The 144,179-nt window shown below is 37.5% G+C and overlaps 3 protein-coding genes, 4 long non-coding RNA genes and 2 pseudogenes across 8 annotated transcripts; 3 read left to right on the top strand and 6 right to left on the bottom strand.

Moving 5' to 3' along the window:
* Positions 1-30,944: 30,944 nt before the first annotated feature.
* On the bottom strand, positions 30,945-34,203 carry LOC147502275 (uncharacterized). Of its 2 annotated transcripts, XR_015221648.1 has the most exons (4): positions 32,625-34,203; positions 32,008-32,217; positions 31,615-31,849; positions 30,945-31,520 (listed from the first exon to the last, which is right to left on the bottom strand). It is a non-coding gene; the product is annotated as an uncharacterized LOC147502275 (long non-coding RNA). The 2 variants fall into 2 exon arrangements; XR_015221647.1 differs by having other exon boundaries at positions 32,008-34,201.
* A 14,383-nt stretch (positions 34,204-48,586) lies between these two features.
* On the bottom strand, positions 48,587-49,638 carry LOC147502274 (tubulin beta-1 chain pseudogene; annotated as a pseudogene).
* A 4-nt stretch (positions 49,639-49,642) lies between these two features.
* LOC147502273 (sucrose synthase 7-like) lies at positions 49,643-51,498 on the bottom strand (annotated as a pseudogene).
* Positions 51,499-53,020: 1,522 nt separating this feature from the next.
* LOC147502272 (uncharacterized) lies at positions 53,021-54,203 on the bottom strand. Its single transcript, XR_015219956.1, has 4 exons — positions 53,992-54,203; positions 53,790-53,889; positions 53,184-53,212; positions 53,021-53,078 (listed from the first exon to the last, which is right to left on the bottom strand). It is a non-coding gene; the product is annotated as an uncharacterized LOC147502272 (long non-coding RNA).
* A 14,350-nt stretch (positions 54,204-68,553) lies between these two features.
* On the bottom strand, positions 68,554-72,612 carry LOC147502271 (uncharacterized). Its single transcript, XM_086604495.1, has 3 exons — positions 71,411-72,612; positions 69,622-71,140; positions 68,554-69,534 (listed from the first exon to the last, which is right to left on the bottom strand). The coding sequence occupies exons 1-3, from the start codon at positions 72,610-72,612 to the stop codon at positions 68,554-68,556; spliced, it is 3,702 nt and encodes a 1,233-aa protein (XP_086460621.1).
* Positions 72,613-77,279: 4,667 nt separating this feature from the next.
* On the top strand, positions 77,280-136,723 carry LOC147502268 (3-oxoacyl-[acyl-carrier-protein] synthase II, chloroplastic-like). The gene is made up of 14 exons (XM_086604494.1): positions 77,280-77,283; positions 77,376-77,465; positions 77,814-77,929; positions 78,028-78,222; positions 111,020-111,130; positions 111,215-111,295; positions 111,450-111,495; positions 111,590-111,669; positions 112,237-112,305; positions 112,388-112,472; positions 112,643-112,797; positions 112,883-112,963; positions 136,415-136,474; positions 136,601-136,723. The coding sequence occupies exons 1-14, from the start codon at positions 77,280-77,282 to the stop codon at positions 136,721-136,723; spliced, it is 1,296 nt and encodes a 431-aa protein (XP_086460620.1).
* Positions 90,628-92,665, top strand: LOC147502270 (uncharacterized). Its single transcript, XR_015221646.1, has 4 exons — positions 90,628-91,144; positions 91,229-91,345; positions 91,712-91,852; positions 92,342-92,665. It is a non-coding gene; the product is annotated as an uncharacterized LOC147502270 (long non-coding RNA).
* On the top strand, positions 106,097-108,462 carry LOC147502269 (uncharacterized). Its single transcript, XR_015221645.1, has 3 exons — positions 106,097-106,171; positions 107,603-107,681; positions 108,415-108,462. It is a non-coding gene; the product is annotated as an uncharacterized LOC147502269 (long non-coding RNA).
* Positions 136,724-141,022: 4,299 nt separating the features above from the next.
* On the bottom strand, positions 141,023-141,484 carry LOC147502267 (chaperone protein dnaJ 20, chloroplastic-like). Its single transcript, XM_086604493.1, has one exon. It carries the CDS (start codon positions 141,482-141,484, stop codon positions 141,023-141,025), a length of 462 nt encoding a protein of 153 aa, XP_086460619.1.
* Positions 141,485-144,179: the final 2,695 nt, after the last annotated feature.

Genomic DNA, 144,179 nt, shown 5'->3' with positions numbered 1-144,179 from the left:
GTAATATTTATGATTAGTTTTGTATGTATATGTTTATCAATTGTGTGGCTGAAATTAATCAATTTAATTTAGGATTTAATTGATTTTTATAGTTTTCAGTTCTGTTTCGGTTTGTAATATATCGGTTCGGTTCGGTTCGATTTCGATTTGCAATATATTTTATAGGTTCAATTTCAAGTTCCCAATTTTTTTATCGGTTAAGGTTCGGATTTTTTAGAGTCCAACCCAAACCGATCCATTGACAGCCCTAGTCACAATCAACTTTACTTTTGAGTCTATAAAAGGGTTTGGCTAGCTTGGGATTTTGAGTCGCTACGGAGGGGGCAAGCCTCATTAATATTTAATAGAAATTATTCACGTGTTTTGCACGTGACTTACATTTATTTGACTGTCTAATCTTACTTTACTTTTATGATGGTTTAGTGGTAGACCCAAGCAAAAAATAAATATTAAGACAGTCAGACACTTAGAACCGAAAAATAGAACAGAACAATTTTTTGTCCCACAAAAAATCAAAATTCTGACTAATATGGCTAACATTAGACACGTGTCAATAATTACCGCTCAATCGGCTCACTCTCCCACGCCCCCTTGTAAGTAGTAGAGGTTATTATATTTATTAGAAAAAATGGGTGTGGTAATCATATGTGTGTATGATTTTGGCCGAATGCCCACCATATTTTTTATCTCCAAAAACAAAAACGGCCAGTACTTTACATTCGTATACAATATTTTAGTGGTACGTAGGGTCTCTTCCTCTTACTTTATTAGTGGTACGGTCTATCTCTCTCTAAAACAAAACGGAACAGGGTAGCATATGGAGTTTTGTTGTTAATTTGTTATTGTCTTATGTACTTTTGTTCAAAGTTTTTTGTGGCTCAAACAGCTCTATTTGGGTAACATGAGATGCGTCAAACAATTAGCTCTTGTTACCGCCAGACAGCTTCTTCGGCTAGCTTGCCAATGCTCTTTATAAGTAACTAGCAAAAGGCACGTGCTACACGCACGATTGCAAATTTGCAGACTAATAAGTCTTAGAATAGAGTAATGTTACATTAAGTAAATAACCAGAAGGTATATGAGCAAAAACGTCATAAAAAATAGAAAAGTGATTGAGAAATACATAAAAAAAATATTAAAACACTATTGCAGGACTGTAAGATTTTAAAATATTTTAGATAAGTATAAACATAATACAAAATATCAGGATATGGATATTTATCGATATTCAATTTTTGGATATGTATCGTGGATATATCCCCCTCTTTGAGGATATTTGATATTGTTTTACATGCAAATATCGTTGATATATCTAAAATATCGACAAATATCGTAAATATTATAGATATTTATTGATATATCATGATACATTATTTATATTTATTTAAAATATAATGATAAATATTAAATAAAATTATTACATAATACAAAATATCGCCAAATATCCCTAAATATCATAAAATATTCATAAATATAGTAAATATCATCAAAATATTATCAATATTTACAGTCCTATATATCTCTGAACATATCGTGATATTTATATATCTTTTTTTGAAATCTGAATAGATACCGACAAATATCGCGATATTTTGTACTAAGACTATAATTACTCTTTATATATCTTACGTGTTCTTGATTTTCTGAGTTAAAGTAAATATGTGTAAGAAAACCAAAACACTCTTTTTCTAACTAATTCTTCAATGATATCAGCTATTCTACTAGAGAAAGTCTATGCAATTATACATGTAAAATTTAAAAGGTGCACTGTATCATGACCTTCTCTTCCTGCCCTTTCGATTACAAGACCTTATTTCTAAACCTCTAAGTTGATTTTCCCACACTTCCTTATAGAAATTTGTTCTCCATTCTTCACTTCTCATCCCTTTGACTCTACTCCCAGGTAAGTACCTCATTCCCAGTTCATAATCATACCTTTGTCGCAAAATTGGGTCAGATAGTGTTTCATAAGCTTGTTGAAGCTCTACAAACATTTTGTTGATTCTTCTTTTCTTGAAACAGGTACAACATCAGGATGGTATCGACGAGCCATGTTCCTATACGCCGCCTTTATTTCATCAAAACTAACTTTATCTGATTCAAGAGACAAAACTTTGTACAAGTTTCTGCTCACTCTTTCCCTTTGCAAAGTGTTAGCTCTACAAGAGATCATATTGTTGGTCTTAGAAGTTCTTTGCATAGATTTTCTAGTAGGAAATATTAGAACTTGTTTTGGATTCAAATGGCAAGAAATCTCCATTTGGAAGAGAAGAGTAAGAAGAGGAATGAGGGGAAAATTGGATTGTATGACTTGTGATTTGTGAAGACTGAAATACTGAATGGCCTCAAGTCTCAATATATCTGTATATATAGATAGTTGAAGAACAATTGACCTTATCCATCCATATAAAATGTACAGATGGCTAAGGGTGTAGGCGTCCCCCGAGTTCAAAACTTCGTCCAACTAAAATGCCAGTCCTTGAGATCTCGGCATTTCGAAAAATATCATCAAGATATTGACAGCTTTGTTCCTGGATTTCACTTTGCCCTGAACATATTTTATGTTTTTTTTTTTTTTTATGTTTGGTTCAAAAAGAAAACGATTTCTCTGTCTCCTACGCCAGAGCCTTCAACGAAACCTCGCAAAGCGCTATAGCAAAACTCTCAAAAAGTGGATCAGTGCAAACCCCAGGATCAAACCTCATATAACACTACATCACTCTTCAAAACCCCAAAATTTTTGTTCTTTCTCTTTCTGGGTTAAGTTTGTCGCCGATTGGTGGAATTGGCGGAAAATCGTAGTAACACATGTAAGGATCTAACAATTAGCAACGAAAATTACTGCTTTGTAGAGATGGGTGGAGGTTTAAATCTGAAGATATTATGCCGTAACATTTCTCAATCAAGAGAGAAGATAAGAAAAGAAAACAACTTCCATTTTATTTTTAAGTAAGTTGGTTTCTTCTATTTCTACATGCCTCGAAAATTTATTTTCCACTTTTCAATTTTACTCAGGTTGCCAAACACATTTGAGTATTCAAATTCCTATAAACCACTTTCTTTACCCCACTTTTTCGTGAACCAAACGAGCAATAAATACATACTAGATTTGTGCACATGCGTTGCACGTGAATTTATTTATTATTGAATTTGGGTGACTTGGTCAATGTGAATGCATTGTTAAAAAAAAAAAAAATAAAATAATTTGAACGGGCAGTTTCATGTAGGGATGTGTATGGGTATCCAATTATCCGAACCGAAATCGGAACCATTTATACCCATTTAAAGTGGGTTTTCAAGAATCGACCTGATAAAGAACCGAATCCATTATAACCGAATAGTAAAAAACCGATGGGTATCCGAACTGAAACCGGAACCAATTAGTTTGATTTTGATATATAGAATTTAGTATTATATTACACTAAATAAAAACAAACCCAAACATTATTATTATATATAGTATTATATATAGTCTATATTTGTTAGGTGTAAAATTATATTAAATATATATAACATTTAGCATAATAGTGAATGTGTGTTATTAAATGCATATTTTATAATATTACATTAAATATGTGTATTATAAATATTAATAATAATATTTACGTGTCTACCTCTATACGTATAGTCGTGTACTATGAATTAACTTATGCACTGTCTATATTAACTAATACATGAACGTGTACGTGCTTGATATATTACATATATGTATATTAGATAACGAATACGTGCAATGCTAACTAACAATTGTGGTACATGTGGTATTTATTTTATATATGACGCATTACGTATAGTATAATATACATATGTTCGATTTAAAATATATACATACATATAATGTATGAGAATGTATTTAAAATTTTTAGATAACTTTCAAATATTATTATTGAATTTATGACCATTACTTCTTTGAGAGGACAAAAATATCGATGACAAGTGTTATAGTCCCTGTAAACCAACTTTTATATCGGTTATATAACTAAAAAAATAATTTTAGCAATAAAAATGTATAACCCGATAAGGAACCGAAACCGACTTATTTAATGGGTATGGGTCCGGGTTTTCAAAATATATGAAAAAACCCGAAAGAACCGAACCCGAGGAAACTGCTAAAAATAGATCAGAACCGAAACCGATAAGAACCGACCCATGAACACCCGTAGTTTCATGTGCAATATACATGTCTAGGGACTTTTTCAAAATAAGTTAGATGACCATTACAAATAGATCATAATAAAAGAAATCGGCATGAATGCCTTTGTACGGTGAATGCCATAATCTACCTGCAACATTAATGTTCTAATATAATATAAATTCAATTATGGTAGTAGTACAAAATAAAAATACAAAATTGGAGGTAAGGTCCTAGAATGTTAGTAGTACTTCAATTTCTAATTATAGTGGGACAGTGTCGCAAAGATAATCTTTTATCATTCTTGGCACCTGCATAACATTGTGACCATTAATCCTAAAAAAAAACATAAGAATTTCCTTGAGCTGAGATTAAAAATTTTCAAACCATTTTCCTAGTCAGACTCCTTTGCCAGAAAATGACCATGAATTAGTCAACTATATTCAATATTTCATGCGCTAGCTTTGGGCACGTATACAATCGATTATTACACATAGATTTCTAGACTCTAAACAAAGTACAAAGATTCAATGGTATGAAGCCAAATTCAAAGTGCCTTTCGTTCCAACGTTATGCTATCCCCTGCTACAACTTGCTTCGTCAAAACCACTTTTTCTCTGTAACAAAGCATCAAAGAAATCATTAGAATAACACTAAAAATTACAAAGGGAAAATTAAGCATGTAGAAGAAACTACTTAAGTTCCACTTGTGTAGTTAATTGAGTCATTAACACATATATCCAATTTGTATAGCATGGCACCAGTAAAAATTGAAGAGCTTGAAGCAAAATGCATTAAATCTAGTTGTACTTTTCACTTCTATTCTTGATCATTTGCAAGAGACAACTTTTCCTTTATCCTGACTAAACTATTTTTCATAAACTCCTCATCCCTATCTTGACTAAAATACATAATCAATCGGATTCAATGAAGCATATGCATATAATAAGAACACATACCTAAAAAATTGTTTTCTATTGCCGGCAAGCCGAGACTCTTACATTCACAAACTTACACTACAACAAAAGGGGTCTGTTGCAACGCACTCTTTCGCCACGCCTAAAATTTGTTGCAACAAGTCATCTTTTACAACACCGTGTGGCGTTGCTAAAGGTCATCCGTCTTAATAGAATTTTGATTTTGGGAAATACCTAGAGCGGCGTCTTGAGCGTTTGCAAAACTGTTCACTTAAATTCACTTAAAAATAAGAAAAATAATTAAATTGAAAATGTTTATTGTTGGCAACGAGTGTGGTCTTTGCTATAGATTAAATATCTATTGCAACCCCCCTTGCCGTCAGCATTAATTCATGGGATAGACTGTATGCCCTTGTTGCGACGTTTTTCGGTGTTGCAAATGGGCTTTGGTTTGGGCGAAAATAATCCTTTTTGCTTTGCAAATATTTTTCGCTCAGTAGCTCGGTTTTCGTGTTCATTTGGAAGTCATAACCAAATTAGGAATCTAAAAAAAAAAAAAAAAAAACATGTTAAAACCCTAGATTGCCGTCTCTCTCCAACTAAATCTAAACTTCTTTCCTCTATCGATCTCTAAAACTCATCCTCTCCACATCTTCAAAGCTTATCTCTCCTCCACCCTCAACCTCAAGGTGAGAAGAATTGAAAATTCATTGAAACTACAACAAAATCAAAAGATTTGTTTTTTTTGTTCCTGCCCTAGTTGAAATCGTTTTTTTTTCTTTTCTTGATTGATTGTTTTAACTTTAAAGTGGGGGTTTTGGTGTTCTTTTGCAGTGATTTGTGGAGCCGGTAGAACTGCTTCGAATTGGGGTTTTCTCGGTCGGTAAGATATATTGCTTTGCTTTTTGATTTTGGGTATTTTGTTTTTGTTTTTGATTTGTGATATAAAGAACAAATCTTTATATTTCAATTTGAAGGAATTTTGCGTGTATTCTATTTCAATATCAATCTTTTCAATAGTTTGGCTCTCATTATAGTATGAGAATTTTTACCCATGGCTCTCATTGACCCATGGCTCTCATTATAGTATGAGAATTTTTAACTTCGGATGGTAGTGAGCTGAGGTAATTATTATTACAGAATGCAAATATGTTTTTTATATGTGTGTTGGTGTGTTTATGTGTGTGAATAAGGATAAACAAGCTGTATATATGTATTAATAACGGAATTGTGGAGTGTAGGCTTTGAGTTGAAAAAACTATTGTATTAGTTGAGAGATTATGATTTTCATGATAGTTGGTGTGTGAAGTTGGTATAAAAGGCGAGTTTAGTTGTTTGTGTTGTATTCCTAGTTGGTGATATCCTCTTGTGTTGCTTTACAATTAAATGGTGATTAACGAATAAAAAGTAGGACAAATGAATATATATAAAGTTTAACTTTATAGAGGTTTCCTTAAATTGCTCGGTGCATTGATATGTTCGTTGTTGTAAGACACCATTTCACAGTTTGAAGACTTATAGACTGAAATTCCTAACTGAATATGGTGGTCCATATATAGGCTAAAGAATATGCCATTAAGTTGCATGTTTATCTCATTGAGATGAAACTTGATTATAGACTGAAAAGCAATTCTAGTTGTGCTTATGGAGGGGCACAATGTTGTGTCTGTTGCATGTTTATCACCTTGCACTTGCGGTCGTTAAATTACCAAATACTCCAAATTTCTTAATGTTCTTAAGAGTTCTCCAGCTCAAGAGTGCGCTTAGATCGATGAATTAAACAAATGATACGTAATAACTAATGGACTACGACGGTGATACATATTGTGAAGTACATAACACAATTATTTATTGCTAAAAATCTAGTAAGGATACTTTACACTTGTTAATACATCATGTATTCTCGGCGGAAAATTTTTAGGATACTTTATTGAATCAATATGATATTATAAATTTTGAATTGAATGAAAGATCGAACCCCGTGCTGGTCTGAATTCTGTAGCATGCCGTCACATGAGTCATAAGAAATATCTTAACCATTATATCCTCAAACTTGCGGGGTTTAGTTGTTTACCCTATTTAATATGCGTATTAACTTGTGTCTTGAACTGGTAGAAGTTTTTGTCACTTTGTTGCTTCTTTGTTGTCGCGGATCACTTTAAGCTCTAAAAGTGAATGTATCAATACAAGTAACAATATTTTTTCCCATAAATCTCCTGTTCCATCAATACAAGTAGCTAGTTTTTTTATCGTATTCTCTACCCTTTTTTTTTTCCGATTATGTATGCTTAGAGGTTAATTGATAAGTTGTGCCACCATATAGTGTTGCTTTTGAAGATTCGGGGGTTTATGCTCACATCTATATACTAGACCTTTTGATCCTCCTCAAAGTGGATGGCCTGAGCTCCATCACGGGTAGAGCGGGCTATAGACCTCTGAAGAATTCATTTCCCCACTTCAACCTATCGGCAGTTAAGTCGCCACACCACAAAATGCCTTCAATCATGGAGCCGAGCCAAAGAACAATCCCACGCCACGCGAATCTGCTATAATCCCTCGACATTAGGGGCCAATGTAGTCCGATGAAGCAGTGGGCGTATCCTTTAACATCTCCTTCTTCTCCGGTGACTTGCTCGGTTCAAGCTGGAGATATCATTGTCCATTAACCCAATCATCCAACACTTTGGCCTCCCCGGATTTTGGTAGCGTGAGTTTACGTAGAGAAAAACTAGTGTACTTATCAAGAGGACATCAAATTCCTCTAGCAATTTGTCTTGGCCCTTGGGCCGCAATAGTGAGACCATAATTGGCATATTTGTAGTAGCAGGTTGGGTAATATCATCATCATCGTCGAATCATCGAATTAGTAGTGAGTGTAGTAGGAGGAAGATGGAGGGAATAGAAGTAGTGGGAAGGATCCAACTTACAACGAAGCCTCGTCTTTGCCAATGGCCATTGAACAACATCCCGGCAACTTCGGACAAGGGCGGCGACAACGTTTCATGCATGCGAAGCCGGACGGACGAGAGATAAATAAAGAGCGGCCCTAAGTTTAACACTATTTTGTTTTCACAAAAAAAATGTAACCGCGAATGAAACATTGAAATCTTACGTTTTGCCACCAGAAAATAGAGAGAGAGAGAACGAATATACTGATTACGGAAAATTGAGAGAGAGAATGAATATACTTAAATCTCTTACCTACTGAAAATAGAGAGAGAGCAGCTTGAATCGAGGCGAGAATAAATCTCTTACCTACTGAAAAAAGAGAGAGAGAGCCGTGAATCGAGGCGAGAATAGAGGAAAAATTGGAGGATTGAATACCTGCAATTTTTAGGCTTAATCGAGGCGAGAATAGAGAGCGATTGGGAGGCGAAGATAGGAGAAAATAAGAAAAAGGGGGGTGCGGTCGGACAAAAAGAAGTGTTATTTGGGGTACGGTCGAGACCACGGGATAGATTGACACGTAGCAAGTGGTTTTAGGTGACTTGAGAAAAGCAACCTCAAGAATTAAGCTCACGCTCACGGATTAATGGTTTAGGATACTAACGTCATTGATTATGTACTATGAGTTTTGATAGTTCTCTGTTGTCGAAATGATTATAATAAAACACTAGATTATTAAGAAATAAATAAAAGAATAGTTTTGAAACCTTAAAAGGGATTTCATGATTTCAACTTCAATCCAATATCGTCGCTGCTTTGCTAATTATTTGGAGAAAATTTGTAATAATGAGAGTTCTATGGATGAGTGATCAGTTACATTTTTTGATTCATATTTGAAGTTAGAACACAAAATCTGTCAACTAATTAACATTATGGATTTTTGCAACATGAATACATAATTAAAATCATATATCTTGATGATGTGTGCTATTATGGACTTGGATAATACAAAATTGAACTGTGTTGTAGGACACGCTCATCGGCCATCACTCTTTCATGTTCTTTGAAATTGAGGTTTTGTTATCAAACAAAATAAAGTATGTGAAGGTACATATTATAAGGGGTCATTAGAGTTTTAGACAAAGAAAATTAATGAAACTGTGTAGATCAGAAAATAGTTCAAAAATATAGTAAGAGCAAAAAGTTAGAATTTTTTTTTTATATTAGTTTGAAGAAGTCAAATTATATACAAATTAGTTCTCATTTATATTTAGATAAACAACTATATACTTCTCTTGAAATCCTCTTATTTGCGGCTCTGTCCCCAAAACATGGCAGCTCAAAGCGTTGACTTGGTAACTAATTAACTTCATCGAAAGGGATCAAATTTTTTGTAGAGTTCCTTTTTTTTTTTATGAATACGCATACCGGTCGCGACTTCCATTCTCTTTCCCTATCTGATCAAAGTAGCTTTCTTTGTGGCTCAATTTTACCATGTACATTTTTTTATACATCTTTCGCTTACCTAGCAAAAAAAGAGAATAAACAAACTATGACAATTTGTATACGGCTGGTGTGAGTATTTTACATAATGAGTTATTGACCAGGTCTCTTATTGAATGAAGTCACAATAAGAAATATCTGAACCCGTGCCTGGTCTGAATTCTGTAGCATGCCGTCACATGAGTCATAAGAAATATCTTAACCATTATATCCTCAAACTTGCAGGGAGTTTAGTTGTTTACCCTATTTAATATTCTGTATTAACTTGTGTCTTTGGTAGAAGTTTTGTCACTTTGTTGCTTCTTTGTTGCAGCGGATCACTTAAGCTCTGTCGGTTTGAGCTATGGGTAGCTTATCTTTGCAAGTATTTAGCTTGTCTACTCGAACATCTTCACACTTTAGTGACTCTAGAATCATAACGTCCATGGTTGTAGCTGACTTTTTGGTGGTACTATTTTGGGTGATATTTTTTGCCCCGACATAAAACATTCTTAAAGTCCATCCAACTATCTAAGCTAAAAGATCAACTCTACAGGATCTCCGTGTTCATTCACTAGTTGAAGTTCTTGTGCCACTTTCTATTTTTGAAGTGATTATCTTTGGTAAACAAGTGGAATAGACAAGGTAATTACCTCGGACCTATGGATTACTTGGGGATCAATTATCACTACTCTTGAACTGATATGAGCGATTGCCAAACATATCATGCCCTTTGAACCTGAGATATATATTTCATATATTCAATATCGAGGAACGTGTCAAATATACGAGTAAAAGCCTTCAGATTAAATTGCCTGTAGAACCAATAAAAAAGCGACAAAAATCCAATACATGCACACAAACACAGGAAACACATGTTAGATACAAAAAGATGGAAAGTATATTGAACACTAGTGAATTAAAGCATACCTTTACACATCTTTAGATTCAACTAAAGGTATATCCTCGTCACCTCGATTTCGATCTATCTTGTTATTCTAAATCATCTTGCTAGCATTTTTTAGTATTTGTAATTCTGTTATTATGTATCATATTAACTTGATGGATTTTTTTTATTTTTTCTTTTGAGCTGATGGGAACATCAGCTACAAGCATTTGCTGCTTGTAGGATCATCATCCTCTCAGTTTTTGTTCTTATAAGAACCTAAGGAGTGAAATTTGAACATAACGTCACTAAATCCCCATTTGCACTTGCACTTGCATCTCCACCATAATGGCTCTTATTAGGCACTTGGTTTAGTTATATACAATGAGATTTCCTCATGTAGTGTATTTAATTTAACTATTTCTATTTTGATTGAAAAAATTGTAAATCTAATAAACTGCCATAACTATTGGAAAAAACTGATTTCCGTAAAACTGCCATAGTTATATACAATGAGCTTATGGGTGAATTATGTGCTTGCCGGTTTCAAATGCGTGTGTGCATGTTTGCTAAGATGACTTATGTATTAGAACCGAATTTACGGTGATGATTTCCGGCCCTTTTTCTCTGATTTTGGTTACTTTTCAATCTTTCTATCATGTGTATGCATTTTAAGGACCGGTAGAAGTCCGGTTGAATGCAATCTTGAATACAAGACCACTTTGTGAAGTTAAATTACATTGTTTCCGTAATTGTTCAGTATATTCTTATATGCATGCCTAAGTTAATTTCTATCAATAGTGGTGTAGGAAGTTGGATTGTTAATGGACTGTCCTTAATTGGTTAGTTTAAATGTTTGGGTTTTCTTATTTTTTGTGATGTACAATTATTATCTCGTAGTAGGGAACACGGAAATGGATAAGAGTTGGATGCAATTGCCAAATAGGTTTTGCCGGTGTATCAAAAAGGAATTAGGGATTAGCTTGAGAAGTAGTCATGAAGAGCTACTATATAAATAAGATATATACATTTTTATCTTTTATGATTAAATTTGGATCCTTAAGTCAAATATAAGTTATATTGTGGATCGACAAGTCAAATTGTCATATCTCGATAGTTTCAATTATTCATATCGGCTTAAGTATGATAATAGATCGGTGACTGCGATATTTTTTCCTCATTTTAATCTAGTAGTGTTGTTTTGTTCTACCATGTGACGTGTACAAGTATTTTTTTTCCTTTGGTAAGATATGTTTCCTTTGCCATATTTATTAAAGGTGCAACATACTTGATTCATGTTTTCTTCTTTGATTACTAGAAATGGATAAGAGTTGGATGCAATCGCCGAATAGGTTTAGGCCTGACTATAAAAAAGGAATTATAGATTTTGTTGAGATTGCTCGTGGTCATACGCATGAGAATGGGAAGGACTAGATGTCCATGCAAACAATGCAAAAATAGGAATTACAAGCACATCGACGAGGTAAAGAGCGATCTAGACCTTTTACGGCATGGGATAAAAATTACACCGTTGGGTTTTCATGGAGAAGACTATGAGGAACAAAGTGGCGATGATGGCGATGATGTTGGTGAAGGGAGTGCAGTTTGATGGACTGGATGACATGTTTGAAGATTTGCAGGCTCCAATACACATTGATAATCCCGGTGCCTAATGTGGAACATAGGGAATCGGGGAGGTAATATAGATCCATTTGATGAACTTTTGAGTGAAGCACGCGTCAACCTTTGTATCGGGGCTGTAAATCTTCAAAAGTTAGATTGTGTCGAAGTTGCTTCATTTGAAGATAGTCAATTTGGAGTAACAAATCATTCACTATGATTCTCTAGTTGATTAAAGCAATATTGCACGAAGGTGAGACACTCCCAAAGTCCCATTCAGGAAGAAGGCATTAATGCGTAACTTGGGACTTGGTTATATCTCAATCCATGCATGCAAGTATGATTGTGTGTTGTTTTGGAAAAGAAAATGAAAATCTTCAAAATTGTCCAGAATGTAATGAGCGAGGTATCAAGTCTTGAAGGCAAGACTAAAAATATTACGAGAAGGTGTTGCGTTACTTTTCCACTTAAACCAAGGCTCAAGAGGCTATTCATGTCGGGGTTAATGCTGCAGATATGAGATGGCATAAAGAAAAACTTGAGCATGAGGAGAAGCGTACTTAGACACCCGTGATTCTAAAGCTTGGGGTGATTTTGACAAGGAACATGAGTGGTTTGCCAATGATCCTATGATAATGTTAAGCCTTTGGTCTGCATAGCGATGGATTTAACCCGTTTGGTAATATGAGCGTACCAATATAGTATGTGGCGATGCTGGTTATGCCATATAATTTACCAGTGGAAGTGTATGAAAGAACCATTCACCTTCATTGCCTGCCCGATCGGGGGCCTACATCGCTGGGAATGATATCGATGTCTATTCTGACCTTTGATTGATGAACTAAAAGAGTTATGGAATGATGGGGTGGAGGCGTATGATCATTAGCAAAGAAACATTGGGTTGCATCGCGGTGTTATGGACTATAAATGATTTTCCAGCACTAGGTAATTTATCCGGTTTGGAGCCGCGAAGGGAAACCGGCTTGCCTAATTGTAACAAGGATACAGTTTCCATGTATTTAAGAATGGCGAAAGTTGTGTTATATGGCCAATCGTGGTTTTTCTACCGACCAGGCATCCTTGGAGAACTTCGTGGCAAACACTTATTTGATGGAAATAGGAGAGCAGGTTGCCACCTACGGAGTTGTCTAGGGATGAATTGTTATCACAGTGAACTATGTAGAACCTCTTCGAGAATTCGGAAAGCCGCCAACTAACAAGAGAAGAAAGTCTTGAGATGGAGTTGAATTGGACAAAGAAAAGCATATTTTTGAGTTACGTGTATTGGGACACTCTTAAGCTACTTGACACAACTTGGATGTTATGCATGTTGAGAAGAACATCGCTGGTGACAATGTAGTGGGGACATTGTTAGATATAGATAGCAAAACAAAGATTGATAAAAGCTCGATTAGATTTGGCGTGGGTATAAGAAAAGAGTTGCATCTAATCAAAAGAGGTGATAAGTTTGTAATGCCGCCAGCATGCTACACATTGTCATCTTGAGGAGAAAAAATCTTTTCGAAAGTGGTTGAAGTCGGTGAAGTTTCCAATGCCAAGATTCAAGGATAAAAAGCCTTTTTAAAGCCCGGTCAAAGCTGAAAAGTCAAAGTCAACGCGGGCAGAAACAACGCATAAAAGTCAGCAGAACTTCTGAAGGCTGTATCTTTGAACTCAGAACTCGGAATGTCAAAATGACTTGCTTGGAAAGATCTTTCCAATGGTCCAAGCTTTGACCTAATCAGAGAAGCAGAAGTGGGAGAAAATTCCCTAGAAGTCAAATCTAGCTGAAAAAGCCTCTGTGGACTGAAGAAATTGGGTTTTGGACTCAATTTTCCGGCCTAAAACATGGCTCCTCAACCCATACACAAAAAAATGGATCTGGTCTCCTCCATTTGTATGGAGAAGACTTAACTCTTAAGACAACCTAGATCTAGATTAGAAAATTAGGTTAGACTCCATTAATTAGTTAAATAACTTGTTTTAGATCTAGTTTTTACATTCAATTAATTAGTTTTATTTTAATTTGATAAGTAGTTATTCATAATCTTAGTTCTAAATTAGTTTTAATTTTAGCTTTAATTCATTTTGAATCATTATTGTTATTGTTCAAATAGATTAATAGAGTTTAATACTTATTCAATAATGATTTGTTCTATTTGTTTAATCAAGTTTAGTTTAATTAACATTATGTTTTTCTTTCATTATTTTAGTTTAATTAATCCAATGATATTAGGCTAATCCCCCCATTAGAGGGAGCGATTATGAAACCTAATGAGAAATAGATTGCTTAGTATAATTATTTCATTGTGTATGTGTTTCAATGAGTTTAGTTTATTGTATGACTTCCAAAATAAGCATATGATAAATTAAACTAGGGATTGTTGTAATTAAGTCGAGAGACTTGGTTGTAATAATCCTACATGCTAGTAATAATGACTATAGAGATGTAGGTTGTTGCTAGGGACGATAAAGGTTGAGGCTTTAGGTTGAATCGTTGCGTGAAAACTTAAATATGGTCTATTTTCAATGAATAATTCGATTTTTGCATGAAACTATAGGGACGATAAAGGTGAATGAAAACTAGTTATTAGGTGGATTGATTACTTTTCTCTATACTTTCTCTTCTATCAAAACCCTATTTCTATTAGTTTAGTTAATTTAGATTTATTTGAATCTATAGTATAATCGTAGAATATAAATTTCACATCACACATTACTCTCACTATTGTTCTTTGGGTTTGATTAGTTAAATTCGTTTAAGTCTAGAGAGTTAAGAGTGGAACGATTCGTACTCTATATATTGCATGAATATATATGTGAGAGTAGAAAATAAATAATTAATACCGTAAGAATAAAGTTAGAGTAATCTAATTGAGTTTTTATGGTTTATCACTATCGCTACGACAAAATCTGACGAAATTACCACGTTTAATTTTGTTAGTCTAAGTTTGAACGCTTTTACGCTCGCTTAATTCGTTACTATTGCTACGACAAAATCTAACGAAATTACCAAGTTTAATTTCGTCAGTCTAAGTTTGAACGCTTTTATGCTCGCTTAGTTCGTTACTATCGCTACGACAAAATCTGATGAAATTACCACGTTTAGCTTCGTCAGTCTAAGTTTGAACGCTTTTACGCTAGCTTAGTCCGTTGCTATCGTTACAACAAAATCTGACGAAGTTACCACGTTTAATTTCGTCAGTCTAAGTTCAAACTTTTTTACGCTCTCTTAGTCCGTTACTCTCGCAATGACAACATCTGACGAAGTTACCCCGTTTCGTTTCGTCAATTTTGAGTTTGAACGTTTTTACGTTCGCTTAGTTTCATTTTGCCAAGTTAAAGTTAGCATTGGGGGCGTTTCATTTTATTTCGTTTCATCTACATAACTCAACAACATTATCAGTTTTCCACATGGATGTTATCTGACATCACAACGATATTGAATTGCCAACACATACTTTATTTTTATTTTCATCAACAGAATTTTTAGCTCTTTGGTATTACATTCACACAATCATATAATAATTGGTTTGGGAAAATCCAATGGTTCCTTACCAGTTCTTCGCTTATACAACTTGTACAAATCTTTGTAATTCATCTTTTCATGTTCTAGTTCATCTCTCGTTTCTGTTAGGTTCTTTATCAATTATCTTACGGTCGATTCACAATGTGCCATTTGAACGTGATCTTGGCCGAGCCGCTCGTTTACATCTATCATCCGCTTGTTAATTTTCTCTACTTTTTTTTGCGCATGTTTAAGTCCCTGATCTTTGATCGCCACGAGTGACTTCATTTCTATCACATATGCTTTTAAGCGTTTGTGTTCTTCCATTATCTCATAGGCCTTCCCGAATTCTTCATACGATCTCTGCTCTGCTTCTTCCATCTGCTCGATTAAGTCTTTATTTTCGTCTTCTAACTCTCAATTGGTTAAGTTCCGCTTAACGCTTTGTTTGCTTCTTCCAATTTTCGGTTGAGTATCTTCACTTTCTTTATTTCTTCTAGGGCATTGACTTCATTCGGAGCGAGACTTTTCTTCGCGGCCTTTTCGTGAATACTTTTTGCCCGTGCTACCACCGTTTTAACCTGCGGCAGGAAGATATCTAGTTTTTCATCCATCTTTCAGACTTAATCACAAGTTTACAATAACTGATAAAAAATATTGACATACCTGGTTCATACTGTCAAAAATCATTGACATTGCTCTGTCATATTCTCCGATATTCTTCTTGTTTTGGTCACATTTTCGATATTTTTCGATCCCCTCCATTGGGCACGGCACATTGTCTTTATCCCATATTCTTTGGTTTGTCTTCCCCACATTCTCCCACAATATCTCGCTCGTTTCATCGTTCTTTCTTTTTTACCACGATTCTTGATTTTCTTTTGGCTTGGACAGATTCTTTTCATTGTTTTTTCTTTTTCTGAGTTTCTGCTAATATCCTTGGTACTTGGCGTGGTCCCTGGCGATACCTTCGCTTCGTCTTCCAGACTTGAGCATCTCTGCTTCATCTACCAATTTCATCGGATTAGTGTTGGACACAAATTTCTTTACTGTCCAAACACAATAATAAAATTCAATGGTCAACTTCGCGTTAATGAGATTCGTGGTTTTCCACCGTGAGTAGTATATACCCGGCGGTGATGCTTGCCGCTGGTCGTGGGATTCTTTGCTCCTGCATTTTGCTATGCCGTTTGTTTTCTCTCACCATCTTTGTGTTCTTCGCTGCACTATCTTTTGCAAGTATCACTGTTTTGTTCTCTTCCCAGCTATTCTTTTCCTGCATATACCAAAGCAGAACAATATATTACATCTCCCCGGCCGTTTTACATATCTATGTTTTCTACGATATATACTTTTTCTTCTTTGTGTTGAGAATGTCTTATATTTCGTATGGGTTGTTTTATGCATTGTAGTCTCGTCCCTCGGGGCATCATACATTGTCGCGTCATTTGTCTATCTTGGTCTTCATTCGCCCTGTTTCTTGTGAAACATTTTCTTTTGTACAATTCGCTATTTGTGCTTGGCAACCTCAGTACTAATTCTCACTTTTTTAATTCCGTTCCATCTTCTTTTTCACTATCGCTATCGCTGCCAAAATTGCATTTTTGAGTCTCTTACTCCTGTTCTTCATTTCACTATGTGTCTCCCTTGACCTATCAGGCCGTCGTTCGATACCCCCATAGTTTCTGAAATCAACAATATCATCAAAGTAGCTCAGATCTACCAATCTTTCGTCGGCACATTCATTAAAGAAGAAACAAAGGTTGTTCTCCACTTCCTTGACCAATTCAATGTTTAGTAGTATACTCGCATTTTCTGTTAGACACAAAATAACTCATATTAGTCAACAATTTACTCGTAGTACAATTTTCAATACTAATGTTTTGGCTTACCTCAAAATTTGTTCTACACTTTAAATTCTGTCGGATTCCAGTTCCCTCACAAGCGATACAGAAATCTATCTCATCCGGTATATATTTTCGGGAACCCTTTAAATCTTATGTTTGGATTCTTGAATTCAACTTCAGATTTTATATACCCTTTCGTAAGTATGGTTTTCGGTTGCATCAACGCAAAGAATTCTTGAGCCCCGAACCTTCTGTTAAATTCATTTTGTAAACGGTGCGCTCTCGTAAAGATTAACCATAACGAAATTGGCAGTTGTCCCGGTGCAACTTGCCACCACTCCAATAATTGCGCAATTTCCTTACTCAATAGAATTGCACTCCTGTAACTTAATTGTGAGTAAGTCATTACTACTTCATCTTCTTCGACTTTCGTTTCAAATTCATACACTTCGTCCATCTAAAATCTCTCGAGTACTAATATTTTTTGTATTTCCTTAAGTGACCATCGCCGCAGCTTCGTGTATTCGTTGTATCTGTCACCTTCTTTTCACCTCACCAAGTCTACGATCGTCATCGAGTCTTCTTCTTCTCAATTATCTTTCGCCCGTATATTACAGTCGTTTCTACCAAAAAAAAAAAAAAAAAAACAAAACAAAACGGGACAGATAGCTCAAAAACCGGTTTCACCTGATCCAAATGGGGTGCACTGGGCCAAATCCATGCGACGCAGGTACGGTGCCCTTCCTTTGCTGGCGCTGCACCATATCGTGTTTGTTCAAACCAATTTTGAATACTGGCGCCATCATCTTTCGCAACCACAGAGTTTCGTGTTTTTGCAGATAAAGAGCTTCCTCTTCAAGAAACTTTCTGTTCCGATAAGATGATGGTGGAGAACAATTAAGGGAAAGGGAAAACACGATAACAACGTTCATAACTCACCCAAAACTTACTCGGTTTTCTTGGTTTTTGGCAAATGCTTCCTTGTGAAAATAATCAGCCTCTGCCGTCACCAAGCTCGCAAGCATCTGACTACAAATTTCGTCAGTTTTATTGGATAGGCATAGATCAGTTCCTAGTTTGAAAGTGTAATATATTAGAAAGGACAGAGAGTGATAGCTACTTGTGTAGTTTATTGTGTTCCAACACGGCAGAATGTACAACACAACTAAGTTATACTCGTTAACTGTATGTATGATTGAGATTTCTTTTGCAATTCATGCAAGAGTTATGGCACTTACTCTAACAAAATAATTGTGAGAGGCATGCGACGAAGGGCTGCTTTAAAAGATCGATCGCCGTTAAATCTTCTTTTCACCACTGCTGAACTTGAAGCCCTTTCAAGACTTCATCACCCAAACCTTGTTTCTCTACTAGGTTGCTGATCTGAAAACAGCAAACTTTATCTCATCTACGAGTACTGTTATATTCTTAGATCTAGTCTGGTCTACGAGTACGGTTATATAATATTTCGTAGATAAAGTTTTACATTGCTGGGTGGATTCTTATCTAACCCGGATTCTTATCTAATTCAGGGTGGCATACAGTTTTAGTCGCTCAAGTCTTCACCTTCGAATCCAATTCGTATTTCACTTCTTTTTCTTCCTATTCTTACTAAATGCCCCTACATTTAATTTTCACTGTCTAATCCTAATATCGTTATTCCGCTGGCATGCGTCGTCGAAATCAATTTTCGTATTATTACATAATGCGTTCGATATAATTTCGGCCATCAATTTCTTTTGTAATTTTTTCTGTGCATCTTTTCTTTTTTCTGTGCATTTTCAGCCATCTTTTATTTTAACTATATTGCGACCCATATACGTTAGTTTGACATTATTTCGTTCCCAATAATTTCCAACTGTCCATTTTCTTATCGTTTACATTCACACGACACTTTGTTATACATTCCGCTCACTCTTTTCTTATTCCATTTTTTCCTTGATTTTTCTTCTCTTCTTTGCCATATGAACTTTGTTCGCATGCCAAAGGGGGCAGTGTTTCGACCCCACCTACGTGGCAAATGTCCATTAGTAGGGGTCTCTATTTTATTCGTTTAATCGACAGAGCTGAAGCCCAATTTGCAATATCATGGATCAATATACATGCCCATTAACTCATGTGTCTAAGGCTGAACCTTAGCCACATGGCTTACCACTAATGTACATTAATTTATGTCCAGATACGTGATTCATTATGTGGGATCATCAAATATTTTTATATGCATTTTTAAATGCTAAAAATATAATTAAGAATTAACGGCATTAGATATATATATATTTTTTATTTAATGGTTAAAAATACTATTTCTTACAATATACATAGTTGCATATTTTTCTCAATGTAGATAATAAATCAATCAAATAACAATGGTGAATTTTGTAAGTTCCAGGTAAAATCTCGATGTGAAATAGTGGATTCCTCCTAAAGCATGGGAAGTTTTAAGAGTGCGTACTGTTTTATAACATATTAAAATGCACTCAACGGTGTGAATGTTCGTACTGTGTCCACATGCGTAGCAATTATGAATACTTACATAGTTACCTACACCGATAGAAAAAATAGTACCAGACGCTTTTCATGACATGATATAGTTTTCATTGCTAAGCTAAAAGTGTGTTAATATGCCCCATATATGATGTTTTGGCAAACGTCCATTGGTACGAGTCTCCACTTTATTCATTTAATCGATAGGGCTAAGGCCCAATTTGCAGTATCATGGATCAATATACAGACCCACTTACTCATGTGTCTAGGGCTGAACCCTAGCCACATGGCTTGCCACTTACGTACATTAATTTATGTCCAGATTCGTTTCTTATCAAAGAGATAATCATCAATTAAGAGTCATATTCAATTACAATTACTTGAGCTAATAGAAATCTCTACTCTACGAATATAAATACCAAACTATTTTTCATACAAAACTTCGTTCTTGAGACTTGATCCCATCGATAATTTGGGTACATAGGCAACCGCAAGGTACAGTCTCATCATTCTCCCGATCACCATCACTTTTCTAACTACTTTTCTATGTTCTTCGTCTCTTTCGTCACCCCTTAATGTTTTGGATCATATTTGGTCGAAACAAGGTTCATGTTCAATATTATCAAGGCTATGATATTTCCATCTCCCCTTTCTATGTTCTAACCGATGTCGGCATTTGTTTGAACTCATTCCTCTACTCTTTGTGATCAATGCAGACTCTGAAGTGGAGGCACTATCCGACTGCTTTCGAATCTCCTTGGTTAATATCATACTAACCAATCCATCATATTTCAACTTAGATTTACCAGAAGAACCACTAATTGCAAAAACCGTGGCTTTCCAACTCGGTGACATCTGCCCAAGAATTGCGCAAGCCATCACCTTATCACTAAAAGTGATCTCAACTTACTCAAGTTGGTCTTTGGTCTCATTGAACAAATTAAGATGTTCTCTGAAAGAATCTCCCTCAGACATTCTCAATGTAAAGAGTTTCGTTATAAGATGTATCTTATTCGCCGCAGAGGGTTGTTCATACATACTTGAGAGAGCTTTCATGAGAGACGTTGTCATCTTCTCATTCTTGATGTTGAAGGCTACGAACTTAGACAACCTCAATCAGATTGTCGCCAATGTTTTTTTGTCAAGCAAATCCCATGCTCCTTATTCTATTGTTGCAGGCTTCTTTCCTACCAACGGTTCATAGAGATCTTTCTGATAAAGATAATCCTCTATTTGTATCTTCCAAAAGCCAAAATTTGTACCATCAAACCTCTCAATCATGGTTGTTGTTTTCTCGGTTGTCATTGCTCCCACTTGAACCAAATTACGGTGGAGTAATCTTCACTCAAGAAATTTCTTCAAACACTTTGTCTCAAACAATGGCAAAGTTCACCACTCAAGAATTTCTTCAAACATCTTCAATAATTCGATTAATAAACCACGCTCTGATACCAGTTGTTAGGAATTAGAGATCACACTAATCCTGACTAACAATAATTATCCTCAAGATCTTGGAATCAATGACAAAACAAGAACACCAATATAACCACTAAAACAATAATGAAATAACAAAGAATAAACGAACACAAGGAACTTACGTGTTTTGGCAATTGCCTACGTCCACAAATGCACCAAAATTCACTATAATCAAAGAGTTGATTACACTGTCACGAGCCTCACACAAACACCAATCTCTCTCTCACACACACACACTTTTGGCATTCACAAATTTATGCTACTGCAATATCACAATGCACTCACAAATTTAGCTATTGCCTTATACTAATTATTGCTCCAATAATGTACTCGCTACGCGCCCCGTACATTATGAGCTCTCTTAGTTGTGTCTACATAATTCACTAGTCTCATGGGGTATTTATACACTCCCAATTGCCGAAAGCATATAAAGAACCAATTTGGTATTGGTTTCCAAAACACAATTCCAAAACTATGCAGGCATGTGCTGGCGGTGTTTGGTTTCCAATTCTAATTTGGAAATGTGGTGATCAGGCTCCACAAACGTAACAATACCCTAGCCAAATATTCAACAGTTGTTTTAATTCTAAGGTGTAAAGGAACACCAACAAAACGTAAAAGTACCTCTTTGGATTGCATTCAATCTCTCGATGGGAAAAAAATCCCACTTATGGATTCCATTTTTTGAAACTGATTTAATTTCACCTTCCCAAGATGTTAGTGGAGGTATTTTCATTAGCTTATTGGCTTCTTCTTCTCTATTGAATAAGACAATAGCTCCCCCATCCTCCATTGTTCTGAACTCTGCCCAGTAAAAACCGATAAAATCTTCTATTTTACCCAGCTCCAGTCTGGGACTCCTCTAAAAAATGTGCAGAACACACTGCATGGGTGACTACCACGATGAGTTCGTCACGGTGCAATTAGAGCTGATTCAAACCAAAGACCAAAATATCACCGATATTTCTGAAATATTGTCGATATATCTTGGTTTTTTAGGTACCCGATATGGATATATTGTGATATATTGGATAGATATATTGACACATTTTGTATCTGATATATCGATATATATCGATCGATATATACGATATATCCGATATAGATCATTGACTTTGACCAATCTTTGACTGATTTTTATTAATATATCGACGATATTTCCATATATCGACATACAAAACAAAATTTTGACCGGTCAACAAAAGGATATATATATCCACCTATATATATATATATATATATATATATATATATATATATATATATATATATATATATATATATATATATATATATGACATCGAAATATTTGGCGAATAGAGGGTGTTGAGGTTTCCCATGCTCTATTGTGACCATCAGTGTTGACTGTAGAAGGTTGGGATTGACGTTGATCAGATGTTTAATTTGATAAGTTGCCTCCCTTCCCCCTATGTTCCTCGAGGGAGAAGAATCAAGGAAAAGCAATTTTTTTTAACCCACATCAGCCCAACCATCCTTGTCTCTACCTGTCGGAAAGCACATAGTTTTGGGTCTCCTGTCATTCTTCTTGCATAAGTTCCCCTATCATTAATTATTGCGGGTTGAACCGATAATCTTCACATGGTCATCCCAGAAAGAGAGAGGAGTACGTGCTAACATTCTCTTCCGCCAAAGATGATTGACACAAGTAATTAACCAATGTAACCACCTTGCTCCACTTACATCAGTCGTACATTTGAAAACCCCTCTACTTCCTCTTTGCCAAATTCACCCCATCCCCACCAGAGGAGTTGTTCCACCGTTCAATCTCAAACGATTTTGCTTCCACCACCGCAAAACTTCATTTTCTACCTAAACGGGGTCTCATCATTAGACCTATAGTATGCTTTTGTCGCAACATGGTGTGAAGCCATTCAATGTAGTACACTCTCAAGTACTACTGCATGTTGAGGAGCTTTGAATAGTGAGAAAATTGGAAAAAGAAAGTAGGAAATCATTTGTAAAATAATTTAGGAACTTTTTGTTAAGTTGTTATGGATTGAGAGACATATATAAAGATGGATTAAATGAATTAAGTTTTATGCATTTTCGAAATTTGAATTATGTGTTTTGTTCATGAAGAATTATCATTGGTCCAGTTCAATTTGTTTTTTTTTTAGTTTATTAAAGTTGAGCGCGATTAATTTGAGAGAACAATTTTCATTTTGTGATTTAATTACTTGCGTTTTTTCTTTTAAATGAGTACTGTAACGCCCGTATTTAAAATACGTATTTATTTATTAATTAATTAATTTAATTATTTATTTAAAATTCAGCTGGATTGGATTTGGGATATGTGGGCCTGATTTCTGGGCCCGAGTCTGTGTTGGGCTTAGGTTTTCAAACACAAGTATATATTCATATTTTTCCAGAGAATAGGGTTTTTTGGATTAAAATAAAATAAAAATGGAGGCGGAGATAAGGAAACTCGATCTGCTAGAGAGTGGAGCGCAACGGTTCGAACTATGATGAATTCGTGGAGTTTTAAGGCAGGTGAGTAGTTTAGTTTTCATTTTCACGTCGGTACATCGAGATAGCTTTAACTTGACTGTAGTACAATGTTTCCGTTCAGTTTATGCTCATTCCTCTTTAGTCATTATTTGTCTTGTTATTGTTTAAAACTGGTTAGATTATAGGACTGCCGAAACTACGAAAGGGATGTTAAGGGCAGTGCCCAAGCCCAAACTAACCTTTGTATTGTATACTGTTGAAATTGTTATACTGTTGTGTGTGGGTTGTTTTTGTTTTGGTTGATGTCGGGAGCTTAGAGATGGATGTCGGGTTTAGAATCGGTGGTTGGGTGCTATTGGGTTGAAATTGGGTGGACTGTTGAAGCTCTGAAGAAGTCGTTAATGGAGGCGCCAGCCCCATTAGAAATCTGAACTGTTATGTTGTTGTGTTGATGTATGCTTTTGGATTATTAAACTGTGATTGGGATGGGTTGTTGGATGGGGCGGTCGAAGCTTGGAATCCGGCATCAATGGCATCGCCTGTCCGTTTTTATTTTGAACTATTGTTGTTGTGGTGATTTTTATGTGTTGGTTTGAGGTTGGTTAGTGAGGTTTGATCGAATGTTGGATTGGGTAAGGGTTGTCGAAGTTGTAAAGGCCATTAATGGAGGTTGTGAATTTCAGATCTAGTTTGAGGAAGAGTTTTGATTTAATGATTTTAGGTTTTTGCTTTTGTTAAAATTTAAGGGGTTTTCATGAGGATTAAAATCGGTGGGTTAAGAAGGGAGGACGAGTGGTGGCCGATTTGGTGGCTGGTGGAGGGAGCTAGTGGTAGCTGATGGAGAAGATGACATTGTTGGTCGGTTTGGGCTTGGGCTTTGGGCCAAAGCCTTTTGGTTTTGTTAGTTGGCCCTTAGATGGTTTAGTTAAGGGGCCGAAATCTAATTTTAGTTGTTGGGCCGGATTCATTTCTATTAGTTTTGTTTGGGCCAGTTCTAATTTTGTATACATGGGCCGGTTTTCTTTTATTTTGTGGGCTGGGTCATTATTGTTATGTGGATCCGGCTAACATTATTTGAATATTTGGTTGAGTCATAGGCTTGGCTGGTTGGGTCCGAACCATGACCTTAACCATTACCTTAGTCATGTGCCCATGAACCATGCACCTTGACCTTAGCCATGAACCATGGCTATGACGCTGAACCTGTTGAACATGGAAACGACAGTTTGACTTCGGAAGTTGTGAGTGTATCACACCTCAAATATCGAAGAGTCGGGAACAAATATTATTTTTTTCGAATTCTATCGAAATTCGGGGTGTAACAGTTTGGTATCATAGCATTTGGTTAGCTTAAACTTAGGTGAGTCTAAGTGATTCTCGGATCATGGTTTATGGGTAGTGTTTAGGAAGTATTATTTTCAAAACTATTTTCGCTAGTCATTTTATTTTTACAAAGAAAAAAAAAAGGAGATACATAAATAAAGCCAATCAATATTTTTCTTGATTTGATTGTATGTGTAATGTGTATATTTATATTAGTTACTTGTTGAGTGGATATGAAATGATTTTTATTTTTCCTTATCATACGAGGAGTAGTTACCTTTGTAAGATGTTACTTATTAACGGATTTGATCAAAATGATGTGTGCTGCTATAATGTTGTTTTATTGTTAGTGTTCATTCTCACATGGAGTATGGATTAAGTACGACAACATGTCTGTGAACTTTGTATTTGGGTGTTATGTTAATATTCAAGAAACGAGGAGATATTTTAATCTAGGGTTAGATAGACTTACTCCCCCCATTACTAGTTACTAATTAGTGTTTTTCCCCATTTGTAAGATCCAACGGTCGATTTCTTCATCTAAAAAAAAAAAAAATTATCTCAGAGTCGTTGGATCTTGCAATTAGGGGGTATCACTAATATTTTTGAAAATAGGGGGGTAACACTAATTGCAACTATTTAGTGGTTTGGGGTAAGTCTAACTAACCCTTTAATCTATATTGAATGAGTTGGATTAACTGATGACTTTGTGACGTACTAAGTAAGGAACTAATTGCCTCTGTGTTGGAGGAACTATCTCGCCTCACTTGTACACTTTAATGGATGAATAATATTTTAAAGTATAAGAGATTAATTTGTTAGATGTGATTAGTTAGAAATAGAAAGAAAAATAAATAAAATATATGTGTATTCCTTTTGAGATGTGTATACTTGCGTATACACGCTTTCTTATATTATGGTACATAGATGAACTATTACCGTGCGTATATGATGATAATATTGTTTCACCAATAAAACATGCATGTGAAGGTTGTTTTCTTAATACTGTGTTATTAATGATTAATTAAAATAGTTGTGGTAATCGGTGGTCATAAACCATATTGGAAGTTCTGTGGCGGATGTCTTAATACAATGTGGATCTTATTTCAACAACAAACGGATTTTTATTTTGTCTTATAAGTGTGTTTCGTGCCTATAAATTATGACATGATTGATTAATATGGTTTCACATTGATTTTGCATATTCGAGTATTTATTCTTAATTGTTTTGTTTCAGTCTATATAATTTTAAGGGATGGATATGAAAAAAATTATTTTTTAGAATAAGTGTTATATTTGATCCAGTTGCATTCCTGAATTAGGATTTTGATAGTCGTTCTAAATCTAATATTTCTGATTTATATAGTTTTACATGATTCATTTTTGCTTGCTGAAATAAGAGTAGTATATGCTTGATTGTTTATCTTCCTCTCATGTTGATGGATTATAGTTGCATGAAGTTGAGTTAGAGTTCCCTAATATTTTGTTTGATAATGCAAAGAAATAATATTTATAGATACAATAAAATAATATAATAAAAGGGTTTCTGATAGCATGACTAAAGTAAATATAAAGTTTTATTGTAGTATCAATGACATGAGTGATTTTTATTTTAAGTGTATTAGGGCACTAATTTCTCTTTGGTGCATAATAATGAAAGACTCCATAATGTTTTATGCAGGGATGAACTTATTCCATATTATTGATTAGTTTAAGTATAATATTATTTTTCGTAGAGGTTGCTACGTGTCAAGAAACTGCATGCTAATGAGAAATGATATATTTATCTGGTGTTTAAGTGACAGTAATAATTTGTTTTAATATAGATAGTTAAATTATAATAGATTTTGTAATGGCATGAGGACATATATTCTAGAATTATTTAAAATAATTAATATCAATGTTATCTTGTTTAAGTTTAATCTTTGTACATTCTTGTGTAGGTTCTAAGTTAATAACCAACGTTATTTGTTCGTATAGATTTACTTCCGAATCTCGGGACGAGATTCTTTTGAGATGTGTATAGCTGTAACGTCGGTATTTAAAATACGTATTTATTTATTAATTAATTAATTTAATTATTTATTTAAAATTTGCTAGATTGGATTTGGGATATGTGGGCCTGATTTCTGGGCCCGAGTCTGTGTTGGGCATAGGTTTCAAACCCAAGTATATATTCATATTTTTCCAGAGAATAGGGTTTTTTAGATTAAAATAAAATAAAAATGGAGGCGGAGATAAGGAAACTCGATTTGCTAGAGAATGGAGCGCAACGGTTCGGACTATGATGAATTCATGGAGTTTTAAGACAGGTGAGTAGTTTAGTTTTCATTTTCACGTCAATACACCGAGATAGCTTTAACTTGACTATAGTACAATGTTTCGTTCAGTTTATGCTCTCATTCCTCTCCGGTCATTATTTGTCTTGTTATTGTTTAAAACTGGTTAGATTGTAGGACTGTCGAAACTACGAAGGGGCTGTTAAGGGCAGCGCCCAAGCCCAAACTAACCTTTGTATTGTATACTATTGAAATTGTTATACTGTTGTGTGTAGGTTGTTTTTGTTTTGGTTGTTGTCGGGTTTAGAATCGGTGGTTGGGTGCTGTTGGGTTGAAATTGGGTGGACTGTTGAAGCTCTGAAGAAGTCGTTAATGGAGGCGCCAGCCCCATTAGAAATCTGAATGGTTATGTTGTTGTGTTGGTGTATGCTTTTGGATTATTAAACTGTGATTGGAATGGGTTGTTGGATGGGGCGGTCGAAGCTTGGAATCCGACATCAATGGCATCGCCTGTCCGTTTTTATTTTGAACTATTGTTGTTGTGGTGATTTTTATGTGTTGGTTAGTGAGGTTTGATCGAATGTTGGATTGGGTAAGGGTTGTCGAAGTTGTTGAGGCCATTAATGGAGGTCGCGAATTTCAAATCTAGTTTGAGGAAGAGTTTTGATTTAATGATTTTGGGTTTATGCTTTTGTTAAAGTTTAAGGGGTTTTCATGAGGATTAAAATCGGTGGGTTAAGAGGGGAGGACGAGTGGTGGCCGATTTGGTGGCTGGTGGAGGGAGCTGGTGGTAGTTGATGGAGAAGATGACATTGTTAGTCGGTTTGGGCTTGGGCTTTGGGCCAAAGCCTTTTGGTTTTGTTAGTTGGGCCTTAGATGGTTTAGTTGATGGGCCGAAATCTAATTTTAGTTGTTGGGCCGGATTCATTTCTATTAGTTTTGTTTGGGCCAGTTCTAATTCTGTATACATGGGCCGGTTTTCTTTTGTTTTGTGGGCTGGGTCATTATTGTTATGTGGATCCGGCTAACATTATTTGAATATTTGGTTGAGTCATGGGCTTGACTGGTTGGGTCCGAACCATGACCTTAACCATTACCTTAGTCATGAGCCCATGAGCCATGCACCTTGACCTTAGCCATGAACCATGGCTATGACCCTGAACCTGTTGAACATGGAAACGACAGTTTGACTTTGACATTGACCGTTGACTGTGGAATGTTGACTTTTTCCAGATTTTCACATATTTAAGAATATGGACAAATGTAGTAATAAAATATTATCGAAATTGTATAACCTTGTTTGTCATTATCTAATTAAGATTTGGCGTGAGTAATGTGTAAAACATATAAATATTGGCACGTAATTAGAAGGGAATTCTTATAAGACTTAGATATATACATTTTTATGAAAATTAAACTACACATGGACTCAGATTCATGGACTTTAGTTTTGGGCTTTTTGATGGTTGATCAGTTTGACCTGACTTGTGATTTGACTAGAATAATTATGCATGCTTTTGATGGGAATTGAGTTGACATAAATATATTGAACGAATATGTTATAGGATTGATTACTATTATGAGTTGCTACTTAAATGAATTGTAGTAGTTATGAAGGCTTGAGATATTCCATATGGTATAGTGCAATATATAATTGGCACGTGAAATAATAAGTTTCGAGATTTGATATAGAGATATTTTGATATCGTGCAATGAATAGTATTGGCACGTGATAATGTGGATTGTATTATAACGAGAAACGTTGAGCTTCAGTACAATTAAGTATACTGGCATAAGATAGAATAAGAATTATTCTAAAATATAAATGTATCACACTTGAATAAATTACGTAACAAAAATCCTAGAACCTAGCTACCACAACTCATGTGATTTGGCCCTTGTGATGGGCGTATGTGATATGATTGGCCCTTCGGGCATTTCAGTGAATCTGAATGGCCCTTCTGGCGTAAGTAATGTGATTGGCCCTTCTGGCGTAGCCGAATGGTGGCTTGATTATTCCGTTCGCAAAATTAGAACGGGATGCGAGATATTTTATGCCGAATAATGGCAGTACTTACATAATGATTTTTGTGTGAGAGTTACCTGGTGTGCGGCATCCCGCTCAGGGTAGTTACGCACGGAGTGGTTCATTATGTCATGAGAGGCATGTGGATGTACATGTTCGGCGTTGGGAAGCGATTGTGGTAGCCAGGGAAACTAGGTAAGACATAAATACGACGTGATTTTAGGGATACACAAAGAAAGCCTTAATTAATATAATTATGGTAATATGTTGGTTAATGATATATCTTTAGATAGATGATTGTATATGGTTTTGCAGAAGGGTGGGTCAAACTAATTACTTGTGTAGGGACGACCCACTCTTTAATTGAGCATGAAATGAGGTAAGTATAGAATATGTTTGGCTGGTTAGTAGTTTAGTTAGAACCTAAGGCGCCTCGGTGGAGGAACTAAATGCATTTACATTATTGTTGGGAAGCTAAGGCGCCTCAGTGGAGGAACTACCTGCCTTAATTATTGTATTTAAGGATGTTGTATTATTCATTGGATGTTAAGGCGCCTCGGTGGAGGAACTAACTGCCTTATTTAGTGTGTAAATATATGTATAAGTATATATTGTATTTTAGGGCTACTCACACCAAGCATTGTTTATAATCTCAATGACCGATTTGCATGTTTGATTATCGGGTGTGTTCATTAAATGAACATAGTTGATAAGTCTTGACAGGTTTAGTGTTGAAGAAGGTTGGTTGCTGCTTGTAGTCTGCGTTAGCGTCGCATTTCAAGATAGGTTTTGTTTTCCCTTGAGGTGATATAGATTTTCAGTTGAGACAATGTTATTTGTATTTTCATTTGTAATTTTAAATAAAGAGTTATTGAAAAGGGATTTGTAACCTAATCTTATTTGTGAATTTTTGAAATGAAGAAGACTTTTGTTTAAGTTAAAAATTTTATTGGTTTTTAATTATCCGCATATTTAAAATGTTTATGGGTTTTTGGAAATTAAGAGTGCATCACACCTCGAAAATCAAAGAGTCGGAAACAAATATTGTTTTTTCCGAATTCTGTCGAAATTCGGGGTGTGACAAGTATTATCTAAACTAAACAATTTGTGATTTTTATGGTGTTGTTTACTATCATATATAATTGGGGTTAACTAGTATTCCCCAACTAGATGAGCCAATTAGGAAAAAAGGGTCGGTCTAAATACACACAAAAAAAATTCGGTCAACCCACTTTGACTTTTTTTTTTTGTGTATTTAGGGGGGAGACCCTAATTTCCCATCTAGTGGGGGGAAATCCTAATTGGCTCATCTAGTGGGGGGGTAATACTAGTTAACCCTATAATTAATTTCATTGTTGGCTATGCAAATCAATAATAATTTCATAGTTGGCTATGCAAATCAATAAAAATTAACTGGCAAACATGCACGCTCGCGTGGTATGCAGAGTGGTGTTGCAACCTGTTCTTTGCTGTAAAATCTAAATTGAACTGCTGCTTAGTGCCTACAACATCCACTTGCTGACCCACACTAGGTACCAGCCAATATGAGCGGCCAAGATGATCTGTTTCAAAATACTTTTCAAATGACATTGCATTATGAAAACCAAGCCAATCTTTGTTAAACTCGACCAAAATAGTTCCAAAACAAACACTGTAGCAAAATTGTACCAACGACACCTCATAAAGTATCCAATTAAGTTAATATCAACAGCAAGCTTACTCCTACGTTTTCGCACAACACATTTCCCCAAGGACATGCAAGTACACAATCTAAGGTATACTATCGGGCATATGGTCTAATCCATACTATATCAACATCATTGCACTTGTATGCAACTCAAGAACAAAAATTTTATGATTCGGGTGTATTTCATGCAACACTCTCAAAAGCGAATTGAATATGAGAACTATATCTTGGCTTCTCACAAGAACCAGATGCAAGTCCTTGAAGCATCCTCACAACTTCAGTGGTATCAATTAAATAGTATCTGGCCTTGCTCGGCCCCTGCCCAACTGTACATGCAAAGATTTCTAGAACTGTTGGATTAAAAGTTGCACTTGATATAGCTTCAAATATGTCCTCGTCAGATCTGTCATCTCCAATACACATAACAAAATCAGGTGCCTTCCCACTGCTAATTAATGTAAAGAGAATTTTCTTTGCAACTAAAAGCTATACTGATTCCTGCAAACCAACAATCAATTTTTACAACAAACACTTAGCAACTAAATGAAGAGAAATAATAACATTTTTATGTAAGAAGACCTGTTTGTCAGACCTGTGGCTTAACTTTGACAATATGTTGCCCCTTTCTTAACATCAACAGGTTCATTAGCAAGTACACTTTCCAAATAGTCCAATAGCTCCATGGCCTGACAAGACCCAGATTCTGGATCTACATCCTGATGGTGCCAGACTAATGCACTCTCCTTAGATTCTATGAAGGATCCATCAGTTGTCTTTGTATACAATCTCATCACAGGCTCAGGCTCCGCAATTCTTTTCTATTGAATCTAAGGAGAGAGTAGGAGACACATTTTAGTGCTTAATTGAAATTGACTTGGGGATGTGCAATAGTGGAAAACAACTTTTTTTCTTCGTTCAAAATGTTCTTACTCGGATCGACATTCTCTACAACAACAACAAAAAATAAAAATAAAAATTATCAAACCTAAATGAGTTATTAGTAACCAAACAAATGTGAGAAGCTCCCTCATTCCTTTAAGTTGTTGGGTATGAATATTGGTCCTGCAGTTTCTCGCAATGTAACATAAGATTTCCACCCACTGTCCAATCCAAGTAGTTGTACAGTAAAGTATATAATTCCATCAAAAAAATGCTGACTTGCTTCTCTTTCCTTTAACTGTCTCAGATCTTATATCTGTAGATAATTTAAATTGCATGTCAATTGATTGTCCTAGTAGGCTCGGAAACATTACGACAAGGATTCCTTTTAAAATCTCTATCACAATGGATGATAGCCTGTGTAACTCTTTTTTTAGTTTCTGTAAACTATTGAATGTGTTAGAGATGAAATTATCTATTGATTAATTTAGGGATCAAACAGCACCACAAGAACTAATCCAAATTTGGCAACTACAGCATAATATTAATTGCTAGTATATGTGCATTGTTTTGCACATTTGAACATATATTGGGCATTTTCAATATATAATCATATTAGAACCTTTCAACATAGATTATCGGATCTATAGGAGCTAACTGTACTTTCCAAAGTCAAAAAACATCATATATAATGTGAAAATGTATAGTTTAGAGAATACCGACCTGCCTAGAAAAGTGGAATCCCAGAAAGTAGGATGTACAGAATTAGTCCAGCACTCCATACATCAACCTCAGGACCATAATTCTGTTTCAAGACTTCTGTAGCAATATAGTAAGGACTTCCAACTATATAATTCTGTGTTAGGACCTCTGCAACCGTATAGTAAGGACTTCCAACTCCAAAGAGAGCTAAAATGCCTAGGCATGCATTGGGCCAAGGCTTATGTCTTTGTTCTAATATCTAAATGCAATTACCGCATCGCAAAAAATTAAGACTAACATGAGTATATCACTTGCTTGAATATTTTTCCATAGGTTAGGAATGAAACAGAGACTAATCAATGTAATTAATGAAACTTGGAACTACCTTCGTCAAACATAAAACTTTGGTTTCTCTGTCTCTCGCTGCCGCTTTCGACGATCATGAATTGCATCGTCATTAAGTACTAATGAGCGCTCTTGGGTAGATTTCTCCATTTTGAGTGCAACCGAATTATATGGTGGCCAAAAGAACACACAAATTGTCTCATTAAATACAAACACCACTAAAATTATAACCAAACTAACTATCAAAAAAATAAGTAAATATAAATAAAACTAAACTCGTAAATCATACCGTTTCCTCAAATATATAACAAAAGGCTGGGAGTTGGTCTATATATAGAAAATGGTCTATAGAAAATGAAAGATTCTTAAGATATGCTGGAAACTCGTGTATAATGGAATAGCATTAGGATAACAATCACATAGAAGACACACACACACACAGAATGCAGTGAGAAATCGTGAAAAATCGTGAACCGTAGAGATTGCAAATCTTTTATTTGCTCTAAAAGACAAATGCAATTGCTAATGCTCTCTTGCCTCTCTTGGTGAGTTTTTAATTGAGATTAGTATATGAGGATGTATAGTCTGTCTGAGGGTGGCTGCTATTAATTGATTCATTTTAGTTATATACTCCTTATCACATGAGAGGTAGAGTGGACCGGACCGTACAGAGGAAGCTAGATTAAAAGTTTGAGTTTTAGATAATTAGTTAGGGTGTTAATCCATAAGATAGCTGGTGCGTTCTAACCGAGGAATAATATTAGCCTTCACAATCTCTTGAAGACAGTAGACTGTTTTTACTGTTTTACATATTATTGGAAAGGATTAAATACTATATCAGAGATTATACACTACCTCATGCTTTAAAAAAGAGATAAAAGAGATGCCTCACCTTACCTGAAATGGATTCCACCTAATAAGCTTAAGGATAGCTACTAACATGAAACCAAGAACTCCCGCTTGCATCCAAAAAGGGTTATTGGCTCTCCTGCTTTTAATTCTTATTTTCTTGAATGGAAAAACAGAGAGAAGAGGGGGCCGGGACTTGTGGATTTCCTTTGCATACTAAGTTAGGGTGTGGATATATCAAACGGTCCTATCTCACCTAGTTCAATGATAGTTGTATTTGGATTCCACTCAACAAACAAATCCCACAGAATCAGTTTCTTTTTAGCCCATCTTCTAACACTTCAAAATTTCTTCAAGTCCAGCTCTCACCGAATTGCATACACCGAGAGAGAGACAAAAGAAGAAGAACTTGCGCACACCGAAGAAGAAATAATCGAGATCTTTATCTTTAGACGGAAAGCTTGAGAGAGAATTGGGGGGGGGGGGGGACAAAGTGAGAGGCCGAGAGCAAAGAGAGAGAATATTCAAGTGTTAGAGCATTTGCAATGCAGGGGGTTTCAAGGGGTTTGTGACTATAGTCACCAGCTTTGGCCAAAAACTGCTCTGCAATGCAGAGGTGATTATCTAGTGAATATTTTTCCCACTTGATTTCAAGGTGAAGCTCATTACCGAGATAGTGGCTGACTTGTTAACTTCGGACGGGATGTTGAATTCCGTCTGGTATATATAGCGAGACGGAATCCAACATCCTGTCTCGCTATATTTCTTTTTTTACAGACGGAATCAAACATCCCGTCCGGAGCCCTAACGGCTAGTTCACCAACGGTCAGAAAGTCAGAACGGTAAAAAACGGTCAAAATAAAAAACTTTGGTATATATACAATATTTGTTTCATTTCAACTCACACTTCCAACAATCATATATCATATTTCTTCTTCCTTAAAATCAGTTCTTCAAAAAAACAAAATATCAAATGGCATCAACTCAAGCATCTCAAGCAAGTGGTAGCACTCAAGCAAAAACAAAAACTTACTTTAGCATGTCCGAAGATCAAACTCTATGTCTTGATTTGATAAAAATTAGTGAAGACTCCATTGTTGGTGCTTTCCAAAATGCAAAATGATTTTGGAATCGTGTAACAAACGAGTTCAATCAAGCATGTGGGTCGGATAGGTCTTCCGATTCAATTAGTGGTAGATGGAAATATATTTCAAAAATGATGAACAAGTTCGTGGCAATTGTGAATGCGGTGGAGGCTCGACATGCAAGTGGTACAACAATACAAAGACGGGTAATTACAACGTTGTCAATTGGGAATTTATTGATTATCTTAGTCTTAGTCTAATTATTTCCGTCTTAGTCTAATTATCTTAGTGTATTTATTATTTCCATTTTAGTTTTAGTCTAATTATTATCTTAGTCTAATTATTATTTTTGTCACACCCCGAATTTCAACAGAATTCGGAAAAACAATATTTGTTCCCGACTCTTCGATTTTCGAGGTTTGATGCACTCTCAACTTCTAAAAACCCATAAACAGTTTAAATATGCGGATAATTAAAAACCAATAAAAAATTTCAATTAAACCAAAGTCCTCTTCATTACAAAAATTCACAAATAAGATTAGGTTACAAATCTCTTTTCAATAACTCTTTATTTAAAATTACAAATGAAAATACAAATAACATTGTCTAGATTGAAAATCTATATCACCTCAAGAGAAAACAAAACCTATCTTGAAATGCGACGCTGACGCAAACCACAAGCAGTAACCAACCTTCTTCAACACTAAACCTGTCAAGACTTATCAACTATATTCATTTAATGAACACACCCGATAAGCAAACATGTAAATCGGGTCAGCATTATAAAAATGCTGGTGTGAGTAGCCCTAAAATACAAATTATACTTATACATATATATATATACAATCCATAAGGCAGTTAATTCCTCCACCGAGGCGCTTTAACTCCTAACAACTAATACGACATCCTTAAGTACAATAAGTAAGGCAGGTAGTTCCTCCACTGAGGCGCCTTAACTTCCCACTAACCACACAACAAACCATACGCATAATAAAAAGGCATTTAGTTCCTCCACGAAGCGCCTTAGGTTCTAACTAAACTAATAACTAGCCAAGCATATTCTATACTTACCTCATTTCATGCTCAATTACAGAGTGGGTCATCCCTGCACAAGTAATTAATTTGACCCACCCTTCTGCAAAACCATATACAATCATCTATCTAAAGATATATCATTAACCAACATATTACCATAATTATATTAATTAAGGCTTTCTTTGTGTGTCCCTAAAATCACGTCGTATCTATGTCTTACCTAGTTTCCCTGGCTACCACAATCGCTTCTGGCGCTTGAACATGTACATCCACATGCCTCCCCTTACATAATGAACCACTCCGTGCGTAACTACCCTGAGCGGGATGCCGCACACCAGGTAACTCTCACACGAAAGTCATTATGTAAGTACTGCCATTATTCGGCATAAAATATCTCACATCTCGTTCTAATTTTCTGAACGGAATAATCAAGCCACCATTTGGGTACGCCAGAGGGGCCATTCAGATTTACTGAAACGCCAGAAGGGCCAATCAAATTACTTTTGCCCAAAGGGCCATTCAGATTCACTGAAACGCCAGAAAGGCCAATCATATCACATGAGTTGTGGTAGCTAGGTTTTAGGATTTTCGTTACGTAATTTATTCAAGTGTCATACATTTATATCTCATAATAATTCCACTATATCACGTGCAGGTCAAATACCTTATTGCACTAAGCCACAATATTTAGAAATATCTCAATTATATCTCATAACCACTTTCATTCTTTCACGTGCCAATATATTATTACACTACGCCACACTCCTGTGGGAAATATCCACAAATACTCTACTACCTCCTAGTACCATCTCACAGATAAAATAATAGAGCGTTTATACATTTATTTCTCCAAAACTATTGCATTTAATATATATATATCCCAACATATTATATAATGTCACAATTGCTTCAAACGTATCGCATACATTTTTATAGCGTTTTAGGAATATTATATCTCCTAAAGTTTCTATCTTGTCATGTGTCAAAATATACACAATATCAATGTCAAATCTTTCCTAGATAATGACAACCAAATTTATACAAGTTTCGACAATATTTTATTATTATATTTGTCCATAAAAAATCAAATAGGTAAAAATCTGGAAAAAGTCAACATTCCACAGTCAACGGTCAACAGTCAAAATCAACACATCATGGTCCATGTCCAACATGTTCAGGGTCATAGCCATGGTTCATAACTAAGGTCAATGTGCATGGCTCATGGGCTCATGACTAAGGTAATGGTTCGGACCCAACTGGCCAAGCCCAAACCTTAGAACCCGGCCCCAAAAGCTTAAATGTTGAAATACCCATTTGGATCTCTATTTTAAGTCCTAAGGACTGGCCCCAAACAATCAAGCTAAACTGGCCCAACAACTTAAAACACAATCGGGCCCAACCAAAAATAGAAATTTCGGCCCAGCAACTAATCAAGCTTAGGCCCAAGCTTCAAGCCCAACCAAATAGATCTAGTGAACTAGAATACGTCCGGGAGCACCGGATCGCACTCACCTTCTTCTTCCTCCAACAGATCCCTCCACCACCAGCCACCAAATCGGGTTCTCCTCCTCCTCCCACTTCATCATATCAATTTTTACCCTTGCCAAAACCAAAAACAACTTTAAAAGCCCCCCCAATCAATTCGCTACCAAATCGCACTCCCTCTAAACCTGGATCGTCAGAATCTTCATCCTCCATTAATGGCTTCTACAAGCTCCACTCGACACTACTGTCAAGCACCCAATCCTCTCCACTACCACCAAACATAAACTAAACCACAACCACCACATCATAACATCATAAAAATTCAAAATCGTTAACAATACCGATTTCTATGGGCTGGCGCCTCTATTAATGCCGGTTCAAAGCTTCCACAACACTCAAACAACCAACCCGACATCAAATACTTAATCCCCAACATCAACCAACAAAAATAACACAAACTAACAGTTCAAAATAAAATCATAATGCTCCCACAGTATCACAGTAACGCATACAGAGGAGGATTCATTACTTTGGGCTTTAGCCTCCATTTACGGGCCCAAACAAGGTGCCAAACAAGGTTCGACCGTTCAAACCTCCATTTTTCTGAATTTCAATGGAGTTTTAACAACATGACAGACACGACACCCAATAAAACAGGATAATGAGTAGTATCAAAAGGCAGAAATATTAGACAGTATACACCGATACACGAAAAACTATAAATTCGGTGAAATAGCAAAAATAGCTACTCACCTTAATTAACCGCTAGACGAATTCCTCCTAGTTCGAATTGTCACGCTCCAACACTCTAGCAATCCAGCCGCCTCCATTTTTATTATATTTTATTCTCTAAAAACCTTATTATCTAGAACAAGGTGATTATATACTTGGGTTTGAAACCCAAGCCCAATACAGACTCGGGCCCAGAAATCAGGCCCACGTATCCCAAATCCAATCCAGCGAATTTTTAAATAAATAAATAAATAAATACGTATTTTAAATACGGGCGTTACAATTTTAGTTTAATTATCTTAGTCTTATTTTAGTGATTATTTTAGTCTAATTATTTCTATTTTATTTTTTAGTTGTCCGAGGCAAAATGACGTACCAACTACAAGAAAAAACGGTTTTTTCACTTGATCATTGTTACGTTATACTCAAGGATAATCCAAAGTGGAGTAACCTTTTTGAGGCAAGGTCAAACCTCCCCATAAATGGAAAAGGTCGCAAAAATGATGGTGAAAATTCAACTTCTAATTCACCAAGTGTTGGTGGAGTTGAATTGGAGGATTCTCAAGAAATAGAGCGTTGCAAGAAATGGAGCATCCTCTTGGATCAAAGAAAGCCAAGTCCAAGAGGAACCAAGAAAAATCAGTTGGTATGTTGGAGGGTTACTTTACACGTTTAGAGGATATATTTTCACAAGATGCAAATGAAATACAAAAATGCTTAGAACTTAAAGAAATGGAACTTGCATATGGTCAAAGAACTGTGATGGCAAGAGAAGAAAAAAATCGGATTCAAATGGAAAAAAATCAAGTTCAATTGGAAAAAAAATCGGCTTCTAAATATGCAATATGAAGCTAAGATTTTAGCGACCGATACAAGTGTCCTCCATCCCGATACCGCTTTTTTAATCGAGCAACAACAAGCTAAAATACGTGCTGAATGGGCAAGGGCTAGAGGTGGTTCTAGCTCTAACTAAGCGTATGTAATATTTAGTATTTTATTTTAATTAAAGCACTATGTATTTTAATTAATGCACTATATATTTTAATTTCACTGTCTTTTTAATTAATGCACTATATATTTTAATTTTATTGTATTTTTAATTAATGAACTATGTATTTTTATCTCACTATTTTTTTAATTAATGCACCATGTATGTTCTTTCCAATATAATTATTTTCATAGAAATACAATTAAAAATAGTGAGATAAAAATACAACTCATTAAACACATAAGAACTTATTGGAATTACATAGGAAATACATTAGGAAATACGTTGGAACTTAATAGTTCATGTTAGGAAATACATAGGAAATACTTTGGAACTTCATAGTTCACGTTAGGAAATACATAGGGAATACATAGAAAATACATAGGAAATACACTTTCATTTCCATTTTAATTTCCCCCTCCTTCTCTCTCCTCTGGATCCGACCAATTTGGATCATAAATTGGTACCGGATCTGTTGTTTCTTCAATGCCAGTCCAATTAAAAACATGCTCAACTAAGTCCTTTTGAAGATTAGTAGGTGTAACTTTATTTCTGATCTTATTTCTTGCTTCAATCATCTGATAGACAAAATGAAAACCATCCTCTTCCTTAAAGAGATCAGGTATTGTTTCTTTCCTCTAACCTTTCCAATTCCAAACTCCACTTTTACGTTCATTCTCAACAATCATATTATGCATTATAATGTATGCCTTCATTATGTCTCCAAGAACAACAACACTATGACAACACGTAGAAGCCTTAACAATATGCCATCGTGCCTGCAAAACTCCAAACGTCCTTTCAACATCCTTTCTTGCAGCTTCTTGATGTTGAGTAAAGATCTTTTCATGCTTATTTCTTGGATAACGAATGGCTTGAACAAATGTGCCCCATTTTGGGTAAATACCATCAGCAAGATAATATCCCATATCGTAGTCATTACCATTCACATAAATGCAACAGCAGGAGCCTCACCTTGCTCTAATGATTGAAAAACATGAGAACGATGAAGCACATTAATGTCATTATATGAACCTGGTAAGCCGAAGAAGCAATGCTAGATCCAATAGTGTTTGTCTGCAACGGCTTCAAGTACCAAAGTTGGTTCCTTCTTATACCCTACATGTGTTCCAGCCCATCCACTTGGACAATTCTTCCACACCCAGTGCATATAGTCGATTGATCCAAGCATTCCTGGAAAACCCCTTGCCGCATTTTCAGCTAATATCCTAGCAGTGTCTGCCTCAGTTGATCGTCTCAAGTACTCTTCCTCAAACATCGTGATTATTGCCTTGCACCAACGCTTCATAGATACATTTGTTGTGGAATCTCCAATTTGTAAATACTCATCCGTTGAATCAAAGAACAACCAGTTGCTAATTGTGCAACTGCAACTAGTCCCTTCTGTAACCTAGAAATTGCTTGCCGACCCAATCCATCCACCTTGTCTTTAAAGTAATTGTCGAATGAAGCAACAGTTTTCAACATATACATAAAAAGCTCTCTTGTCATCCTGTACCTTCGTCTAAACTTATGAGAAGGCCACCTACAAGGTGTTGTGAAGTAATCCCTCATTATTTTTTGTTTACTGAAATCACCACCATCTCTAAACGTGTACTCTCACGCCGCTTTCACGGATCCACCGCGTTTTGCGTAGATCCACATCTTCAAGTTCAACGGCTACTTGAGTCGATCATTAATGCCCCAGCAGTGGATAATAACTGCAACATCCTCCTCCTCCTTCGCCTCATCATATCATTATGCTCATCTCTTACTCTTTCCATGTAGTCATCTTCAGCGGAAGTACTAGAAGACGACGGTAAAACCAGAAGATGAACTATTACTACTAGATCCTCCCCATAACCTTTGGTTAAATGCAATTCTTTCTTCTCTTGACATTTTTTCTATTTTTAGCTTGGTTGTGGGGAAGAAGATGGTTGTTTGTTTGTTTGATCTAAAAGAAAGAAGAGTAAAACGAAATATGAAAGGTAAGGTCACATGTGATAGCTCGATTTTGGTCCACTCTCCAATTGACAACACATTTTATTAGATTTTTGTTTACTCTCCAAGTGACAACACATTGTATCCAAATGTCTATCCAAATGTATCCTCAATAATTCCAATCTATGGCCCACCATTCACAAATCCAATGTATGGAATAGTAAAAGGCACAGTGGGAATGAAGCATGAACTAGACGGGATGTTACATTCCGTCTCGGTCTACACTATACACTATTCCTGTCAGAACCTGACAGGACCAAACCACCTGCAAAAATAAGTGATATTCCATCAAAATTTTATGTTTCAACCAAGACATAGGAAATGAGTTAAATGCAAAGTCTAGCCTAACCTACGAACTTTTGGAACGAGTGAAATGAGTTAAACGAATGTGAAATTTTTGGAAACATACGAACTTATAATTTTCTGAAATTTTTTTGCCATAACCTGATTTGTTTTATTGACATATTCATATCCAAAACCTGCTAATATACTTTGAAAATAATAAATAAGACAAACAACAATCATAAACAACACCCAAGTCTAACACAAAAACTCGGTAAAAAAACTAACTTATAATTTCTGAAAAATTTTGGACATAACCTCCTTCGTTTAATGACATATTCATATCCAAAACTCATCAAAAAAACAACCTACTAAATCAAAAGTCATTACAAACAACAATCTCAAACGCCATAAGACAAGTAATGGCGCACAGTTATTACAAACTATAAAAAAATTATCTACTGAGACCTCCTCCCCCTACAAGAAGGCTTGGTCGAAGAGCTCTCCCCCCTACGTCAGTTGTCGCCTCTCTGGTTGAAGTTGAGCTTAAGGTGTGGCACTTGCAGCATTCTCCAACTCTTGCACACGTCTCTGAAACTGCAAAGTTCGATTCCACTCTTCTTGTAAGCACTCAAAACTAGGACGAGAGGACTCTATGAAAGACGCATGCATGGCATGACTGAGAGAGCTGTAGTTAAGGAGCTCTGACCTTACTTCATCCTATTTAACAAAACAAATGCATGTTAGGGGTTATAGTGAATGATAATAATAATAAATCATGAATAAATTCAAATCATACTAACCTCGGCTAACTGCTCAAACTGTACTGACAAATCTGCTACCACTGTGGCATCTACTGGTGGAATAGGCATGCTCATATCTTGCCCCTGAGAAGTAATCATGCTCCAGTGCCAAAGGTCATCCTCATCAAATATATGTGGAGTTCTTTGTGACATGTGAATATCATGAAACACCCTGGGCTGTGACTGTGGCAACTCCACTCCTTCTGGGAAATGAATGTCGAGCCTCAATGCTTCAGAAGTAACCCCTTCAAAATTGGTGCCCCGGTATAACACACCTAGCAAGAGACCTCGACCAACCCTCTTCCAATACAAGTCATAGTCTCCCGTAAAAATGAAAGCTGATGCATCTGGCCAATCATTTGGGTTTGCTCTATAGTGTGAAAGAGCAGCAGGAAGAATATCAGAGGTTGTCATATCTATGGGTGGTGGGTAAGGTATAACAATCTCTCAGATACTTGCCGCCAACATCTGTCCCCAAGGTACCATGCAGTTACTGACCTTATAAGTATCATTCGCAACTGAGAAAGAAACATTGCTCTATGACACATATAGGATAGTCTACGGTACTCAGTGTTCTCTGGAACATCTAGAATATCCGCATACGGGGTCTGAAATATGAAGGACTTAGCCTAGGGTTGCCACTCAATGCGGGTAGCTCCTAAAAGCTCAATCTACTAACGAGTGTTGTGAATATTATGCGATAGATCACCATACACCCTCTGCCTACGATGAAGCCTCCATGCTTGAATACGTGGAATTAGGTCATGAGTCTCATCCTCTTCCAACCTCTTCAACACAGGATGCATCACACGAAAATGTTCGTACCACCAATACTAAATCAATAAAATAAATACAATATCAATATATATATATATAAACATGATATATATATAAACATGTCAACATTAACAATTAGATAAATAAATGAAATGAAACAATAACTTAATAAATAAGACCAAACAAAGCCGCACAAATTGCCTTTAGCGGCTTTCGTCTCAACTGCGAGGTCTAGCCAGCGGTAAAGGTATACCAATATGGATTGACCCCAGTCATAATCCCACATCCTCTCGCTCACGCGTGCGAGGGCGGTGGCCATCCACGATCGTAAATAACTATCAAAGATATCCAAATAATACCGCACCAACAAAGTAGAAAAGGAAGGCACGTACATACTCGTGGATCGACTCCTCACCAATATGATAGTCTTTCGGCTTCTCCTTGAGTCTATTCAAATATCTCAAAGTAAACCAACTCATATTTATATCTCCTGCTTTAAATTGCTCAGCCGATAATCTCAAAACCCCGTCTTCCTCATCATCTTCAACCAAATCAAAACCTTCAAAGAAACTCATCGCCGTAGTAAAAACCTCTAAATTTTCATCAAAAGGAATGGCATCTCCATAACCAATTGGGATACCCGTGAGCATTGTGAAATCAAGAGGGGTAATCCCAAGCTCACCCCATGGGAAATGGAATGTGTGGGTAGTTTGCCACCACCGCTCAACTATCCCAAACAACAACGCTTGATCATTTTGTCCCAAATTAAAATTCAAAAAATTCCCAAATGGTGTGGCGGCTATAATATTGGTAACCGTGACAAAATTAGGATCCGTTTTTTACTTCATACAACGTCACCATGACACAACATTTGAAAGTGCATAACGCACTTTCCATAGGTGTACTTCCTACATTCAACCAACACGCAATACGATATAATTACAACTAATTTTTTTTTAAAACAATGCGACAAATTTAAACTAATTACACAACAACAAACTTGATATAAACTAACATAAATTATAATAATTAACATAAAAAAAAAATATAAAACTTACTTGTGACTCCGTTACTCGATTGGCTACGTGTCGGACCGATGTTGACGCTAATGGTGGGTGTTCCTCGATTTCACAACGCGGTGGAAAATTGAACCCAAGTTCAATTTCGTCCTCCTCGCCCACATTTTGCGTTCGCGACGACGAACCTTTTTGCCCCTTTTGTTTGAAAATTTTAAAACTTCCAAACCATCTACTACGCTCTTCGTGTGGTGAGGTTGGTGGGGGATGCATTGGGGGGTGGAGAAGTCATTAGGAATGGAAGTTTGTGATAAAATGTTGTTAATGGAGGCTAGAAAATTGTAATGGAGGCTGGAAAGAAAGTGAAAATGGAGCATGTTCGCGTGTGTTCATATTGAGTAACCAAACGAGATGTTACATTCCGTCTGGTTATAAAATACCAGACGGGATGTTACATTCCGTCTCAATCCAAAACCTCCAGACGGAATCTAACATCCCGTCCAAGATATTTTATTCACCTCTGCATTGCACAGCTTCACTTTGGTTTTCACCGATTTGGTGAAAATGGTGAATAAGTGCTGAGGTGGCGGTGATAAGGTGGGGGAAATAGTCACCTGCATTGCAAATGCTCTTATAGGGATAATACCATTAGACAGTCAAATGACCAAAATGCCTCCCAATAGAGAGCGAAAAGATAAAAATACCCCTGTGACGTACGTGAAAACTATTCATTGACCCCCAAATTTTTCTAATACTAGAATTATACTTTTTGTTTTGAGTGGAGAGAGAGTGGTATAGTCAATCGAGACCACTCATCACAGCAAAAGGTGCATGTGTATTGCATCACAAAGTACTGAGCCAGATCCAAGATTTATACGTACTGGTGTAGCAGGTGTACTCTAGAACTACTAGTTTGTTTTTTTTTTTGCACTTCACTTTCATTAAAGCCGCCACACCCCGCCGTGTGCTTTAATTCCTTGACTACTTTGGTCAAAACCCTTTCACGTGGTGAGCATGTCTTATGGGAAGGACTGCCTACATGCCCCGAATCTCTCAAGCTAGACCCCATCTCAAGGCAGACCCCATTTTTTCTCAAAGCAGACCCCAAACTTAAAATTGTCTATGGGAACCCCACCCCCCCCCCCCCCCCTATGGGCCTTAAATTTTGACAAAACATTTTGGTCCAGCTTACTGAAGGTCATAATTGTAGCTCTGTTATGCTGACACGGACGTCAAATATTAGCCCATAAATATCGTTTTTTGTGTTCAATTTCAAAATTCAAATTCAATTTTTTGGTAGGAAATTTTAGTTTGAACTTTATCTCTCCCTCCAAAGTCAAAAGCTCTACAACGCTAAAAATTAAACAAAATATGAACTCACAAAACATTAGACCAAAACAAAAACAAGCTAGGGGTCTGGGACTCGAACCCCGCCAGCATCAAAGAGTTACTGATCTCATTTAAAACAGGCTTGCCAACTAACAAAGTCGGTAAAACCTTTGGGTGATGATACCAGAGATCTGGGACTCGAACCCCGTCAGCATCAAAGAGTTACTGATCTCATTTAAAACAGGCTTGCCAATCAAAAAAAACAAAAAAACAAGCTAGGGGTTAGAGATTTCACCGAAATTTAAAATCCAATTTGAAATTTGAAATTTTGGGCAATAAATTTCAATTCAAATTTTGTGTTTTGAATATCAATTTGGTTTTGTGTTATCACTAACTCCAAACACAAACCAGATTCATGTTTTCATATTGTATTGAACATGAAATGAAAAATACAAACCAAAGCACCAAAATATTGTGTTCGAAATTTCACTGAAATTTAAAATTTTGAGCGAGAAATTTCACTTTAAATTTCATACCTCTAACTATAAAATACTTCATATGAAAAAAAAAAGAAGCCTACAAATCAATTGACCAAAAATTTTGAATCAAAGTTTTCCTTCGTTATATGCTCTGAACCCAAAACTCAAAACTCAAAACTGAGTCGTGTATTTAAATTCTAAATATAATTTTGGTAGCCAAAATTCAATAATAAATTTTGAAAAAAAAAAAAAAAAAAATGTTGTTCAAAATCAATTTCATTCACATGATCACATCTCTATAAAATACAAAACCTTACCCATAAAATTTTACCCTAAATTCATATGTACCTATATTGTAGTAGGAAAGACTATAAAATAAATATGTAACATTTGGGTTTACAAATAATGGTTAGTAATGATTTTCTAATTATCATCATAAAATCAAGATTAATTTTGTCACCCATTATGGACCAAATTTTAGTGAAGTACTAAAAATTGACTAATTTTGACTAACAAAACGGTTTATAAACCCTAAATCCTAAACTGAGTCGTGTATTTAAATTTCAAAAATAATTTTATTAACCAAAATTTAATAATAAACTTTAAAATAAAGAAAAAAATGTTATTCAAATTCAATTTCATTCACATCTCTGTCTCTATAAAAGTACAAAATTTTACCCATAAACCTTACGGCAGGCGGTGACATATATATTTGACACATAAAGTAACTCACGTGGAGAACCACACAATTGCTTGAAATCTATTGGGTAATAGGTTATCAACGTGGCAAGTTAAATATAGATATTTTGGTGCTCACTTGGTTTTCTCACTCGGCTGAAGCCAAGCCAACAAATGCACCTGTCACTCCACGTCTTCTTCTTCCTTACCTCTTGCCCTTGCCCTTTTTTGACCTAAATAGTCACTGTGTAATTCTCAATTATCCGTAAACACTAAGCAGCAGCCCAAACAACTACGGCCAACCAATATGTTCACAATGATGATTTACTAGTTTGCATAATCGAACTCAAATAAATCAAAATTTAGCAGTAGTTTTTATTTTCAAATTACCCTTTTAGTTTCATTTTTTTGTTTGTTATTGAGTAACCATACTTCTATCGAGCCAATAGTAAAACCATTCATTAAAATCTCTTTGACACACAATATGATGGGTAGACCTTAACTCTTGAAAAAAAAGACCCCATCAATTGAATAAGCTCAAAAAAGAAACATAGACCTGTCTCTGGTTCTTGAAGCTTCAGTTATGGGGTTTGAGGGATTTTGTATTGATAAATAAAAAAAATTCTTATGTTGGGAAGAAAAAACAAAGAACTTGATTTTGTCCAAGATTAAAGTTTTTGTTGCTGTGATGATAAAATTAAAATTTGTTGTTTACTTGGAGAGGAGGAAGATTTGATATTAGTTTTCAAATAATGAACTCTGAGAAATCAGTAGACATGGATAAATGATTAAAAAGAGCAAGAAAAAGAACAGAGGCAGGAAGATTGGAAGAAGAAGACGTGCATTTGCTGGCTTGGCTTCAGCCGAGGTCAGACCAGGTGAACTATATTTGATTTGCCACGTTGATAACATATTCACCCGTTAGATTTCAAGCAAATGTGTGGTTCTCCACGTGAGTGACTTTATGTGTCAAAAATATATGCTCCCGAACGCCTCCCAAACCTTAAACCCTGAACTCACGTGTATCTCTATTGTAGTACAGAAATAGATTTTGAATCTATTAAATATTTTGTGTGTTGAAAAGGCTTTACAAAATATCTCACAAATTGTCAAATAAGAATATATTTTTATTGAAAATAAACCGAAATACGTTAATGACCAGCGATTATGGTGCATAAGTACTTGAAAACTAAGAGATCAAATTGAGATAGTCTATTCACTTTCCAAGTATTTACCATAATCGTAATCCTTCATTAACGTATTTTTTATTTTCAATAAAAATATATTATGATTCAAAAATTTTTGCCAGTAATTTTCAAATAAAATTATCTTCAACTCGATCTAGCTTGTACAATAGTTTTATTAGATTTATGGTGATTTAGCGACAGAAATTTTCGAATCGAATATATTTTATTGAAAATAAACCAAAATCGTAAATGGCGGCGATTATGGTGCATAAGTACTTGGAAACTAAGGGATCAAATTGAAATAGTCTCTTCACTTTGTGGTTTAGAATATTAATCCGTAATTTTCAAATGAAATTATCTTAAACTCAATCTAGCTTGTATAATAGTTTTATAAGATTTATGGTGATTTTTGCGTAAAAATCATCAGCTGTTAAACTTACATACTAATGTGTACAAATCACTAAAACATATTGATTGTTTCCATATTCTCAAAGAATATACTATTCCCACTTGAAAAGATTTATCACATGAACGTGTCCTACGAATGGGTGTTGTTATATTAAATTATTCTAAAAAATATTAGCAACTATGCATAGCTATGAGATATGAAAATTATATTAATTACTCATTTAAATTTCTTGCACCACTCTCTATAAAAATGAAGCATCAAACCTTGATAAAACTCATCGACTTCTTTTTATTGTTAGGTTTAATAATTGAAGTTTGATTGAAGTTTTGTGAGAATGCCCAATGTGGCGAAGATAATATTGAAGCTACTTGAATAGCAAGGCATTCCCAATCACAATAAAAAAATTATAATAAACACTACTTGAAATGCAAAACTATATTTTTGAAACATTTATTCTCCCTATATATAATACAAATATGTTTTAGGGTTATTAGTTCAATCACTACAAGAAAGCAGACTTTTAGCCACGGCCCAAATCCGTGGGCAAAGAGCTTTAGCCACGGCTATTAACTGACGCAAGTCCGTGGGGTTTTGACCTGTTGGTAAAAGTTTAGCTACAGCCCAAGACCGTGGGTAGATGCGACGGTCCATGCAACAGCTCAAGCCGTAGCAACTTCCCACTGAGAATGACCGTGGGGAAAGCCGTAGCAATTGCCATAGCTTGTGACCGTGGCGTAAGCCGTTGCAAGTTCCACTGAGGATGGCCGTTGGATAAGCCGTAGCATTTAGATATTGTGAAGGAGGAAGGCCGTGGCAAAAGTAAATTTGCTACGCATATTTTTGTACTGTAGCTACAGATAGTGGCCGTGGCCAAAATGTTTCAGATTAAAAAAAAAGAAAAATATATATAATTATTGTTTTATCCTTAACATTCAAACAGTAGACTTCACATTATTCGGAATCCACTCCACAAAGTAAAACAAGTTCTTGATTTCTTGTTCTGTACATTAATCATTTGTTCACCGACTTAACTTCCTTAGTACTCATTTTCCCATGGAACATCGCAGATACAGTCAAGTACCTCCCATATCGTGGATCAACAACGCACATCATGTTCTTCGCATCCCACATTTGTTGAGTAAGCTCCGGCACAGTCAAAGCCCTATATTGTTGAGAACCACGTGAAGTAAGTGGTACAAAGCCCACCATAAAAAAGTGAAGACGCGGAAACGGGATCAGATTAACAACAAACTTCCTTAAATAAGAGTTCAACTGTCCCGGGAACCTCAAACAACACGTCACACCAGACATAGTAGCGGATATCAAATGATTCAAATCTTTAAGCGTAAAATAAACAAATCGAACCAAGAATAAATTTCTAACCTTTAAAACTACTAAATAAACAAAACACAACGGGTTTTAAAAATGCTTACAACTAGGAGTAGTGAGTTAAAGAGCCTCATTATCAAGAACCATACACTCATCAACATTCTCAACCAACTGATGAGCGGACAACGTCGCAATATAAGGTTCAAATGACAATATCGGACACTTTTGGCTTAAATGGGGACGGGGAGGATATGGGAATGCTTAGTATAGAGAATAGGCTCCAACTCGATTGCATTTAGTCCCCCGAAAGCATCCGGTATCGGTCTTGTAACTGTTGAAAACATACCATATTCATTTGATCAACTGAATCCTTATACAAGTCGGATGGCCTTTTCGTAAGTATTCAACTTACTACAAGAATTTGAGGCTTCACACTCAACCCCCCGCTTCTTAATCCCGAATAGTAATTCCTCCTCCATTGCCCCTCACTTGATCCAAAATATAGACAACCTATTTTCATGGCACATTTCCACTTACCCAATGGAAGATTATTAACTACTACTACTAAACTATTAGACTTAAACATACTTGACCACCAGTATCAGGCAAGCCAAGGACATCTGCTTGCCCGAAGTAGCCATGTATGGAGAAGATGACAATGTTGAATGTAGTCGGAAGCCTGCTAAAGAATTTCAATGGATCCGGTGCTTGGAGTACCTCTGAGAGTAATCCCATTGTTTCCTTAACAGTTTCTGCATTATCCCCATCCTTTATCCAAACCCCACTCCGTGAACCTACATACATGTGACAACAGGGCATCAAAAGTAAGGGTGTAAGGATATCTGCTTGACAATAATATATACAGTGAAACATAGTGAAAATACTCACCTTTGCTCGAAGTTCTGATACGGTGTATCTTTTGGGAGTGAACTGAGGTATACATCTGCCACAATCAATGCGGCCTGAAGCTTGTCAACGGTACTGAGAGTCTCATTGATCATAAGACTCTGCGAATTCAAATACCAAGAAATGGATAATTATTAAAATTGAAATGAAGACACAATCATTTTTACTTCATAGGAGAATCATCATCTAGTTCATAGTTGGATTTCAGAAGCAAATACCTCTCCAACATGATTAAGGGCAAGTTAGTAGTCTAGCAAAGGTTTAGCACTCTCCGAGTCCCCGTTCAGCTTCGAGGACATGAACTTAGAGATATAGTGACTCCATTTCCAATTGACGAAAAAAAAAAGCCAAATGAGGCAATGAAACATCAAATGCTCCAAAGTCTACTTCGGTGCATTTTCATCTCTCATACGAGAGTCTTTAATGTTAACATGCACTCTTACATCTGCCTTAAGCTAAACCACATCTAAACTTACAAAATATAAATTAATGATGACAAAGAATAATAGAAAACAAATTTTATTTTAAAAGCGAAACCATAAGAAGTTCCATCAACCATCATATTAGCCACAACTCAAGTACTCAAATTGATAAATATAAGAATGAAAAAAAAAATACCATTTCTCATCATATATTGTGTCTTTGAATTTCAAGTACTCTGTAGTGGTTATGCTCTCTACTTTCAAATCATCGGGCGACATCTTAACATATTCCCGAGAATCCGGGGATTGGGTTGTCTCGAAAACGTAATATAAGGAGGAACAACGGCTGCCTCTGTGAGTTTTAAATAAATGATTTCTTCACATTAGCGACATTTTTCAAGTATATAAAGAATATTATGAGTAAAAAAAATATGATTATAAGCACTGAGTCGAAGCGAGGATGTAACCAAGCACACTCTCCACTACTTTAGTTAATTTCGGCTTTGTCCTCAATCGACCTCTCAAGTTCCTCCATTATATCTTTCCTTTTCATTAACCATTTCTCCTTCTCGACAAATCTGTTTTTCAAATGTCTCTTCAATGAGAAACCAAGACTAGTTCAAACAAGATAAAGTGATATTTAACCTTCAAGCATACCTTGCAAAGCATCGCTTCATATGGTACCGGCTCTGCCTCAACCCTTCGGGCATGCTATCAGCAATAGAATCTGATCGTTTAAACAACAATGTAGAAGTCATTAATAAAGATACTGAAAAACCCAGGTAAAAGAATCAATGATAAAAACTTTGTTATGTTTGTGTCAAATGAGGATACTATTTATAGAGTTAAAAAGGTGTTGCTTACCCTTTGATAGAACAGCTTGGAAAAGATATCATGGGACGAAAATGGATCCGAACTTTGTGGTTGTGAAGGCAATAAGAAGAGGAGAAAGCACATTTAAGAAATCAAGAAATGAATTCATCAAAGAGAAAAATACTTTCAGTTTAAAAGTAATATTGGTTCCCAACTTCTGAAATTTCTAAAATGGGAAAACGTATGTGTGGAACAACAGCTATTATTCACTGCTTCTTTGTTATACTTTTTTTTCTGTAGTATTACCCGCCAAAAAGTTCAGGTAGTCCTGGTTCTGTAGTCATATAATAGTGTAGTTTGATAGCTTCCACCGTTTTTCCTTCCTACCATGGATTTGCCACCACTGTGTCCAATTTTTAAGACAACACTAAAATCAATCATATATCTTGGAATTTTCTTGTTTTTGTAAACGGTGGTATCAACTGAAAATGCACTTTCCTTTTACCGCATTTTAGATAGCTACTTGATCTTAAACTAGATAGTGTAGTTCATAATTTTGTTTATTTGTGATCTATGAGCATGCGAAGTGAAATGGTAAATATCAGATACCATACATCACGCTGCAATTGTAGTAACTATAATCCCCACCATCTAGACATAGTGTGGGGTCGGGAGAAAGTATGGGGAACATACTGGAAGAAAATTTTATGGATTGGAGGAATGTTATACATATTACCGTAAAAAAAAAACTTCTAAAAACAGCTTCAAATAGAGCTTAAATTTCTCTGTATGTTCTTTCCTAGATAAAGGAGATCGGGGGTGCCGTTTGGGCGAGATGTTAAGGAGGTTCTATAGCATTACCATGATGTTAACCGAATAAAAAAAAAAAATTTAAGTGTAAAGCTACCATAATTTTTTTCTATTTTCTTATTGGTAGATCCACAATACTATCAGTTAAAGCTATAGTTCACAAATCACAACCATTCTTCAAATCCCTATGAAGTGTCATGGTGGCATTTATTTTAATCTACTTAAGCCTTGAACAAGAACATTGATGGGTGATTATAGTATATAAGGAATAGATTCGGTTTATATTGTTACATATGTAGACCTCTACTAGTTCATTAAGTGCAAGTAAAATAAGAATTGATACCTGTAGTCCTAGTTAAGGCTTTTGTATGACCATTATGTGAAATTAAGTAGAAAAAAGAAAAGACGTAATGACATAAATTTCAGTTCATAATAGCAAACTATAATGGGAAGTCAAAAGTGAACATCCTCTCTAGATAAGATAGCAATCAAACCTTACATTCTCCATTCATCAAAATAGTTGAGCTGACTCCGAAGTGCTTATGCAAACTCTATGAGTCTTTCCTTCTCCATCAACTACATTCCAGATAAGGAAATTGAAATACAGGTGAAAGAGAAAGTGAGAATGAATTAACAGAGCATGAATTGGACATACCAATTGATCACAGGCATCGTGCAAAGTCTTAGTCTTACTTGCAACAGCCTGATGCTGAAGCTGCAGTTGATTGAAAAAATGAAGGGTTTCATCAACCGGCACAAAAAAAAACAATAGGGTGAGTGAGCATATAGATAAACATAGATGTTTGGATATATTAATTACCTGATGAAGTTGACGCAAATTTGCCCGACCTGCTAAAAGCAGTAGCAAAATCAATGTAAATATATTTAAACTTTACAGAGAAACTAACGTTCATATACAGTGAGCCATGTTGAACAAAAAAGAGAAAAGGAAGTGAAACAAAAAGGACTTTGCTTCAGTAGTTACGTGTAACTTGGTGACAAAGACACAAATTTTTAATATCCGCAAAGGACAATTTTGAAACCCATGGAAGGAAAAGGAGTAGATGACCACATGGCCAAAAGAAATCATTTTTGTTATTCAGAAAATAGAGCACGCCTGCTCCTGCTTGGGGCTTCCTCTAGATGCACTGACAAGTGGTAAGGACCGGTTAACAGCAGCCATAATGTGGATATCCAATGAGGACTATAGAATAGATTTCATGATCCTTCTACCCTGAAGCCTAAGGTCAACTATCTTGATTTCTGATGAAAGCCAAGTTAGTAATTGCGACACAAGTCACACAAATCATGAAATAGATTTTCAAACACTGACCAAAATTTAGTGGGAGCTCATGTTGATCTTAGTAAATGGCAACTAAAACACTAAGACAAAATGTAACAACTCAAACAAGTTAACAAAGTGCACCTGCAGACTGGGTCAAGAATAATCCCTGTTGATGCAACAATTTCTTTTACAAATTCGAGCTCCTTAGTGGTGTTCATGGCATATAGCCCAGACCCTTTGCCTGTGGAGTAAAAGGAAAGTTAGATAAAAGTCATGAAACAAAAACCTTCCTTCAGTCTTCACACATTTAGTAAAATAGAACACGCAAGTCAATGATACTTACATCTTAAATGTCAACAATATCGTGTGAGCTAACACCTACGTTCAGTCCATAAAGTAGACCTTGAACATATTTATAGAAGTAATCGGGGTCAGCACAAACAGAGAACGCATGAACCGGTATGACCAAGATCTCAATATCAAAGTGATTTCTCAATTACAAACTTGGTAGACATAACTATATAATAGCACATACTTTCGCCTTCAACTTACTCAACTATGATCCCAGGGAAAGACCAGCAATGGCTCCTTTTCTAGAAATAACATAGGAAAGACACACATGGTTTAGATTATCACCACAAACATATACAAAAATGGATTGCGGAGAAACAACCTTACATGTTCTAATGCGGTCTGCAGCAAGTGTGGTAGCTTGAAGAAACTCCTTTGGGCATAAAGTTGTGCAAGCGATCTTGACCTCCCTAAACTCCCATCCTCATTGCAAACAGATTCAGAATCAATGTCAGTGGATTTAACCAAAGACCCATTTTCAGATGCTTCTTCAAGTGCCTCGATCTCTTAGCTTGTTGATTTGCAATTTACGGAGAATCGACGATGACTTTCTCTAACCTTCCTCTGTCAAGCCACCAGTCCTTTGAGTTGCCAAGAATCAGAACAACAAAAAAAAAAAAAACACCCTTTATCAATTTCCATCAAAAAAAAAAAAAAAAAAACTTTTAATAAAATGAACACTTGGAAGCATTACCTTTGATGTTTGATGGCCGTAGTGACGAACTATTAGAGAGGTGGTGGTGGTGGACGAACTGGTAGGAAAGAAGATAAGGAGATGGTGACAGAGGCGGTGGAAGCTAGAAGTGAGATTAGTTTCTAACTATTTATGAATATTTTGAGTTTTTGTGGGCTGGAAATTTTGGAGCAATTTTGGATCTATGCCGGCGTAGTATAACCGTTGAAAAGAATCGATAGTGTCAAGATCTGATCCAACGGTCCAAACCGTGGGAACACCTACGCGTTCGGCCTGTGGAGAAAGGTTGCAAAATACAAGCTACAACAACTATTACAATACCAACAGAGAGCAACCGTGGCTAATTATTCGACAGTTTTGGTCCGTGGCAAACGTTCCGGGTCGTCCGTGGCAAAAGCCCCATTTTCTTGTAGTGAATGCATTTGCATCAAGTTTCTAATTTTTCATTAATTATTCTTTAAGGTTAGTTTAATGTATTACGTTGCATCCAGTTTCCAATTTCTCATTAATTATTCTTTGAGGTTAGTTCAATGCAGTTTCATCAAATTTTTGATTTTCTGTTAATTATCATTTGAGGTTAGTTCAGTGCAATTGCATCCATTTTATGATTTCCCGTTAGTTATTCATTAAAAGGTTAATTCAGTATAGTTGCATCTAGTTTTTGATGTTTCGTTAATTAGTGTTTGAGATTAGTTCATTGCATTTGCATCCAGGTTCCAATCTCTCGTTAATTACTCTTTGAGGTTAGTTTAATACATCGCAGATCCGGTTTTGATTTCCGTTAATTGTTTTTCTAGGTTAGTTCGATAGTTTACAATTTCTATACAGTTTGCATATATGTAAGAGTCTGTTTTTATAAACTCATTCTTGTTTTGGGTTCATAATTACTCGTAATTACTCATGTGAGGTGGCTAAAAAAGTGAACATTTACGTTTTGAGGTCAGTGCAATGCAATTACATCCGACTTTCGATTTCTAGTTAACTATTTTTTGAAGTTATTTCAATGCATTTGCATCCAATTTTGGATTTCCATTAGTTAATCTCTTATTTTAGTTTAATGCAGTTGCATCCAATTTTTAGTTTTCCGTTAATTATTCTTTGAGGTTAGTTCAATGCAATTGCATCCAATTTTCGATTTTATGTTAATTGTTCTTTGAGGTTAGTTCAATGCATTTGCATCAAGTTTCCGATTTTCCGTTAATTATTTTTTGAGGTTAGTTCAATGTAGTTACATCAAATTTATAATTTCCAGTTAATTATTCATTTAGGTTAGTTCAGTACAGTTTCATCCATTTTTTAATGTTTCGTTAATTAGTCTATGAGATTAGTTTATTGTATTTGGATCCAATTTCCGATTTTCCATTAATAACTCTTTAAGGTTAGTTCAATACATCTGCATCTAGTTTTTTTTTTATTATTTATGCTTTTAGGTTAGTTCGATACAATTATATCCGGTTTCTGATTTCCCATTAACTATTCTTTGTGGTTATTTCAATACATTTGTATTTAGTTTTCGATTTCCCACCAATTATTCTATGAGGTTAGTTCAATGCAGTTGCATTCGATTTTTGATTTTCTGTTAATTATTTTTTGAGTTAAGTTCAATGCATTTGCATCCAGTTTCCGATTTTTCATTAATTATTATTTGAGGTTTCTTTGATGTATTTGCATATCGTTTCCGATTTTCCATTAGATATTTTTCAAGGATTTGCATCTAATTTCTAATTTCCCGTTAGTTACTCTCTGTCGTTAGTTTAATGCAATTTGCATAAAGTTTCTAATTTCCCATTAATTACTCTTTGAGCTCAGTTATGTATTTGAATCCAGTTTCCGATTTCCTTATAATTATCTAATGTGGTGTATAATACCAACTTCTACTGATCCATATGTAGTGTCCTTGTAAACATGACATAAAAAGTAAATTATGCTTAATTTACTATGTGCATGAGATCATCGAAGATTATCCAATTCCCAATTTCTCGTTAATTATTATTTAAATTATGCATGACTCACTACGTGGAATCTTCAAAGATTATCTACGAACGGGTGTTGTTATATTAATTATTCTGAAAAATATTTGCAAATATGCATAACTATTATATATTAATATTATATTAATTACTCAACCAAATTTCTTATAACGTGAAAACCTCACTCTCCATTAAAAAAAAACTCACCTTTGATAAAATCCTTCAACTTCAATTCATTTTGTTGTTTAATAATAGAAGTTTGATTGAAGTTTTGTGAGATTGCCTAATAAGGCGAAGTTCATATATATTGAAGCTACTTGAATAGCAAGGAGTTCACAATCATACGGAAAGAGATAAGATAAATACAATTTTAAATGCAAAACTATATTTATCGAGACATTCCCACAACATATAACCCAACTATATTTTGAAGTTAGTTCAATGCATTTGCATTCAGTTTCTGATTTTCTGTTATTTATATTTTGAGGTTAGTTCAATGTAGTTGCATCCAATTTCTAATTCCCGTTATTTATTTTTTGAGATCAGTTCAATGCAGTTGCATCTAGTTTCTTATTTCTTGTTAATTATTCTTTTCGGTTAGTTCAATACATTTGCATCCAATTTCTAATTTGTTGTTGTTAATTGTTATATTATTTGAGGTCAATTCAATGCATTTGCATCTAGTTTCTGATTTTCTGTTAATTATTTTGTAAGATTAGTTTAATGCATTTGCATCCATTTTTCGATTTCTCATTTATTATTTAATAAAGTTGCATTTTCATCTAATTTCCGATTTCCGTTAATTATTGTTTGAGGTTAGTTCAATGAGTTTGCATTCAGTTTCCGATTTTCCGTTAATTATTTCTGGAGGTTTTGCATCCAATTTATTTTTTTAGATTAGTTCAGTGCAGTTGCATCCGGTTTTCGATTTCCCGTTAATTATTTTTTAAGATTAGTTCCACGCATTTGCATTATGTTTCCAATTTATAATTAATTTTTTTTTTAAGTTAGTTCAATGCAGCTGCATCTAGCTTGTTTCTGATTCTCTGTTAATTTAATCTTTGAGGGTTAGCTCAATGCATTTGCATCCAATTTCCGATTTTCCGACAATTATATTTTGATGTTAGTTTGATATATTTGCATCCAAGTTTTAATTTTTCGTTAATTATTCTTTGAGGTTAGTTTAATGCGGTTCTATCCATATTCCGATTTTCTATTATTTACTTTTTAAGATTAGTTTAATGCTTGCATTTGCATCCAGTTTTCAATTTCCCGTTAAATATTAATTACGTTGAGGTTAGTTCGATGCATTTGCATCCAGTTTTCAATTCCCCATTAATTATTTTTTTTTACATTAGTTTCAATCAATATTATATATATTTTAAAATACTTGTCATTATTGTTTTGCCGTTTTTTTTTTTTTTATTTTCTATTATATATTTTGTGATGTTATTTTTTGTATAATTGTTTTTAACTATGTTTTGAGCCATGTTAAAGATATATTTCAAATAAGTCGGTGTTTTATCATAGACACTAAAATTGTATGATTTGTAATAGGGAATTAGTTTTTATAAATCACCTATTTTTTTGCAATTTTTTTTATTTGATCAAATATATAATAATTGGAACACTAAAAGTGTTTGATTCGTAATAGGAAATTACTTTCTACACATCACCTATTTTTTTAGCAATTTTTTTTTATTTGATCAAATATATAAGAATTGGAAATACACTCAAACTTTCTAAATACAAGAATTAGAAATACACTCAAACTGTTTAAAGAGGTTCAATGTACGTGGGATTATAGGCTATTAGAAAATATTATCTTTCATACTAAAGTGCCACATAGGATAGAGAAAAAGTTATTATAGTGCCACATAGGAGAGAGAAAATCCTCCTTTAAAGGTTTCTGCTTTAGTATATAGATAGTAGATACCATAAAATAAATATATAACATTTGGGTGTATAAACAATGGTTAGTAATTATTTTCTAATTAATAATTTAGAATCAAAATTTTGTCACCCAATGTCGACCAAATTTTAGTAAATTACTAAAAGTTGATAAATTTTGACTAACTAAACGGTTTATATCAGCTATCCAAAACGAACGAGGTTAGTTTGGTCGAACCGTCTGTATCTAAAATGGTTGGTGAGATTGAATTTTGGTCCACCTATCCAATGTAGAACAGGTTAGCATAATCTGAACATCTTTTCTTTTAAAGTCGGTTCCAATAAACCATTCTTAATGCATGACCAGCACAATCTCATCTTTTTTCTAAAACGGTCTAATCCAACCAACCAATGCCATAAAGGTTAGTCTGATCTAAACATATTTTCTTTTTAGGTAATTAGTTCATCTGAACCGTTCTTAATGCAGGACCAACAAAATCTCATCTTTTTCTAAGATGGTCCAGTCCAACCAACCAATGCCAAAATGGTTAGTCTAATCTCATCTTTTTCTAAGATGGTCCAATCCAACCAACCAATACCAAAATGGTTAGTCTCATATGAATGTCTTTGCTTTTTAGGTTAGTTCGATCATCGGAACCGTTCTTACTGTAGGACCAACACAATCTTATCTTTTTCTAAGACGGTCAAGTCCAACCAACCAATGCCAAAAAGGTTAGTCTAATTTGAACGTCTTTACTTTTTAGGTTAGTTCATCTAACCTATTCTTAACGCAAGACCAACACAATCTCATATTTTTCAAAGACGGTCCAGCCCAACCAACCAATGCCAAAAAGGTTAGTCTAATCTCATTTTTTCTAAGACGGTCTAGTCCAACCAACCAATACCAAAAATGTTAGTCTAATATGAACGTCTTTTCTTTTTAAGTTAGTTAGGTTCCTCTAAACCATTCTTAATGCATGACCAAATGTTGATATTTTCATTGAAATTAAGACTCTAACTAATTTGAAAATTTGGCAAAACATTTTAGACCAATACACGTAAACAATGAAAGTCAAAACATCAATTTAAACATGTAAAATGTTTTGTTCCAAAATATATAAGAAATTCGATTCCATTCTATCAAAGTCTTTATAAAAATTCTTCCTTGCAAAAAATGTTTCTTCATGTATCCTCTATAAAAGTATAAAGTATTTCGAACATCTATTTGCCCAACTACACTAGTCGACAAGAATTAGATCTCCTTCAAAAGCTTCCGCTTGAGCAATCCCCTAAACATTCAACCCTTGGAATACCTCCACACGGTTTTTCACTAAAATTTCCTAACCTTTTGCTATTTCTGGACTACTCTAAAGCAACGTTATTTTTGGAATTGGGCAACCATCTTCCAAATCTAGCTTAATGTAATGGTTACTATTAACATAACCTCATTGCTACCTTTCCTAACGTTTACTGTACTCCACATATTCATTTTCCCTTAACAATCTACCTAACTCTTGCAACTGTACTGTGTTCTATTTTCCATTTCATCAAGTCTAATTTTGTGTCTTGCGTTATACATTTGTCTCATGGAGGACAAGTTTAACAGATCTCTTGCTTTGACAGCGTTCATGACCTCTTTTGGTTTGACTCCAACTCTACTCATCTTAGATACAAGAATCATTTCCATCTTATTAAACCTTCCTATATAAAAGTGACCCTCCATAGTTTTTGCCAACCCATGATTATGACGACCACAATCAACTCTTAGTGTCCATCTATCCAAGCTACCATGTTTCAAACACACTTTTAATTTAAAAGGACAATCCATCTTTTTTTGTCCCGGTCTTTCTCGTTGTCTTCTCATTTGCCTCTACCTTTTTATGAAATCAAAATTCACCACCACGGTCACATATCAAAATAAATCTAGGAGCCTTCCCACCACCAATTGCATATTGAGATTTCCCAGTGACGATAATAGCTCCCACTTCATTTCCTTTATGTTGTGTCCAATCAATCAAATCTTGACGACTATCAAATACCTATAAATCAATTTAAGTACTCATTAATCCATGGGTAAGAAGATATTAAATCAAAGAAGTTTCAAAGCTTATATTCGTCCATACATACCATGTTGGTGTTAAAATGTTCGGTTTGATCTATGTAGTGCCCCTCCGAAAATGCATATGAGTTTTGTGAAGTCCGAAGTTGATCAATTGGTACCTCATTATGACTGTATAGAGAATCCTATAACATTTACAATGAATTATGATGTTAGCTAAAAATTTGTCACAAAAAAATGCCTATATCAAAGTAACTAAGCGACGGCCAAATTAGACCGTCTAATATTTCATAGGTCACTCCAGTGGGGGCGCCAAACTTAGGAAGTTAGTTGGCCTGGGACGCGCATTTGGGACGTAAGGCTATTCCCATTTCCCAACACTCACTGTTAAAATCAACCATAAATGGAAGAGGTCGTCCTCATAGATTGAGTTTGCAGAAAGACTTTTTAATCACATTTTATACAAGCCATCCTCATAATAATTGATATTAGAATCATTATAAACAATAGTTGGGTATGGAGTTACCTTGTCTTGGTTGCTGTCTTGAAACTTCTCTTCATTAAATAGTTTATTTTCCATATTAAAAATATCATATGCCCATTCCATTTCACTCAATGTCATTATAATGCCAAAAAAAAAAATGTTGTAAATAGAAATAGATCAAAAGAATTTGAAAAGGAAGATGAATATGTGTAGAGCAAGAAGAGATGTGTGAGTTAAGTTTTTTGGATTGGAAAATAAGATGAGTGAAAAAAAAATGTGGGTTTAAGGAAGGTTTCTTGAGAGTAAAAAGACAAAAGTTGAAATTTTAGTGTTTTCACTTTTTTAACTTTCTAAGATATAAACTTGCCCTGTCTTCAACCTCATAGTGAGTAACCTGCTAATGGGGACCAAATTTGGGAAACTTGCTAGCGAGATAACATAATCTTCTTTGGTGATCCTGTGCTCCCCTTCTTTACCGTTTTTAGTAAAAAATAGTTGGTGAATAGCACATATCCATTCAACAGGCTGTTTTCCCTCCAATTCAGGAAACAAAAAAGTGATATCGAGCTCTTCACCTCTTCGTTAGTAGCTTGGTCTTTCTCGGTGAAATCCCACACTCCCTCAGAGTGCGCGTTCGGGAAGACTTTCTGTAAAGCTCTCTCTGGCTGGTAAAACCCTCTCTTTTCACAGTGTCAGCTCGGCCAAGACAGCTATCACTCTCTTTGATTTCCTTCACGGTAAAATCCTCCACTTTTGAAAGTGTGAGTTCGCAAGGTAAATCCAGTGTAGCTTGGAATATCTAACCTGCCTTCCTAGGTTAAGAACTTATGGCTTCCTCAAGCAATTCGGTACCCTCTGATAGTCGTACTAGTAATGGGGGGACGACAAACAACTCCTGGAGTTCATTGTTTGGTCGGTTGGTTCGTCGAAAACCACAAGTGGCATTCAAATCTTTTTCACCTATCTACATAGATGGTGTAGCTCAGTTCCCCGATCTCATTGAGCAAGGTATCAAACATTGGGATGAGTATCTTGTTGGATATTTCCTAGACAAAAGGCTATCCTTTCTTACGAAGAAAGGAAGTTCCGAGAAGAAGTGGAAATTAAAAGGCTCCTTTGACATCACCACCGATAAGGAGCTCTTTTATATGAATTTTATGAGTCTTGAGGACCGGCCGGATGGTGCTAGATGAAGGACCTATCTTTATTCTTGAACCGAAAGTGTTTGTGGTTAAACCATGGACAGTTGAGGTAGGGAACTACAAAAACAAGGTTGCTTCAATCCCTCTCTGGGTGAAGCTAATGGATGTGCCGAAAGAAATGTGGACATTTGATGGGCTTTCCTACCTTGCAAGCTTGGTTGGAGGGACGCCAATGTTTATGGACGACGCAATCAATAGCGAAGAGGAAAATATTATCCTTCGCAAGGTTCTGTATCGAATTCCCAGTGAACTTTGAGTATAAAGACTCTTTAAAGGTTAAGGCAGGAAATCGAGAGGTAGAAATCCCACTTGAGTATCCATGGAAGCCTTTGTCCTGTTCAAAGTGCAAAAAGTTTGGACATGACAACGATAAGTGCTCTGGCAGAACAACGAGGATATGGCAACAGAGGAGGAGAGAGCCAGATAGTGGTGCTGAGGCACCTCCACATCAAGGAAATGAAGGTAGAGGGTCAGGGCATGCACAAGGGGACATTTCAGAACAGGAAGCAATATGTGAAGGAGCAAAGCGCTCTAGAGATAGCAACAGCAAGTGATGAGCAAGCAATGATTATCGAACTGGAAATCGAATGAGCTCGAAGCTTATAATAGTGCAGAGGCTGAACTACATAATCAACTTCCAAGTGAGCGAGCTCTGTCATCAAGTATATCTACGGTCTCCCCGGGCTTAATTGAGTGTACTTTTGAAAATCTTAATACTGAAGGAGCTCAAGCAGTTGTGCAAACACCGATTCAACAAATAAGACCAGTGCACCCCGATGAAGGTAATTTCTGCACTGAAAGGAACCTTTTTGAGGAGCTTGCTGATTTGGAAGATAATGATCTCTCGGATGCCGAGCCTGAACTGTTCGGGGACAAGGACTCCACCCCACGACCACTACTAGAATGCGGTGTGGACCATTTCAAGACAAACAAGAGCTCGAAGAGAAATGAGGTGAACGGTAAGAAACATCGAGAAAAAGAAAGGTAGGGGCCGACCAAAAGGGAGTGGAAAGAAGGGGAGACGGTAACCAATTCCAATGATTAAAATAAGCAGTTGGAATGTTAAGGGGTTAAATGACTTCACAAAGGCAAAACAATTGAATAAATTTCTTGTTGAGAATAAGATTAGTTGTATGGGTATTTTGGAAACTAAAGTATGCATGGGGAAGTTTAGAACCATTGCAGGTTTGGTATGTCCTTTTTGGGCTACAGAGCATAATTACTCTTCTGATGAATATGGTAGAATCTGGATCATATGGGATAGAAATGTTTTGGAAGTTCAAAAGGAGGTGGAAGGGGATCAATTCATACATTGTAAGGTTACTAGTAGGCAGTATGGGTTGTCCTTCCTGTTAACGGCAGTTTATGCGAAGAATAGCAGCCATGAAAGACTGATTCTATGGGACGAGTTAAAAGCCTTAAGTGCAAGGATCCGTGGACCATGGTGTGTAATGGGAGACTTTAATAACGTCTTGTTCTCACATGAAAGAATTGGCGACACGGCAGTTCACCCTAGAGAGGCGCAGCCTTTTGCAAGTTGCTTGAATGTAGCAGGGTTGTTTGACCATTCGGCATCAGGGTGTTTTTTCACGTGGAACAGTGGAGGGGGAAATTCTAGGAAATGGTCGAAAATTGACAGATGCCTTGTCAATGTAGCTTGGTCAGCTATTGTGTTGGCTACAAAAGTGGAAGTCTTAACACAAAGATTTTCTGTTCATTGTCCGCTGTTGATGACGTTCCAAAGCTCCTTCAGAAACCACCCCCCGTTTCGATTTTGCAACTTATGGTTGAAGCATCAAGATTTTGAAGAAACTCTTAAAGTGTGCTGGGACATAACAAACCATGGCAGCCCCCCGTATATGTTAACTAGAAAGCTGAAAAATTTGAAGCTAGTTTTGAAAGGTTGGGCAAGGAGTTATTGCTATGATACTCAGAAAATAGTGACTGAAATGAGAGTCCAATTGAAGCAAGTCCAAGAAACACTTCACCAGAACCCTCTGGATTGCTCCCTCAGTACAAAGGAGTTTGAGTTGAGAGAAAAGCTTTGTTATTTGATAAAACTGGAGGAAGCAGATCTTTTCCATAGAACTGATATTGACTGGTTGTCGTTTGGGGATAAATGTAGTGCCTATTTCTTTAATGCACTAAAGGAAAAGAAGTCTCGAAACCATGTATGGGATATCATCGATGCGCATGGTATTCGAAGAGAGGGAAGAGAGCCAATAGCTAATGCTTTTCTGCAGTACTACTCAAATTTACTGGGAGTCCCCTCTGCTGCCTCCTGTGACTCTGGGTTGTTCTGTAATTTGCAAGTGAAGGAGATTAATCAGAGTACAAGCAGATTTCTAGAGTCTCCGATCACTGATATGGAGATAAAGGAAGCTCTCTTTGCCATGGAGGATAATAAGTCGCCTGGTCCAGATGGCTTCAATGCATGTTTCTTCAAACACAGCTGGGCTACTATTGGGGCTGATTTCACCGCAATCAAATACACATTTCTTGAGGAAAGAAAATGGCGGGGAGGGATAAATTCCACTCTCCTCTGCCTTGTGCCAAAAGAGAAGAATGCTACGACCGTGGGCTCTTTCAGGCCCATAGCATGCTGTAATATTGTCTACAAGTGTGTATCAAAGGTTCTAACCAACAGAATGAAGACTTGTATATCCTCCTTAATCTCAAGTACACAATCAGCTTTTATACCGGGGAGGTCGATTCAAGATAACCTGCTATTAGCTCATGAGCTTCTTAGGGGGTATTCTAGGAAACATGGTCAGAAGAGATGTGCTATCAAGCTCGATATAAAGAAAGCATATGATTCGGTGTCTTGGCAAGCAGTAGAAGCTATTTTGCATACTTTTAAGTTCCCCCTCTTGTTCATTGAATGGCTCCAAATGTGTTATGCTTCTCCTTCGTACTCAGTACTGGTAAATGGGACTCCGGAAGGGTATTTTGAAGGGAAAAGAGGGCTCCGACAAGGTGATCCAGTCTCCCCTTATTTGTTTGTACTGGTCATGGAGATCTTGAGTGCTCTTCTCTCCAAAGGGCTTAAAAAAAAAAAAATCGATCGCCCTCCAAATGTAGGAAACCTGGACATATCACATCTATGCTTTGCCGATGATGTCCTAATATTCTACAAAGGTAATAAGGAATCTATGCAGGCTATAAAAGACATTTTGCGGGACTTCTCTCATTTCTGAGGGCTTGGTTTAGCAATGAAAAGACTACTCTCCTAACGGGTAGCATGTCGTCGGAAAAGAAGAAGGGCGAGAATTAGCGGAGTTAGTTATGGATATTTCTCTTGAAGCCCCCCATTACTTATCTAGGGCTGCCTCTTACGGCCACTAGACTGGGTATAAGAGAATGTTTGCCTCTTATCGAAAAGATCACGGAGCGTATCTCAAATTGGAAGAATAAGGACCTAAACAGAGCTAGAAGAGTACAATTGGTGAAGTCGGTCCTAGCATCGTTCCAAACCTATTGGGCGAAGACATTTGTGTTGCCAAGAACAGTGATTGAGAAAGTGGGGAAGTTGTGCAATAGGTTCATATGGGCAGGGCCAAATATGGAGAGCAAAATGCATCATGATAGCCATGCTACGCTCAGATTTGACAAGGATCAGGGAGTGCTTGGTCTTGTGGATCCAAAAGTTTGGAATCAAGCTGCGTACTGTGGTTTGGTGGTTAAACTTGCGCAGAAATCAGATTGTTTGTGGGTTAGATGGGCATGGCAGCAACACATAAAACACAAGCAGTTTTGGACGATGAAGGTGCCGAGGGATTGCTCCTGGGTGTGGAGAGGGATTTTGAAACATCGAGAAATCGCATGGAAGTTTGTCAAACATTGTATAGCAAATGGCAAAGGTACTAGTTTCGGCATGATCCATGGTGCTCGGGGCCTCTATACTGAATAACCAAGCTAGAAGCTTGTTAGGCAACATCGTCCCGAGGATGCGAAGGTTTCGCAGTTTTAAGAGAGGGGAGATGGTCTAGTCAGACGTATTGATATGCTTGGGAGGGTGAGGTAAAGGAGTGGATTCGAACCGAGATAAACTCCTACATTGATGAGGATCGGTGACATGGACCCCAAGCAAGATGAGGGAAATTCTCTACATCCTCACCTACTCAGACTTGAAAAAGTGAGAAGTAAGGTAAAATGGTTTAAGATTGTGTGGGGAAATATCCAAGATGCGAAGCACTCCTTTACCACTTGGCAGCTGTTTTGGTACTCTCCCAACTCGAGAATAGGTTGATGGCCAAGAGGGTGATAAGCGCAATCAAAGTGCTTTGCTTGTGTGGGTGTCACGAAGAAAGTTCAAAGACACCTCTTCTTTGATTGTCCGTTCTCGGCCGGTCCGCTGAATTTCAAGATAGCCATGGGATGCCAGAGAGATGGTGCGAGCATCGCGATATTGAATGGTATTACTTGATGAGGCTTTTGCAGAGCAAATACCTTAGCTTCGAAGTGATAAGAGCCTTTACGTCGCGGCAGTCCAAACCATTTGGAATGAGCAAACCGGAGGTCAAGAAAACAGATTTCGGTCGGTGATGTTGTGAGCCGAAAGTCTTGAGCAACAACATGAAGATCTATATGGGTAAAACACCGAAAGTCTAAAAGAGGAGAATGCAAAAGATCTAAACTAGGAATAGGAGTTACTCTAAAGCAAAGAGATGAGGTATGGGTAAAATGGAGTAAAACCACCTAATGGGTTAGTAGTCTTTGAATTCGGATGGATGGGGTACAAAAGGAAAAGGGCCAGCCTATGGTGGAGCGGTAAGGGATTGGAATGGAGATGCTCTAATGGCGTATAATGGCAGCTCAACGAGAATGTCAGTTCTGTACCAGGAGTTATTGGGAGTTCAGAAAGGGTTAGAAGGTGCGGCAAATATGAGGATTAGCAGAATTCAAGTGCAGTTGGATTCTCCGAGAGCGATCGCGGATTTTGGCGAAGGAGGAAGAGGTGCCATGGCATCTGCGGAACATAGCCGCTCATATACAGTTTGAGATTTTGAAGTTCGAGATGGTCACTTTTAAGCATGTTTTTAGCGAGGGTAACGAAGTCGCGCAGATTATCTATCTAAGCTAAGTAGGAACTTTTGTAATGAGTGTGTGTATTTTTATACCACCATTTGGATCTCAAACTTAATGATTTGATCTTGGCGGATAAGGTAGGGAAAATGTATCTGCGAGTTTCATAGTCTCATATATAAAGATTGGGGAGTCCAAAAAACCCCTAGTTATTTCAAAAAAAAAAAAAAAAAAACTTTCTAAGATATTATTTGGGGACATGTCCAGTATTTTATTTTTTTTAAATGGGGTCTAACTTGAGATATTCGGGGTTTGTATATAGCAATTCCCATAATAAAACTTGAAATAAATAAAAAAAATGTTGTTGGCATAACCTTACGTACCCATAAACTTTAAACCCTGAACTCATATGTACACCTAAATATAATGGAGTAAGGAAGAACATAAAACAAATATGTAACATTTGAGTATACAAATAATGGTTAGTTATTGATTTTCTAATTATTATCTTAAAATCAAGATTTTGTCACCCAATGTGTTAACTAATTTTTTCAGTGAATTATTAAAAGTTGACTAATTTTGACCAACTAAATGGTTCATATTAGCTAAACCCTAAACTGAATCTTGTATTGAAAATCCGAAGTAATTTTTGTTAGCCAAAATTCAATAATAAAATTTGAAATAGAGAAACAATGTTATTCCTATTCAATTTTATTTGCATCTATACAGAGTACAAAACCTAAAACTTTGAACTCTAAACCTTTGACCAAATTTTAGTGAATTACTTAAACAATATATGGTTGGTAAAGATTTTCGAATTATTATCTTAAAATCAAGATTTTGTCATCCACTGTTGACCATCCAATGTTGACCAAAATTTAGTGAATTACTAAAAATTAAGCAATTTTGACCAACTATACCAACTATCCAAAACTAAAAAGGTGGTCTGGTAGAATCGTCTGTATCTGAAATGGGGTCTGCCATACAAGGATATTTGAGGACATGTCGGATATTTTTAATTTTTTAAAGTGGAGTCTGCTTTGAGAGAATTGGTAGGTGTATATAGTAATCCCAGATCTGGTAAACAACAACGCGCGTCATTTGTTGAAAAACACACGCGTCTAAAGACACGTGGCCATCCAGCGTCGGTATACGTGTCTTTTATCTTTTTTTTATCGAAAGCTAAGATCTTATTTATTTATAATTCTATATTTACAAAAGCCCCAAGCATCAAAAGCAAGGACTGAAGCAGCAAGAACAGGTGAGCGATGTAACCAAACTGAAGAGAAAGGAGGTAAAAAACTTTAAGTCATCTAAAGACCAAGAAGTGTTTTCTGCAACTGGGTGTGCTCTCCACGTATCTGACGATGCCAAACTAGCAGCATGAGAAGCAAAATAGTCTGCACTTGAATTTCCCTCCCTATAGCACCAAAGAATTCTGAATTCCTCAAAATTTTGTAACAAAGACATGATTTCCCTGTTTATTTTCGCCAACAGCCAATTTGTATCGACCGTTGTAGCAGTCATGTATTGGTACAATAATTGAGAATCAGTTTCCAGTTCAATCTTGCGGATGCGGAGTCTCACAGCCAAATGGATACCATATAACATAGCCAAAAACTCAGCCAAATTGTTGGAGGTGTGAAGTATTGGGATCGCAGCACCCATGATAAACTGACCATTAGCCATTCGTAAAACACAACCAGCACCTCCGAATCCCGGATTCGCAAGGGCAGCTCCGTTTGTGTTGAGTTTTGCCCATCCTTCAATAGGTGGATGCCACTTAATATATATAGTGATAAGCTCCTTGTGTTCTTTTTCATCAAGGATGTCTTTAAGAATTTGCAGCTGTCCATAAATCTTTCTGATGTAAAAAATAGGATCTGGACTGTTGCGGTTGAAACGTGAGTCATTCCTTGCAAGCCAAATGAACCACAAACCCAGTCCTAGCAGGCAAACTTGAATATCCCCTTCAGGCCGCTTCCTTACTGTATTAAACATCTGGAAAATTCTTTGTTTAAAATCCTGAACATAAGAGTAAAGGACGTCGTCGATCATTGTCAAGCAATTTGTGCCACACCATACAGCCTTTGCAAAGCTGCATTCGAAAAAAACATGAAATGGAGTCTCTGAAGTAGTCTCACATAGAGTACACTGCGCATAAACTTGAAAATGAAGAGATGCCAAATGATCCACTGTGGGGATGACACCCTGCAAACATTGCCACAAGAAAAATCTAATTCGAAAAGGTAACTTGAGTCTCCATACAAATTTGAACAAAAACCTTTGTTCGCACACCAAACTACTTCCGGAATTCACCAAATGTAGACATCCATTATATGCTGACTTGACAGAAAAACATCCCGAACTGGTCCACTTCCATTCAAGTTTATCACTATCAGTCGTGTGAAACAAAGGAATGGAAGTGATTTTATGAACAAAATCAGTCGGCCAAAATTGACGAAGCAATTCCAAATTCCATGTGTTATTAGAATGGTTTATAAAATCAGCAACTAACTCCAAATCACATGCCTGTGGTTTTGGAGGCATCGACAGAGGTTCGTTAGCATTTAAAATCCAAGCATCCTCCCATGCTTTAATTGATGAACCGGCCGCGAATGTTCCAAAACAACCAGCTCTAATCACCTTTCGCACCGCACAGAGTTGCTTCCACATGATGGAGTCATTGCTTCGGATTTTTGCATTGAGAAAACTTGTTGAATGGAAGTACTTGCCCTTCATCTGTATCGCCCACATGGAATTTTGCTGTAGCAAATCCCAAGCTTTTTTGGCAAACAGTGCATAATTTTGAAGCTGTAGGTCTTTGATGCCAAGTCCTCCATTACCCTTGGCAGTACAAGCAAGCCTCCAAGAAAAATAATGCATCTTGCGTTCAGAAGGAGAGTGCCCCCAGAGAAAAGACCTTCTTATGACATCCATAGTGTCAACAATCTTTGCCGGTAGTAAAGTGCAAGACATAGTGTGAGTCGGTATTGAAGATAAAACAGAATTTACCAAGGTCAAACGGCCTGCTTTAGATAGAATCTTCGACTTCCAGCCAGCAAGCTTATTTTGAAAACGCTGGAGTAACGAAGCAAATTTATGAATGCGGCCTCTACCAGTAAGATTTGGTATTCCCAAATAGGTCGGCATACAGCTGGTGGAAGGCATTCTGAAGGATTTGCGGAGAAAATAAACAAGCCTCCCCGTGGAGCTTTGGATGATGAAGAATCGAGACTTGTCTTTGTTAATTGTCCGCCGGATACTCGCAAGATTCGATAACAAGTTGTTCAAGTGATATTGCTCCGGCAGACCACATTTCCCAAATACAAAGAGATCATCGGCATACATAAGGTGGGAAACAGCAGCACAATGTCTTGCAAGACGGCAGCCATGAATTAGACCTTGTCTTTGTAACTTCAGAAAATTCAAAGATAGAATCTCAGTGCATATAATGAATAGATACGGAGATAAAGGGTCTCCTTGCCTGAGACCCCTTGTTGGTTTGAAGAAACCATGAGCAGCTCCACTTAAGAGAATAGAGTAAGAAACTTTCTCCACACAAAACATAATGCGGTTAATCAAGTCAATAGGAAATCCAAATTTGGAAAGAACAATTCTAAGGAAAGACCATTCAAGTTTATCAAAAGCTTTTTGCATGTCAATCTTTAAAGCAAAGAACTTGGATTTCCTATTTCCACGACCTCTAATTTTATGATAAAACTCATTGGCTAGAAGAGCATTGTCATGGATACTTCTATGTGGAAGAAAAGCGGTTTGATAAGGGCTGATTATTTTCCTCAGAATAGGGCGTAACCTATTTACAATAATTTTTTAGATTAATTTGTACACTACATTAGTTAAGCTGATTGGGCGATAATGTTCAGGGGATGTAGGATGTGAAATTTTTGGGATTAAAGCAATGAAAGAATGATTGAGTTGTAGTGAAAAAGATCCTTGGGTAAAAAATCTGTTTACCGCATCACACACCTGTGGTCCGACGAGGTGCCAGAAATGATGGAAGAAAATTGCTTGAAAACCGTCAGGCCCTGGAGCTTTGAAAGGGTGCATTTGTTTTAAAGCAAACAAAATCTCCTTATTGTCAATTGGCTTCGCGAGACAAAGAAGATCCTCAGTGGACAAAACTGGTGTCTCTACATTTAGAATCTCCGAATCAAAAGAAGGTTCAGAAGTTGTCATTAAAGTTGCAAAGAATTCCGTCAATCTATCTCCAATCTGGCGCCTTTCAGTGAGTATTGCCCCTGTAGGGTCACTAATCCGGTGAATGAAAGATCTTTGTCGACGACATTTGACTAGAGCATGAAAATACTTGGTATTCAGGTCACCGAACTTGTACCAGTCAGAGCAAGATTTCTGACCCCAGTGAGTAGCCTGTTGGACAAGAAGATCATTGTATCTTTGAATTTGAGTGTGCTCAGCCGCAAACAAATCATCCCCAGGGTCGGTTTGAGAAAGGATTTCATATTGAATCTGCTCAAGTCTATGCTGTGCGTCTTGCATTTTGGTGTCTAAGAGACCGAAAATATTCTTATTCCACCATTTGAGGTTCTTCTGGCATTGCTTTAGCTTATTACACAAGGTAAAAGAGGGAGAGCCCGCAGTGTCAATTTCAAAGGCCAGCTGAACTTGTTCAGTACAGCTCCTATCTTGTAACCACATGGCTTCAAAACGGAAAGGTCTTGGAAGGTGATTTGATTCATTACAAACTTTGATGACCAAGAGCTTATGATCAGAAGTCATAGACATATGATGGTAAACCTTTGTGTTAACAAAATGAAGAATCCAAGCAGCATTAACCAGAGTTCTATCAAGTCGTTCCCATATTCGTCGTCGTCCAACTTGTTTATTTGTCCATGTGAAAATGTTCCCAATGAAGCCCAAGTCGATCAATTCACAGGCAGCAATCATATCCAGAAATGGTATGGCTTGTACAAAGTGGAAAGGTCGACCACCCCTCTTTTCAGTCTGGGTTGTTACTTCATTAAAATCCCCCATCACAATCCATTTTTCATCATTTTGTGGCTTTAGCAGAGGTAAAACAGCCCATTGCATCTTTCGAATTGCCAGTTTTAGATTTCCATATACACAAGACAAAACAAAACTCTCTTCCTTTCCATTCATAAATAAGTCGACATTACAATGGATAAACCAACTGTCAGCTCCCAACACTTCCACCTTCACAAAACTTTCCCACAACAACCACATACCACCTGACAAACCCATACTTGGCACCATATAAGAACGATAGTCACCCAATCTACGTATCATACTAGTAGCTTTATTTAGATTACTACATTTAGTTTCCATTACAAAAATCAACAAAGGCCTAAAAACAGAAATCTTCTTTTTAAGCTCCTCCAAAGTCGAGGAACGGCCACATCCTCGACAGTTCCAGCTGATGCAATTCATTGCTTGGGGTGGAGCTGCTTACGGGCAGCTGCCTTCACCGTCTGGCTTCTCTTACGCCTGCTAGACAGGCACAAAGTATTACTATTTGAAGACATGGAGTTTTCACGATCCTCCATAATTACATGAAGAGGAGTCTTGCATCGCTGCTCTCTGTCCATGTTAAAGCTATCCACCACTTCAGTCTTGACATGGGTAAAGTTTTCATCAGTATCAGCAGCTTTGCCTTGACTAATTTCTTGCCTTTTGAATTGATTCATCTGTTTCGCATTCTCGCCATCCAACTGCGTAGTAAGATCAACCAAAGGAACCACATTAGGATTAGATGGTTCTGTCTGTGATGCGCCTGCATAGAAAGTCTGTTGTGGAAGTGGATTAAACTGAATGGCAGGGAGTTGATGGTTAAAAACAAGTTGATCAGGAAAAATGACTTCAGAGTTGACAGGGTTGTCATTGATCATCCAGTCTTCATTAAAATGCTGACCTGTGCCCAGATTAGAGTCAGGGGTGTTTAATTCCATAATCATCGGTCCTTTACCTTTACCTGATGGTCCTGGGTTGTAATCATCGCCATTTGGTCCTTTCATTGATGTATACAGCCCTTCTACATTAAAAGAGTTCCTGGTGAGAAAAGGGTAATGTCCTCGAGGTGGTTCAGTTGGTGATATCACTTGAGATTCTTGGAGGGGGCGCTCAGCAATTGGTTTTGGGAAAATGCGGTTCTTGGCGTTGTAGAGTTCAAACTTCAAGCCAGTTGAGGTGAATTGAGGTTCAGCACAGAAATCAGCATTATTGTAATTGCAAGAGGCCTGAATATGTCCAATGAAACCACACCGAAAGCAGAAAATTGGTAGATACTCATAGGCAAATTGGATCCATTCCGCCCATTAATCGATTCCGGAAGCTTGAAACCGGTGGAATGGGGTCGTTGACATCAAGCAACACCTTGACTCTTGTTAGTTCAAACCATTTCTTTATGCTTTGGGTATAGTTCTAAGTGCATCGGTTGGGTTGGTCCAAAAAACAACCCGATTCAAGTAGATTATTCTCAACTATTTCCTTGTCCCGAAAAATCTCGGGAAAGTTTAGTAATTGAACCCATATAAAGAACTTATTGAAATCAAGTTCCTTGTTTTCCTTCACATCTATCCAAGGTTCAATCTCGCAAGATATCTTTGCGACACAATCCAAGGTTGCCTTTTGAGGATCGGTTCAGTTTGGTGTTGGTTCTCAAGCCGGACACGAAAAGACTTCATTTCTATAAAGCTCCATCTTAACAATCTTGAAAGGCCCAAAGTTTTTCGGACCAAAGACGCTAGATTTCCGCCTACTATTTTTCCATCCAAGACACGGTAATAAAAATGCTTAGTTTATTATGATCCAACAATTTTGATTTCATACGGTCGAGTAAACAATAGTAGGGGTTGATTTATAAGGCAAACGAACTTTTTGAGCAAAATCAGAAGAAAGGTTTTCCATGTTGTTTGAGTGGTCTTGGGTAAAAGTGTTTTGATCTTTGGAACTGGGCATGGTTATTTTGATAGATAGTGTAAAAATGGGGTTGAGATGATGAAGAAACAGTGAAAGATTGTTTATATAGAAACTCCATTGTCTCATCAGCTTCCGACTCCAGCTCGCGTGGTAAAAACTCATCATACAAAAAAACCCAGAAAACCCAGTCTGCAAGGAAAAAACACCAGAAAACTTAGAGTTCCAACACAAAACTGCATCAAGAAAACGCATCTTCCGCCGTTCTGCTATGCTCTTGCTTTACTAGGCTAATCATGATTAGCGTCAGTCCTATTAGTTTAAACTCAAAACCAATGAAAAAACAAACACTTGTATCAAGCAAATCTAAACTAGCGCATCTTTAAAAACAAGTCCCCAGACAAAGAAAAACAGTAACTGGCTCTCTGGGCTGGATCTGGGCTTAGATGTTTGGGTATGGGCTTAGGGAGAGGGTTGGTGGGAGGTGGAGAGGTGGAGAGGTGGGAGCAGAGTTAAGAAAAGTAGAGAGAGAGAAGAAGAGAAAAAGGCACTCTTTTTTCTCTCAAGGGTCCCTCCTTTTCTGAAAACGAAAGATTTTTACTTTACTTGTTATACTGTTGTTTTATGTTTTTATCTTCTGATGTTATTTGTATATGTTTGTGATGATGTTTTTTCGTGTCTTTTATCTGATGTAGTGTAAATCATCTTTCTCGAGAGGTTGATTGCATGAAGGAACAAGGTAAGTAAAGAAGCAATTTCAAATTCTCTCGCTTATAGAAGTTGGTCGACAGTCTCTATTTTCATTTCACTGCAAGTAATCTAAAACAATTGATCAAGTATTTTTAAAAATAATTAAGAAGAGCTCTCCTCTTACCTCTCGATCTCTATGTCTAGCTTACTACACTACTAAAATATTCTATACTTCTCCAGTTATTTCAATGGCAACATATAGTGCTCCTTCTCCTTGCATGTCGTTTTACGTTGGAAAACATGTTTCTATCAAGGCTTCTTTGTCGAATTTTCCTACGAGATGTAAAAAAAATTCAACAACGAAGACAGTTTTTATTAAATTGAATGGCAGTCCAAGTGAAATAAGTAGTGGAGATTTCAGTAGCAGTCCAAGCTTGACACTTGAGCAAAAGGACTATTATAGTTTGAAAAGACGGTCTACATTATGGGGTTCATATGGTTCTAGTGGTTTTTCTTTGTTCTGCTCAAAGACGGGGACAAAAAATCGCAGCCTGTGAATTTTGATTTTTCTGCTACATTTGTGACTTGGGCGGCTGTCGATTTTATATAGTAGGTTCGGTTCAGTTGTAAAATCATCCCAAGTTGTCAACACACTTTAGACTTTAGTGCCTCGTTCTTGGATCTTCATTTTGCATTAGGCTCGTTAGCTAGCTAACGTTATTTTTCAGCAAATTAACAGAGAAAATCATTTCAATATCTAGTTATAAAACACTTTCTATTGAACTTTTAGAAAAACAAAATGAACACAATATGGAACATTGACATTTTGTGATTTTGTCCACTCTAGTCATTTGGGTTTATTATGGCGATTCGTAGGCGTGGAGAATCAAGAATTAGTTGGCGATTCGAGCTAGTCACTTTCACAAGTCATTTTCATTTTGACGAGGGCGGAAGACGTAGTTATGCACACGTACATAAAAACGCGACGTCACGATGTCTTTTTACGTCCCAAAGAGTATATCTAAAATACTTTAAAGATTACGCCTCTTATCTACAGTGGGGCAATAGTATTTTATTATTTTTTTAATGTATCTCTTGGTTACTTGGTCATTTGTTATTTGCCCATCTATTTTTTGATATTTACCTAATTTATCCTATTTAAAAGAGAGAGAGAACAGTTGTTAGGCATAAAAGAGAGAAAGATATGGTTGGATGAAGAGAGGGAAAAAAAACGTGCATAGCACGTACACCATTCTAGTATATTCATTAATATTCTCACTTAAGTTGTGGTTTTGAGTAACTTGTACTCTTAATCCTTCTGAAACAATTGTTTAGGCCAGCTGGTTTGGACTTGGACTCTACCAAGTACCAACACCCACAAAAAGTCTCAATGTCCAAGTATTTTGGGGGTCCCTTCCTATGGGATTGTTGGTGTGACGGTGTGGGTGTGAGCGTTGTTAGCAATTCGGGATACGATAAAAATACGGTACGAGAATAATTCAAGAATTATTCGGTAACCTAAAAAAACAGTACAGTCAAAAATTCGATCAAAAATTCACAATACGGTAATTATGCAGTGTTTAATTAGTGCACGTTTTAAACATTTGGTTGTAAAAATTCATGATATTATGTTAGTAAATATTAATAATAGTTTTCATTCTCTACAACATAACAAACATATCTAAGCAGTTTAGCTACGAAAACATTGTTGAACAATCCATATAGGTGTCTTCATTTATTTGTTCTTTGATTGAAATTACAGTACAAACTTCAAGATACACATACCGTGGCTTGATAATTTAAATATTGTCTAAAAAGTATAAAAACAAAATTTTTGGATTAATTTATTACTAAAGATGTAAGAGTGAGAGACTTAAAGTAAGAGTGAGGACATAAAATACATAAAAAATAACAAAAACGCAACCAAATTTTTATTCACTTTTTATTTTTTATTTTTTTTAATGCCAACAACCAATAAATTTTTTAACCGAATTTTTTAAAAATTTGTTAAAAATTGTATTATACTTTTAAAGGCAAAAAATCGCGAATTAGTTTGAATCTTTTAAACATTCGGAAGTATTAAATATATGACGTTTCAAAGATTCTATTTGCGAATAATTCGGCAAATTACTAACAAGGGACATGAGTGCCACCAGTTTCCAAAGGTCAGATTTTAGCAACAAGAGTGTAATATCGAACATATATAATATTGTAAGTTAAAAATCATGTTTTCTATCAAATACTCAAAATTGTTCCAAAAAATAAAGATACAAAAGTAAAATATATGTAGCTGATATATTGCGAAATTTTGGACCAGTGGCCTACTTATTTTAAAATGAAAAGAGGATGGGATGGGTAAAATATTATATTTGGTGCTGAGGTTTCAGTGGCTTAAACTTTAGTCCCGTGGTTCCTAATTAATTAATCGTGTTCTATTGTAAATGCAGGGAAAGCCATTGTTGTGTATACGCAACCATTTCAGGAAACCAAAATAGAGAAAACATCTGTTAACAAGGAAAGGAGAGTTGTAGTTAAGGGTGGAATTCGAGCTAAACAAGCCGAGCTTTACCATGTTCAAGCTCGGCTTGCTAATTAAACGAGTTTTAAATTGAGCTCGAGCTCGGCTTATCTAGTTAAACGAGTGAGCTCGAGCCAAGCTTAAACAAGCCAAGCTCAAGACGAGCTCCGAGCCCTCGGTTATTTTACACTATAAATATGCTATTTGAACTAAACGAGCCGAGCTTCATCAAGCTCATTTGTTATACGATCGAGCTTTTATTTGAGCTTGAGCTCGGCTCATATAGTAAACAAGCGAGCTCGAGCCGAGCTTAAAAGAGCCAAGGCCAAGCCGAGCTCCGAGCCCTCGGCTCAAATTCCACCCTTAGTTGATGGTGTAGTGACACCAATTGGTCATGAGCCAGATACTTTCTACGATAATTTGCTTGAAGGTGTTAGTGGCATAAGTGAAATTGAGCGTTTTGATTGTTCCAAGTTTCCCACTGTATATATATTTTTACCCCAGCTCTCTCTTGCGTTACTATTTAGTATTTACTACAAGTTGTTGTTGCCTTCTGATATTTTGTGTTTTTCAATCTCTAGAGGATTGCTGGAGAAATAAAGTCATTTTCAGCCAATGGATGGGTTGCACCAAAGCTCTCTAGAAGAGCAGACAAATTTATGTTGTACTTGCTTACAGCTGGAAACAAAGCATTGGCGAATGGTGGAGTTTCCGAAGACGAGTTTGATAAAAGGAGGTGTGGGGTTTTGATAGGTTCTGGATTGGGTGGAGTGAAGGTAAAATTTCTTACATTCACGAGAGCTAAGCCTAATTAGATTTTAGGCACGTTTTAACAAATGCGCGGCGCCAAACGTAAGACCAGTCCATCACTTCTTCACTTGTGGACCTCAACTATTTTATTTTTATTTTTTTGCTCTGTAAGTTAAAAATTGTATTAAAGAGAATGAAAAAAAAAAAATTAAAAAAAAGGAGAATGCAAGAATGCATCTCCTCATTAAGAAAGCATGTGGTTAAACGTGATATGGAACTTCTCATTTATACGCCCATGGGGGCTTGACCACATGTAGGCATACTTGATGCTTTCTTAGCTAATATGTCTGATACAAGATTAGTCTCTCTCCCGTGACACAAAAATAGATTGAGCTCTCCTCAAACAGCACTCCCATCATCTTTTTAGTTTTTATAGCATGGAGCTATTCCTATACGATGTGACTACTGCTACTAAATTAGACTCAATCCACATGTTAAGCCATCCTCTGTCAATTGCTATTTTTGCACCTTCAATAATTGCGCAACACTCGACCCAATAGTTGTCTGCAATCCTTAGAGCTTTGCCAACTATCGGCATGAAGTTGCCTTCATTATCTCTAAATTAAAAGACAGTCCATAGCCAGAAGGTCTTGGGTTCTCTTTCGATGTGTTGTCAACATTAATCTTGACCTGACCATGAGCTAGGGGAGACCATATACATTGCTATAGACAAGGGGTAGGTCTCGGTCTCATTGATACTCTCCATGTTCGGAGAATCTCCATGTCTGAAGTGTTATTGTACATGTATCCCTTCGATTGATAGGATGCAATGACAACATGTTGCTTGATCAAATGGTTGCAGTACTGGGTTGATGCTTTCATGTCGTCGAAACAAATCGAATTCCTATGAGTCCATAAGGCAATCATGCCTCAACCACTGCTGCATTCCACAACTATTGAATAATAGAACTCTGCCCAGTTATATGCTTCATTACCTCTTTAAAGGACTCAAAGTCATACCTGAATTTGAAGAGACCCGCAAGCTAGTTCCAAGTGTTCTTAGCAAAGTTGCACTCCCACAGTATATGTTTTAAATCTTCGTTCATTTCTTTGCATACATAGCATCTCGATGCCATTTTAATCCCTTTCTTTTGTATCACATCATCTATAGTAGTAGCACCACATACAAGTTTCCAAGCAATACCAGCAGACCTCGGGTGGATAGAAGAGTTCCATATCTATTTATGCCAGCTGATTTTGTTTCTTTTCTTCCTAATCTCCTCAAAGGCGGACCCAACCGAGAAAACCCCCTTTGTATTTGAACACCACATCAACTGATCATTCTGACCCCTTAGAGCCCGGCTGCATTAAGTTTTGAAACACCATATGACAAACTAAAGTATTACCAATAATCATTTGCATCACGTTAGCTTTGCACCCTTTCAGTTGTTGATCAAACAGGTTCAACCATAGTACAAAATATCCCGATATATCGCGATATTTGGGGATATCTATTCATATTTCAGAAAAAGATATTTAAATATCACGATATGTTTAGAGATATATACGACTGCAAATATCAGTTATATTTCGATAATATTTGCAATATTTGTGATATTTATGGATATTTTGTGATATTTGGCGATATTTTGTATATATAACAATTTTATTTAATATTTACTATTATATTTCAAATAAATATAAATAATGTATCATGATATATCAATAAATATTTACGATATTTGTCGATATTTTGGATATATCCACGATATTTGCATGTGAAACAATGTCAAATATCCCCAAAGAGAGGGATATATCCACGATACATATCCAGAAATTGAATATCGATAAATATCCATATCCTGATATTTTATACTATGGGTTCAACGCTTGTTGGATAGACATACTATCTAACCAATTGTCCCTCCACAGATCCACCTTGTCACCCGAACCTATTAGCCAATGATATCGATTATTAATCTCGGAAAGTGTACTATTACTACGGTTCTAAAACTACAAGAGTACAAGTTAAAGTGGGTTATTTCGGGTAGAGACAATCAAAGTGGCCTATTTGATTGCTAGTAAAACTTTGTCAAGAAAAGTATGCTTTTACTGTTTTGCATATACATGGATATAATATACATATATAAAAAAAATTCAAAGGAAAATGCCTACCTCGTATGGATGCGACACTCCTAGTGGCCTGTTACTCTGTTAGATTGCTCAGAAAACTTTCTCAAGAAATTAAAAATATGTCGCATGGAACTACTTTCTATCCATGAACACTTTTTAACAAAAAGGCTCTATTGTTGTAGCAAATTAAAGAGAAAACCTGATTTTCCAAGTTTCTGAATGTATATGTTTCCCGGGAAAATTTCCTGCCTACTTATTATCAATTGAACAAGCGAAAAAATGGAACTCGTCATTATAACCATCTTCTTTTGAGTTATCTCCACGCATTTACAAACACACACGCTAACAATAGTTAGATGTATTTGTAGGGGAGTAATATCCTCATTAAGGAATATTACACACACGTGAAGCATAAAAGCGAACTCAAAACATCGACCTCCAAGACCGATCTGTGAGTAGGTGGTACGCTTAAGCTCGTTCAAGAATATCTCAAGACGAATAGATGACTGGAGACAGAACGCCTCAGATAAAAACACCACCAGATGTAATCATCACCAAAATCTTACCTTTACATCCCATCACCGAGAAATATGGACTACCGCACCTACTCCCAATCAGCACACAACTCCTACTAAAACCAACCTAACACACATTCATAATCTCCACCCTACATATGTACAAGAGAGTACACGTGTCTCAAGGATCAACACTCCTTTAGGCCTATAAATACCACCTACTTGAACTATGTGAGACCTGATTCTTCTCTCCCCTAAAAAAATCAAGAGAGGATACGTAGGCAGCTCGCTCATTAGCGAACTCGGTCTCTCCAAAATCCAAACCCATCTTCCTCTCTTCCATGGTATCTAAAGGAAAACCAAAACCCGCCTTTACATTGGCACCGTCTGTGGTCTCGATTACTTGAGAAACCACTTTCACACAACTTAAAAACTCAAACACTCAAAAACCAACGATTCTCAAGCCCACGAAGCATGGCAAGCCTCGAAGTTTAAGTTCAAAACCTCGCAAACCAACTGGGATTAACAAACGAGGCAAGGAAATGCTGCTTTACGAGCACAAATAGATGCTTACCAACAACAACCAGTCGGTAACGTCGAACGGCATCAACGGTTAATCACGCGGATTAACGAATTATCGCAAAGGATCACCCGAGTCGCGATGCGAAAGGATCGACCAGTTGTTCAAAAATGCTCAAGACATACCGCTGGCGTCTTCGTTCGGTCGGAGGTCCTCAATAAACCCTCTCCTCAAGATTTTGTCCAGCCACGTTTCCCAATGTACGATGGCAGCACGTGCCCCGGTCAGCCCACGTGGCTCGCTACATTCAAAGTCTGGTGCTCTACAGTTCACCTGAGTTTGATCACCTTCACTGTCGATTATTTCCAGCCAGTCTCAAGGATGGCGCACTTGATTGGTTCTTCTCACTTGAGTCTGATTATATCAAAACCTTTGAACAGCTTACTAATCTGTTTGCCAGTCAATATGTGCACAACAGACGAAAGAAAGAGGATCTTGACTCACTGTTCCAGCTATCATTCAGAGAAGATGAAATCATTCGCCAATTCTTAGGACGGTTCAAGGCCGAACTGTTATGTATGGAAAGCGGCTTGAAAGAGTCTTTTGCCACACTAGCATTTTCTAACGCCTGTCGAGTGCGTATTACTGACCTCTCCAGATCATTGATGAAAGAGCTCCCAGAAACGCTGTCCGAACTGTACACTCGGGTAGACAAGTATATTAAATTGCAAGAAAGTTTGAAGCTCCATGGCTTAGCCGAGGACCAGGAGGTGGCAGCGATCTCTGATCACACCCCACGTGCCAAAAAGCGATCCAGGTCGCTTGCACCAAAGGCAGGTAACCGACCGGATAACAGTAGAGAGTTCGCTGTCTTGACACGCTCCCCCAGTTACATACTGGACAAGATCCAGCAAGCCTCATATTTCCGACCAGATGTGAGGCAACTAATAGATCGACCTGACAAGCCCTACTGCGCATTCCACAAAGCAAAATGCCACGAAACCAATGCGTGCTGGGGGCTTAAGCACTATCTCCAGGACCTCGTGGAAGCTGGTCATATAAAACAGTACACCAACATTCCTGACGAAGACTTGCGCCATAAACTTATGGCTCGCCGAGTTCGCAGTCGATCTCCACTTCGCCATAACCACCAAGAGGTTTAAGCTCGCCCTCAAAGGGAGGGCGCCCGGAGACCGTTTCTCGCCGCGGCGAAACAGACTCGTCAGATCGCGACAATGCTAGAACCATTCATATGATTACTTTCCTAGATGATTCTGTAACCTCCTCCAAAGAGAAAAGACATCGTGTCGGCGCTCTTCAGGAAGTGTATCATTTCACTTCACAAAGACACATGCCCTTGGCTTCAGTCGCAACACAGGAGATATCATTTTCACAGAGGCCAACCTCAACAAGGTCTACCTCCCTCACAACGACGCACTTGTCGTCCATGTCAAGATTAGCGACTGGACAGTCAAGCGCGTCCTGATCGACCCTAGGAGTTCGTGCGACATTTTGTTCTACCACACCATTCAAGAGATGAGCTTACCTAAATCAGTCCTCATAGATCCGATTGCCCCCCTTTACAGGTTCAATGACTCCAGGGTCGACCCCGTCGGTGACATCATACTCCTAGTATCGGTAGGATCTAGAGAAGACAAAGTCAGCTTCAATATGCGCTTCAGCGTTCTAGATATCAAGTCGTCCTACAATGCCATACTAGGATGGCATTGGATCCATCAAATGCAAGCTGTACCGTCAACATTGCATCAAGTTCTCCATTTTCCAGGCCCTAGAGGAATGATGGAGCTTCGCAGCAATCTAAGCGTATCATTGTAATCAAATCCTATCAACAAGTAAGACCGCCAGTGTACCAATCCACACAAAGCACGAACCTACCAGTTATACAATGGCGAACGACTTAGTTGCTAGAGTCAAAATCCAAACTGCACCGCAGAACCCGGGGGCTCCAGCAAGAAGACCTTCTCTCCTGTTCAGACGCCAGGAATCGCTCCAGTAGTCATTACTTCATCAGCCAAAACCTCAGACGTCAATCCAGTATCCGTCGTTCCATCGATCAAAGCCCCAGAGGTCGCATCAGATGTTGTCGTGCCACCATTTACGACCCCGGAAGTCGCACCATCAAGTATCATGCAACCAGCCCCGGTTCCAGAGATCATGCCTACCCCTGTTGTTATGACCACAAAGGCCACCCCAGCCTGTTGTTGCATGTCGCCCATAGAGAGGTCGCTCCAACCTCACCGCCAATCAATCACACCGTCTCTCGGGCGATAAAGCATTTCGGAGATCAAATCACCAAAGACACATCACCATCACCATCGACGCAAAGACCCTTTGCAGAAAAAAAGCGTGTGAATTTAGGAACAAAAAGGCGACCCCAAGTCGCGTCTATGTAGGGGCTAATCTTGACCCCACAATCAAGGCCCAGCTTGTAAACTTCTTATCCATGAATAAAGATGTTTTTGCTTGGTCGTATGTAGATGTGCCCGGAATAGATCCTAATGTAGCATGTCATAGATTAAATATAAATCCCAAAGCTAGACCAGTTCGCCAACGGCCTCGCCGACTATCCCTGCGATTTTAGAAAGCCATCAACGACGAGGTCGACAAACTCAAGCAAGTCGGTTTCATCAGAAAGGTAGACTTTCCAGACTGGATCGCCAACATCGTCGCGGTCCCTAAAAAGAATGGAACAGTTCGCCTATGCATCAATTTCACGAATGTAAATCAAGAAACACCGAAATATAGTTTTCCCCTACCTCGCATTGACCGACTTGTCGACCAAACCTGTGGTCATGAACTTCTCTCCTTCATGGACGCGTACAGCGGATACAACTAAATCCCGCTCACTGAGGAGGATCAAGAGAAAACCTTGTTCATTACAAAGCAAGGAGTTTATTACTACAACGTCCTCCCATTCAACCTTAAGAACGTTAGAGCGACGTATCAACATCTGGTAACTGACATGTTCCAAGACATGTTAGGAGATACCATGGAGGTTTACATCGACGATATGGTCGTCAAAAGCAAGAAAGCAGGCGACCACCTCACTCACCTTGAGCAAGTGTTCTCCAGGTTACGCCGAACTCGAATGAAGCTGAACCCAGAGAAATGCCTCTTTGGAGCATCCTCCGAAAAGTTTCTAGGATATCAGGTGTCACAGCGAGGGATCGAAGCAAATCCAGACCAAATCCGAGTGTTCTTAGACATGCCCAATCCACGCGGACAAAGAAACGAATCTGAAGGCATCGGGGCATGGTCGCCGCGACTCAACCGATTCATATCCAGGCGCCGGACAAGTGCCGACCGTTCCTACAACTCTTCAAAAAGGCGGCGGTTCTCATAGAGCGATCAATGTCACCAAGCATTCGCCACTCTCAAAGAGTACCTCACCATACCTCGGTCTTAGCCAAACCAATGACGGGCGAAGAAACGGGGCTCTATCGGCAATATCGGACTTCACCATCATTTCGGTTCAAAGGAGAACAACTCAGAAAAACCGATCTACTTTACAAAGTAAGGCGCTCACGCCCGGTGAAAAGAATTATTCTTTCATTGAAAGAGCCGTACTTGCTTTGTTGTATTCGGAAAGAAAATTCAGGCCGTACTTTCAAGCACATCCGATCAAAGTACTTACCGACCTCCCCTTGAAGAAAATCTTCCACAAAGAAAACAAGACAACTTCGTATGGCGGATGGGCGAAGAGCTCGGCGAACACCACATGGAGTGGAGTTACCTCGAACTTCTCGGAAAGGTCAAGTCGTAGCAGATTTCCTAGCAGATTTCTCGTCGATGACCCAAATTGGGAACCGAAATGGAGATCGCGGAACACAAAGGGCGTATCAAATCAATCGGTCTCTCTTTGTAGATGGCTCTAGCAACCGGCGGGGGAGTGGCATCGGGGGTCGTCTTAGTGTCACCCGATAGAACTATGGTAGAGAAGTCGGTTGAATCGACTTCGCGAACTTCCAACAACGAGGCGGTCTGAAGCATTGATCATGGGACTTCATATATGGCGCCATTTCGGTGTAAAGGAACTCCAAGTCTTTAGTGACTCGCAACTGGTCATTCGCCAGGTTGCAAAAGAGTACACTACCTATGAAGGTAACCTTTCGAAATATCTTCAAGTCGTTCATCATTTACTGCCTTCTTTTAAGAAAGCTACCATATATCATTTTTTGCGTGACGAGAACCGTCACGCGGATAGTTTAGCTTACTTAGCCACTCAAACACCGAACTGTGTCCCAAGACAACTACTCATTGAAGTAGTCGACTGACCTGCATACCAAGTCGAGCACGCCCTAGCAATAAGCGATCTATTCCCTATCTCTGGCAATCAGTTGAGTCAAACATGGATGCTTCCCATCATAGACTACATCCAGCATGGCGCTCCCTGTAGAGCATACCAAGGCCAGGCAAATCCCATATCAGGCACATCGTTATTGCTTACTTCATAACAAGTTATTCAGGAAATCTGCTGGTGGACCACACTTGCGTTGCATTACTCCAGAACAAGGTCAGTTGATTTTTGCGGAAATCCACGAAGAAGAATGTGGAAATCATGCCGGAGGTCGCTCTTTAGCCCACAAAGCAATTTCCCAAGGACACTTTTGGCCCCGTATGCAGATCGACGCCAAAGCATACGTCCTCAAGTGTATAAAATACCAAACATTTGGCCACAACATCATCCAACCCGCTCGCGAGCTGATCAGTATAGCGAGCCCATGGCCATTTCACATGTGAGGCATGGACATCATGGGACCATTCATCCCACGAGAAAAAGCGTTTTTCAGCCGTCTTAGCTGCAACCGACTATTTCACTAAATGGGTCGAAGCCATTCCTTTAGCGCATGTCAAAGAATCACATGTCAGAAACTTCATCTGGACTCACATCATCACCAGATTTGGTTTGCCACATACACTAGTGATGGACAATGGCTCCCAATTCAAAGGCAGAACAGTTAAAGAATTTCTAGCCAAGTGGAAGATCGTTCATGCATTTTCTACTCCACAATACGCCCAAAGTAATGGTCAAGCAGAAGCCAGCAACAAGACAATCTTAGAAAATTTGAAGAAAAAGATTGAAAAGAACAAGAGCCAATGGCCAAATCAGTTGGAGAACATTTTGTGGGCTCATCGCACCACAATTTCGATCCGATCTGGTGAATCTCCATTCTCCTTGTGTTATGGCACGGAAGCCGTCATTCCCACCGAACTAACAGTCACTACGACTCGGTCAGAGCTCGTAGAGACGGGACACAATGACTCCGTTCTAGCACGAGAGATCGACTTGTTAGAAGAACGGCGTGACTTAGCCGCCATCAGAGTCGCATCTTATCAACAAACTCTAAAGAACTCCTACAATAAACGAGTGCATCCTAGATCTTTTCAACATGACGATCTAGTGCTAAAAAAGACGAAAGACGACTCCAAATTAGCACCTACGTGGGAAGGCCCATACATCGTGGAACGCGTTGTAGGCAATGGAGCATATTGGATAAAAACCCAAGAGGGAAAATTGTTGCCTCACCTTTGGAATACTTATCTGCTGAAAAAATTTTATTAGTAAAACCACTGATGTTGTATATTCCGTTTTTCATTTATTATAAACTCAAGATTAAATTTCTTATGTTGCCTATTACAATCTACTCCATTTACTTGCATCCAAAAGTCATACAATTCGCACCGGAAGAACGACCAATACACTTACATGGTCCAACGCTCTCTCGGCGAAAGCAATCTGTTGTCATAAGCTAACGCTCTCTCGTGGAGTAGGCGACTTTCACGGAGCTTTACTGAGGCTCCATGCCTCTCCAAGTCTTGTTAAGTCGAGGTCCTATATTTCTAGGATCGACCAAACGAGAAGGCTATCCGTGAGAAGACAGCTCTCTGGAGCTTATAGGCTCCACAGCCTCTCCAAGTCTTGTTAAGTCAAGGTCCTATATTTCTAGGCTCGACCAAACGAGAATGCTCTCCAGGTGGTGGGGCGGCTCTCGGAGCTACAGGCTCCACAGCCTCTCCAAGTCTTGTTAAGTTGAGGTCCTATATTTCTAGGCTCGAGCAAACGAGAACGCTCTCCATGAGCAGACATCTCTCTGGAGCTTACAGGCTCCACAGCCTCTCCAAGTCTTGTTAAGTCGAGGTTCTATATTTCTAGGATCGACCATTAAACGAGCGCTCCGTGAGCAAACAAACAACGGAGTTTACGGGGCTCCACAGCCTCTCCAAGTCTTGTTAAATCGAGGTCATATATTTCTAGGCTCGACCAAACGAGAACGCTCTCCGTGAGAGAGACGACTCTGCGGAGCTTACGGGCTCCTGGCCTCTCCAAGTCTTGTTAAGTCGAGGTCCTATATTTCTAGGATCGACCAAACGAGAATGCTCTGTGAGCAGACAGCTCTCTGGAGCTTACATGCTCCACAGCCTCTCTGAACCTCGCTCGTCGAGAACTTATATTTCTAAGGTTGACCATATGAGAACACTCTCCATGAGCATTACGCTTCTATAAGCCAACACGCTCTGCCTGAGCAAAACACTCTCTCGAGTATTAATTCTAGATTTAGATCATCTAGAATGCTCCCAACGTTTCTTCTCTTATAACATAATGACCACGAAAGAAAGCGATTATCATAGGCAAACCGTTTCTTTAATCTAAGTCTTAAGCTCCTCAGTTATTTCAAGCCACATGCATAATAAGCAGGATGCTAACTACAAGCAATTAAGCAGAAACATGCATTCCAAACCCAATTAGTAGTAATACTCGGCAAATGCCAGAACAACTAGATCCACCGATCTGCTGGGTCTACCTAGGAAATCTAGGTCGGTGTTTATTACAAATTTAACAAGACATCGAACTGCCACTTCCGTGGAAACTAGTTCTCTGTACCAAAGTGACGAACTGCTTTGTCACACCCCGAATTTCGACAGAATTCGGAAAAAACATTATTTGTTCTCGACTCTTCGATCTCCGAGGTGTGATGCACTCTCCACTCCAAAAAAACCCATAAACAGTTTAAACATGCGGATAATAAAAAAATCAATAAAAATTTTAACTTAAACAAAAGTCCTCTTCATTACAAAAATTAACAAATGAAAATGCAAATAACTTTATCTCAACTGAAAATCTATATCACCTCAAAGGAAAACAAAGCCTATCTTGAAATGTGACGCTAACGCAAACCACGAGCAGCAACCAATCTTCTTTAACACTAAACCTGTCAAGACTTATCAACTATGTTCATTTAATAAACACACCCGATAAGCAAACATGCAAATCGAGATTGACATTATAAAAATGCTGGTGTGAGTAGCCCTAAAATAAAACATATACTTATACCTATATATACACAATCCATAAGGCAGTTAGTTCCTCCACCGAGGCGCCTTAACTTTCAACAACTAATACAACATCCTTAAGTACAATAATTAAGGCAGGTAGTTCCTCCACTGAGGCGCTTTAACTTCCCACTAACCACACAACAAACCATACGCATAATAAAAAGACATTTAGTTCCTCCACGAGGCGCCTTAGGTTCTAACGAACTAAACTATAACCAGCCAAGCATATACAATCATCTATCTAACGATATATCATTAACCAACATATTACCATAATTATATTAATTAAGACTTTCTTTGTGTGTCCCTAAAATTCACGTCGTATCTATGTCTTACCTAGTTTTTCTGGCTACCACAATCGCTTTCCAACGCCGAACATGTACATCCACATGCACTACAACAAACTGGTTTTTTAGCGACAAAAGTTTTAGCGACGCTGAAAAAATGTAGGTAATGATTCTCTTTGGCGACGTTTACAAGCGTCATAAGTAAACTTTTGTCACGGTGTTTAAAACCAATATTTGGCAACGTTTTTAATGTCACCAAAAGTCATAATCCAAATTATGTAAAATAATAAAATTGGGAGTTAGTTTTCGGCGACGTAATGAGCGTTGGCAAAATCTTTTGATATAAAGCGACATTTAAAAACGTTGCCATTGGTGTGGTTTTTACACAACATCGTGAATCTTATGGCTTTTGGGACTAAAATTTCTTCGTTAAAACTTTCCCACCCACATTGCAAAAAAAAAAAAAATTAGATCTTGCCGGCTTGGGTTTTTTATGTTGCGCCATCCTTCTGTTTTGGCAGTAAAACGAAATAATTTGAAAGAAAGGGAAAAATAGTATACCTGGCCGCATAAAAACAAAACAGGAAAAATAAAATAAAATAAAAAACCTAAAAGCTAAGGAAACAAACCACCGTCTCTCCTCTATCACCGTCATCGTCTCTCCAAGGAAGGAAGCAACACTGTGACTCTAACGAAGTTTCTCAAAGCAACAGGAAAGCACGTCTCTTTCTCTCCTCTCTCACCTCGTGATTCTCTCCTTCTAGCTAGTCTCGCTCACTTGTGAGTTTCCCCCACCCTTAAATCTAGAATATTTTAGATTTAGAATTTCTAATAGTTTTGGTTTTAATTAATAGTTTTGTTTTTTATTAATTGGCTAGGGTTATATTTAATTGAATTCGGTTTCAACTGTTTGTTGAGATTTCGCTCTAGTGTTGAGATTTCTCTATGGATTTTGAAAGCTAGGGTTTTTAAAATGTCATTGCTGCCATTGGTTTCAGGTTCTCTTACACTCATTGAATCTCATTTAAGTTGGTAGACTTACATGTTTTTCGACAAACCAGTTTCTTGTGAACTTTAAGTACACATTATGCGACAGTGCGAGATGAAATGCTTTGGTGGAGACTGCAAAAGGCTTGCATGATTGGAATAGCTTTGAGAGGATTCAACGGAAATGCAGGTATGAATTTTGGTACTTTTTCTTGCTTCGTAAGTGATTTCTTAGTTATTGATTTAATTTAACAGATGTGCTATGCTTTAATAACTGATTATCTTCCTATGTACGTTTTCTTGTCTTCTGGAGTTTGTAATGAGGTATACTTAGTTACTTACTAGCTTAAATAAGCAAAACTCCCATTAATGCGACAATGATACTTACTTTTTGTACTTCTTCAAAATGTTTCAACTCAAATAAGAACAAATTTAACAGTTGAGACTTTTTCAAGATTTTGAAGAAACTGGTATGTAACTGAAATCAGATGGAGAATAATAGGTCTTTAATATGGTTGCAAATAGAGTAAAATGTGCTGAGCAAAGCGTGAATAGGAGTTCAGACCAGAGATAGAGGAAAGCAGGGCGTGAGGTCTTTTCTCATTTAATGCCTGCTGATATAGTGGTCTATCCTTTCTTTTCATGCATTATATATTTTACCCTAATCCTTAAAAGTTTAATCAAATTGGTTAGCATGTGTTATTATTAACTAGATGGTACAGTACCCTTTTTGTTTTGGTAAAGACATGGTACAGTACCTAACGACTGATGTCGACAGACAGAGAGCAAAATCTATTCAATCAATTTGAAGTACTAATGCTTGCAGTTCAAAGCTAATTTATCTGAACAGTCTAGATCTTGTTATGTTTGTTGGGGAATGATGCTAGCTGTTGATCAGCTCTCAAAGTTTAATCAGGTTGTTTGTCCAGATGCAGGCTTCTCATATGAAAATCGAAACACCCATTTCCCCTCCTATTCTTTCTAGTGCTGTGAGGATTAGAGTATATAGAGATTCCTAGATTTGGCCATACATTCTGGTTGATGGAATTTTAATTTAGCCTGTTTGCTTTGCCAATACCTCGTGACTTCACCTAATGCAAGGTTAATTGATGGTATTCCGCTGACAAAGTTTGACACTATTGATGACAAGGTAGGATCTAGATGCAATCACTGACGTTTAATGATTAATGCTAATATGGATGTTCAATTTAATTTGACCTGGTAATATATGCAGGTTGGAGCCGCTCGTTCCATGGTTTACGTACCTGGGGCACCTGTGACGTTTGTTGGCTGTGGGCAGTCCCACATTCACCTGAAGAAGCTCAATGTCAAGACTCTCATAAGATAAATGGTTAGTCTATTTTTTTGTGGAGGGGATTTTTAATTGAAGATGAGATTATGTAGTCTAATTCCAAAGGCAGTTAGTGGTGCATCAAGAGATGTAGTTTTGCTTAGGGTTGGAGCAAGGTCAGGTGATATTTCTATAGAACATATATGAGAATGGGAGGTGTGCTAAAACTGATTGTAAGTTTAATCATCCACCGTAGAATTATTTAATTCTTTGTGGATTGTTAGTCTGTAGATTTCTATATAATGTTCTAGAGGTAACATGCTTTATTACGTGTAGAAAAATGGAATTAGTATACACTAACATGCTTTATTACGTGTAGAGGTTAAATGCTCACCTTTGATTTACATTTCGGTTCTTTTGTTCTAGATTAACCTTGATTTAGCAAAAGGATACAAGTCTCGTGGCATAGCTCGATCGATACTTGGCCAGTGGAAAGAGGCTGCCAAGGATCTTCACTTAGCATCCAGAATAGATTATGATGAGGAGATTGCTGTCGTTCTTAAAAAGGTATCACTAGACATGTACATATGTTGAAACCTTAAAAAAGTATACATATGTTGTGATCCATCATGCATTCTTTTGTGAAGTTATGAGGCGTCTTATCTTTATCGAAGAGATCACTTTGATTTTTGAACTAGGTATGTTGCTCACACTCTATTCTTAAATGATGCTTGATGGGGTTACTCAAATTGGGAATAGAAAAAGAAGCTTTATTGTTGTTTACAGAATTTGGGGAGTAATATTAGAAATAATTTCCTTACTTTTGAATATTGTTGTTTATTGAATAAAAACTTTTTGAATAAAGTTCAATGTCATTCTCATTATCTAACTGCACTTAGTTTTGCCTTAGCAATAAGAGTTAAATACTTGATTAAATAAGACTTAAATACTTGATTAAATGTCAATTAAATTATTCATTTTAGATATTAGAAATAGTTTTTTTGTCTTCTTCTAGTACTAACTTTGGGAGTTTGTTTGTCTTTCAAAATGAAATAGCCAGTTGATCCTGAGACTCAACAAGAGGCTGGGATGATTGCATTGTATCGTAAGACTCATTTCAGTGACAAAAAAGGTTGGGTTTCTCTTGAAGCAGAAAATAATTATGTAACGCTTTGACTAAAGAAGAGATTTTTGATAAAGTCTTGGGCGTAAGACCTAGTTATAAACGGGGTCTTGGACATGGCAAGGCACCCCCATCCCGTAAACGTGTGGCTGGATATGAACACCCTGATATGGATCAGTTGAGAGCAAGGGCAGAGGAGGCAGAGTCTCAGCTAGAAGAGTTGCGAGGATGGAAGGAAGCGGCTCAAGAGACACAAGCAACACACCAGGTTTAAATTCAACAACAACAACGCCAATTGGACTATCTCATGGAGAAGCTTGGTGGTCCTCCTTCAATGTGGTATGATTTATGAATTTAACTATTTTCTGATATGTGTTGGTGTTCTTTGATTGGGATATAGTTGTTTGATCGGAATGAATAAGCCTCCATATTATGTTTTAAGTTGTATATAGTCCCTTGTCTGTAGACATAAACTTTGAGTAGACGACCTATTAGTTCATAGCTCCTCACTGAATTCTTCCACCCCTACTGTTTGTGGCTTTATTTATTTATGTTTAAATTAATTTCTTTAGATTTACTTTCTCTAGTATTGATTTGATTAGTTCTATTTAACTCTATTCTATAAGTATGTATCTTGCAGTATATATAGGTCTATCTTACTTTACTTTGTTATGTAATTTTGAGGTGATTTATTTCGCGTTGGCTGTGTTGGGGTGGGGTTTCCTATTGGTGATTGATTAGCATGATAGGTGGGTAATCCTTTTTGTTATGAGGGAGGGCAGAGCTTTTCATTTTTTTCATATTGTTTGAGTCAGAACCTTTAGTTAGACTGATCTTGGGTAGGTTCCAAACCCGCGAATTCATCTCAATGCTACTTGGGGAGATAACTTGTCATCTTCAATAGAACTTGTCACCTTATTCATGTGTTTATGTGGAGTACACATAAACAGAGTCTTCTGGTGAATCTATTGATCGAAAGGGGTTTTTTTATCGAAAAAGCTCAGCCATATTCAAAGTCTTATTATGGTGAATCTATTACTTTGGAAGGGTCAACTGATTCCTTTAGTAATATGCCTACTGAGGTCAAATCCCTATCTGTTGAGTCTAGCTCGAATGAAGATGAGCTAGTGTATATGAACCTTGATGATCCCATTGAAGCTAGCTCTAGATCTGCTGCTGCTAGTATTCAAGCTAAAGGCCAATGACGGATCGAGGTTTTGGTATATGGATGCTTATTCATTCCAACCATTTTGCTTCAGTCCATTGAAGAAACAGAGTCTTTGGACTTCAGCTTGAAGTTGCCAGCTTTTTGTAAAGAAAAAAAGTGTTTTCTTTTTTGCTTGCTTTTGCTCGGGGTGATTTAGAGAACAAGAAGTTGAAGTGGAGAACTCACAAAAGCAGCCCATAAAAAATGACAGCCATCAAAAGTCCAGGGCTCTTTCAGGAGCGGATTGTCTCTTCACTCGTTGTGGAGCGAGTTGCAGTCTACCTCCTACTAGGTTTCTAGTAGTGACTCAGGGTGCTGGATGCCTCCCACTTCTAGCGAATACAGTTGATTAGATCTGATTTCGAAGAGAGTGCAATCCTTATTTTATAGGCAAGCGCGGAAGATGATGGCTAATGTGATGGAGATGGTGCTGAAGTTGAGTGAGACGACCTTGACAGTCCAATAGCCCACAAACCCAGAAAAGATAAGGATTTCCCGGGTCTTTGCTAAACAATGCCATTTGATCTAACAAATCCTAGGCTCCGAAGCCGATCAAAATCAGGCTTGAGGCTAAAGCCAGCCTGAAAAGCTTGAACCCCCGAGTCACCATTTTTAGCTGGGTCAGTGGCTTCTGGCTTATGTAGTGGTCGGCATTCCTACGTGCTCCTCCTTGCCGGCTAGTCGACTACAATTTTTGGGGTATCTCTTGTATTCCAAGACTGCCAAGCATCTTTATTTATATTTCTTTGGCAAATCTTCCTGTGAGACTGCTGAGAAAGAGAAGGGGAACGTTGGGTGTGTTTGGCTTAGCTGCGTTAGCATGCCATTCCTCTTCTTCCTTTTCTCTTGGGTTGGTCAAGAGATCGGCATTTATTCGTGGGTTAGCAGCGCTGTCTGTCCCTTGTCCGTGAGGTTGAAATGGCTGGCTGCTTTATCCAGCTGGAAGTAGGTGATTCTAGACCGGCAAGTGACTGCAGATATTTGGTCCTGGTTCATTGCCTTTAACTGGAACTTGCCCTTTAGGCCTGCCCACTATCAACTCTTATTCTCTTACGGGAAAGAATCTCTTGCCTCACTGAATTCTTCCACCCCTGCTGCCGCTGCCGCCGCCGCCGCCGCCTGCTGTTGCTAGACATTAGAATGAGAACTGAGAAACATTAGACATTCTTATTTGAAGTGGAAATGTGATTTTGGCTTATATATTCGTGGTCTTTATAGTCTATGCTTTCCTTAGTGCCTTGCTAAGGAGGTATATAACTTCATACTGCAGACTCCTTTGGCCTTGTACCTTTGTGCCTACATATTAATGAAATTCTTGTTTTGTATATAGTTAAGTTCTTAGATTTATCTTAGTGAATACTAGCTAGTAGAGGTCTAATGGATAAATTATTTGGATACAATTTAAACTTGACATAATTGTTAATAGTTCACCGGATTTTAATTTTGACGTGATGAAACTATTATATTTTTTGTTTTAATTTTTTTTGTGGTCTAATAGATAATATCTTTGTATGCAGATAATCTTACGTCAAAATGGATCGGTTTGGTATTAGTTTTTGTGAAGAAATGGTGGTTTGGAATTGCAAGAAGCACTAGAGGAATCTAAATGCTATTTATTATAATTTTTTTTTGTGAAGATGGTTCATTCGCACATTCGCAAGCTACTTGAGGGATGTTTAGAAATGTTTTTGTTTAAGTTAATACTTTTCTTAAGATGAGTTCAGAAATAAAAATTATGAAAGGGAATGATGCAACTCTCTTTTGTTTATAATAGAGTGAATTAACTCACTTTTATTTATTGAAAATTTGTTGCTTAAGATAATTGATGTTCTGGTTGTGCGTTTATTTGTTGAATAGAGATAATTGTACAAATGGTGCACAATCGTTAACGATATTAGTAATCAAAATAGTCTTTTGCGACGCATGTAGTGTGGGAATATGATCACAACTAACCGATAGCTACGATCAAAACGTCACTTATAATACTAATTTTTTTAATTTGTTTTATCTTTTTCGACGATAGAAACGTCACTAAAAACACACAAAATTCAAACATTTTAGATATTTAGCGACGATAACAATGTTGCTTATATAACAAAAGTTTCAAATTACTAATATTTCTAGTGACGATAAAAACGTTGCTAATAAGATCTTTGTTTTTTTAATTTTTGGACTTATAGCGATGATTAAAACGTCGCTAATAACACTAAAAATTTCAAAAATTTCAAACATTTATCGACGTTAAAAACGTTGCTAATAATGCTTTATTACCGACGATTTTAAAAACGTCGCCAAAAGTTTATCTTTTGCGACATTATTACATTAAATGAGTTAGCGACGAAATTAGAGAAATAGCGATAGTAATAATCATCGGTAAAGATCTACTATTTGATGACGTTAAAATATCGTGGCTATATATCATTGCCGACTATAACATTAGCGACGCTGCCCTGACACTCCAAAAAACGTCGCCAAATAGTATTAGCGACGTTTCTATGATTTTCAGCAATATTTTTTTTGTCGCCAAAGACCCTATTTCTTGTAGTGATGCCTCCCCTTTACATAATGAACCACTCCGTGCATAACTACCCTGAGCGGGATGCCGCACACCAGGTAACCCTCACACGGAAGCCATTATGTAAGTACTGCCACTATTCGACATAAAATATCGCGAGTCTCGTTCTATTTTGCGAACGGAATAATCAAGCTACTATTATTCGGAAGGGCCATTCAACTTTCTTGAAACGCCCGGAAAGGGCCATTCACTTTTCTTCAAGCGCCCGGAAGGGCCAATCACATTACTTACCGAAGGCCATTCAGATTCATCAAAGCGCCCGAGAAAGGCCAATCAAATAGCACACGCCCACACAGGGCAGATCACATGAGTTATGGTAGCTAGGTTCTAGGATTTTCGTTAGGTAATTTATTCAGGTGTCATACATCTATGACTCATAATAATTCCACTATATCACGTGCAGGTCAAATACCTTATTGCACTAAGCCACAATATTTAAAAATATCTCAATTATATTTCATAACCACTTTCATTTTTTTACGTGCCAATATATTATTGCACTAAGCCACAATCCCGTGGGCAAATATTCACAAATACTATACTATCTCATAGTAGCATCTCACATATAAAATAATAGAGTGCTTATACATTTATTTCTCTAAAACTATTGCATTTATATATATATATATATCCCAACATATTATATAATGTCACAATTGCTTCAAACGTATCGCATAATATTTTTTTTATAGCGTTTTAGGAATATTATCTCTCCTAAAGTTTCTATCTCGTCACGTGTCAAAATATACACAATATCAACGTCAAATCATTCTTAGATAATAACAACCAGATTTATACAAGCTCCAGCGGCATTTTAGCATTTGATTTGTTCATACAATTTACAACATAAAATGGCACAATTAAGACAATTAAACTAATATATATATATATATATAATCAAATATATATATATATATATATATATATATATATATATATATATATATATATATGTTTTTAAATGTATACTCACGTCAAATTTTAATTAGATAATGACAAATATATATATATATATATTTTTCGACAATATTTTATTACTATATTTGTCCATATTCTTAAATATGAGAAAAACTGGAAAAAGTCAACATTCCACAGTCAATGGTCAAAGTCAACGGTCAATGGTCAAAGTCAAACTGTTGTTTCTATGTTCAACAGGTTCATGGCTAAGGTCAAAGTTCATGTCATGGCTAAGGTAATGGTTCGGACCCAACTGGCCAAGCCCAAACCTTAGAACCCGGCCCCAAAAGCATAAATGTTGAAAGACCCATATTTAAAAAGAGTTCAAACCCTGGTCCTAAATGACTGGGCTAAACTGACCCGGTTTAACCCGGCCCATAAACTTATTTGGCTCAACTTGAAAATTTCAAAACTAAATAGATCTCCTGCGATCCATTTCAAATTTTAGGGACCAGCCCACATAAACCTTTTAAACCGGCCCAACCACTAACTCATGTTTAGGCCCAAAACAAAATGAATGAATCCGGCCCAACAACTAAACCACCTAAGGCCCAAGCCCCAAGCCCAACCGACCAACAGGTCGTCTCCCTCAGCTGGTAACCAGCTCTCCTCCACCGCCAGCAGCTCAAGTCTGGCCACCACCCCTCACTTCATCAACCCATCGGTTTCACTCCTTGCAACAACCCTTACAACTTTGTCAAACACAAAATCTCACCTCATTAACATCCCAAAACTAGATCTCAATCGCGACCTCCATTAACACCGAATCCAAAGCGTCAAACGGCACTACTGTCGAGCACCCAATCATCCCCACTACCACCAAACATCATCCCATCAAAAACGAAACGAAATTCACAACATCAAGACATAAAATATATATTACTCCTAGCATGGGCGATCTCACCGCCATTATTAATTGTTTAAGCTTTCTCCAAGCTTTAACAGCCCACCCAACTCTCCAATACTCCAACACCTACTACAGCTAATCCACTACGACTAATCATCCGACAATCAAAAGTTCAAAACAACAACAACTACAGCAGTTTTTTTAGTTCAAACAATGAACAAGACGCCTCCGTGCTCACGCCGCCATTAATAGCTTGCTTCGAGCTTCCACCAGCGCCCATCTTCAGTGTCAATACCTCATACCCAACACTCCACCACAGCCACCTAACATCATTCAATCATACCCACCTTAGTGAGGGTTCAAAACCACAACCAGGAGTGTTCAACATATTAGATCTGACTGATTCTTTCTTTTGGGCTTGGCGACGCCATTAACGGCCCGTCAAGCTTCGACAGTTCAAATATCGATTTCCCGAGTCTCAACAGAGTTTCGAAAGACAGTTTAAACCAATTTTAACAACTAGGACGAATAATAATAACCGAATAATGAACGAAAACTTTGAACAGTACAATTATACGTGAAATAGAAAAAACTAATCTACTCACCTGTATAAAAAGCTCGACGAATCTCTCGTAGTCGAACCGTCGCGCTCCAACGCTCGAGCAAACCAGCCGCCTCCATTTTCATTATTATTATTTTTTTATTCTCTAAAAATTCTATTCTCTAGAACAATGTGATTATATACTTGGGTTTGAAACCTAAGCCCAAAACAGACTCGGGCCCAAAAACCAGGCCCACATATCCCAAATCCAATCCAACCAATATTAAATAAATAATTAAATTAATTAATAAATAAATAGATAAATTACGTATTTTAAATATGGGCGTTACATGCTCAGGCAAGCCTGAAGATACAACTCTATTGTTAACTCTCATATAAGATAGGAGAAGTAAAGAACACTCACGATTTTTGTTTAGCTGAAATAGACAAGGATAGATTGCATCATCAAACATCAGTCAAGACATGCTTATCTTTCGGGGCCGCACTAGTAGAAGCAGTGTGCCGAGCAGATCTCAGCATCACACGCATACCTCGCCCCTGCTCCTCGCCCTTAGTCGCTTTATCAGGAGGTGATACTTCTCATCAGTATGCATATTCTCGCGACAAAGCCATGGTATATACTTTTCTGGCTGCTTTTGGCGCTACCCCTTGACATTGTTTGGCATATGCAGTCATCTTAGCTAACTCCCCCTCTAAATCAGTCATAGCCGTAACCAACGCAGAGTTCTCGCCAGCAGCATTCTGATACTTATTTGTCATCACCTCTAGCTTCCTTTTGTCAACTCCCCACGCAGCTCGCATACATCCCAGCTCGACGTGCGGGTTATCATCAGTCTCAATGTTTTGCACAACATCTTTCAGTTTATCATACCCTGCAAGAAACTGCGAGTACAAAGCTAAAGATTAAAATTGCCCTGGACACAAACACAACAACTTAGCGCATAACGAGCTTACCAAACAAGCGGCCATGTCCATCGTCCCCAACAGCGTCTCCATATCTTCATCTTTCACCTCTGCCTTGTCACCATCCAACACGATCCCCTCCAGAAGGCTGGTCGCTATGGGTGCCGAGTCGAAGCTGCAGTAAGAGCGTTTCACCGTGCGCTTCTTCCCCGTCTTCCCCAGGTAGTAGAATTCGCTCCCCACATCCCCGCTTCGGAGGCGAATTCTCACCAAATGACTTGGTGACCTTGCACCAGTTATTTCGGCTCAGCGAAGATGACGATCGATGTCGCCTACCCGCTGTGGCGACCTAAATACAATGCCACCAACCGGACGACCAGATCTCCTAGGTCGCTTGTTACCTTTGGCCCCTATAGAAACAGCCTTCCTCTTACCACGATCACAGTGTACATGAAGGGTCGAACTCCATCTCCTCCATTACCAGAGGCGAAGTTTCTCTCAAACTCCCTTATCCTCTCACATAGTTGCGGCACCTTTCCATAATCAAACCTACGAATAGAGATAATACTGCATGAGTTACAGAACTCCTTCTCAAAAAGGTACATCCAAAAATAGAAACAAACGTACCTGTAGCAGCAGCGACAAAGATAATGCACAGCGTTAGGGCAAAGAGGAGCTAAGACAAGAAGACAAGCAAATACCTTTGGTATTCTACGAGCAGTTTTACTTATTATGTAACGTCTTTTCCCTAAGCACTTCATAATTACCTTGAGAGGCAAACGTCAGGCCATCTGCCCGCCATCATTACGCTCCTTGAACCGCTCATTTTCCTACACGTGTCACACACGTGAGGAAATACTGCCATTCTCGACAATGAACAGAACACCATACGTCCTACTCTATGTGCAGGTCACAGCGATCTAGTAACCTCATTACGGGCGACACCTAAAACTAAAGACAATTTAACGACAAGACGCTCATTCAAGCCTACAGCTTACTTGAAAGTCAGTTATCACCGTAGTACATCCGACATGCATAGTTATAGCAGTATCATCGTTCATACATTCTATCAAGCAAGCGACACACACAACAGAGAAACAAGCAACAAGCATAGCATATAAGCAAAAAACGACCTGTTCGGACAAGCCCCAACCACAGTTCGTTCCTTAGCCGAGTTGCTGAGCTTACTCAGGAAATTCAACCCGGCTAACCAATACTCATCATCACATGGTTACCCCAAACCAGTACGGGATACCAGATCGTTCAAAGTGGTAGCACATAAAAGCAAGAAAAGTTTAACTGCCCGAGTTACCCTGGGAAACCAAATTTATTGTATCACAGCTTACAAGCATACAGATTAGCAAAACGAAGTTACAACTCGCCATCTCCAGGTGCAACAACTAGCTCTCCAGCCACAAGTGACTCGTCAATTTCAGCATCCCTCCCTTCAACCACAACGGACATTCCATCCAAATCCAAACTCATAAGCACATCAGACGCGGCCAGCATTTCAGCGGTACCACACGGCGGCGCGACCGAAGAAGAAGAAGAGAACACTACCGACATCTCCACACTGTTCGGTCGCGGTGACGAGACATCCCATGTGCATGCTCCTCTTTCAAAGTCTTATAGTCCGCTTCCAGCTCAACAAAGTTGGCATCCAGGTCGTCATAGGCCTTCGTAGCGTCTTGAGCAACCTTCTTGCAGTGTAAGGCATACTCGTTCAACCTACCAATTTCCACAGTCGCTGCGATGACGTTCTCATCAGCACCCTGTAGTTTTAGCCTCAGATCTTCTGCCTCGGTATCCTTCAGCATTTTTGCCAGACTCAGAGCTTGGTGTGCTTTCTTCAAGTCTTCAAGCTCCTCACGTTCCATCTTAGTGGCGTCTTGAACGTTTTTTAGCTCGTCTGACAGCTTCACCACAGTTTCTCTATCTGCCTCTGCGAACTGAGCAATCTCTTTCAATTTCTGAAACCCACTCACAAGCTGCAATTGCACACATATGTTAATAACCTGTGTCCAAGATGGCGTACATAATAACAGGTAGATCAAAAGGGGACAAATCCACGTACCAGACATTGCGCGATTTCCATCCGCTTCAAGTTATCAGCCAGCCCTCTGTCATCATTATCCCTTCACGGTTTCCGTCGAGCTATTCGTTTCTAGCAGACAAGCCGATACCTTACTTGACCTGAAGCTACAATCAGTTCACCTCACAATTCGTTGAACACCGTTGTCGTCTAAGTACACAAACTGTGACTCTAAGTCATCCGCAACCATAACTGACTTCCCACTAGCTTTGCGGGGACCTTTCGCCTTCGCCACCGGACTAGGTTCTCGCACCGCAGGAGACGGCCTAGACCCCGCCCCAAAGTTGGCCAAGTCCAAGGCCTTCTCCGGTCGCACCCGACTCTGGCGAGTAACAGTAGCACTAGCCTGGCCACCACCAGAACTGCCCCCCGTGCTGGAGCTTTCACCAAGAGCATGCCGCGCAACTTTGGCAACTCGGGCAGCATCTTGCTCAGAGGCGTCATTTCTTCTCTTCTCCGACCTGCTCCTTAGGTGAGGATTGAAGACCACCGTCTCCAGCTCTACAGGAGCATCAATCGACCCCCCCTTCAGGTCGGGAGCTCGACCCACCAGCCCCTGAAGCACCACCTCCAGAGGGTCGTCTCAGGCCGCCATGAGCCCGATTCCTATCTTCCCATGTTACCAAGTCACTCGCGCGCATCTCCATCACCCCTTTCCTAGTCTGACCTCGAGCTCGGTCCATTTGCGCCTTTCTTTTTTCTCGGATCGCAGGCCCACCCTTTTCCACAAAGAAATGAGCAAATTCAGACAGCTTCGCTTATTTTTGTGCTCGAGTCAGCCACACGAACCTCTCTATCTCCCCACAATCAGTTCGCATTTTCACAGAAAAATCTACAAACAAAGCAAAGACATGGGCCAGTTAGAACAACAGTAAATGACCAAATAAAGCGACAAAAGAAAGACATTCCTACCTACCGGATATGTTACAAATCCTAGTTTGCAACCTACATCCACTAGCACAGTAGTTGTCAACTAGCACACTACACCAAAACTAGAAATCAGTAACGCTTACTTTTTTTAATTAGTAACAGTTTTTTACCGTGAGAGAGTTCCTCACACTTTATTACCGTGTGGAATGATGATAAACTGTTACAATGATATTTTATTAAAATTAAATTAATTTGTAACGGTCTTCAGAGTTATTTTCTTACGAAATATATGCTTGCTAAAGTGTGAACGATTTAAAAAAAACAAAAAGGAGAAATTTGGGAATTTAGGAAAGGAAAAACTTCGCTCTAGTGAAGTTTTTAGCTAATTCACAACACTCATTAAAGAAAGAAACTCTCTTTCATTGATTCTCTCTCGAATAAATCTCTCTCAAATCTCCATCAAAGGCCTCTCAAATCTCTTTCAATCTCTCATCGATGTTTGCCGCCCGTTGTAAGGCACGCCTTCCTTCTTCGTTCAATTACCTAGGGTTTTCTAATTGGTCGATCCACACTTACTTTCTCTCGCGATTTTAATCCACTATGATGTAGGGTTTGCTTGGTCCGATTCAGTCAAGTTCGGTTCGAGTTGCTACAAAAGGTAACGATTTTTACTTTTGGTTTGTGTTTTTATTTGAAGCTACCATCTTATGGTCGATTATTGTTCTTGTTTGTACATGTTTTTATTGATTAATGACTTGTACCTGTGTTCATGTCTGAAATTCTCAACATGCTTCTTCTGAAAACTTTGTTTTTCATTAAAAGCTTAATGACTTATAATTGTGTTCTTGTTTGCACATGCTTTTAATTAATTAACTATCAAGATTCATCCATAGTCACGCCTTAATCCTAAAGTAATGAGAAATTAATTCTTTGAACCAAACAACCCCAACATTGAAACCAGTTTTAGATTCCCTTGAATCTTTACATGCTTCTGATTAGTCGGACTTGTTAATCAATGAGATTGGTGCAATAGCCTTTCTCATTTGTCGGAAAACAATATGTTCGAGAATGTTCATCGGACCAAACTGCCATGAAGTGTCCTTTACATGATCTCTAACGATGAGGCCATGTTGCTAAGAGGTCTTTCACCTTTAGGGTGTGATGAGATAGAAAGCTCCTTTTATCCTTTCTATTTTAAACTAGACGAACACATCAAAGTTGTGTATCTAGTATTGTTTTGTCAAGTATGTATTATTGTTTTACTTGGTGGCGTTTTCTATTTAACAAAGCAAACAATCGTTTTTGGCGTCCTTTTGAACCATCCAAAGTTCATTTGCATTATCGGCTATCAATCTTTTAGTATCTAGTATTGTTTTGTCAAGTATGTATTATTGTTTAGCGGGTGGCGTTTCATGAAGTGTTCCAAGAAAAATGGATTGGCACGGCGTCCTGAGTAAACGAGGATTGACATTGATTTACCAAATTTTAACATGTAATGGGATGGTGGCGGTCTGGCTTAGAGAAGCTCTAAGAGCGTGCTTGATGTGTGACTTATCCACTAATATGAAATCAAGCATGGACCATTCAAGAAAATCTGAGGAGATGACACGAGACTTTTTGAAGGACAACCAAAACTGTCTTGTGTTTACTTTTTACCCTATCTTGAATGTTCGACTTCCATGCCCCGTCCCAGATTTAGCATTAATTTCTTGTATATAAATCGGTGAAGACTGATTTGCGATACAACTCACAAACCTCTCGCACCAAAAGCGCACAAACTTTTCTCCGATTATCTTTTTTTCGTTCAGTCTTGCAGATTCCAGATTCTATAACAAGATCTTCTATATTTCCTCTTCTCTTTTATGCGCTAATTACTTTCTTCAACAAAGTCCTTAAGATTGTTCCCATCCCGTGAAACCGGTATTTCCTTACTTTGTTGAAGACTATTATATTACTACTATCTTCAACTACTTTATTTACCGGGACTCTAATATGTATATTTCAAATTCTTAGTTAGTTGTGTAAACACTTGAATAGCAATGAAGAATTCAGTTTTGGATCGAAGTTTTACATAGAAAGTGAAGAAGATGAAGAGAAAGTGTCGCCGGATAAAGGAGACGATGTGAATGGATACAATTTGATTCATCTTCTACGGTTTCTTCGATTGAAAGTTTAACAACATAATAGACCTGGTTCTTACAACACTTCATGGCCACGAGTTACAGGTCTTTTATCTCTCTTCTTTGTTATGTTTTGGTTCTTCTTAACTGTTTGTATGGTCCATGATTTACTTTTTATTCTCTAGGCTTATTGTCGCGTTGCATGTGGCTGGATAACTCACTGCCCATGTTCGATCGATCACTTGTTCCAACCTCTCCAAGGATGATATCATTACTTCTTTAGATGATGTTACCTGAAAATAAATTAAATGAGAGCTTTTTATTTGGAGAAAAAAAAAAAGTATTACTAAGATTATAAATTGTTTTTGAGAGCCCGCATTACATTATAAATTTTAAAGAGACGGATGGGGAAAATGGAAAAGATTTTGACAAGCTTTCATTTTCGTCATATTCTTCTTATGTGTTCTTTTGCAATGAATGCATTGATTATCCTAAAACAATCCCCCACACTATGAAGTATGAAAGCATTGTTTTCTTTCATCATTTGTTCCTATCTGGTGGCCCTAGTAGTGTCTAGAGATGACATGAATTCGAGAGTCGAGACAACAGATGTCCTCCGCCCAGTTGGACGAAAATCAGATCTACTCCTTCAACAAAACAATCGCCTAGCTAACTCACGAAATGGCGAGATACAATGTTGGGTCGCTTGTTTTTGTGTGGCGGCGAGTGTGTCTAAATTTTAGACCATTCTTTGCAACACTGACCACGTAAAATTAGCTATAATACAAAATTGATCAAGCATGTGGGGTATGGTGTTTATTCAAAGGACAGATCCAAAACATCAGACATCTAATCCAATTAATGTAATTGACATGTCCATCTTGTCACCATTCATTATGTATGCCCAAATAGGGTGCATTCTGATATTTCAAAAATTCAAAGTATTGGGTGCTATCTGTAGTCCTGTAGATCCATCGATTATATATTTATATGACAGCTTATCAGGAAAAATGCTAGTAAGTAAGTTTCTGATGTAGGTGCTTATATTGTACAAGTATATCCCTTTTTATGAGAATCCGTCTTCGTGAAGCAATACTCTCTTTTAGTCTTATGTTGGGCTAGCTGTTGGATCTCCATATGATTGCATATTTGCATGACATTAGTCCGACTTAATGTTTAATGAACTCTTGATCCAGTGTAAATCTAAGCCAAAAATGTGTTTCTTAACTTTCTATATTACATCTAAACAGAAAGTTTAAAACCGTGTATCCTGTTAATTTTTCAGCAGTCTATAGATATGTATAGTAGCGCACAATCTCGAAAGTATTGGGTTTTGGGCAGTCCGTCCCTGTCCAAAATCAGCAGTTCTTTCCTCTCTTCTTCCCTCGACAAGGCGGCATACCCCCACAAAATCTGTCATCCTTGATTAAGCCATTGTTACCAGTAAGCAATGAGCAACAAGAAGAGCAACAACATCAACGTCGCGAGTTCTCATTCTTTGCTTCCACCACTTCCAACAAAAAGGTCTTTCATTAAGAAGGCAAGCCCCCGAAAGCAGCAGACTCATTCCAAGGTCACGACGAGGTAGCAGGTCCTCGCCAGTGCTCTTATGGACAAGCGGTTTTAAATGGTAAGTAAACTTCCTAACCTAGCTAATTACTAACTGAATAGATTTCTGCTCACCAACATTTTCTGCAAGCAAAAAAAAAACATTTAACCGCAAGCTTGTGTTGGGTGTGAGTGATTGGATACAATGTGTAGGATCTCAAAACCTACAACATGGTAGTGGGCAAGTGGCCTAGTTTTATTGAGAATTAAACATTTAAACCTGCATATATATATCCAACCACTTACTAATTAACACCATGGTATTGAGCGTAATCGGGGACAAGATTCCACAAGTCCCCAATGACATAACGTACTAATATAATGGAGCGGGGAATAGTGAAATGAAAGTTGTTGACGAATACATATCATCTACTAATGTGCTAAAATCGACAAAAATGTTATTGTGGCGTGTATTATTTCATAAAATACATGAGAGTCCGAGTTCCAATACTTATTACCATTGGTGGACATCACACAAGAACCCAATAATTGCAAATCCAAATGTTAAAAGGGCATGATTTGAACTGTGCTAATATTCACCTTTCTAAGACAAAATGCATTGTCAATTTAGTACATCAATACTTCACCCGCCTCAACGCACAAAAATAGTAAATTATATTGGAAGGCCATGGAAAACAAAAACTTATCCAACTGAAAAAAAAAAAACTTATATTTCCTTGAAAGTAAATGTGACGACACATATATTTCCCATAAAGATATTCTAATGGTGTCAAATATCAACTTACCTTTGTTTATCATTATTCTTCAAATATCGAACTGCTTGGCTGATTTATATGGATGTCACAAAATGGATTTTGGCTTATGTTTTTTTGTCATTCGCAACTTCATTTATCCGAGGTGGTCCAACTTCATCGATAGTGGTGTTCACCTTACCCCCTATTAGTTATTATAGCCTACTTCTCTTCCAATTAGATTTATCAACTCAATTACATTCATCTTTAATTGCAAAACACAATCCTTTCATTTTTTATTTTTTTTTCTCCTTGTCTCTGTCCATGTTGTCACAGTATCATCTTTCTTCCAGAATGCTAGGTGTTCCATTGACATAATATGGTTGCTGGGCATTATTAAGATAGGTTCTTTCTTTTAAATTCTCCACAAATGTACTATGACAATGAAACTGGTGGCGTGTGGAAAATCGTTAGGTATGAATATGTTACTTTAACTCAGCTAGGAGATGCCAAGGCAAATGAATGAACAAAAGGTTGGGAAAGGAATGACCATCCAGTCAAGCTATGTATGAAAACATAAAAATCGTTGAAACCTAAGTAAGATGGACATTTCATATTTCTCCCAAAAAAAAATCTTCTCCACTCCGCTCATGCCCCCATTGCAATGTAGTAAGATGGACATTTGAGTTACGATGCCGCAAAACAATCTACTCAAAACTAACACTGCTACAATTTTCTTTCTTATTTTTTTATGTCTTAAGGGAGCCTTTGTCTAGTGGAACATGGAAAGTAGAATCTACTCTTTTTGTTGGGCATGCCGGAAGTGTTGAGGATCTCCAGGTACACTCTAACTTAATTAACGAAACTTCTTCGTTTTTTTGTGTGGGTGTTTTAATGCGGTAAACCTTCAATTTGTAGTCTATTCTGTTCTAAAAGTTGTCTAAATTCCTTCATATTGTCTATTAATGAGTTTTGTTTTGGAAGATAGGTTCTTACATGTGAGTAGTGTGAATGTATGGTGTGTATATATTCGAAGTGTTGTATCTCGGGTTGGAACTAATAGAAGTGTATAACACTGATATAAGTGGAAGTGATGTATACGTTGTTTTCATTTTAATTTTGGTATATAATTTATAGTGTTCTTTTGATTCGAGGATTGGTTATTTGACTTAACTGGCATTGGTCGAGATGGTTAAGTAGCTGGTTCTACGAATCAATATATATTTGAGTAGCTAGTTCTACGAATCAATATATATTTGAGTAGCTAGTTCTACGAATTAATATATTATTTGATTTTCAGGTTATGACAGGATTTATGTATATGAAATGTTGAAAATACAGAGGAGACTCTGCCGAAATTTCTGTCTTTCGTCAAGGTGTCTGACAAGGTTATAGGGTTTTGGGGCGTTATATAAACTTTCATGTCTATACTATGCTTCTATTGCTACTAGCCTGTGAATTCCGTAGTTTGAGTATAAGGAGCTACTACTTAAAAATAGGATATAAGTATATATCTATACATATTTGTTTTCTACTGCCTGACTCATTTTTATATATTTCTATTGGTGTATAGGATGAAAGGGACTTTTCTGATGATACCATCCCAAAATCATTCCCTGATGCTTGCAACTACTGAAGGTGCTAGTTCTATACAAATGACGTGAGAGTTTGAGTTTAAAGACAAGTCCCATTGATTTGGAAAAAATTATTGTATTTCATTCGTGACAAGTCCTATTTATGAAAGATGTTTTGGTGATGTTATTTTAATAAAAGATTATATGATTGGATGTACTTGTGAGATTAATTTCTTGTTTATGTTATAGATGATTGTAGAATACCTAATAAGTGGGGGCATCTTTATGCAGGTTCAGTAGTCTCCCAAAAAGGGTAGTTTTGGGGGAAATTATTTTTTTTACATATGAAATAATTTTGTAATGGTGGAAAACCGTAACTAAGCTTTGAAATGAGTAACACTTACGAAGCAGCAAAACTGTTACCAAAAGAAAATTAATCGTTACAAATTTTATAAATCAGTAACACAAAAAAGCGTTACTGAGGTTAGAAAAGAGTAACACAAAAAAGCGTTACTAATTTTATAAAACCGTTACTAATGTTAGAAAAGAGTAACACAAAAAAAACGTTACTAACTTTATAAAACCGTTACTGAAGAGTAATACAATTGAGCAAAAAAAACCGTTAGCAAATATTTTAAGTTACGGAAAAAACCGTTAGCAAAATAATACTTTGTAACGCTTTTAAACCGTTACAAATATTTGTAACAGATTACCCACGCCCAAACTGTTACGGATAAAAAGCGTTACAAATATTTTTTGTAACGGTTTTTGACTGTTAGTAATAGCCTATTATGGTATAGTGGCAGCAACGGCCTCTTTGTCCAGGCCTCGTTGCTTACACCGTCAATCACAGTAGAACGCGTCATCATAGTTTGCAAACTAAAGTTCAGATTACCAGATCGCCTCACAACATTATGCTATATTATGTCGGATACCCCTATGTGGTATTCCCCACTCACATTCAACAGGTCGAACACCCTAAACAGTCGCCAGGTGTTACCAACAAACTGACAGGGAGACTTCCAACAATGAGCCAAGAAGTCACAAACCAGTTTTGAGAATGGTATTTGCATATACGCTCTCAGTTGGCCCTCACAAATGATTACCCCACCATTCGGCGGGTTGTACTCCTCACTACGTATGTTTTCACTCAACCGTGGTTCGTATATCTCCAGATCGGGAACGTTGATCCCATAAGCTGCCCTTAGCTCGAGGAACGACCTCGCAGCACGACGATCCACCGTCCTAGGGAGCAACCCACTTGACGACAAACCCTCCCCTCGACCTGACGTGCTGGCCACAGCACCTTTTGACCCAGATCGTGTATTACCCTCGTCTACCCTAACTTCCTCTTCCCACCCAACCTGAATGTCAAGATTCACCGATTCTTCCTTATCATCCTCATACTCACCACAACTTAATGAGACCTCCCGAACCTCTTCAGACCGAGTATCATCAGAATCAGACATTACGACGTCTCCTTCTTATCAACTACCCAAGCTTAAACCCTACAGCCTAACACTGACCTACCTACTCAATAAATCGCACTTGAACAAGAGGAAAACAAAATTGAAAATGAAAAGGCAGCAGCAGCAGAAGCACTCACCTGAGAAACCCTAGCTTGCGTTTTTTGCTGGAGAAGGAAACAGGAAATACTTTTTCGAGTGTCCCAAATTTGATTTTGTGCAACCGCCCGTTCAGTTACCAAGAAGTTATGATTACAGTCTATGCCATAGCCCGCACACGTGTTCCAAGGACCTGCCTTTTCAAAGTTCCGAATAACGCGGCGACACATTTCTTTACCAACTGCTACGATTCTGTCACGCGCCAATCATGTGCCAATTTCCTTTTCCCGCCAAATCATCATGCCACAAGATTCAAACTTTACGACATCTCAGTCAGATCGTTCACCATAGCTCGCTCATGCTCCACACGTACTTCCGTTTTTCTTTCAACAGATCGCTTCCATGGACGTAAACAATCTACTGAGAGGGGGTTGTGTAGGGGAGTAATATCCTCATTAAGGAATATTACACACGCGAAGCATAAGCGAACTCAAGACATCGACCTCCAAGACCGATCTGTGAGCAGCTCCCTTCATGTAGGTGGTACGCTTAAGCTCGTTCAAAAATATCTCAAGACGAATAGATGATTTGGAGTATTTAACCTCGGATAAAAACACCACCAGATGTAATCATCACCAAAATCTTACATTTACATCCCATCACAGGAAAATATGGACTACCGCACCCACTCCCAATCAGCACACAACTCCTACTAAAACCAACCTAACACACATTCATAATCTCCACCCTACATATGTACAAGAGAGTACACGTGTCTCAAGGATCAACACTCCTTTAGGCCTATAAATACTACCTACTTGAACTACGTGAGACCTGATTCTTCTCTCCCCTAAAAAAATCAAGAGAGGATACGTAGGCAGCTCGCTCATTAGCGAACTCGGTCTCTCCAAAACCCAAACCCATCTTCCTCTCTTCCATGGTATGTAAAGGAAAACCAAAACCCGCCTTTACAGTATTTATGCATGTAAGATATTAATCTTTGATATTTGATGACGACCATTGGCTTTGGTCTGAACAGATGGTCAGTGATAATTTGGAAGCTTTGAGGACATCATATAAGAAGATAAATCCTTTTGGGGTACCATTTGCTACAACAAATATGGGTTCTGCCATTCTAGCAATGGATCTGGTAAAAGATAATCTGCTAATCTTGATTTGTATTTCTCCGTTCGAGCTTCTAAATGTCTCTTCACTCTCTTGCGTTGCTTATCAGGGATGGATGGGCCCTAATTATTCAATTTCAACTGCTTGCGCAACAAGTAACTTTTGTATACTAAACGCGGCAAACGATGCTGTAAGTTTTTTTGCTTCGTTTAGGATAGTCAATAACTCAGTATCACCAAATAAACATTTGCTCTTTAGTGCTTAAGAAACAAATTACTTTCTTACTCCTAATAGGAAAATAAAGATGTTGCCGATTCGTCTATTAATGAACTGGCACTTTGTAGGACATGATGCTTTGTGGTGGCTCTGATTCCATGATCGTTCCCATTTGTACTCGGAACTTCCCTCTCTCTTTTTGTTCTCATCGACACCACTTTGTGAAGAATGAGATCGTCATTTCCTGTTTGTTGAATGCTTGTTGCAGGCTTGGGAGGTTTCACGGCGTGCCGAGCTCTTTCACAGAGGAATGCTGATCCAACTAAAGCTTCACGACCTTGTGATATTGTAAATATTAGCTTCCATTTTTTTCTTAGATTCTGTGTTATGCTTCTTTCCACGTTTTAAATTTAATGACAAAAGTTAAAAATTCAGATGCCATTTCATTTCTGAACAAAGACTTTAGTAACCAATCTAAAACGTAGGACTTGCACCATGTAAATGTTTTGTGTACAAAAAGAGATTTACTATGCATATTTTCTTTTGTACCACAAGTGAGGTATTGGTTAAGGGTTTTTAGTCAGAGCTCAAAATCAGCTGTAGATGTGCATGTGTGTATTTTGTATATCAGTCACAAATTTTTTCTAAATGCTATTAATCTGCAAATCAAAGATTTTTTTTTTTTTTTTTTGGCAATCCTGTTTTAAATGAGATCAGTAACTCTTTGATGCTGGCGGGATTCGAGCCTCAGACTTCTGGTATCATCACCCCAAGGTTTTACCGACTTTGCTAGTTGGCACCTGCAAATCAAAGATTTCACTTTTCTTGTGTTGCATAATATTGTTTGACATACTATTGTTTAACCAACTTGTATTTGAAGTTTCTGAACCTGATAAACAGTATTGGGATTAACAGGATCGTGATGGATTTGTTATGGGAGAAGGGGCTGGTGCTCTTCTTTTAGAAGAACTAGAACATGCGAAGGTAATAACTCATCTAAGGTATCGTTTTATCTGATTTTTTTGGAATTTCAAAGAGCTTTAAATCCTTTCTTGGCAATTCCAAGAGGAGGGGGGCAAACATCTACGCGGAATTCTTAGGTGGAAGCATTAGCTGTGATTCTTATCATGTGACCCAGCCTCATCCTGAAGGTTTAAATCTTAACTTTAGTTCCAATCTATAAAGACAATGGTAAGCGCAAAGAAATTATTAAGCAGGGCTCTAGCCTTATTAGTGTACTTGAGGGATCATCTATGCTAGTACAGTATATATGTGTCCCAAGCATCAACTATCGACTCTGATTTTTAATTTGGAAAAGCAGGGGCGGGTATAACTCTTTGCATGGAGAATGCCTTGGCTCAATCTGGGGTAGCCAGAGAAGATGTCAACTACATAAACGCTCATGCCACATCAACAAAAGCTGAGGACGTTTTAGAGTACCATGCACTTGCCCGTTGTTTTGGGCAGAACCCTGAAGTAAGTGAAGGAAGTCAAGTTCTTATCTGGTTCTTACCTCTCTTTACAATCAGAACAACTTGCCTTACAATGATAAGTTTTGCAGCTAAAAGTGAACTCAACAAAATCAATGATTGGTCACCTATTAGGAGCTGCTGGTGCTGTGGAAGCAGTTGCAACGATACAGGTAAACAGCACCCTAGCTTTTGCTAGTTGTAATTATCACATCATTCAGGATATGCTCATCATGTATGCTCACCATACATGATTCTTAAAGCATCTAATCAGACTACAGACACATTTGGCTAGTTAACACTTTACGTACACATGCAGCATGTTCTGGTTCACTCTCACTTGGAGATTCTTGGAGATTTGTTAGTCTTTCTAAAATGGAATTTGATCGCACATTTTGAGTTGTAAGCAACTATGCACTAAACAAACTCTCAAATGCAAGACAAACACGTCACCGGGACAGATGAAATTGTCAAATATAAGTAAGGTAATTGTATGTGCCACCATATCTGCACCCATATAAACAACAACTATCGGTGGTTACCATTATAGCGCCACTCACTACTATGTACGATACCCAAAACTATGGCATGTCAGCGCCGCCCAAAGTTCTGGTGTGCCAACGCCGCCCAAAATTATGGCATGCCAATGCTGCCCAAAATTATGGCATGCTAGCGCCGCCTATAATTATGGCATGCCTGCCAGTCCCAAAATTATGGCATATCTGCTCTGCCCAAAATTATAGCACCATAAGCTAGATATATCAGGTTCAGATTTAGAAAACATATTTGTCAAGATATGCTTATATATTAAGACTTTATATAATTATATAATATTTTCTAATAATTAATGAAATAATATTTTTCATTATTATCCTATAAATACCACATTCCTTTGAAACAAAGAACTACGTTGATTTGAGAGACTTGATTCCGGAAAACGATTCGGATACATAGGTAGCTTTTGTGGTATAGTCTCAACAATTCATTACAACAACCTCCCTAACGAAATCATTGGTGTGTTTGGGGGAGTTCTACCAAAACATAATTGGCGACGTCTATGGTTCTTACCAACGGACCTTCTTCCACGTTTTCTCCTCCAAGCTCCATTAATGGCGACTACTACAAGATCTCAAGTAAGCAAGAATACAAGAGCACAACAACAAGATGAGAACAACTTACCAAATCTTGAAGTTCCAATCATTCAAACTCCACTAGCTAGATCACCAAAATCCTCTAGATCAAGCTCACCTTCACAACAACAAGTGTCGACAACCAAAGATCTAAACATACACGACCTCAGGCTCCAACTTCTCATTTTCAGGATCTAGATACTACAAATGCATAGGGCTGGTCATGAGACTCGGTGCTCGTGAGTAACTCGGTGCTCGGCTCGTTTTGAGATCGGCTCGTGCTCGCTCATGAAAAAATATGAGTCAAATATGAGTTTAGTTTTAGGCTCGTTTCGAAGTTCGAAGTTCAGATCTGAGAGTTAAGTAGCTCGCGAGCTACTCATTATTTTATTATTATTATTTTTTCTATATATCATATATGATACAAAAAATACCCAGGCCCATAAACACATTAACCCACAAGGTAAAACCCTAAAAAATAGCCAAAGCACCAAAACTTAGAGGCGGCTCTCAAAAACTGAGATGTTTTGTGCAGCAGAACTGCAGAAGAAAAGGTTTTTGAATAACACTAGTTGTCAATATAGGAAAGAGTATGTGAAGCCTGGAGCTCTTCGTTTGTTATACTCGGGTTTGTTATACTCGGGCCATAGCTCATTTCTTGATTGTATCAGTGATTACTCTTGTCTGTAATTTTTGTCAATCTCACATTGGGAGGATTCAAGTACAAAGTGTAATTTTAGTGATCAGTGTTATTCTTTGTTTGGATTGTAAATTAGCTTTTTTTTATTCATGTACAAGTTATATGCAGACAGCTTCGTATGTTGTAGTTGTCAGGGACTTTATGAGTCACTGATAATTGATATATCTTTCAATGAATCAGTTTTGAGCATAATTGTGGTGTTTCATATATGATTTCTCAACTGCGCGTCTTGTGTTTTTTCTCTTTTTATTTTTAAAAAAAAATAGTTCTTGTCTTAGATTCAGCTCACGAGCTACGAGTCTCTAGTTCACTCGAGCTCGTTTTGTAAAACGAGTCGAGCTCGAGCTTATTGTAATTCAAAATGAGTCGAGTTTGAGCACAAAGTGGAGCTCGACCTTGAGTTTGAGCTCGGCTCGAACTCGACTCGAAAACTCACGAGCCGAATCTGAGCATGCCAATACTCGGCTCGCTCAACTCGATGACCACCCCTACAAATGCAAATGATCTAGATCCAGAAAATTAAATAGGGAGATAGGTCATGACTACATTACATTAAAAATGATGCGTCAAAGGTTCATAAGAGAGAAGGAACATAACAACAACTTGCATAAGCAACTAGACAAAGGAATGAAAATACAAACGAATGATGCCGATGCTGCGTCTTCCACACCGTCAAGAGCCCCAAAATTTGGTAGAAATCGGAGCATATTCAACCAAAGAAAAAACAAGAATGGCAGATTTCGCATATTGTAACCTATCAGCGAAAATCATCAAAATCAATCCAGAGCAATCGTTCATACCATCCGAGGAACCGATCTGACTCTTGATATAACCAAGATGATTATAACACCTCGTTTTTTTTTTTTTTTCCTAGTACCATAAATAATAATAATAAAAATAATAAGAATAGATAAAATAAAAATAGGATAAATATTAGTTAAGGATAGGAAACCCCGTAGGTAAAAAGATAAACCTTCATCCCTATTTTTCGGGGGTTTTAAAACAAAAAGGAACACACATAGGAGTTCACATGGAGAGTTTTTTTTACACAGAGGGAATTTTACACAGAGAAAAAAAAAAGTTTTACACATAAAGGAGAAGGGAGAATTCTTGTTGGAAATCTAGTGTTAGATAGCTGATAGCATGAGCGTATCACGAGTAAGTAGATAATACAGCTTTCACTGAACATGCATTCTTACGTCTGTTTTTAAGTTTACTAACAAAGATATAAGTTTTTCTGCTCATTTATTCTTCTGCTCATTCTGTGCTCATTCTATATGCGGCCGAATTTGGAATACATACTGTTGTGAATACTGTCGAATATTTATTTAATTTGTATAGTTTATCTACTGCATTTTTTTTTATTCAAATGGTTCTAAATTGTTAATGGTTGATATATTGAGTGTAGAGGTTTTGTTGGACTATTGAATTGTTTGAATGATCATATAGGTTGTGGATTATGTCATTTGGTTGGGTTTTTTTGAGTTTTGTGGTTTGGGTACTGTACTGTTGAAGCTTTTAAGGGCAGTAATGGTGTCAAGATCGAATTTGGTGGAGGTGAATAAATCGAGTTTTTAGTATAGCATAGTGTTTGGTTTTGTTGGTGATCAAAACCCAACTATTTCGGTGGGTTGTATGGGTACTATTGAAGGTCCCAAGGTTGTTAATGGCATCAAAACGTGATTTGTGAGGAGTGGGGAAATCGAGTTTTGATTGTACCACAGATTGGGTTTTCGGTGAAGGTTAAAACAGATGGGTTTAGAGGGGACAAAGGTTGGTGGTTGATGGTGGCTGATCGGTGGAGGTGGTGAGCTGTTGAGGAAAAAGAAGGAGGTGGTGGCGATTATGTTTCTTTTTTTGTTAGGCTTGGGCCGAAATCAGACTTATGGGCTTGAATTGTTTTAAGAAATAGAACTTGTGGGCTTAAGTTTGTTTAGACTTTTGGGCTTGGGCCGGAGTAAAAGCCTTTTGTTTCTTTGGGCCGGTTTTAAGTTTTTTGTGGGCTGGATCCTTAATATTTTAAAGTGGGTCGGTTCTATTGTTAAGATTTGGATCTGTTAGTCGTCTTTGAATGACTTGGCGTGCTTTAGATGTCTTAGCGCTGGTCTGATTCCGAGCTAAATTTTGATTTAGTTAGAGTTTGAACTAGATTTTTAAGAAAACATGGAAAATTAAGATCTGGAAGTCTTCTTTCTATTACAATTGGCTTCATCACATTCCGAGACCCGTGGAATTAATTATGGCGTTTGGAAGTTTGACTGGCAGAAAATAGTGCATCAGAAATCAGTTTCTGTGCACTGTTTTCGAACCTAGTTTTCGTACATTTAGAATGAGATTGAGTATTTTTGTAAAACATAAAAAAGTAAGTTATGTGTGTTAGATTTTCAACGCAAAAAGCCTTAATACATTTGGATACATGTGGAAAGAGTTATGTCATTCGTAAGATAGTCCGTCAGAAATCTAATTTGCTGAAATTAGGATTTTTACCGTCTTCAACCTAAGTTTTTTTCTAGATGGGCTGAGATTGGGACTTCGAGTTCTACATGAAAAAGTATGCCTACATACCCTAGTTTATAAATAATTAAGTTACAAATCATTTGGATGAATGTAGGAAAAACTATAGCATTGACAAGTTGGCTAGAAAACCTACCGTGTTATCATTTATGTGCATGAAACTATTTTGGGAAATATGTCTAGTAATGAACTAAGAGTCTCTTAAACTCTTCTTGAGTGTTTTATATAATGTTTGTAGTCTACTTTTAGACTGTGGCTTTATTTGGAACTGACATGGTTCATAAGATCAATTTTTTTAGAATCAAAAGTAGAGAAAAATATGATTGTGAGTTTTTGGATTTAAAGGTTCATAGTGTATCTCTAGGTATGGAACTTTACGTATATGATTGTGGGAGTATTTGAAACTTATTGTATGTGATTCTTTATAGTATAAATTGTTGTTTTCCTTAAAGGTACATACAAGAATATTGATATTTATTAATTAGTTAAGAGCTACGTAAGGCTTGATTCTAATCTTGAAAGATTGGATACGTAGGCAGCCTTATGTACAAGTGCAGCCACTATATTATATATTATATATTAGTTTTTGTGATAACTATATGTGTATAATATTAATATTTAATTGTGTACGTGATTGTGGCTGTTTGAATTGTATTTGATTGATGACCATTCATGTAGCGTTCAATAATATTTAAATGCGTGATTGATTTGTATTGATGCATGAAAATAACTTTCTGCACGTGTGATCAATTATTGTGCATGATTAATGCTAGTGCAATGATAAGTGAGCTGAGAATAATATTTTCAACGAGTCGACCACACCTTTAGAACTCTCCACGCCTCAAGATTTGGTAATGATATATTATGACTTGAGATGTCATGTGATAGGAAGGTATTCATTGAATGTGCCATGAATGACCTGTTAGTGTTATGATGGGTATTCCTTGAATGTGGCGGGAATGACCCAAGGTATTCATTGAATATGCCATGAATGGCCTATTAGTGTATGATGGGTATTCTTTGAATGTGGCGGGAATAACCCAAGGTATTCATTGAATGTGTCATGAATGACCTATTAGTGTTATGATGGTATTCCTTGAATGTGGCGGGAATGACCCAAAGTATTCATTGAATATGCCATGAATGACCTATTAGTGTATGATGGGTATTCCTTGAATGTGACGGGAATGACCCAAGGTATTCATTGAATGTGCCATGAATGACCTGAGATATTGAATGCCCATAAAAGACTGTGATTATGCACATGGAAAGCCCAGATATGGTTGTGACTCATAAGTTATGAGTTTTCAAGATGTTAATATGTTCCTAGAGGCGATATCCCCGCTTGGGACATATGTCTTGTAGTGGTACTCGGTGTGAAAGAGGCACACGGGTATGTGTGATTTAACAAATGTGTGAAGTGCAAATCGTGGAGTATGAACTAAAGGTGAGGTCAATAAATAAATGATTAATAAACCAGATACATTGTGGAATTGAATGAATTAAAAGTATGTGAATTTGTGTGATGCTATGGATGTGAAGTGTGGCTGTGAATAATATTAGTGAATGCTTGTGATCTTTTATGTGATTGTGAAATGACTATAACTTGATATGTTATTATGAAAATATTAATGACTTGTGATAGTCTGAGATATATGGTTATGCACGCAGAAACTTTATGACGTAATGATGTCATGTGAATGACTACTCTTGATATAGGTATTATGATAAATGGTATTCCCTGAATATGTGGGACAAACCAGGTTGTATCAATTAGACTTAAATATCTTAAATGAGGTTTGATTATGAATGGAAATTTGACTGACTAAGATAAATCATTTTATTGCGATGTCTAACTCTGCTTTGCAGGAAGGTAGGATCTATTAATCTTTTATGCAGGGACGTAAATATCCTACCCTAAGACGACGCGTTGGCTTAAAGGTAAGGTGTATCAAACTCATATTTAATTAGGTTATCATATGTGCATTTAATAAGTGGAATGTAAGTGGTATTGATGTTGTGAGTCATTTTGGAAAGTGGGAATGATGAGTACTGTTATATGAGATTCTTGGAATTGTATATTTGGGGTGAAATCTTATTTGGAAAGAAACTACATGCCGTTTTGAGAAAATGGAACTAGTTTGTCTTCCAAATTGAAATGATTGAATAGTATATTTCTTTATTCGAAAGATATGAACGTAATGTTGTTTTTATTTTAGTCTTACTCATACCAGCAAATTCAATTTGCTTACTCATGTTTGCTTTGTTTTGCAACGTGGGTGTGTTCTTGGAAATATAGATGGTAGAGTGCATTGGATGAGGACATGTGATTTGGATTTGTTCTTGGAGTCTTATGGTTTAAGTTTTTCTGAAGTGTACAGTTTTGTTTTGAGACAGATGTAATAGAGTTGGTTAGTGTTTGGGTAATAACTCGCCCAAACACACCAATGGTTTCGTAAGGGAGGTTGTTGTAATGAATTGTTGAGACTGTACCTTCAATGGCTGCCTACGTATCCAAATCGTTCTCTGGAATCAAGTCTCTCAAATGAACATAGTTCTTTGTTTCAAAGGAATGGGGTATTTATAGGATAATAATGAGAAATATCATTTCTTTAATTGCTAGAAAATCTTATGTAATTATGTAAAGTCTTAATATGGAAGCATATCTTGACAAATATGTTTTCTAAATCTAAACCTGTTATATCTAGCTTATGGCGCCATAATTTTGGGTATGGCAGGCATGCCATAATTTTGGGCAGGGCCGGCACGCCATAATTTTGGGCAGGATAGGCATGCCATAATTTTTGGGGGGCGTGCACGCCATAATTTTAGGCGCAGGGCCGACGCTTATAATTTTGGGCGGCAAGACGCCATAATTTTGGGCAGGACAGGCACGCCATAATTTTGGGTAGCGCAGGCACGCCATAATTTTGGGCGGCCCGGCATGCCATAATCTTGGGCATCGTGCCTAGTAGTGAGTGGCACTATAATGGTACCCCAACGATGGTTGTTTATAAGGGTGCAGATATGGTGGCACATACACCGCCCCCTCTTTGTCAGATGAAACTAGTTCCTTGTGGTAAAGAATAATAACAAAAACTGGTTAAAAAAGGATGCGACAGTGGAAGTTATAAACAAAGGTGAAGATTGTGAAAAGAAAGCAACCAAAGATTGTTTGCTTGGCATGAATGCCTAAGGCTGTTTGTACGACCATGAAATTGATCATTGTTTTTGTTCACTGCTTAGTTCAGGCAACACCAGTGGTATGAAAACACTAAATACTAATGAGATGGAGATTTTTTTTTTTTTTTTGGGCATTAAACGTATCGCAGTCGCCCCCAATTGTTGGCATTTCACTAGAGAAACAACCATATTCTATGACAGTTGGATAGATATTCCAACTATTCAATGTCAACCAATGCTTACCCCCAGTTTTAAGTTGTGTATAAAATATTAGTGAAACTTGAGTTTTGTTGTAAAATTTGAGCTTTTGTGGTGCATGGATTGCAAATGCAAACTCCACGACTTTGTGGCGCATGGAGAGAGGTGTTGCAAACGCAAACTCCATGACTTTTTTGTACATTGAGAGAGGTGTTGTAAACGCAAACTCCATGACTTGGTGATGCACGGACTTTTGGGTGCATAGAGAGAGATGTTGAAAATGCAAACTCCATGGCTTGGTGATGCACGGAGTAAGGTGTTGCAAACGCAAACTCCATGATTTTTTGGTGCATGGAGAGAGGTGTTGAAAATGCAAACTCCACAACTTTTTGGTGCATGGAGAGGTATTGATTGAAACTCCATGACTTTTTGGTGCAAACTAAACTCCATGACTTTTGAATTTGTATATGTTTTGTATAGTTGAGCCTTCATATCAACCTGTTTGTCTTTAAGAATGGTAGCGAGTAATTGATATATATTATTTTTACTAACTAACTGAATGAAAATAAAGAACTATGGAATAATACATTTTATTGATGATTGATAATCTGAAAAACAAAAGAAGATTACTTCAAGGACCAGTTCTAAGGAACTGTCGACCCAACTACTAATTGTCTGGCTTGATAAAAACACATCCTAATCCAGAGCCAGATTTGTTGTGTGAGCCATCCGTGTAAACCATCCATGAATCGGGTGATGGGGCCGTAAGATTTGTTGGGCCTTCCTCCCCCCCAACTGCTGGCGCTTCACTAGAGATGCCTTCGTCTTGGTTAACTTTAGGGATGAAATCGTCTATAGGGAAATCTGCCATTTGGGATGCAAGTGCATGACCCTTTTCTAAAACACGAGGTTCAAAATTGATGCTATAAGCACTTAAGTAGATGTCCCATTCCGCGAGTCTACTTGATTCCTGGGCACTTCGGAAAACTTTGCATAGAGGATATTCCGTGTATACTTTGACCAGTCTCCCTTGGAAATACGGCTTGAGGCGTCTGGCAGCATGAACCAACGCTAGAGTAATTTTTTTAATTCTCGAATATCTGCTTTCCGCCCCGTTAGTGTTTTACTAATGAAGAAGATCGGACGACCGTCTTCTCCATCGATGAATAGGACTGCACTTACTGCAGTATCTGTAGCGACCAAGTAAGCTCCAACAGGTTGCCCTGTAGCTGGGCTGGCCAAGATTGGTGGCGAGACCAGGTAGTTCTTGATTGATTGAAAGACATTTTCACAATCATCATTCTACCTTGCTGAGCCTTTTAATGTCTGAAAGAAAGGACAACACCGGTCCGAGTACTTAGAGATGAAACGATTTAGTAATGTTAAGCTCCCTGTGAGCTGTTGAATCTCCTTTTTTGTTTTTGGAGAGGGCATGGCTTGAATGGATCATATCTGTTCTGGGTTAGCTTCGATGCCTCGACGAGTCATCAAATACCCTAGAAATTTCCCTGATATCAGTCCGAAAGCACATTTCAAAGGATTTAACCGCATGTTGAATTCATCAATTCTATCAAAAACTGATTGTAAGTCAGAGATGTGATCTCCACTGTGTTTGAATTTTACAATCATGTCATCAATATAAGCCTCCATTGTCTTGCCCAATATATCTCCGAATATGGTGTCGATCATCCTCTGGTACGTAGCCCCTACATTTTTTAAACCGAAATGCATAACTTGGTAACAAAAATCCCTTGGTCAGTTATGAATGCAGTTGCTTCTTGGTCCTTCACAGCTAGTGGGATCTGGTGGTAACCCGAATACGCATCCATAAATGATAATCGTGGGTAGCTAGACGTAGCATCCACCAATTCTGATATTCGTGGGAGAGGGTAGGGATGAATCGAGTAAGCTTTGTTAAGGTTTGTTAAATCAATGCACACTCTCATTTTACCCTCTTTCTTGGGTACTGCAACCACATTAGACAACCACTGCGGATATGAAATTGGCCGTATAAACTTAGCTGAGAGTCAACGATCAATTTCCTCTCTGACTTTGAGTTTTCTTTCTGGGGCCATGCGCCAAGGCTTCTGCAGAACTGGCTTGATGGTAAGATCAATGTCAAGTGTGTGGCATGCAACTTCTGAGCTAATTCCTAACATCTGCTCGACTGACCAAGCAAAAATCTTTTTGTTCTTTCTGAGGAGTGCTACCATTTTCTTTTGTTCATTTTCTGTTAGTTCTGCCGATATGAAAGTTGTTTCTCCGCCTAAATTCCCAATCTGAACTTCTAAGAGGCAGTCTATGGTCGGTGGTCCTTCATTTCTTGAACTAGCAGTGTAAATATTGTGTGGGACTGATTCTGATTTACATACTTGTTGCGAATTACTGAGAATTGTATTTCCCCGCATATCCAACTGACGATATTCCTCCAAGACCTTTTCGTGACAGCTATGGGAAGCCATCTGGTCGCCGCGCACCTTACAAATTTTGTCAAGAGATGGAAACTTTATTGCTTGGTGAAATGTAGAGACTACTGCGCCCATGCTATGGAGCCAGTCCCTTCCTAAGATTGCATTGTAAGGGGATTTGCAATTCATTAGAAGGAATTCAATGTCGATTGACTTGTCCATTAGCGTGACTGGTAAAGAGACTCTTCCTACTGGGGTTGTTGTTGTTCCGTCAAACCTAATGATTAGATTATTTTCTGCAATAATTAAATTTTCTGACAGCTGCATGTTCTTGTAGCAACCTACAAAAACGACGCTGACAGAACTTCCAGTATCTATCATGATGCGCTGAACTCACCATAATCCAACGAAAGCTGAGATGACGATAGCATCATAATGAGGATGATGGACGCCAATTAGATCTCTATCACTAAAACATAGGGGACCAGGCTCTGTAGTTTCTGAACGAATTCCTTCAACAAAATCAATGTTATTGACGTAATAAAATTCACTCAAGAAACCGAACTTAGCTCGTTGTTCACACTTTTGCCTTGCTCGTGAAATGTCATTGATTTTGGTATGCCCAGCTAGTATGACATTGTGGCTAGTCATTGCTAAATTTTGTTTCACAGTTTTTGAAAGCAAAAACTCGTCTAATTGTCCCTTGTTGACTAGTCTCTGTATTTTTTCCTTAAGGGATCTGCACTCTTCTATTTCATGGCCAAAATCATTGTGGAAGTGACACCAAAGATTTTTGTCACGTTTAGACTTAGTGTGTTCAGGTAAGGGCATCGGAGGAAAAAGTAAGTTGCGTCCCTTGATCTTCTCATATATCGCATCATACTTGGCATTTAATGGAGTGAGCTTCATTTCCTCACGAACTATGTTAACATTTTCAGATTTCTGTTGTTGCCCTTCCGATATGTTTTGCTTATGTTTTCCTTTACCTTCGTTTAAGTCGTTACTCCGAAAATCTTTATCTTTGGAAGCTTTTGATCTAACATCTTCCTCCACATTAATGAACTGTTGTGTTCGTGCAAACAGATCGGACTTTGATTGTGGGGGGTCCCATACAAGGAAGTTGTAGATTCCATTTTATCAAAATAAACTCCTTCCTTGAATGCATGAATGATCATTACGTCAGGGACATCGGTGACCTCTGCTTGTACTTGGCGGAAACGAATTACGAACTTTGTCAGTGCTTCATCCTTTTGCTGCTTGGTGTTAAGCAAGATGTTGACATCCTTAGGACGTGTTCAATTATGCTTAAACCGATCTGTGAACTGGTTTGCTAATTCCTGGAATGACGCGATAGATTGAGCTGGCAAGTTGGAAAGCCAATGTAGAGCTTCTCCTTTTAACGTAGACGGAAAAAGTTTGCATAAGAAGGGGTCATCTCTGCGCCAGAGAATTAGCCTACTTTTAAACTCCATAATATGATCGTTCGGGTCACCTCCTGCTTCTTTCAACGTAGGAAGTTCTAGTTGTTTGAATCCTTCCTGATGTTCTGCATTTTGTATCTTTAGGGAAAATCTCCCGACGACATCTTCGTTCACTGCAAGGTATTTCCATCGTGCATTAGCGACACCCACATTGGTTATTGTTTTCTTGACAATGTCTTTCATTTGTTGTTCCGTGAATGGTGCGCCTGTGACTTCTAGATTTTCAATTTGAGGAGTAATTTCACCACATTGCATCTCACGGTGTTGTCGCCCCCAACTATTGCTTGCTTCAATATTTGGCTGGTTCCTTGGGCTGCGAGACCTATGCCGATAAAAAGGGCTAAGCTGCCGAACTGGGGAGGCACTTCTTTGGTGTCGTCGTACTCTAGGCTGACCTTTGTTAACCTATCTGTATCGGTTTGCTGCATTCAAGCCATGTCTAAGGTCATGTTGCAATTCATCTCTGAGGTCCTGATCTTGGCGTCCAACATTGCGCCTTATGGTGGATGTTGTCCACCTTTCTGATGCGCTATGATCAACCTTCAATGATCTTGTCATGTTATAACCACTGCTACGTCTAGTGTTGTTGATATTTCGAGATCTGGATCGCCTTCTTGAATGGGATGTATGTCTGCTGGACCTTGAGTGATTCTGATGATGCTCAGGGACAGGCTCCAATGGATGGGATGTACCGTAATTGTTGCAACCCATTTCACAATTTTTTTTATTTTTATAATTCTCGACTACTTGGTTAGATGCTGAAGGCGAACAATACACCTAATCTGACTTCATCAATTGAACCCATTTGGGTTGCCTACGTACCCCCTTATCGAGGGATCAAGCTGCACCGTAGTTCTCTCCTCTCTCCACTCTTTTCTATCTCACTCTTGGATTCTCCTCCTCTCTAGATGTCATCTCCTCTGGTTGTCTCCCTATTCTCCTCTCGTTGTCTCCTCATTCTGGCTCCTCTTATCTAGGTTTCTCCTCCTCTTTCTCCTCCTCCCTGGATGTCGTCACCCTACTCTTCTTCTCAAGATCTCTCCTCCTATTCCTCCTCCTCTCTGGTTGTCGTCTCCTTTGGCGTCTCCTCTAACCGTCATCTCCTTTGGCCGCCGTTCCTATGGCCGTCGTCTCCTCCCTTCTCTGCTCTAGATATCTCCTCCTCTCTTCCTCCTCATCTCGGGACATCATCTCCCTACTCCTCCTCTCTAGCCGTCATATCCTCTGGCCGTCGTCTTCTCCCTTCTCTGCTATAGATATCTCCTCCTCTCTTCCTCCTCATCTCGGGACATCATCTCACTACTCCTCCTCCTCTCTGGCCGTCGTCTCCTCTGACCTTCGTCTTTTTCCTTCTCTGCTATAGATATCTCCTCCTCTCTTCTTTCTCATCTTGGGACATCATCTCCCTACTCCTCCTCCCCTCTCTGGCTGTCATCTCCCTTCTCCTCTTCTCTAGATCTCCCCTCCTATTCCTCATCCTCTCTGGCTGTCGTCTCATCTAGCTGTCGTCTCCTTTGGCCGGCGTCTCCTCTGACCGTCGTCTCCTTTGGCCGCCGTTCCTATGGCCGTCGTCTCCTCCCTTCTCTGCTCTAGATACCTCCTCCTCTCTTCCTCCTTATCTCGAGACATCATCTCCTTACTCCTCCTCTCTGGCCGTCGTATCCTCTAGCCGTCGTCTCCTCGGCCGTCGTCTTCTCCCTTCTCTGCTATAGATATCTCCTCCTCTCTTCCTCCTTATCTCGAGACATCATCTCCCTACTCCTCCTCTCTGGCCGTCGTCTCCTCTGGCCGTCGTCTTCTCCCTTCTCTGCTATAGATATCTCCTCCTCTCTTCCTCCTTATCTCGAGACATCATCTCCTCTCCTCCTCTTTCGGCCGCCGTATCGTCTCGGGCCTTCGTCTCCTTTGGCGTCGTCTCCTCCGGGCCGTCGTCTTCTCCCTTCTCTGCTATAGATATCTCCTCCTCTCTTCCTCCTTATCTCGAGACATCATCTCCCTACTCCTCCTCTCTGGCCGTCGTATCCTCGGGCCGTCGTCTCCTTTGGCCGTCATCTCCGGCGGCGTTTTTTTCCCTTCTCTGCTAGAGATATCTCCTCCTCTCTTCCTCCTTATCTCGAGACATCATCTCCCTACTCCTCCTCTTTGGCCGTCGTCTCCTCTGGCTGTCATCTTCTCCCTTCTCTACTATAGATATCTCCTCCTCTCTTCTTCCTCATCTCGGGACATCATCTCACTACTCCTCCTCCTCTCTAGCCGTCGTCTCCCTGCTCCTCTTCTCTAGATCTTCCCTCCTCTTCCTCCTCCTCTCTGGCCGACGTCTCCATACTCCCCTTCTCTAGATCTCCCCTCCTCTTCCTCCTCCTCTCTGACCGACGTCTCTCTTCTCCTCTTCTCTAGATCTCCCCTCCTCTTCCTCCTCCTCTCTGGCCGACGTCTCCATACTCCCCTTCTCTAGATCTCCCCTCCTCTTCCTCCTCTCTAACCGACGTCTCTCTTCTCCTCTTCTCTAGATCTCCCCTCCCCTTCCTCCTCCTCTCGGCCGGCGTCTCCATACTCCCCCTTCTCTAGATTCCCCTCCTCTTCCTCTCCCTCTCGGCCGGCGTCTCCTCGGGCCGTCGTCTCCACCTACCACTGGTTGTCTCCTCCCTCCTCCCCCCTCAACCTTTCTCTTTCTCTCTCTCTGGTGCCTCTTTCCTCCATTTATTCTTTTCTCCTTCCCCTCACTTCTTTTCCCTCCTCTTCTCAAGTCCTCCTCTCCTCACTTTTATATCTCCTCTTTAGGTTTACCTCATGGGGCCTAGTAGGGTCTTGGGCCTATTCTCTGGGCCCAATACCTACAAAGGCCCATCTTATGAAAATGGCTATTACAGTAATTAAATTGTAGTCGGTTGAATACATTCTGATTTTCACCAGATCTGGGGGCTCTTGCCGGTGTGGAAGATGTAGCATCGGCGTCATCCCTTTGTACTTGCTTCCCTTTATCCAGTTGCATCTGTAAGTAGTTGTTATGTTCTTTCTCTCTTCTGAATCTCTGACGCAACACTTCTAAAAGCATATCTTCATCTCCTATCTCCATATTCTCTGAATCCGTTTTGTTTGCCTCTAGATCTTGAGAATGAGTTATTGGAGTCTGAAGTCGTGTATGTCTAGATCTGCGTTGTCGTGGCACCTGGAGGTTTGAAGGCTGAGCTTGTAGATCTAGAGCGACTGGTTGATTCATCAAGGTTTGACTAGTCGGAACTTCGGGATTGGGTAAGTTGTTTTCTCCTTCTTGTTGTAATCTTGCGTTCTTGCTCACTTGAGATCTTGTTGTTTTTGCCATTACCGAATCTTGGAAGAAAGAACATGGACGAAGGTTCGTTGGTAAGAACCACAGACGGCGCCAATTATGTTTGGGTAAGAACTCGCCCAAACACACCAATGGTTTCGTAAGGGAGGTTGTTGTAATGAATTGTTGAGATTGTACCTTCAATGGATGCCTATGTATCCAAATCGTTCTCTGGAATCAAGTCTCTCAAATGAACGTAGTTCTTTGTTTCAAAGGAATGGGGTATTTATAGGATAATAATGAGAAATATCATTTCCTTAATTGCTAGAAAATCTTATGTAATTATGTAAAGTCTTAATATGGAAGCATATCTTGACAAATATGTTTTCTAAATCTAAACCTGCTATATCTAGCTTATGGCGCCATAATTTTGGGTAGGGCAGGCATGCCAAAATTTACAGGCGTAGCAGCACGCCATAATTTTGGGGTGTATGCGCCATAATTTTGGATAGCAGCGGTTGACGCCATAATTTTGGGGCGGGCGACGCCATAATTTTGGGGGGGCCAGCACACCATAATTTTAGGCGGAGACAGGCTGCGCCATAATTTTATTTTGGGTAGCGGGCAAGCCATAATTTTTATGGCGGCATGCCATAATCTTGGGCATCGTGCCTAGTAGTGAGTGGCACTATAATGGTACCCCAACGATGGTTGTTTATAAGGGTGCAGATATGGTGGCACATACAGTTAATTTCTTTGTAGTTTTATAATGTGATTGAAGAATTGTTCATTTTGGTTTTAAATTTGATCTCAGATTTTAATATCGTGGTTGATAATATGTTATTAGGGTTTCGTTTCATCCTGGGTTTTCATATGATTGAATAGGGTGACGATTGAGATAACTATATTGTGGATAATTCTCTATTTTAAATTTTCTGGAAATTTGGGGTGTGACAATGATAGACCTAGAATTGGTCATGGCACAAGCCTTGAAAAACAACGGCACACTTTGTCAAGTAGCCATCATACCTCTCGAGACATTCCAAGGTCATCAGGCATTAGTCATAGCACGTCAAGAAAGATATGGTCATATGACAACATATAGCACATGGAACAACTCTAGACGACAAAACTATATATGACCTCCAACACAAACTACAACATGAGTTAAAGCATGGTTTGAACACAGCAAATCAGTACCGAAGGCTACCCAAAGATCAGCCCAGAATACGACAACATTGGAGAAACCACTCCCTAACCCGACGGCATAGCCAGTATTATCGACACAGGTCTCATAGTCCAAAGAACCAACGAACTATAGAGTTAAAACAACTGGGGGTGACATCAGTATGAGATACAACATCGAGAAGTTTATCCAATAGTCATCCAAAATCAAGAAGTTACAGGGGCAGTATACACTAAACAACAGATCAAAGACATCATTACGAAAACAATGAGCAATACTGGTATAGCCGAAACTCGATGGAAAAACCTAGCGGTAAATGAAGACGTTGTCAAGCGATTTTCTTTAAAGATATAAAATGCAAAACATCAAAAAGGATTCAAACAGCCAGATCTTCCTAAGTTCGATGAAGCAGGAGGTGACCCGAACGATCAAGTTATGGAATTTAAAAGCAGACTAATTCTTTGGCGTAGAGATGACCTCCTTTTATGCAAACTTTTTCCGTCTACACTAAAAGGAGAAGCTTTACATTACCTTTCCAGCCTGCCAGCTCAATCTATCACATAATTCCAAGAATCATCAAATCAATTCACAGATCAGTTTAAGCATAATTGGACACGTCCTAAGGATGACAACATCTTGCTAAACACCAAGCAACAAAAAGATGAAACACTGGCAAAGTTCGTAATTTGTTTCCGCCAAATGCAAGTAGAGGTTGCTGATATCCCTAACGTAATAATCATTCATGCATTCAAGGAAGGAGTCCATTACGATAAAAATGGAATTTACAACTCCCTTGTATGGGACCCCCCGCAATCAAAGTTCGATTTATTTGCACGAACGCAACAATTCATTAATATCGAGGAAGATGTTAGAGCAAAAGCCTCCAGAGACAAAGATTTTGGGAGTGAAGATTCAAACAATGGTAACGACAAACATAAGCAAAACACGTCGAAAGGGCAACAACATAAATCAGACTACCAAAAGGCAAACATAGTTTGGGAAGAAATGAAGCTCACTCCATTAAATGCCAAGTATGCTACAGTATATGAGAACATCAATCGACGCAACTTACTTTTTTCTCCGATGCCCTTACCTGAAAACACCAAGTCTAAATGTGACAAAAATATTTGGTGTCACTTTCATAATGATTTTGGTCTTGAAACAGAAAATTGCATATCCCTTAGGGGAAAAATACAAAAGCTAGTCGAAAAGGGACAGTTAGATGAGTTTTTACTTTCAAAGACTGTAAAGCAAAATTTAGCGATGACTAGCTACAATATCATACTAGCTAGTCATGCCAAAATCAATGATATTTCACGAACAAGGCAGAAGTGTGAACAGCAAGCCAAGTTTGGTTTCTTGCATGAATTTTATAACGTGAATAACATTGATTTTGTTGAAGGAATTCGTTTAAAAACTACCGAACTGGGTCCCCTATGTTTTAATGATAGAGACCTAATTGGCATCCATCATCCTCATTATGATGTGGTCGTCATCTCAGCTTCTATTGGATTATGGCAAGTTCAACGCATAATGAAAGACCCGGAAGTTCTGTCAGCGTTATTTTTGCAGGTTGCTACAAGAACATGCAACTTTCAGGGAATTTGATTGTTGCATAAAATAATCCAATAATCGGGTTTGATGGAACGGCAACATCCTCGGTAGGAAGAGTCTTTTTACTAGTCAAGTTCATGGACAAGACAGTAGACATTGCTTCTAATGAACTACAAATCCCCTTACAATGCAATCCTAGGAAGGGATTGGCTCCACAGTATGGGTGCAGTAGTCTCTACCTTTTACCAGGCAGTAAAGTTCCCATCTCTTGACAAAATCTGTAAAGTGCGAGGCAACCAGATGGCTTCCTACAGCTATTATGAAAAGGTTTTGGAGGAATATCATTAGTCTGATATGCGGGAAAATACAGCACTCAGCAATTTGCAAGAGGTGTCCAAGTCAAAATCGGTCTCACATAGTATTTGTACTGCTAGTTCACGAAATGAAGGACCGTCGACTATGGACCGCCTCTTAGAAGTACAGATTGGGAATTCATGCAGAGAAAGAACTTTCATATCAGCAGAGCTGTCGGAAAATGAACAAAAGAAAATGGTTACACTCCTCAGAAAGAACAATAAGATCTTTGCATGATCAGTGGAACAGATACCTGGAATTAGCCCAGAAGTTGCATGCCAGACACTTGACATTGATCCTACCATCAAGCCAGCACAGCAGAAACCTAGCGCATGGCCCCAGATAGAAAACTCAAAGTCAAAGAAGAGATTGATCGTTTACTCTCAATTAAGTTTATACAGCCAGTTTCATATCCGAAATGGTTGTCTAATGTAGTTGCAGTACCCAAGAAAGATGATAAAATGAAAGTGTGCATCGATTTCGTGAACCTTAACAAAGCTTACCCAATTCACCCTCTTCCACGAATATCAGAATTGGTGGATGCCACGTCTGGATACCTACGATTATCATTTATGGATGCTTATTCGGGGTACCACCACCTCCCGCTATCTGTTAAGGATCAATAAGCGACTGCATTCATAACTGATCAAGGGATTTTTTTGTTATCAAGTTATGTCTTTCGGTTTAAAAACACAGGGGCTACTTATCAGAGGATGATCAACACCACATATGGAGATATGGTGGGCAAGACAATGGAGGCTTATATTGATGACATGGTTGTAAAATCCAAGCACAGTGGAGATCACATCTCTGATTTGCAATCAGTTTTTAATAGAATTGATGAATTCAACATGCAGCTAAATCTTTTGAAATGCCCATTCGGACTAATCTCAGGAAAATTTCTAGGGTATTTGATGACTCACCGAGGCATTGAAGCTAACCCAAAACATATCTGATCCATTCAAGCCATGCCTTCTCCAAAAACAAAAAAGGAAATTCAGCAGCTCACAGGGCACTTAGCAGCACTAAATCGTTTCATCTCTAAGTACTCAAATAGATGTCGTCCTTTCTTTCAGACTTCAAAAGACTCAATAGGGTGGAATGATGACTGTGAAAATGCCTTCCAATCAATCAAGAAATACCTGGTCTCACCACCATGATAAGGTTATATACTAAAAACATTACTTTTGTATTAACTCTAATTATTTATATTTTGAATGAGAATCATATGGGTAAAAGTTATGCATATTATATATGTTATTAGTTATATGCATGTGTCTAATACTTTATGTTGTAGATGATATGGTGTGTGGTGACACACAGAAGATCATATCATCAATACCTTAAAAAGTATAAGTAAACGTTCACAATCTAGATGGATTTGGACAAACCATTGGTATGGTTGTAGTATAATCTGGTATTAGTCTATCTTAACTACAGGATTACACTAGTACACTTTGTGTATATTGAACAGGACCGGTGAGGTTGTTTCTCTTTATTCTGACTATATAAAGAACAAACACCTCTGTTAGTATGGATGATTGTCCTCTTAATCTGGATATAATAACGGGTACTTATGTACATTGTACATTGCTTTAAATCATCAATAAGTGAGATTCATTTGTGAATTAACAAACTCGATGGATTGGGTAATGACATTGTATGCAAGGTGTGTTGTTGATTATAGAAGGAATATGTGACCCGTAAGAAGTCGGGTTGATGATGTCCCCTTGAGTAGCTCATAAGGATTGTCATGTAAACCCTGCAGGTGGATTTAATCTGACATGACAATGATGTTGAGTGGTACTACTCAAGGACATAAGAAGTTGATTAATGTAGTTGTCAGTAACTTGACTTAATCAACGGGCATTCAATATCTTAACATGGGGAGATCAACAAGCATATAATATAGAGCCCATAAATGTAATTCAGGATTAGGGCGGTAGTGCGACAATGGCTTTTAGTGGAATAAGTCATTTGTTAACGGACTTGGGCCGTGTGTTCTGGGCGAACATGGGAAGCCCAAGCCCGTCAGGAGACCTAACCCTAATTTCTCCTCATGGTCCCTATTGTAGTCTATATAAAGAAATATTTTCTTCTTGGCCGAAATTATCATTCAGTGATTGCTAAAGAGAGGCAAAGAGAGAAAGAAAGGGCTGGTAGATCATTGCACACACAACGTCCATTATAAGGATAGAAATACAACAGAAGATCAAGAGGTTGCTGATTCGTAGAGCTTGGATTCTTAGAGTTATCACAGCTAATCAAAGGTATGATTCTAACTAAAATCGTGAACACCCCTTATTCCGCTACGCATGGGTTTTCACAATTTGTAAATCATTTGATGCAACCATAACGGTTCCTACACACCAATCTTGGCCAGCCCACATACAAGACAACCTGTTGGAGCTTACTTGGCCGCTACAGATACTGCAATAAGTGCAGTACTGTTCAATTTAACCTCGTTTATATAGCAGAAGCGGTGTTACCTACTGAAGTTTTTTTGTGACAACTCGCACTGCCGCCTTAAACAATGGTCATAATGATGAATTGCTAGCTCATTCAAAGGCCAATCTAGATGAAGTGCGCGAAGAGAGTATTGCTCGTCTCTTCCATTACCAAGCCGCGATGAAGAAGCAATATGACAAGAAGTTTCGCTTGAAAGTTTTTTATCCGGGTGACAAGGTCTTTTGTAGACAATCAAAGATCATTGATGCAGGAAAACTCGGCGAAAATTGGGAAGGACCTTTTATCATTGATCGTCCTGCTTCCAAAGGATCATATTTCCTTTGCACAATTGCGGGAACCCTCTTTTGTTTTTGTTTTTTTTTAAAAACCATGGAATGCACTCCATTTTAGGCGTTTTTATCGTTAAATTTGTTTCCATTAGTAGAAGTTAGTAGCTTGATCTTATAGCTCCTTAGAGCTTGTCCATAAGATAAACTTGCTATGTTTTTCTAGATGTTTAATCATCAATAAAGTGCATTCTTCCACATTTTACTTCTTTACTTCCATTCAGCAAGGCAAGAATAATATATATCAATTACTCTAGTTCCGTCACCATTACTTTAGTTTAGGTGATGTGAATGTTTAACCTATACCAATTCAAAGTCGTAGAGTTTGCGTTTGTAACACTTTACTTCACACATAAAAAAATCATGGAGTTTGCGTTTGCAATACCTTACTCCACGCATCCAAAGTCGTGGACTTTGTGTTTGCAATACCTTAGTCAAATTATCATAAAGTCGTGGTGTTTGCGTTTGCAACACCTTACTCCATGCATCCAAAATCGTGAACTTTGCGTTTGCAATACCTTAGTTCACGCATCAAAAAGTCATGGAGTTTGCGTTTGCAACACCTTACTCCACGCATCCAAACTCGTGGACTTTGCATTTGTAATACCTTAGTCCATGCGTAAAAAAATCATGGAGTTTGCGTTTACAACACCTTACTCCACTCATCAAAAATCATTGGTGAACATTTGCAACCCCTTACCTTGTGCATCAAAAGTCAAGAAGTTGTCCTTGAAGAAAATTAAAGAAATATTGAAAATTCGATATTACAACAAAGCTCAAGTTTCACCAATATTTTATACACAGCTTAAAACTAGGGCCAAGAAATGGTCGACATTGAATAGTTGGAGTACCTATCCAACTACTGTCGTAGAACAGGGTTGTTTCTCCAGTGAATTGCCAACAATTGGGGGTGACTACAATACATTTAACGCCCAAAAGTTTCTTCATTTCATTAGTAATGAGTGTTTTCATACCACTGGTGTTACCTGAACTAAGCAACGAACAAAAACAACGATCAATATTTCATAGTTGTACAAACAGCCTTAGGCATTCGTGTCAAGCAAACAGCCTTTGGTTGCTTTCTTTTCGCAATATTCACCTCCGTCTATTTTTGCACCTTCAATTCACATTCTTTTCGAACTGATTTTTTATTCCACTACACTAGAAAAGGCGTTTACCAACAACTATATTCGTTACTTATATTTTTACTAACGGTTATATATGTTAGCTCTGGGACGTCACTATCACGTAGACCAAATTTAGTAACGGATACAACCGTTACTGAAATTAACTTTAGTAAGAGTTATATCCGTTAGTATAATTCTTTGTAACGGATATGCAACTGTTGATAGCCCGTTTAAATTTGTAATTTCTAACAGTTGTAAGTGTTAGTAATGTTTGGTGCGCTTCAGTTACTTACTATCTCACATATATATAATGTTCGCCAAATTTCTAGGGTTTGGGTAGAAGGAGAGAATGAGAGAGAAAGCGTACCTAGTTCACTTCATTCTTTGACAGAGGAGACGATGTTTTCATGGAGGCTTGGAGACTTGAGAGAGATGAGCGTCGGGGAGAACTTTGTTTTATTTAGTTCTAATCTTTTGCGTTAGTTCCACATATACCCTTTTGGTATTTCCGTTAGATGTTTTTTATTCTTTTTTATTTGTTTCCTAACGAAATTAATTGTTACCAAACATTAAAATAATACTTTTATAATAATTGGAAAAATAAAATGAAATATACTAACGGATACGAATAAACCTAATAATTATGTTCGTTAAAAAGGTAGTAACGGATATATGTGTTACAAATGAAAATTTTGCTATGTTACAAAATGACTCTTATAGTGTAGTGTTCTTCACCACAAGGAACTAGTTCCATTCAGCAAAGAAGGGGCGGTGTATGTGTCACCATATCTGCACCCTTATAAACAGCCATCGTTGGGTACCATCATAGCATCACTCACTACTATGTACGATGCCCAAAATTATGGCATGTCAGCGCCGCCCAAAATTATAGCGTGTCTGCGTTTCCCAAAATTATGGCATGCCTATCCTGCCCAAAATTATGGCATATTTGCCCTGCCCAAAATTATGGCATGCTTGCCCTGCCCAAAATTATAACACCATAAGCTAGATATAGCAAGTTTAGATTTAGAAAATATATTTGTCAAGATATGCTTCCATATTAAGACTTTACATAATTACAGAAGATTTTATAGCAATTAAAAAAATGATATTTTTCATTATTATCATATAAATACCCCATTCTAATGAAACAAAGAATTACAGTTGATTTGAGAGACTTGATTCCGGAGAACGATTCGGATACATAGGCCGCCTTTGTGGTACAGTCTCAACAATTCATTACAACAGCCTCCCTAACGAAACCATTGGTGGGTTTGGACGAGTTTCTACCCAAACACTAATAAACCCTTAGTATTATGGCAAAAGATAGTCATTTATGTCCTAGGTTAAGGTTCAAATCCAAACAATCTATTATAGATGAATGCAGTATGAATTCAAGGTTATATTGGTTATGTATATTTCTCATATTTGGGAAAATCAGAGGGATTTTTTTCCTATCGTTTTACAAATGTTAGTATGACTCCAGCAACATAATGCTGAATGAAGTAATTGCACTGTGTATATTGTTTAACTACTTCCAGAGGACCCTATGCATTGCACATGCTCGTAGCCTCGTACAGAAGGTGCTCAACCAATTGCCCAGTCAGTTGTAGAAGTATGCAACCACACCAGTTTTCTACATTATGACATTACTGTGCATGAGAAGAAATTCTGCATAACTTCTGATTTTTCTCTAGTCTGATCTTGGATTCACTTACACTTGTAGGCAATACGGACAGGATGGCTCCATCCTAATATCAATCTGGATAACCCTGACAAAGGCGTGGTATGTGCTACTTCTTATGTAGTATGTCCATATATACAATGACGTTCAGTCCCTTGCATTGTTAAGTTGCGCATCATTTTTTGGTTGCACTTGAACATATACCGATGATGAATGACATTGAAACAGGACATGAATGTGCTGGTTGGCAGTAAGAAAGAAAGGCTTGACATAAAGGTGGCACTATCTAACTCATCTGGCTTTGGCGGCCACAATTCGTCCATATTGTTTGCCCCTTACAAGTACGTTTGATGGAAAGCTACAACCTGAATAAAATCGAGTTTGCCCATGTCATTCTATTTAGACAGCTGAGGCACAGGAAAGAAGAAACTATATTCCAAAGGCTCTCTGCCACCACTTATATAATTATTTGTAAGGGTCTGCACTCTTTTTGGATGGGAAATTAGGGTCTCCCCACCACACCCCAATACACAAAAAAAAAATAATAATAATAATAAAAATAATAATCAAGGGAAAGGGAAGAGGGGAGAGGAATCCTAGTTTATTACAAGTTGTTTTCACCATTTTTCCGGGTGCGTTTGCACAATTATATAATGGTCCTGATGAAAACATTTCCACAAACATAACAAAATAATAAAATAATAAATAATAAATAAATTTGATATATGTTTGCATATAAAATTGGGAATGGTTATATGAACTCCACTTTATAGTGACTCCAAATTTACTCCACTTCTAAAAATGAATTTACAAATGAATTGAGGACTAATTTTTTGTGAATGTATACATCTCATGATGGAGAACACCCCCACCAAAAATCAGCCCAATTGAATATGTCTAATCTTATCAAAAATTGTATCGAAATTAAAATTTGGATGGTGTTATATAAACCCACCATTTTACGCACAACACTCACTTAAAGTGTTTGTTTTATTTGGACAAGATTGCCCTCGTATATTGTTGATCACACCCACATCCATTCACTTATCTCATCTCACGTTTTAATTTTTCAAGCAAAAAGACTTTTTTATGCTAACAAAGATAACAACTAAATATGATTAAAATTTGATATAACCTAACTTTCAATCTAAACAAATATTCATCATAATATGAATTTTATAATTAATGAATAATGTAATGAGTTAATTTTGTGTAAATGGGTTCTTGTTTTAATTTTTTGGATAAATTGAATTCTTGGAAGTCATTGAGCAAGCAATTGTCTTCTTTGGTGATTTTCATTAAGATTAGTAGTTATGTTCTATCAACCAAAGAGTGTATGGGTTATTTTTATTGTTAAAGAATTAAACCCTTTTTCTATAGGAATAAAAAGTGGAAGCAAATAATGGAACACCAATACTCCAACTATTCTAGATAATGAAAAGTGAAACCACTATTACCTTAATTTAACAAAATTGGAGAAAGAATATCTTTGATTTGTCTTTTTTAGTTTTAATTTGGGATTTTATTGTTAATTGGGAAGACTTGTGGGCTGATTTGTGAAAATAGTACTCTTTTGAAAATATGGTGGGTTTATTGATAAAGTGGGTGCAAATTTTTTAGTTGGTGGGGTTAGTAAATAATATGGTGAGCATGAATATCATCACCCTAAAATTTTATAGCTCAATTGACCATTGGATAATTTGAAAACTTTCTAAACGATTTTTGATGAAGTTGTTCATCTTCAAATGAACTGATTTTTTGTGAAGATAATCTCTATTGTGTAGAGAACATCTCTACCAAAAATCAACTTCTAATTGTTTGAATAAGCGGAGTTCATATAACCGATCCCTATAAAATTTGTCGACAAAAGTTTCCCTAGTTAATACGTCATCTTCTCTTTCCTGTTCCTCCATTTTCTCTGATCTCTATCACTCAATCACCATCACCAATCATAACAAAAAAAATCATAACAAAAAAAATCGATCTGTCACCCGGCCCTTCTCTCTATTCTCCTCTCCTCTCCCTCTTTTATAGTGGTGTGTTGTTCATTAACCAAGCACATATAAATCAGATTAAATTTTTGTTTTAGATTTATAAAACAAACTTTTACCATATAATGTTTTCCAAGTTTGCTTATATTTCCATTCAAACAAGCGGACAGTTTTAGAAAAGATGCACTTATGGCCCCTCATGTACTCTCGCCCCCTCAAACTTCAAATCCTGGTTCCCTCCCCTGACCCAAGCATATGTAATATTTGTTTTGGAAAGATTTATAAAACAAATTTTTACCGTAGAATTTTGTTTCAAATTTCTCATATTTCCATCAAACAAGCGAACCTCTGCTTTTATTTTTGAAAGATATTTTTGTGTTCATTTGAACAGTTGGCCCACTATCATTTTTTGGTTGTTGTATTAGTTATTTAGTTTGGTCCATTCCTTCTAGAATCAATTGGCCCACTATTTATGGCGGTTGTACAATGTTAGAAGTTAGAAATAGCAGTTATGTTCAAACTGTGCTCTACCGGACGTTGAAAAAGAAGCATTTAAGTAGTTAAAATGGGACGCTTATAAACTAGTTTTGATAGTGAAAATGGTCAGTCTTGAAATTTAGGCTCCAATTGATGTATATCGCAGCTAAGTAGGTAACTTTAAGGTTACAAAAATTAAGTGAACGTTTTGTGTTCACTAATAACCTAATATGAAATGTGTTTCTCAGAATAGCACGCCTATATGTATGTGTTTCTTGTGTGACTTTTGATCTGGTTATAGAAAAAAATGGGGACTCTTTAACAACCTCCAATTGGCTCTTATTGATAGGTCGGTTTAATTATTGACACCCCTATAAGTGATCCACACGTTTGGAAATCTCAGTCATTGCCTAAACCCATGGCAATAGAGGCCGGATATAATATATATTGTAGAAGATGAGTTAAAAAATTCATAGTTAGGCCACAGATATTTGTGTTGTTTTTCGAATGTCGGCTTGCTGGCATGCTCTATTTGTTACAAAACTAAGCTAAGCCAAAATAATGGTCACCTACACGTTTTATAATATAAAGAAATCATGTCAAATGGGAAAATCAAGAGTTCTATGATATGATTTTAAAAGGTACGGTGTGCATAATTAATATCGCCTAAACTTACATAAATATGAAGTATATATGAACTGCTCTTTTTCCTTTTTAGATTGTATAATTAAGGTTGTGGTTGATTATATTGCATGGAATTTTCCACGTGAAAAAATCAAATTTACTGCAGATGGACAACTTTCAAGCCTATTTTTATTTTTGTAAGAAACGTCTAAGGGATCCCAACGTCCAATATATAGGATCATTACTAGATCGTTTCTTGGGGAAATTCTCCATCATTGTCCTGACGTCCAATCAATTCAATCACAGCACTTCTAGTCTTCTACTCTCTTTTTTTGGTAACTTTCTAGTCTTCTAGGATCATTGTCCTGATGATCGAAGTGTAAATTGAGGAGGCCGGAATCCCTAATCATTTCACAAGATATGTGGGTCTCATCTCATCGGAGGGGCATGTATTAGATTATCGAGTGGTCCGCATATCCACATATTAATAAGAACGAAAATGCTAGCTGTCTTCTAGCAGGCTAACATCCCCAATCTGGTAATATATCAATTAAAGCCACGTCGTGGTTGAAAAACTTGAATTGCAACAATTTCATCCGGTTCTCTCCTTTATTTTCTTATTTTTGGTTAAGAAAAACAAAACAAAATAACAACAAAAAGAGATGACACATAACTCTCTTCATATAAAACCACTTCATCGTTCTGAATTTGTTTAACCAAGGGCTTAATTAGAAATGCAAAATAATAGAATTGAATAAAAACTTTAGGTTTCAAAAATCCTAAACTTTTATTAAGATAGAAACAATACAATCTTTTGTATTTAATTTGGAAAGGAGCAATTTTGGAATATCTACCAAAATTTAGCTTTCCACGTGATTCAATGTTGTCTATCTTTTTAACCAAAGTTTTTTAGTCCAAATATTGTGTTTTCTCAAGATTTGAGAAAATTTGGTAGTGATGGAAGCCATGACGATTATTTGGGCAAACATGGTTGTTTGCGTCCAAGATGAAGAGGCAACCATGGCCTGTTGTGGTTGAACAAGATGATCGAACTGCTTGCTTTCCTGATCTTGGCTATTTTTTTCTTCAAAGCAAGATTGAATAAATAGCAAGTTTCTCTTGCGTGACGTGGCATTATACCATTGGGCAGTTAGCCATCTACGAAACAGTGGCTATCCCGTAGCAGTACTCTAATAAGAACCATGCTAGTTCTTACAACATGATGAGGTCATAATAAGAAATTTAAAGTTACCTTTATATGACATTTAAGATTCTCATTATGCATTCAAATCTCCAAATTAGCAATACAATTAAGGCCGGTGAAAATGCTCAAAGAATGCTGGCTCTCATATTATTCCTTCTCATATCCGGCCTGTTTCAAAAACTCAAAATAATGAAGTCATGATTACTCATGAAGTGCCATGCGAGTAGTTCAAAAAGCTGTTGCTACCAAGGCACCAAGCTATTATATTCCTTCAATATTGCGTTTATGTACAAAACTACAAATACTACATCATAGAAATAGAAGAAGATACTAAGTTACTATCAACTATGAACTTTACATGTATGCCCTGTTATTTCTAAACTTTTTACTATTAGACTTTAATTCTAGACCACCAAGCTGATCTTCCCATACTTGTTTGTGAAAATGTGTTCTCCATTCTTCGCTGCGCATCCCATTCATTCCACAACGAGATAAATATCCCAACTCAAAATCATACTTTTGACGGGAAATCGGGTTAGAAAGTGTTTCATAAGCCTGTTGAAGCTCCACAAATTTTTTTGTCGATTCTTCTTTTCGTGATGAAGGAACAACATCAGGATGGTATCGACGAGCCATGGTTCTGTATGCTTTCTTTATATCTTCAAAGCCAACATTCTGTGATTCAAGGGACAGAAGTTCGTAGAAACTTGTACCAACTCTTTGAGTCTCCAAAGTGTTAGCTCTACATGAGATCAAATTGAACTTAGCAGTCTTTTGGAAGGACGATCTTCTAGTGGAAAATATTGGAGCATGCATATGTGCGGGATTCAAATTGCAAAACATTTCCGTTTGTGAGAGAGAGAGAGAGAGAGAGATGGCGTGAAGTACGTCTGAATAAGCTGATGAATAGCTTAATATATAGATGGTTGGTGACCTAATTGATCTTATCAACTCCAATGTACTGCCGTGTGCTTGTACATTATTTCGATTTTGTAGATTAGTTTTGAAGTTTATAAGTTTCAACCACCTATACATTTTTGCCACGTACACAACATTTGCAATAATTGATAAGAAATATAGTACAAATTGAATCTTCTTCACTTATTTTTTTCTATTTTCGGTTTTTTTTTTCTAGAAGTTATAAACTTCAAACTGCACCCATCAGATTTGAGAGTGAACTTTCTTTCCTGTTTTTTATTCGCTAAACCAACTTTCCTTCCAACCTACTATATCAAGTAAAACAGTAAAAGTCTAAAACTATATGTGTGGCCCAACCGCCCAATAGTACAAGATCTTTAGAAACATCGGCAAAGTCACGTTGAGCCTTTTGTTTGTTTCATTTTCTTTCAATTCTTTTTTCATTGTTTTTTGTTTTTATTTGGTTGGAAGGTTCCACTTCCATAAGTTTTGGCACGACTGATCGAGCAACATGTTCCTGCCATTAATTTGGTTTAACTGAAATGTCAATTTTCATTCATATCTAGTGTTTATATAGTAAGCATCTTTAGATGAGATATTATCTTAGCATTAAACACTAAATTTCTAATAATTTGGTATTTTTCATTTTCAAGAGAAACACATGTTGATAAAAACACCAAACCAAACGCCAAATCAGTCAAAATTTTTTTTAGTTTTGGTGTTGTATCGCAGTTTTAAAACCGTTTTTTTAACAAAAAAATCAATCACGCGGGTTTTTCTAACAAGAGTGGAAAAGAAAATAAATAAGCAATCACATCAGCGGTTTTGCAAAACCGCACAAGAGATGGAAAAGAAAATAAAGAAGAAACGGTTTTGAGAAAGTCGCGTGGGTTATCCCCGATTTTTCCAAAAATCATTTGCGTCGAATATTTGACGCTTTTTCCTAAAGATGGTTAGTGTTTTTGGTTTTGGTTTGGTTTTGTTCAAAAATTTAATATTTTTCTTGGATTTATCCAAAAGATGTTGTCGTTTTGAATTTGGCGTTTAATTCCGAAAAATCCAAAATCCGAAATTTTTGATTTGGTGTTTGGTTTTGTTCAAAAATTTAGTGTTTTCTTGGTTTCTCTCCTAAAAATACTGTAAGTACTTATTTCCCAACCATATTCCTTTTCATATCCATTTATATAATGTGCTATTCTTGTTCATTGATTATAGAATTATTAATTAAAGAATTACAGCGATGGTCGATGGACAGTTTTAAACCGGATCGGATTAGGTTTGTGATAAGAACTTCTCTTGTTAGTAACACTTGATCGATCATGTGATAAGAAACACTTGATCACACCATTAATAAACACTTAAACTTGTAATAAGAACTTCTCTTGTTATAGTAAGTAGCGCGCATACAATTTTATGGTTTTAATTTAATCGTAAATTATATCCCAAGATAATAGCGTACTCGCTTATACATACTTCCTCAGTTCCTCTCCCCACCAGATTGAATTTTCAACATAAAACGTCACGACTTGGGTCACAGGATTGTGAAGTTGGTAATTAACATTTACTCATTAACATTTAATATTCACATGTCCAGAATTCCATATTTCCAATAGCCTAGCTAGTCGTCTGATTTTATTACTTATTTGTACGTAGTATAAATTTATCAACCAAGAAAGGTCTCAATTATATTCGAGAAGATAATAATGTATATGCAGAGGCTGATGTGAATATGTGATTAGACACGCGACTCCTATAAAAAAAAAACTAAAAAAACGACCAAAGACATTATACATCCTACTATGATCAATTTAATATTCCGGTGATCGACCAAATTTTTTTTTGTTTTTTCAGAAACAAATGGTCCTTCTCAATTATTATTATTATTATTATTATTTTCAATAACCACTGAATTTTCACATATTACCAGGGTACATTTCTCTATTTGTCTATTCTTTCAATATCTAATGGACCTATTGAATAAAAAAAAAATCTAATGGCCTTAATTGTGTTGTTACTTACCAAATATCAAGAACCAAAATATCACACACACACACACACACACACACACACACACACACATATATATATATATATATATATGGATATATTGTGATATATCATATAGATATATTGACACATTTTGTATCTGATATATATCGGATTTTTTTATATATCAAAATATATTGACTGATATATACAATATATATCATTGACTTTGACCAATTTTTTACTGATTTTTATTAATATATCAACGATATTTCGATATTTTCCTATATATTGACATACAAAACAAAATTTTGACCAATCAATAAAAAAATATATATCCACCGATATATATATATATATATCAGTTTTTGGGGTCCATATCAAAATATTTGGCCTTGCCAAATAGATATTTTCCTATATATTGACATATAAAACAAAATTTTGACCAATCAATAAAAAAATATATATCCACCGATATATCGATATATATATCAGTTTTTGGGGTCCATATCAAAATATTTGGCCTTGCCAAATATTACATATAAATGGCCCGCCCAACAAGATAAAAATCCCCATAAATCTTGTAGTTGGGAAGTCTGAGATTGTG

This window comes from Coptis chinensis, chromosome 4 (assembly GCF_015680905.1).
Source record: "Coptis chinensis isolate HL-2020 chromosome 4, ASM1568090v1, whole genome shotgun sequence".
Lineage (NCBI taxonomy): Eukaryota > Viridiplantae > Streptophyta > Magnoliopsida > Ranunculales > Ranunculaceae > Coptis > Coptis chinensis.
The sequence above is the reverse complement of the archived record's forward strand: the minus strand, read 5'-3'. Positions and strand labels throughout refer to the sequence as shown.

Excerpts from the sequence above, each read along its gene's own strand:
- LOC147502271 (XM_086604495.1), bottom strand. The coding sequence starts at position 72,612 with ATGATACGTAGATTGGGTGACTATCGTTCTTATATGGTGCCAAGTATG. Across the intron at positions 71,141-71,410 it reads ATTGACAATAAGGAGATTTT|GTTACGCCCTATTCTGAGGA; the intron begins GTTTGCTTTAAA and ends TATTGTAAATAG. Across the intron at positions 69,535-69,621 it reads TGAATTCCGGAAGTAGTTTG|GGTGTCATCCCCACAGTGGA; the intron begins GTGTGCGAACAA and ends CAATGTTTGCAG.
- LOC147502268 (XM_086604494.1), top strand. Across the intron at positions 112,798-112,882 it reads GTTTTGGGCAGAACCCTGAA|CTAAAAGTGAACTCAACAAA; the intron begins GTAAGTGAAGGA and ends TAAGTTTTGCAG. Across the intron at positions 136,475-136,600 it reads ATAACCCTGACAAAGGCGTG|GACATGAATGTGCTGGTTGG; the intron begins GTATGTGCTACT and ends ACATTGAAACAG.
- LOC147502267 (XM_086604493.1), bottom strand. The coding sequence starts at position 141,484 with ATGCATGCTCCAATATTTTCCACTAGAAGATCGTCCTTCCAAAAGACT.